Source organism: Phaethon aethereus, assembly GCF_964289735.1.
Source record: "Phaethon aethereus genome assembly, chromosome: 6".
Lineage (NCBI taxonomy): Eukaryota > Metazoa > Chordata > Aves > Phaethontiformes > Phaethontidae > Phaethon > Phaethon aethereus.
Window position 1 is genome coordinate 16,537,987 of NC_138580.1, and position 144,179 is coordinate 16,682,165.

Consider the following 144,179-nt stretch of genomic DNA (forward strand, 5'->3'; position numbering starts at 1 on the left):
GAGCTAATTAATCATGGGCACTTGCTGAATTCCTGTACCCGCACAGTTATTAATGGCTCTGAGGATTGAGCCATGCAGCAGACGGGCAGCAGAGGCTTCTCCACCTGCTGAAGCAGCAATCCTACTCTGCAAAGGGCACTGGCTTCACCCAGCCAGCAAACAGGAGAAGTTGCCAAGAGCTGCCCCAAACTCCCATCTTTTCCTCCTCGGGGTTGCAAAGTGACTCCCAGCTCTGCTCCAGGGCTCAAACTCCCTGCCACGGTGTCATCCCAGGTCAGGGGGGCTGCCACTGAAAGACAGTACTGGTACCAACTTCTCCCTTCTTGTGGGGATGCCATGGAGTGACTGACACCAATGCCAGTGCCCAGCAGCACGTAACGCCCTGGCCTCCACCTTGCCTGCTCCCAGGCACCCCGACCTCCCCTGGCACCACATGTGCCTCCTCCATCTGTAGGGGCTTCCTTCTCCACCTGTGCTCTGGGAGCAAAGCCCAGCTCTCCCTGCACTGTAGTGAGGGCTCTCAGGGCTGGACCCAGGGGCCTGCGAGCCTGTTCCTGCTCCAAACACGCTGCCAGGGCTCACATAGCCACAGCCTGCATGGGGCCAACGAGCCCAAGCACCGCCTGTCTGGAGCAAGAAGACATCACTGGGAATGAATTATGCAGCTGAGCGGAGCTGGCTGACAATGAATTATGCACACTGCTCCCCCTCGGCCGCCTTCTCCCCTCCTGTTTTCTTTATATTTCTGGGTGATGGGAATGAAACTGCATAAGGAAGGCACGCACAGAGCCCCCATGCCTCAGGGTTTCGCTCCTGCCCTGCAAGCTGCACTCGCAGCCCCAGCAGAGCTGGCCTGGCTCAGGCTGGCAGGAGACATGATGCCAAGCTGAGCCCCAGTCACCAACTGCAGCAATAGTTTCAGGGACACAGATTTCCTCTTCCTTTTCCCCTCCCTCCACTGCAGGATTTGATTCAGGTCCATCTGAGTGCCACAGAGGTGAGAGGCTAAAAGGCACTAAACTCTCTGGGCCATCTGGAAATGAAGGAACCGTGCAAACAGAGTCTGGCCAGCTCCCCATGCTGGCTCTGAAGTTTGCACACCCGCACGCTAAAGTGGAGGACTCTGGCAGTCCATTCATCAAAGTGCTACTTGGCACCAATTTGCATCAGATTATATTCCAGCCTTTGGCCAGCGCTGCTATTTACACACCATGTCCCATGCACGGCTGCACTGAGCCTGTCTGGAATGAGGCATCCAAGGGAGTGGCCCCAAAGGAGTCAGCTATGAACCTTGAATCACTCCGATCCTGTCCCTCACAGGTCCCAAATCACTCTGGTTGAAGGGCAGAAACATCCCCTTCCTACAGGTAACGAAAACACCCCATGAAAGAGCAGCCACCCTGGAAACTAAGAGCTCACCCAGGTGTGCCAGCAGGCAGAAGGGAGCTGGGAGATGTTTGGCCAGATGGGGTAGGGCACCCATTTGGTGTCATGCTCCCATCAACAAACTTGCCTTAGGGGATGAAGATCACATCACCCTGGGGTTAATAGCTATTAAAAAGTAAAGGTCTCAAAACTTTCACAGAATCACAGAATCATTAAGGTTGGAAAAGACCTTTAAGATCATCAAGTCCAACCATCAACCCAACACCACCAAGCCCACTAAACCATATCCTGAAGTGCCACATCCACACGTTTTTTGAACACTTCCAGTGATAGTGACTCCACCACCTCCCTGGGCAGCCTGTTCCAATGCTTGACCACTCTCTCCGTGAAGAAATTTTTCCTAGTATCTATTCTAAACGTCCCCTGGCACAACTTGAGGCCATTTCCTCTCGTCCTATCACTAGTTACTTGGGAGAAGAGATCAACACCCACCTCACCACAGCCCCCTTTCAGGTAGTTGTAGAGAGTGATGAGGTCTCCCCTCAGCCTCCCTTTCTCCAGACTAAACAACCCCAGTTCCCTCAGCCACTCCTGATCAGACTTGTGCTCCAGCTCCCTCACCAGCTTTGTTGCCCTTCTCTGGACACGCCCCAGCACCTCAACGTCCTTCTTGTAGTGAGGGGCCCAAAACTGAACACAGGATTCGAAGCGCAGCCTCACCAGTCCTGAGTGTACAATCACTTCCCTACTCCTGCTGGCCACACTATTGCTGATACATGTCAGGACACTGTTGGCCTTCTTGGCCACCTGGGCACACTGCTGGCTCATGTTCAGCTGGCTGTCAACCAGTACCCCCAGGTCCTTTTCCCCCGGGCAGCTCTCCAGCCACTCCTCCCCAAGCCTGTAGCATTGCATGGGGTTGTTGTGACCCAAGTGCAGGACCCGGCACTTGGCCTTATTAAACCTCATACAATTGACCTCGGCCCATCGATCCAGCCTGTCCAGATCCCTCTGCAGAGCCCTCCTACCCTCCAGCAGATCAACATTCCCACCCAACTTGGTGTCATCTGCAAACTTATTGAGGGAGCACTCGATCCCCTCATCCAGATCATCGATAAAGATATTGAACAAGACCAGCCCCAAAACAGAGCCCTGGGGAACACCGCTTGTGGCCAGCCACCAACTGGATTCAACTCCATTCACCATGACTCTGTGAGCTCGGCCGTCCAGCCAGTTCTTTACCCAGCAAAGAGTACACCTGTCTAAGCCACAAGCCACCAGTTTATCCAGGAGAACGCTGTGGGAGACACTGTCAAAGGCTCCTCTAAAGTCCAGGCAGACAAGAGCCACAGCCTTTCCCTCATCCACTAGGCGGGTCACCTGGTCATAGAAGGAGATCAGGTTGGTCAAGCAGGACCTGCCTTTCATGAACCCCTGCTGGCTGGGCCTGATCCCTTGGTTGTCCTGCACATGCCCTGTGAGCACCCTCAAGATGAACTGCTCCATCATCTACCCTGATACCGAGGTCAGGCTGACAGGCCTGTACTTCCCTGGATCCTCCTTCCGGCGCTTCTTATAGATGGGCATCACACTGGCAAGCCTCCAGTCGTCTGGGACCTCCCCTGTTAACCAGGACTGCTGATAAATGATGGAGAGTGGCTTGGCAAGCTCCTCCACCAGCTCTCTCAGTACTCTCGGGTGGATCCCATCAGGCCCCATAGACTTGTGGGTATCCAGGTGGCTTAGCAGGTCCTTAACTGTTTCTTCCTGTATTATGGGGAGTTTATTCTGCTCTCCATCCCTGTCTTCCAGCTCAAGGGGGCTGGATACCCTGAGGATACTTAGTCAGCCTATTAAAGACTGAGGTAAAGAAATCATTAAGTACCTCAGCCTTGTCCTCAGCCTTGGTGACAACGTTCCCCCCCACATCCAATAAGGGATGGAGATTCCCTTTGGCTCTCTTTTTGTTGTTGATATATTTGTAAAAACATTTTTTGTTATCCTTTAAGATTGTGGCTAGACTGAGTTCTAGCTGGGCTTTTGCCTTTCTAATGTTGTCTCTGCTGGACCTTGTACCCTTCTTGAGTTGCCTGTCCCTTCTTCCAAAGGTGATAAACTCTCCTTTTATTCCTGAGTCCCAGCAAAAGCTCCCTGTTCAGCCAGGCCAGTCGACTTTCCCGCCAGCTCGTCTTGCGGCCCATGGGGACCGCCTGCTCCTGCACCTTTAAGATTTCCTTCTTGAAGACTGTCCAGCCTTCCTGGACCCTTTTGCCCTTCAGGACTGTCTCCCAAGGGACTCTCTCAACCACTGACCTGAACAGGCCAAAGTCTGCCCTCCAGAAGTCCATGGTAGCAGTGTTGCTGACCCCCCTCCTTACTTCACCAAGAACTGAGAATTCTATCATTTTGTGGCTGCTAAGCCCAAGAGGGCCTCTGACCACCACATCGCCCACCAGTCCTTCTCTCTTCAGAAAGAGCAGGTCAAGCGAGGCACCTCCCCTGAGAGGCTCACTTACCAGCTGTGTCAGGAAGTTATCTTCCACACACTCCACGAACCTCCTAGACTGTTTCCTCTCTGCTGCGTTATACTTCCAGCAGATGTCCGGTAAATTGAAGTCCCCTACAAGAACAAGGGTTTACTATTGTGAGATTTCTGACAGCCTCTTGTAGAATGCTTCATCTGCCTCTTCGTCTTGGTTGGATGGTCTATAACAGACTCCAAGCAGGACACCTGCCTTGTTTGCTTCTCCCCTCATCCTTACCCACAAGCAATCGACTTGGTCATCGCAATCGTTGATTTCTATACAATCAAAACACTCCCTAAGATACAGAGCCACCCCACCGCCTCTCCTTCCACGCCTATCCCTTCTGAACAGCTTATAGCCATCCATTGCAGCACTCCACTCATGAGAGTCATCCCACCATGTTTCTGTGATGGCTCGAAGTCACAGCTGTCCTGCCGCAGCACGGCTTCCAGCTCCTCCTGTTTGCTGCCCATGCTGCGTGCATTGCTGTAGATGCACTTGAGCTGGGCTATTGATTTCACCCCCAACATCGGCATGCCACCCCTAGGCTCATCTCTAGGGAGCCTGGTTTTATCCGCTTCCCCCTTCGAATCTAGTTTAAAGCCCTCCTGATGAGGCCCTTCAACTCATAAGCAAGAATCCTTTCCCCCCTTGGAGAGAGTTGACCTCCATGCGCTGCCAGGAGGCCCGGTGCTGTCTAAACCGCCCCATGGTCAAAAAAACCAAAACTCTGCCGATGGCACCAGCCTCTGAGCCACATGCTAACCTGGTGTGTTTCCCTATTCCTTTCAGTGTCTCCCCCCGCCACTGAAGGGATTGACGAAAACACTACCCGTGCTCCCACTCTGTCAACCAGTTGCCCCAGCGCTCTCAAGTCCCACTTAATCACTTTTGGACTTCTTAGCGCAACCTCGTCATGGCCAACCTGCATGACCAACAGCGGGTAGTAATCAGTGGTCCGAACCAGACCAGGGAGTCTCCTGCTGACATCTCTCACCCGGCCCCAGGGAGGCAGCAGAGTTGCCGGACCCGTTGGGTCTAGTCGGCATATTGATCCCTCTGTACCCCTCAGGAGGGAGTCACCTATGACAATTACCCTCCTTTTTCTCTTAACAGAGGAAGTCTTGATGCGTGGGGCTGACTAACTCGCCCCAGGCAACCCCCTGGATGGACCTTCATCAAGGTCCTCATGTGCCTGGCCCTCAAGTTCCAGAGCCCCATACCTGGTGTGTAAGGGCAGCTGGGACGGTGAGGGAGGCCAGGAGGGGATTCGCCTGCCGCCCCGAGCAGGGACCTGCTTCCATTCCCCCTCGTCTCTTAGGTTCTCTCCGTCTGCACGGCAGCAAGAAGGCAGGGGATCCCCTGATGCTTGTGGAACCTCCACCTGCTGCCTCTGCCCCAGGGACGGCCGGGTGTGGCTCCAGCGACCCTTGTCCCTCTCACACTCCCTGACGTTCCTCAGCCCCTCCACGGCCTCTGCCAGCTCTGCCACAGGCTGAGCAGGTCGCTCCCCCGGCCGCACCGCACGCAGGTGTTGTCTCCGCTGTCCCCGGCACGAGTGACAGGCTCAGGCACTCCCCGCAGCCGGACACCTGGACACCCGGGGTGTGGGGGGGAGCTCGGTCTGGGTCGCCACATTCCCTCTGGCCGCGGCTTTCGGCCGAGTGGAGACCCTGCCCGGGCCTCCCCTGGGCGGGCGATGGCCACTCCTCGGGAAGCCTCTGGTGCCGGGGGGAACTGCGCCCCGCCCGCACGAGCTGCCGCGCAAACGGACGCGCCACGCGCTGTTCGCCCGCCCCGTTCGCGGCGCTCCGGGTCGCTCGCGCTCCCGGGGGCTGCTCTGGCACGTGCGGGGCTTCGGCCGCCGCCGCTCCCGGCCCCGCCCGCGCTGCGCCAGAGCTGCCGCTCGCCAGGAGCGCGCGCTGCCGGCTGCAGGGGGGCGGGCGCTGGGCCCCCGCCCCCCCCCTCCCCGCGCTGCCGCCTTCGCGGTTTGGCCTCTTTAGGAAGGGTCCTCGGCGCGACCCCCCCGCTCCAGAGCCCTACCCTCATCCAGTGTCGGGTCCTCACAACAGAGCGGAACAGAGATGGCTGCTAGAAGAGTTTATTCTTCCACCGTGCTGGTCCAGGGAAGCACCAGCATTGCCCTCACCATCCCAGCTGTTTGTAAGAACTCCCACAGTTAATGGTGCCTGGACAGACCAAACCTCTTTGAAGCTACTCACCTCTCTGAGGAGAAAGAAGCCTTGAATAGTTTCAGCTTCTTAATATAAAGGGGGGGAAATAAGAGAGAGAGAAAAACAGACGCAGGACTTAGGATGACACAAATTATATTTCTGAACATCACGAAGAAACAAAATAGGACAAATCCATCTAGTAGTTATCACTGGAACAGGTGTCACAGCTCTGAATACAATGGGAATAGTTCAGCTTTGTTTAAACAAAACAAAAATTAAAATATTAAAAAAAAACACACTCAAAACCCAAACATTTCTCAGGTCATTGTGGTTAAACGCAGAGACTGAATTAACAGAAGGAAAAGAGATTGCCAATACACTGCCAAAGTCATTTGATTCAGTTAAAGAGAAGCAATAAGCCCAGGACTGCAACTGGCAAGTTTCAAACAGGGACCATCTACATGAAATGCAGACTAGGGACAGAATTAGCAAAACACACTGTAAAAACAGGTGAAGGAATTATAGCCATAAGATACATCAAAGTACAAGCTCAGACAGAGTCATCTTCACAGCTACAGCTTCTCCATTTAGTTTCACAACCAAAATTTCTGAAGTGGCCTTCTAATGCTCAGCCACCACACACCAGCTACAGAGCCCAAGCTTCACAAGGGCTGGAGGCACAATCCAGCCCTGGGGGTCAAACAGGACCCCTTTCCATCAGGAGTGTGCTACTCAGAAATGTCTAAACCAGAGCATGCAGTGCCAGGTGTGATGGTTCCTGTGTGGCAAGGAATAGCTCCCTTTTGGCAGCCCAGAGAAGAAAAACTGTTGCTTTTTTTCCTGATGTCAGCATTATCCAGCTGCACTGCGTAGGATCTGTGGATGGACACGTTTGTGCATCTTCTAGCTTTGCTCTTCAGGCTGGTGGCAAGTGCCCTATGCTACTGTCATCCTCAAAGAGCACGGGAGAGGTTGGGAAGCAGGAGGAGCGCAAGAGTGGGGCCAGATGCTCAAAGACACAGAGGCTACTAAAATCAGAGGCTACTGCATTAGAAGCACACAGGTCTTGTCTGCAGAAGGGCGGTAGCTCTTCCTAGAAAGGACTGAGACACACCTCTGCATCCTCCAGCAAAGGTTGTTCACTGTTTTGGGGTATGGACTGCACAGCATCCAACTGTTCTACAGTAGTGGCAGAGAGCATTCAACCTGTGTGGCACAGAGCAGGGAAAAGGAAACTCTGAACTCGGTGTCCTTTGCAGGAGAGACACACATGTTATTGTATTGACCACTCACATTTTGTTCTTAGACCTTGGTTCCCTGGAACTGAGAGGTGAGGCAGTCAGCACATCATCCCAAAATGTAAAAGATCATGTACCTCCTTAGCCTTGGGCCTTTTCCCTTCAAGAGGCTGTTGCAAAACTTAACTGAGCCAACATCCCAATTCCAGGCAGAATATGGAGCCCTTCCACTTGCTCCAAGTCGTAAGAGAGACCCCTTTGACCTGGGGGTGTTTGACTTGGGACAGGAACGCTCCTGTAACTGTGAACGAGGCTTCGAGGATTGTGACAAACAGATCACAAAGCAGGACTAGCTCTGAGCACCTGGAATGAAGCCTGCACAATCCCTTTTACTGCAGCACCTTCACAGTCCAAAGACATGAAGGTGGTAAAAGCAGACAGCTGAGGAATGCCCATGGAAAGTAGCACAGAGTATGCAGGCGTCTGCCTGGAAAAATGCATTCATCTTTACCCTGGGACCTTTCCCTAATTCTCTCTAATGAAGATGCATTACTGACATTGCTGAGATAGAAAAAGGGAGAAAAAGCAATGCCTTATTTCTTTCTATCAGTTGGGCAAATGATAATTCCCACTGCACAATGGGATTAAGCTCAAATTGAAGTAGCATCATAAATCTGTGACCAAACTGAGACCAACAGAGCAAGAATGTCTCTCTAAGCCAGGCTACAAAACCAGTCAATGGCAGGGGATGAGAGATGCTTTTATTGTTTACCCAGTAAAACAATAAAGTGGAAGATTATTAGATAGGAAAACAGCAGCTTTGCTGGGCCAGGTACCAGGTAATCCCTGAAATGTGTCCAGTGGAGCAGAACTGGGCAATAGGCTTCTTCGGGTTCTCTTCAGTGGATAATGTGTTCACCAAAAAATGCGGTTTAGGGTTAACTGAAACCAGTCAATAGATTAAGAAAAAGAGGCAAAGGCAAAAAGACTATTAACATTGAAACACTTTCTTTCAGCATTTTCAAAACAGAAGGTTTCACATTTTTCCTTCAAAGCAACTTGTTATAGCCCAAGTCATAGTGTTTTTCAGAAAGTGAAAAAGCAACCCTACAAATTAAATGCTTTATTTTGGTTTGAAAGGATTCTTTTATGGTTCAATTTTTCCCTTTCTCATGTCACTTAGGAAAAAAAAAATTGTCTCAGGTCACCCTTAAAACTTTTTTCCCCAGATTTTTCAGTTCAGCCTGCAAACTGAAAAACTACTGTGGGCACAGCCTACTTGGGAGTTTAGTGTCCCCCGTTCTATTTGAATCAGTCCTAAGCCAAAGAAAATGGGAAATTCATTTCACCAGGTAATACCAACCAGAATCAAGGTATTTAGCTGATGTAAAAATACTGAACATGTGAGGAGTTGTGGCTTTTTACAATGGGCTGAACATAACCCAGGAGATAAGAGATCTCCTAGCTCCAAAAAACATTGCCATCTACAAGCTTCCTGCTATGCCATCCTACTCTCCTATAAGGCAATGTGTGAATTGTGGGTCCGATCCTGCGTGTGAGACGGAGGTGTGCTGATACCACTTATTTGTGAGCAATGCAAGATCCAGGTAACCCACCCTACCTGCTCTAAGCAAGGGGTTTTGGGGGTTGGGATTTTTGGGTTGGGGGGGAAGCAAATGGAGAGAGTAACAACATCCTCCCCACTAAAAATGTTCGAGCATCACTCACATGACCTGAAAACAACATCCCTTTTTTGCAGAGTGTTACCACTTTCTGCAGGGACAATACAGTACTGGATAGTTGCTTTGCAAGCTCAATAAAATGAAAAGGCCTTACACGGATTTTTGTTGGGACAGTCATCTGGTTCAAACACAGCAGAAGACAACAACAACAAAACCAGCAAAAGCCCCACAATAAATTAGATATCAGCACAGTTTTCTAAATGCTCTAGAACAATTACTTGCAAGACAAAAAAAAAATCACAGCTCTGGTATTTAGAATCTTGTCATTTTTTTAAAAAACAATAATCCACAGGTTTTGCATAAAAATAAACATTTTAAGCTGACAGCATTATGTTTATTGGATCAACCCGCTTTTTTATATATATATTTCTAGGTATATTTAAATGTATATTTTTCTATGAATATTCTTTAAAGCAGTAATGGTAGTCACAAATACATAAAAATAGGTATTTTGGGAAAAAAAAAAGAGTAATAATAAAGACAACCCTGGTGAAAAAGGGGGGAGGGGAGGAAATAATCAAATGGGGCCATATTCTAAAGCAATGGCTCACCATACTATAACTTGTGGATTCCAGTCCTTCTGTATTGTGAGCAGTTACTCCTAAATACTATTGGGTTTTAAGTGACGTAAAATATAAATTCCTGTGATTTGTTATCAAAAAAAGGGATTTGAGTACATAGGACAGATTTTGATGCCTGTTACATTGCTGTAAGTAACTAGCACAGACCATCTCCCAAGCTGAAAGCAGGAGGAATTCCAGCAATTCTTGCACTTATTAGAATGTATTTTCTGATCAAAATCTGATCTGCCCCTCTGAACAAAAATTTTTTAAAAAGTCCACTTTTGCCCTATAATGTTTTTTCTGTTGTCCTACAAATAATCAAAACAGATTGCAAAAGGTGGGATTTTCAGTAGTGTGTGTCAGCATTCTGTGCATCTTTGACAAAAGCCAGCTCCTAATGGTTAGGAATATTTTTTCAGATTGATCCTGTCCCTTTACAGCAGGAGGTAACCTCACTGTTAAAAATCCCTTCAAGGCAAAAAGATCATGGAGGGGGGCAAGGGGGAAAAGCCATAAAAATGATAATAGCCCAACCTGCTTGCCAGCTGCATCAGTATTCAAGTAAAGTTTAAAGTACCTTTGTGGGACTTCAGAGTCTTGGAGGGTGAGACCGGCTTATTTTAACAAGTGTAACACACACTTTGAAACAGCCTTGTCATCTGCTTGTTTAAACTAAAAAACAAAACTCAAAAACAAACAGGAGCAAAGCAAAGGTATAGGAAAGGTCTGAGCATCAGTTATTAGACTGCAGAGTGTCTTCTTGACACTGACACTTTGATATTCTGGCCTTCCTTTCTAATTCATTAAAATATGAAGTCATGCAGCCATTTTAAATGAGTATTTCAAGAGTCCAGTTTTCATAGAGGTTAACTTCATCACCAGCATAGCACCGGAGAAAGCTGATCTAACAATATTTCACTTAGAGAACTCTCCAAAGGAAAATAAGAAATACAATTCCACAAATAATGATGCCAATTAAAAACACAGAAAGCAATTTGGTTTTGCTTAGAAATTCTTTCAGAAGAAAATTTTTCTGCACTTCTCTCTTTCTTTAAAAGCAAATTTTCTAAGCAGCCAGATTGGAGAGCTATCTTCCATTCACATGAATCTAAGCTTTTCTGAAATGGCCTACAGGCTTTTGGAGGCAGAGGATTCCCTCTCCTAAATTTCAGAGCTATCTAAACAGCATCTGCTTGTTTTGTCTTGTTTCTCCTCTTGAATTTGTCCATTCTCCTTAGCATTTCACAGGCCAATACTACTGCGAGAATTTAGGTATCTGCATTTGAAAGAACTCTGGACCAAGCACAGCGTCACATATTTCATCTTCTCCATGCCCCTTCCATGTAGTTCCATGTCCTTACATGTACAAAATCACAGTCTGTCTAACATTGTTTTAAAGGAAGAAAATAAAATACACACACGCACACACACATACAATTGTATTGGTGAACACTATACGCTAAATATTTTTTTTCAACAGCATAACAGAAAGTTTGGCCTATTGTAGGTTGAACATGTAGAGAAGGCTGAATTTTTACGGTTGCCATGCAAGCCACCTTCAAGACAAAACAGATGAACCCACCCAAGAGCAAATGCAGCTTCTACTCTCAAGCTGTTAGACAAATACTGCCTTTCCAGGGATCAGACTGACACCTCGCATATTCAGTCAATGCAGTATTTAGAGAACTACACTGAGCTGCTTCTGCATCAGTCCTCTGAATCCAAATGCTGTTAAAACTAAAGGGGGAAGAGGGTATTTGACTTGCCTTATTATTATTAACATGTATATATTTTGATAACACTTTGAATTTCAATTTACTTCTGAAACCTTGCCCTTTGAGAAGAACACACCCTTAAAGCTGACATTTTTTTCAGGCTTCCGTTCCTTTAAAATTCTCTTTTCATTTTGCTGTTCTTTTTCAATTATCTACCAGAAAACTTGCTTTCTTCCAACAGAAATGCAGCTGGTGGGCTTGGGCTTTCACTGCACCCGCTCTGTGAAATTCTCTGGGAAAACTCCTCGGCATTGGTCAAGTTCCTTGTGCTGGATCCAGTCAGATTCCTTCACACCCATCAGCCATCCTTCGTCCTAGAGGAGAAGATAGAGATCAGATGCTTGAGGGATAGATGCGAGCGGGGATTTTTCTTACAGAGCACAGTCCAAGGAGGTGTCAAGGCATATCAAAGCCATGCTTGTGGTTGGCTTGGACACAATCCAGGAAGAGGATGGTGGAGAAGGAAAAAAACCAACTTTTGTTCACTTTTAGACAGGGAAAAGGCTACATCCCACCATAGTCAGTACCAATACTCCTATCTGACCCAAGTGTCTAGAGACAGTGAAATTGTAAACAATTGTCAAGTGTAATAGAAACATATCATAATTTACACCCACTGAAGCAGGGAAGATTCTGCCAAAGAAAGTCTCTAGAGCTACAGGATGGGAACCACCTACCCCATCTTTCACTATCTAAATATGAGGGGTCTAGCATTTTCCACAGTCAGAAGAGAGACAGGAACCTCCACAGTGTAATTCACCTGCTCATACTGGAAAGGATGAACCATTCCTTGGAGGTGCTCACCCCCTGATCTGGTCACAGCACCTGGGTGATTAGCAATTTAGAGATCTGACAGGCAAAATGAGTCTTATTATGCTGAAAATCTAGTCTACAAGAGCTAAGAGCTGAGGAGCTCAACCCATCTTCCCAAAACCCAACAGGCTGTTCAGCTTGATGCAAGATGTGGTTGACAAAACTCACCGGCCTGTGCTATACATGATATAAGACTCAAGGTCTCTCACAAGGGTCTTTCCTAGCCAGCAAGCCTATAGATCTATAAACGGGGATGCAAATGGAGTCCTGTCTGGTAGAACCTACTCAGGAAGAGAACCAGACTTCCTACCCACTCCCTGCTCTCTGCAGGGTGTCCAGCACCACGGTTTCTGCTCCATCTGAAGCACATGAGGGAGACAAGTCATTCAAGGTGACAAGGCTGCAATTCTTGCAGCTACTCTATTTGCTGCATGCCTTTGAGCTGCCACCATGGAAGCACCCTTTCGACATGCAAATATACCCACTCATTTGCAGTGGGGCAGCCTCTGGGTTTTGAGAGATTGCACGATGAGGCAATGGAACTGCACAGGGGACCACCACCTCCAAACTTGACAGCTTCCTCTGCACCCACCCCTCTGGATGAGCACGCATCGGGCTCATTTAGAGATACGTCATCACATCCAGCTACATAACTTGCCAGGGCAGAAATGCTCAGGCAACCAGATACCCTAAGCTGTGGGGAAATGAGGCATGCATGTGTACAAGTTCACATAGTTGTTCTGACACTTCTCTTTTCCTGGCACTTGCAGGAGTTACCTGGGTATTTACCCAAGGCCAAGCAATGCCTCCCCTGAAACCTTTTCTTTAAAAAAATACTTGCACAGTGCAGGAGTGATGCAGCCCTCACCAGGGGTGATCCATGGGGCACGTATTGCTTTCCACTGACATTTTGCAGCTTCTGCCCTCTTGTCCTGTCTTCTGCACATTTCATGTGGCAGCAGCTCAGACCAGCCACTGTACCCAGGTTCCCTGTCCCTTGCAGGCTATACTGGGTGCCTGCAGGCTCAGTTAGCCCTTGGTGCTGCCTTAGATTTGAGCATTCAGGAGATGTCATGGGAACGGCATGAGAAGGGAGCCCATCTGCAGCAGCCAGCTGCAGGGCCTGAGGAAGGGCTGACATGCCATAAATCAGAAAGAAAAACAACTAGGCAGAAGATACTGGGCCCAAGTGTCTGGAAGGCAGCTTTCAGCTCACAGCATGGCAAGCACAAAAGCTCATCCATTTGCACACAGCGTCTGTGCCATACAGCATGCATCACTCCCACCGCATCCTGCTATGAAGGGTCTCAGCTGTAGGGATTAGACATGAGGACCCAGACTGACCCTTACCAATTTTGAACCATGTCACTTGAAGTGCCAGCTTAGAAGCACTGCTGCCCTCAACCCCTTCTTCTATCAAGAAAGATGAATCCAGGCCTGGCTGATGTACCTACAAACTGACACCTCAGCTGCAAGATGGGGACATGGATCACAGTCTGTTATCCTAAGCTTCCTCCACTCACGTGCACAGTTCATGCACATGTTAACAGCCAATGTTTTCTGGCTGGGTATGGTCAGTGTTAGGGAAATGAGCTGTAGCACAGGATACACTGTAGGAGGGTTAGAGGGCTTCAGTGCAGCTACAGCATCATGTTAGCAACACTCAGAGCTCACCCTCTGCAGCTTGGAGAGTCTCGAGTTCATGGCTGTTGCACCCACATCCAGCTAGAGTGCAAACATAGGGCATTGAAAAATTCTGCTCCACAAATGCCATCTCCTACCACAGAAACTAGGGGAGCTGCCAGAAAACTTTCCGAGAAAGAAATGCTCACAAGTGCTTGTGCAGGGCAGTCCCACTCAGTCTTGTCTCCAGAAGGAATCATTGCCTCTTCCCATACAACCCTTCCCCCAGAGCACCTAGCTCTGTGGGAACTGCCAGCTCACATTTCACAAGCAGCAGCAAGATCTGCCTTCCTAATTCACAAAGCCAACAGCTGAGCCACAAAGAGGATCCACATCTTTTGTAGCCAGTGAACTACATCACCTTCTCTTTACCCCTTATGGAATCCAGATCTTGTCTGAACTTGGCCAAACCCAAAGAGCTGGTGACTACTGAATCAATTTGGAGAATTCCCTTCCTTTTCCAAACAAAAACCTGGAGATGTGAGCATGAATTTTATAGAAATCATCACCTCTCTCAGCCAAAGTAGTAAAACTGCTGCAGACTATCAGCTGGAAGGCCTCAAACACAGCAAGTGAGAAGGATTTATTCAAGGCTTCTAGAAATAGTTCAGATTAAAGAAAAACATCACCAAGTAAATTCAGGTTGGAGATGGACAGCAAGGCTGTTCTCTGGAGCTGAGCAACCTGCTCCAGCAGGTTCTTTGGTTCTGCTGCCATCTCCTGACCAAACACTGTCTTTTAGAAATAGGTATTGCTATGCTGAAGTGCAAGATATCCACGGCAAGCTGCTTTCTCAGAGCTCCAGCATTTCTCAAAAGGGGAGGAAACATCGTAAGCCATGGGTCACTCCTGCCAATGCCAGTCTGCACCGCAGTGGTCAGAGAGAATGGGCACCAACTTTAGGAGCAGTGAAGAGGCAAACTATAGGCTCCGTTGGGCTCCATGATCAAGGAAGTCGTTGCATTGGCTCAAATACCCTGACAGGGACAGGAAGCCATGGCTAGTTCACATGCTTTATGCAGGATAACATGTCCATTTTCCAATCACAAGCAGAGTGCTCCTCTGTTGCAGGAAGCCAACCTCAAGCTCAAGGACAACCGGCCCTCCTGCCAGCTCCCAGCCACAAACTGATGGCTCTGCACCCAGCCAGCCAACTGTTAGTGGAGGAAGAAGCAGCTTTGGAAATCCCCTTGGCTCCTCCCAGCCCAGGCTCACACCCTGTCTTCCCCACTCACCTGCTCCTCAGGGTTCTCAAATGGAATCACAAGCACCACATCCCCAGCCTTCAGCTGCAGCTCGTCACTGTCAGTGGCTGCGTAATCATGCATGGCCTGGACCTGTGGGGAGAGGAGAGGAGAGGTTGGGTGAGGCCAGCCTTCTCTCAGCCAGCTCTGTAATGGGTGACAAGGCTTTCCACTTCATTGATTCACTGGATGATTCAGGTTGGAAGGCACCTTTGGAAGCCATTTGATCCAACCGGCTGCTCAAGGTAGGGCAAGCTTGGATTACAAGTGCCACATCTATGGGAATAACCACTTCCCTTAACCTAATGGCTACACATTTGTTCATACAGCCCGGCACGCAGCTCGCCTTTGCCACAAGGGCATCCTGGTGAGTGTCATTCAACTTGTTATGCATCAGCACCTCCCCATCCTTTTTGGGGAGGATTGAATTCTCATGGTATGGGCCTAAAAACCTCGCAAGATAGTAAACCTGTATTCGCTTGAATGGTGCCCTGTATTCTTTTTGCAGCTGGACTTCAAGAGTATTAGAGATTATAGGCTCCCATCCCTGTCACAGCAAGCAGAGAGAGGAAATGTAGGGAAGAGTATCAGTTTGGATCTTCGAGTTATTGTATCCTGCCATGTTTTCTCTTTGGTATTCAGCCTAATTCCTTATCAACATCTGCCTTATAGCTTCTCTCCTTCATATACCACAGCTCTCCACATCAAGCACTACAGTCTATAATGCTGCCTGTAACCAGTCAAAATGTTATGAGCCTCCTATTGTTCTTCAGGGTTTTGTCACTCTTCTGCTTTCAGTAGATCTCCCAGGGGAAAAAAAAAAAAAAAAAAAAAAAAAAAAGAGATGCATGGACATGACTAAAGCAGAAGAAAAGCATTCCTATAGCAGATTAAACAAAAAAAGGAGACTCTCTTTTCTCACTTTCAGGGCATGATGCATCTGTGCTGTCTTGCTACCATATTCCATTATGCATGTTAAGTTTGTGGCCTATCCTCACCCATAATCACTCCTTCCTCCACACCTTTGAAACAAGCTACAAGTGATCTCTGGCATATTCATAATACCCACCATATTTCCCTGTCCGTTCCTGTATTTTTCTCTGTTCATCTTGGCTTTCTAATTTCCCCAAACATGAAGTCCTCTGTCCCTACCGGTGTTTCCAACTCTTCTTCATTTGCCACTTGCATCAAAGTTTAACCTTTCCAGTTTGGAGCACAACTTCTTATCTACTGCCCAGAGTCTGTGACTGACATTACCATACCACCAAAGAAATAACTTCAGCAGAGAGGAGGTGGCGTTTTGCTATACAGCACAGACAGATGTTTTGGCACCTGTGCTCTTATATAGTCCTTTGAAGCATCTCAAACTGCATGAAGCTGGACTGTTGGGGAGGAAGGTATATCTTTCCCTCGACTTCCTTTCTCCCTTTCAATGAGGCACAGCCCGCAGCCAGGCTGAGTGAAAGTAATTAATTCCTTACAGGAAAAAAGTCACCAGGAACTTGGTGCCCCACCACCACACACTCACCTTGAACAGAAATCCTGGGGGCATATCAGCTCTTTCAGACGAAGCGCCTCCTTCCACAGTACCATTGACAGTAGCAGGGAAAGTTTCCACAACGACAGCAGGCAGAGAGCTCTGGTAGGCAGCAGCAGCCAGGGAAGGAAAAAAAAGCCATTGAGAAAAGAGAATCCAAAATTGCAACTCCAAGTCCTCCCTGGAGGATCCACATCCCAAATCTACCCATGGCTTCAGCAGGTTTTCCCAGCATGCCAGTCAGTGACAAAACACCCCAAAGGACAGCAGAGGCAGCAGTGAGCAGGCAGGAGAGGTCTGTTGTCCTCTGCTGTCTTCTTTTGCTTAAGGCTCCCATGCACTGTTGTCACAACACTGTTCTTGTAGAGCTCTCATGGAACAGACAACGTGAATATGACAACAGCCTGTAGGAACCAAGCTGCCATGAGCTGGGACCTACTCCAGTCCCCTAAAAAAGTGGCAGTGTCAGGAAAAAAAGAGGAACCCTGGATATTCAGGGGACACAGGCAGAGCCCAGAGGACAGGGTAGGTAAAGTAAATGGCAAGCAAGGAAGAATCCAGCAGACAACACAAGCTTAGCACAGCATGGGCTGTGGGGTCGCTTTACAGCGTGGGTGAAGAGGCAATTCTTTTTGTGGATCTTCCAGCAGAACTTCACCATAAGCATTACGCAGATAAAATGCAATGGCTAAGTCTGGCCTCTGAATAAGATCATTCTAACTGCTGGCGTGGCAGGCATGTGTGTTTCCAAGCAGCCACACATCTCGCTTCCCAGCCCAGCCTCCCACATCTGCTGTATGACAACGGGATGTGATGGAGAAAAGGGACTGCTGTCCCTCAAGGTACTTACCGATCCTGAGTCAGCTTCAGTTTTAGATGCTTCAGCTCCAGCTGCTGCTTCTGATCCAGCTGCTTCAGCTCCTGCATGGGCTGCTTCCGCAGGCTGCAACACAAAAGCCAGCCAGGCGGAGAGTTATGCTCATTACAGCTACATGTGTGTGCAGAAAGTGCAGCCCAGTCTGTCCAAGTGCTCTATGCTGTTGACTGCTGCCATCTGCTGACAAACAGGTGAGAAACCGCAGGGTCTTGCTAGATTTCTATCTCCCTTTCTCTGCAACCCAGCGAAATCAAAGCAAAGCCTGCATTCCCTCACTCCAGCCACGCAGCAGACAATACTCCAGAGAAAATCAATGCAATGCCAAAAATCCTGTGCAACTCTTTCTTTTCACAATCTAAATCACAGACCTACTTTACCGACCCACAGTATCTATTATTACATATAGAGTGCCCACTTGTACATGAATACAAGCCTGCTTGCATGTGAAGGGACAAGCATCTCTCAACAGGCTACTTCCAAGGATCAACAATCAAGGAATATTTAAGCCTTTGCATACTCCCAGAAACAGAAGATCATGGTAATAATGTGTCCAGATATGGAACTTAGTCTGGACCCAGCATCTACGTGACATCAGCACTGATTCAAACTAAACTGAACTGAAAACTGTACTGACTTTCACCCAGTTTGATTTTGGACAGGCCCAGAGAGTCATGAGTTTGGATTCTGCTGTGCATATTCTATTAGTAAGAATTTGCTATGAATATATGTACACATGCACACATTTGTGTTGGTGGAGAGGAGGGTTTCTAATGCACAAAAGCTGCCACCACCCAGAAGAAATATTCAGCATCACCTACAAATCACTGCCTGGCAGAGACTGTTCTAGGCAGTCTGGGGACAGAGGTTTCTGTGCACACAAAAAAATTTCCAACTAAACATCTCTGATACACTTTCAGCAGTCCAAGTTTTTGTTCTCTCTTGCCTGAAGTCAGGTTAACTCTGTTTAACACAAAATGAAAGATACTCATTTGCCCATCCCAGAAACCACAGCAACGCAGGCAGTAAGTTAGATCTGGTAGCATCAATGCTGCTGATCAGCCCCTTGGGAGACTGGCCAGGCAGCATCTGGGAAGACTCCTGACAAGAATCTCAGGGGTCTAATCCGCAGCCTGAGTGTCTTCATGGCCAGTCTATACCCATTTGTTCTCTATACCAGATAGCACACGTGCCTCTTTGCAGAATCTAACCAGACACCCACTTTATACTTGCGCAATAGAGATTGCTATATAGAGATTTCCCATTTTTAATATACGAATAAACCAGCTTTAGCATGCCTACATGCCGCATACATTTGGTAAACACATGTGCCCCTGAATACAGCCACATTCAAAAGAAGGCCTTGTCCAGATTCCTTCGTATTGCAATTCTCATACTCCAACGCTACAAAAGCCCCGTGTAAAGCACCAACCATGGTTAACTCTTAAGTCCACTCCCATCTGGCTACTAGCCCCGCACTGGCACAACGCTCCAAGCAGTTTTCTAACAGCAGCAGCAATAACGAAGAAATAAATCTTTTAACAAAAAGCCATTACTTTACCTTCAGCTGCTCCAATGGTGCCATTTAACACATGCTTTCCTCTCCTATCACCTCCTTCCTCATGACTCCCCATAACCATGTCCACAGGCCTATATTGCCAGAGGGTATCATGAACAGCAGTTGTTCCCATCCTGCAGAGGATTCCCACAGCAGCTTTGGGTGGTGCTAAGGTAAATGTATCCATATGAAATGCTACAAAGGCTCCTCCTTTTTAATTAGATTCACTCCCAGGTTGCTTTTTATTTGGATTCAGTGAAACTGGAGCTGGGACAGATGTCAGCCCCATTCTATCTGGCCAAGCATGAGTTTTATGTGGACAAGTGAAAAGGGAGCTCAGCATGAGCTCCTTTTATAAAAGCAGCTAATTTGCAAAAACAGTATTTAATAACCAGAAAAATTGAATCTAAATTAATCCCCTGGATTTCACCAAAGGCCGTTTTCATGTCAGCTACTTATTTTTCTATTTTATGTACCTGTTGGTATCCCAAAGCCTATAAAAGCATTTACAGTCATGGCAAGATACTATAGGGAGAAGAGGGAGAATTGCTCACTGCTGTTGCCAGGTTTGAAAGCTTTGCTTATGCCAACAGCAGCATCATACACACCAAATGCAAGATTCCTCATCTGCAGAGCTAAGCAAGCTCTCCTGAGCAAAAACACCACAGAAGGCTTGAAGAGCAAGAGGAGGATTCCCCAGCTATAGGAGCTCTGCTCTTTAACCATGTATGGTATGCCAAAGTGAGAACTGGCATGGTGAGAAGAGCTTGTCTAGTAGCATTCCCCAGTTGATTAAATTGTCCTTATGGTGAAATCAGTTTCCAGGATGGGAGAAATGGCCCAAAACACTTTTTACATCCCAGACTGTAAGCACAGCTCAATCAGATACAGTCATTCCTCACCTCTGCCCATCCACTTCAAAGGCACGAGACCTTTCCTTGCGAAAAGAGAGACTTCTTTTCTTTCTTAATAAGACACACTGACAATGCACATACAGGGGAATAAGAGATGTTAAACATTGATAGCTAATACAACACACAAGGGAAACATCTTTCTTCACATTACCCAAGCTCATGTGAAGGACAGTATTTGCCACAGTGAGTCCTTAGGCCAGGCTCTCAGGAAGGGTTAACTCATGTCCTCCCAAGTACTGACTCAAAGTGGTGATCTGGCCCTTGAGAACAGAAAGGTTGGCAGGATTTGATTCCCCAGCATCAGCCAAGGACATGTGCTCACATCTACACCATGGAATATAGCCAGCTCAAGTAGCAGGCTTGAGTACCCAGACCAAGCATCTCTCTCCACATTGCTGTCTGTTTGTCCAGAGGGGCTCAGAAGTAGTTGTGCTTGAAATATCCCCCAATGGGCTAATCTGCAGCAATCCAAGACCTTCCCAGGCTCAATATATCTATAGGGCATAAATGAGGGTCTGACTTTGCTTCAGATGCTTCAGCATGTGCAGGGACTCCCTCATCAGCAAGCTCCAAAACTGAAGTTGAGGCAAATGCCAGGTAAGTCTTGGGCCTTAACTTTCAGCATAGACATAGGCTGAGCTATTTCACATCAGCCTTTCTTGCAACAATGGTCAACAAACAGCAAACACCACAGATAATGCCAAACATGTATGTGAACCCAATGGCACAGGCAGTAAGGACAAGGGGCAGCTGAGACATTTTTCCATTGCACACAAGACCAGCAGGATGTACAGAGCTTAGGAAATATTGGGGGTGGAGGGTGAGGATGATGCCACAGTGGGATTAAGTTTGAGAAGAACATCACAGCATCATGCAAAGGGAATGAGTGAGTCAGCAGGGAAAGGCAATGTGGTTTTGTGATGGTGGAGATACAGGTTTCAGAGTGTCAGACCTGACTTGCAAACATGTGGCTGCCCCTGGGGTTTCACAGAAGGGGCCAAAGTGGGTTCAGCAGTACATGGAGCAACTTTGGCTTGGGGTGTGCAGAAAGGAAAAGCAGCGAGGGAAAGGAGACAGATATGCGCACAGAGATGGCACTGGCACATGCACAGTACATGACGAGAGATGAAAGCCGTATGAAGTTCTTACCTCCCATAAATCCCAAGGTAAAGACTAAGCATGTCAAAGAGCAACAAAAATAAAACATGTTTATACGTGATTATTTTGGTGAGTAAAAACATTACAGATGCTGATCACACTGAAGCAGACATACACATTCAACAGCACTTATCTCTGCAGGTTTTTAATTTTTTTTTTTTTTTTTTTTTTTTTTTTTTTTTTTTTTTTTTTTTTTTTTTTTACTACCTGAATTTATACACCTCTCCCCACTGCACATTCAAATTTAAGTACCAAGGCAAGGCATTTGAGTAAGGGTTGTTTCTACCTCTGGTATGAAGGGAGACAGCCAAACCATGTTCAGTTATCAGTGGCAGACCACATAGTGAGAAAAAAAACAACTCATGAGTTTGTGGTCCATCAGTGTTAATTATGCCCCCACATATCCACACCCAATAGAGTTAGCATGATTTCAGAACAAGACTTAAACCGGTGTCTTTGAATCAATAGTGAAATATCTTAACCTCTTTGCCATAGTGCCTACCCTACAGGAAATAAATTTGACTGCTTTGAAAACTAGATGGTTTTTGCTAGGTTTTGGACTGTGTTTACCGTTAGAAAGTACTGATTTCAGTCTCTTTCTTTTAATGACTTCTGAAGCTAGTAATAAATACATTAGAACACCAAATATGCTATTGCAGTTTTGAAAAACCCACTCAGTATTGCTTGCTGGACAGGTAACAAATAATTCCATTTTAAGTGAAATTTATACTCACATCCTACACCAGTATACCAAATTATCCAAGTTATAATGGGTGATTCAGGAGAAAAAAAAAATCCCAGTAAATAAATTTAAAAGAAAAAGCTTATCCCGGCATGCAGCTTGTTCTGTCAGGCAAGCAGACACGAAATGCCAATCTGCCCACTTAAAGTTCCAGAAAGTGGTAGCTTGCCATATTTGTGTGTATCAAACTATGATAAAAACTAGTATCTTGCAGATAGAGCATTTTAATTTAGAAGACTCAAATGCCTAATGTTTGATCTCTCTAGTAAGAGAGGTCTTATCGCTACAAAAATCTGTAGGCTTACCTGACATGATGATACTGGAGAAATACTGTAAACATCCCAGTTACGTTTATTACAAATTTTAATGGCAACCACAAGCAAAATACAACCATTTAATACACATGAAATGGAAAGTCTTGGTGAGGGCAACAGACAAATTCAGGATGCGCTTCAAAGCCTCCAGCCACTTAGACACAAATGAAGTGCAGTCCACCTGCCTCTGACAGCAGACAGGACCAGGCACAGGCAAGACCAGAACTGGGCATCTTCTTTTTTGATACTGCGCTGTGCAGCACTATGCTCAGGGACGAAGCTACTTAGCTATGAACAGAGGCTATGCCAGACCCAGAAAAAGAAGGGCTTCATGTCATTTGAATATACATCTACAGCTTTATTCACCTGAAGTAACTGCAGATTATCAGTCTGTTTATTAAAAATCCCTTTGAGAGCAATTTATAGCAGCAGCACAGAACAGAGGCTGAATTCCCATCCACAGAATAACAGCTTAAATTCATATAGCATACAGAGGATACTAATCTAGGGAGGGACATACATTAAGTTGAACAAGCTGTCAATCAGTAGATCAGAGCAAAGCACAAGCATCCCACAAACACATAGTGCCAGACTGCAGCCTGGCTAATAGCCACCTGATTCCCACTGAACTTATATGCCCAGCAGGGAAGACCAAGGTGCCCATCTGCAAGGCACAGGTCTGGGCACCCAGGTCAGCCACCCACAGCTCAGGTCCACATATCATTCATGTGGGTGGACGCTACACCACACTTGGCAACAAGTCAGTTATAAAGGGAAAAGGAATGGTGACAGGAACCAACCTGAGAGGCAGGTGTGGGAGTCTTCCCCACAGTGGCATCTGGTTTAATGGGATCAAAATCCAGATCCAAGAGGCTGGCTCCCTCCTGGAAGGGCCCAGGCACATCAAACTTGGCAGCAGTGAGGAAGAAAAGCAGTACGAGCATTAGACACACAGACACGTACACAGCAGAGGGACGGTATGTGAGATCCAGGATCGAAGGCTGCAAGCGCAGAAGACATGGTGGCAATGCAAACACCTGATGTGACTCCTGACTGCTCGGTGCCTATAATCACAGGCAGTTCACACGGGTGCCACTGTAAACCATACCTGAGCCTTTCTTTTCCACAGGACTCATTCGTCTTCTCATCTGGCCAAATAAGCTGACATGGTGTAAGCACCTGACCTGCTGCGGTCAAAAGGATTACTGCCACTGTTGACTCAGAAGGGCTTCTATTTACATCTATTCCCCATAGTTCATCCAGCCGCCTTTGTACCGAAGGCCCAGGGCAGCCTTCGTCAGCCACATAAAGAGCCACAATCCATACAACTTATCTCAGGAACATGGATCCAGGCAGTAAAACACTCAAAGTTCTGGAAGGCAAGTCTGAGGGACCTCAGAGCTAATTCCCAAAGTTACTAATTCCCTCCTGAGACAGAAACACAGAATATGGCAGCTCACCCTAGCAGAAGGATTTGAATTACTTCCCAATCCAAAAAATGCTGTTTCAAATGCTTTCCATGTCAAAACATCTCAGAAACATGCAAATACAAGTGTTCTAACAAAGCCTAAGTTTGAAAATCTTTGTTACTTTCTTCAACGTCAGCAGAATAACTCCCTTTGACTGACCAATGTTCTAGCTAAAGACTGATGGCACATTCACTGATACCATTAATAAAACGGTCACTACAAAGGACATGAGTCATTAGTATTCAAAACTGAACTATCATTTCTGGTTTTTAGATTTAACCTAACCACTCCAAGACACTCCTTTCTACTCAGCTTCAGAGGAAGCTGCTCTCTCCAGGAAGTCCAGGAAGATTTGTCCCCATTTCCACTGAACTCCCAAGTTCGCTGGCCCTACTGCTTCCGCTACCTTTCAAACAACAGACCAAGCCTAGCAGGTTGGTCTCCACAGTTATATCATAGCTCCACCATGGAAAAACTCCTGGAAAGCAGCACAAGACACAATTTAAAAGAAAGTCTTCTGTGTACAACCCATATCACCATTATCTTCACCTCCTCTAACTTCGTCTTACTCCAGTTCTTTTATAGACTTTTCCCTCCCTTATGAACATCCTTGGCTCTTTTTGAGATCCACAGGCATGAGGACAAGGAACCAAGCTCTCCCGTCTCACAGTAAGACCCGACCAGTATGCTAAAACCAACTAGCATTCTATTACACTCCTCCAGCATATCCAGGTCATCGGAGAGGCTCAAACCCCAATCTTTAGTTTTGTTTGGTGGTGGGACACCAAAGGCTCCAGTCATGGAATAATTTTACCTGCCATTCAAAATTTACACGCAAGGGTATTTACCCAGCTCTGCCACAGAACAGCTCATTGGAGCTAAGACATCTGACAGAAATGGCCCTGGGCAACATGGTGAACGCTAGTGACTGTTGGTGCTTCAGTGAAGATTGTTCTGGCAACCAGAAGCCTCCCTCAGAACTCCCATTGAATGTCACAGCAGATCCCATCCTAGGTCAGGACACCGATCAGGTGTAGAAGAGTATGTCTGGCTAAGGGCTGGCGTTCACATGGAAACACATGATACAAACCATGGGGCAGACAGAGTTGTCCATTATGATACAAGAAAGGGAAGCACAGAGAATGATAGAGGGCTGCTCAGCTGCCTGTGGTCCCCCCCTTCCAACACTGCTGTCAAATCATCTCTCTGCAAGCTTTATCTATTGCAATGCAAAACCTGACATGGACTTCCTTCCCTCCCCGCTCCATCTCTGCTCCTCAGCAGCTGGGTGGAAGGTGGCAAGCCAGAGGCAATGGAGCATCATGATGCAAGGAAAAGTTAGGGAATGAGTCACAGATGAACACTAATAGAGACATTATTTGTGCTTTAACAAGCATTTAGGAAAAAAAAAAGATATATTTGTATATATATTTAAAAAATGTAGATGCAGGTGTCTCATGATACAGCCAGAAATCTGGTCAGGCTCCTATATGCATAAGGACTGCCATTCTCCAAGATCCAACACAGAATTCCCCACCTGCACATCTTCTCTTGCAGTGATTAAGTCAAAAGGAAAGTGAAGAGGAAAATACATAATTTGAAAATGTTTTTCCATTTTCAGGGCTTCAAAAGGCACCACATAACAAGAAAGAAATATTCTTATAGAACCGCTGGCTGGTGAAGAGTGACAGACTGCGTCAGCAGCCCTGAATTCACAGTAGGCACAGCCCTGCCTGTCTAAACTGGAGGGACAAGGAGAACTTCATGGCCTTTCCTGTGTGGGTGTGGGCTTTAAAAGTTACCACAAAGCCCACGTGTGAAGGTAGAGAGAGCACAAAACTGCCTTCTCCCAGAACTGGCACAAATACCAGTGTCAGCGCTTGGCGACATACAAGAGCAGAAAACACATGCCTCATCCACACCCAGGATGAATGGCTCTGGAGAGAGCATATCATGGGATATGAGGAGAGCCATAATCCATGTGCATTGCTGCTGAACAAATGCAGTGATTACTTTCTGGCATCTTCACCAGCTGCATTTCTCCTATGAAAAAAAGCTCTCAAAGGGAAATGTGTTGGTCAAAGCTGCCTTCTAGCCACCCTTCTCTCTAAGATGGCCTCCTATCTATCCCTTCGCCTTTTGAGGTCCAGTCCTGAGCTTGCCTTCCTCCTTCACCCGACCAGGTTTCATGGCTTGACACCTCCAAAGAAAAGAAAGGTCAAAAGGAAAAGTTCAGAGGCAGATAAATAAAAGGCAGGGCATAGCAGCTAACCTGCGACGGGGTTGTCACACTTATCTCGGGCACAAAATTGTCATCAAACAGACTGATGATGTTCTCCTGCTTGATCTCCTTGGAGGGGGTGACTTTTGGAGGCGGAGGCACCGGAGGCCCTTTCCTCAACTGCATGCAAGTGAGCACACGGCCACAGCACAGACGGCGACACCCAAAAAAACCAGAGACAGGAACCAGGTTAGCCACAAAAACTGAAGGTGGGGGAAATCACAACCACAGGCACAGAGCAGGGGTCCAGTCAACTCCATCTGAAGAGAGAGGGAGGGAGGGTAAAGGGCTGAACTGAAACAAAACAAAAAACCAACCACACGCCTCCAGAGAAGGTTTGGCATCATTAGTTACACTTCGGCCATGTGCAAGTTTCCCTCTGCAGAGGAGAAGCGTAACACAATTAATATGCATTGACAGGACATGCATACATAATTAGAGTATGTGCAACCTTCAAAAGAACCACTGGAAAGGGAACAGATCAATTACTGAGAATGCAATTCAACAGACCAGGCCAGCACTGCCTCCCTTTGCCGTACTTACCATATCTAAGTGAATGAGAGATCAGACTCAGTTTGTCCCATTATGAGTAGATGCCCACGAGGACAGATTCTGATCTGCCTAGTACTGGTTCCCTGATGCACCGGTTATCAGTGTACCATACCAAAGGTTGGAAGGAGCTCTTGGTTGCTTCTTATCACTTCTCAGTTTTAGGCAAAAACAATTCAAAATCCTGAGAAGCCATGACTGCTGCGGGCCCAACTCTGCTCTCAGTTTCACCAGTGAGCACTGACACTAAAGAAGTCACAAGTGTTTCTCAAATAGACATCCTAGAGAACGCATAACAAAGCCCGACCCCGTGACTGTAACCTATCCTAATACCCTCCCCATCATGCTAAAAGACAGCCTGACACTGCATCAACAATCCTATGGGAAGCTGTGGTAAAGCCTCCCTAGATCAACCCATTCACACCTTCTTTGCATTTTCCTGTGCCCAAGGCTCAATGCCCATTTCTAGATCAAATCAAACTTTGCAAAGATGCTACTGTATTGGAACAAAGCAGCCATACAAGTTCCCAGCACCTCAGCAATACTCAGGAATGACAATGCTTTCCCTTTACAGTGATGTTTTAGAGTTACTTCTCATCGTACCTAGGATCCCAAGGCAGCAAGACTCAGAGACCTGAAAATGAGCATCCAGTATATCAGTGTCAGGCCCAGTTCTGAAACACAGCAATCCCTGACTCCTAGTCCTGTACTCACACTCCTCCAGCATATAACTGAGCTCTACAAGGCATTTATTCAGATTGCTAAGGATATGCCCAGTTTTCTACTGTGTTAATCTACTTGAGAGTACAAGTGAGTATGCAAACACACATTTTCCACTGAATAGCTGGCTAGGGGAAAGAATGGAATAGTGTGGAATAGTTCACTCACAACTTTTCACTGTTTGCAGAAGGTGGTGTGTCCATATGCCCTGAGAAGTAGCCCTTCCTGAAAATACCCTGCTTGCCAGTTGCAAGAAGGGACCAGAAATTTCAGGGGAAAAATCTATTCTCAGAACAGAGCCACCATCTGCAGAAATTACAAACTCTAAAGTCAAGAATATCCTGACTCTTCGGCTATTTACTACTTTAAAGTAGTCAGTCTCCTTCCTTCCAATGCATTAGTGCTTTGGAGACCACAACTTCCATGGTATCCAGCATTACCTCTAACAGCAGTCTAAACCCACATCTCAAAGACAACAGGATTGCATACTGATGTTGGGTTATACCTAGAAATTCATCACCAAACAACTTTGCTGCCTAAAATAAAATAAATCCTCTAAAAACTTTCTGCTGAGTTGGATCCCACAGAGATTTATCTGTCTAAAAACAACACAGTTGTACTGATTTCAGAAGTGTCATTCAGTGGTGTAACTGAGAGCAAAAGTCTGACCTTTGAAGTTTCACAGACCCTTGAAGTCCTTTATCATCATCATCATATTACTCAGTGCGGAGTGCAGTCGCTTCTTCCAAAAGACAGAAATTAGCTGTTTGTGAGAATTAAAGGAGAGTATGAGAGCTATTTTTTTGGTATAAGGCATAGTTCAAAATTTAGTTAGTATTTATTTGGTCTCTCTTTGCTGTCTGCCTCTCTACAGCCTTTGCTTATTGTTTGCATTAGTATTTCAGACAGGAAGAGGCCAGAGAATTGTACTTGCTTGTTGCTCCATCCTCCTACAGAGGACAAGGGCCCCAGCCTCCCTAGGAAGACCCTAGAATAAATCACTTACCAATAGGTCAATACTAATGACATCAGTGAAGCTTTCAGTATTAAAGTCGAGCACCATTGAGAGTAGACCCTTGCATTTTCCAGTAGGCTGGCAAGCCGACACACACTTAATTTCTAGACTTTATCCATACAGGCACCAGGCTTGGCTCTGAGTACGAAACCCCAGTCCTTGTCTTCCCTCCCTCTGGAGCCAGCTCCATCTCCTAGCACCTAGTACAAAACTGGAGTGAAGCTCTTGTTCTTCACTGTAGTGAAGCCTGGGAGAATGAATTAAATATAGCTCGGCAAAGAGCTGCCAGGTGGTGGCAGCGTTAGCTGCAAATACCATTTCAGTCTTGCCTGTGGCCCATCTCGGGTTCCAGCCAGGGCTGCGCTGGAATATTCTGCTTGCTCGACAAGGGGTGCCTCTAGACTCATTCCTGTGGGCAGGAAGGCAGCAAGTGGATGAGCAAGCACTTGCAGCCTGGCAAAAACAAGGCTTATATGTGCTATTTAAAGGAAAGTGAAGAAGCCAAACTCAGCAAGACAAGTCCACAGGCAGCGTGAGCAAAATCTGCAGTGAACAGCTCAATTAATCTGTATGATTTCTTGTTCCAAGTTTCAATCAAGTTATAGCAATCTCTGAGAAAAGAAAAAAAAAAGAGGAAGGCAATTCTGGATAGTCATGCACTATCCTCTCCCCCATACACGTACCCTACTCCAAGGTGCTAGCTAAGCTGCTCTAGGCTGTGCCATACTGAGCGGTACAGAGTCCCTGGAGAAGTCCTGAAAAGACACTGCCAGGTATCCACATATCTCACAGGGCTGGAAAAGACCCTGTTGCCAATGTACAAACATCCTGGTTTTGTCCCTACTTAATCCTGAAAATCAAAAAAACAGTGGAGGGAAAAATATTGTGAGATGCTATCCAGAGACAGGAGACAGCTTACACCCCAGGCCTGGATTTGGAATCGCACTGCTATAGATGACAACAGCAAGAAAGTTCTGGGTTGCATCAGTCACTTTTTAGAAGCGATAGGTTTTCTCTTACCAGTTTGGCCAGACCCATCTCAACTTTAATTCTTCCTGGAAGACTCTCCCTGGTGTCCCACTTACTGAAATGCAAGGATTGGCACCAGACATAAATTTGGCCTAGTTACTATTTTTCCTTACTAAGCTTCTCCCCCATGCAGCAATAGAGGGATGGGAAGAGGAAGTAAATGTTTTATTTTCCTTAAGTCCCAAAGTAAAACATATCTTATGATATGCTGAGCAGCAGGAGCTATATCTGCTATTTCAAACATGCTGCTGGGTGTCTTCTGTGTAAGGAAAGGACTAGCAAAGGCCACATGGAAGGTATCAGACTCCATATAATGGGCAGCCTTCTTCCTGGTACCCACCTGTTTTCTTCATAGCGTAAGAATATAATGCCTTTATTTTTAGCACAATATTTTACCTTGTGATTAAAGTAAAACATCATGCAAAGTACAGATGTTCTCACTGTCCTTATCAATATTAAACTTCTTTCTTTGAACCTTCCTCAGTTACAGAAGTTCTTGGGAAGAAACTGGACCATCAAATTCCACAGGTTAATTCACATGTAAAAGAACAAACTTCCTCGCCCAGCTACAACTCCATCCTCCCTGGATCTTCTCGGCCACCCTACAGCAAAACATATTACTGGCCTTCCCGGTGCAGAAGCATTCAGAGACAGCTGAGTTCTTCCATATATAATACAGAGATGACCAATGAGCAACTTGCATTCTCGGGAACCTCTCAGGAACCAGTGAAGAAGAACAACTGTCATGCCACATTGTCTGTGCTCAGTAGTAGAAAGAGGTTCAAAAAAGCAACTGATGGATGTCTTTGACTCAGAGCTTGTGCCATCAGTGGTCATACTGCAGAGACATGGTCAATGTCATGGGGACACTACCTGAGATGGTGACTTTGGGATGCTTGCCCCAGGTGCTTCCAAAGTGGATGGTTCCAGCTCATGGTTGACAGTCTTGGTCTCAGGGCTGGTGATGGGAGATCCATCTGGTGGAGGCGAGGGGCTTTTATTTGCTTTCGCTGGGGTGCTGTCACTGAAGGAAGGGGAGAGAGAAAGGGAGAAAAAGGGAAAGAGAGAAAGAGAGAAGTCTGAGCCAGGCCTAGGAGGAGTTGTGCTAACCAGCACAGATCAGTGGCCTCCATTACCTCTTTGCTTCTCTGCCCAGGCACATGATGAAGACATCTGAAGCCTCTACAAGCTTCTGAGAAGCATCTTTGCTGAGTCACATGTGGTCCAACACACTGCAGTAGTACCACCATGCAGCAGGCTACTCACTAAATCCCTACTGCACGGATATATTTTGCCTCAGACACAGAAAAATAAAACCAAAAAAAAACAACCAGGCATCCTTAATTCTACTAGATTCTAACATAAGTGCCTGACATGAAGTCATAGTCTTTTAATACTGGGGAAGCAGATGGGGGAAGGAATTCTGTGCGGCTCATTTAGTTTTAGGTACTACAGATAAGAATTTTTCTGCATGGTAGTGTACTGACACCTGCACGGGTTATGACTAATAGATTCGCAACACCAGAACTAAGGCTGTAATCATAGAATATCATATTCCTCTATAAGGTACAAACTAGCTAAGAGGGAAGAGGGGCAAAGTAGCCAGAGGTTTCACAGATCATTCCAAACAGCAAAGAAACAAGAGAGATTCTGGCTGTTAATAAAGAATTATCTATTATGGAAAGTCTCCCCAGCCTTGTTTTCAATGATGAACCCATTCTGCCCTTGCCTTTCCAATTGGTCCTTATTCCAGGACTGTTTCTGACACACAGTCAAGAGGGACTCTTCAGGGAATTAAGATGCAAGGAGCATATGCCAATGGCAGTTGTTGGTTCATAACTTGGCCAGGTTTGGACAGATTTTTTTCAAAGGAATGGCAAGGAGGCAGATGCCTTTCCCTAAGGGCATGCCCTCACAAAGTGTCAAGTCTGTGCTTCAAAGTACAGAATCATGAGAGATTTAGTAAAAAGTTGGTTACCAGTAAATTTCAACAGGGATAAAGGTAAAGCCATTTTCCCAGCCTAATTCTCAGAAACAGCTGAATCATCTTGTCTGAAATTCAGCTGCCCAAAAAGCAATTAATCAATTTATTTCAAGTCATGCAGAAGCACGGACACTGGTAGGGCACATTTTAGCAGAAATAGTTACAGTTTGGCAAAACTATACACAGCTGAAAACAGAATATTACAGACTATTGCAAAAGGGCTGTGCAACCTCATCCACAGGGAGTGATGTTTGCCTCCACTTATAAAGTTGCAGTTCTTGTGAAGTTAAAGGCCTTGGGAGAAAGGCTGAAAGGAACAGATCCTTTCCTACAACTTGAGACGACAAATCCTTGGCACAGAGCCAGGGCCAGAGCAATGAAGACTTGATTCTGCAGGGACATCATGCAGTTTATTTCTTTGACATGTCCCAAGAGAGCCCAGAGCTCCAGACATGTACATCCACTCACACTTGGACGCCCCAGGTGTGGTAGTCATTGGATAACATGCATGATGGCCTCATTCCTAAACACTAATGAAGAGGGGAACAACAAGAGAATGGAGGGACAGCAAGGCATTTCAACAAAACTCCCCTTCCAAGCAAGCATCTCACCCTGTTCAGCATTCCAGCTTTCAAGCTCCCCACCCCATTCCCTCTTCATTCATTTCATCCTCACCCATTCCCCCCAACCCATATCCACACCCCCCACACACATTTCCCCACAAAGCGCTTGCTCTCAGGTCCACATGCAGGTCGGATGTTTCTGATGACACTAATACCAGCAGCACACCAACATGATGCAACAAACCCAGTGACGTTCTCTGCTGGCAGCTCGCAACCAGGGGCACATGAGCCAAGGGGAAAAAGGAAGAGAAAGGACTAAAGAACATGTATGCCAAACCCCTGCAGCTCTTCAGTTTGACTGGATATGCCTACAGTGTCCTTCCTCAGAGGTTCCCAGAAATCACTTCAATGCAGTGGGTTGTGTGAAGGATTCTGCAACATTGCCAAGGTTGTGCTACAGATTAGAAGAAGTAGTGGTTGGAGGGTGAAGGTAAGGAAGTCCTGCTCTAAATGGGAGTCACCAGGGAACAGCAGGCTCCACACAACTCATTCACAGCATGGAAACCCAGAAATTATTTCAGGAGAAGCATGTCTTGCTACCATTCCCACGGCAACACTGTTATGGCATCATCTGAGGCTGACATGATGACCTTGTTGAGCCCAGCCTCACTGAAGATCCAGGTCTGAACCTCAGTACACCATCTCTGGGATCTCAGAGTGGGTCCTACAACACCATCACCTAATCCCTATGAGGGCTGCTGCAGAAGGATGAGAATGGTAGAGACAGATCATCCAGGACTCCCTATGATTGAAAAATGATTGGTGCAGGAAGGTGTCTCGGGAAAGCGGGGAGTGCACGTACAAGGACTCAAACGTAGGGGGGAAATCAAGGCAAGGCTTTAAACCAGGGAAAACTCAGGGAGATATGAGGCAAGGTTTTCCTCAATCTAAGTATTTGGCTTGCAAACACATGAAAAAAATGTCCCCTGGTGCTAGAGTCGGGGGCGGGGGGGAATACCTGTTAACTTCCCTAGAGTTGAAAGCACTTTGGGGAAGAGGAAGGACATGGTGACCTACAGCTAGGCTGCCAGGACTCCTCAAATGTCCAGACTACACTGGGAGTATTGGGAGTACTGGCTATCAACTGGCCTATCAACACAAGGGTAGACTTCTTCTAGGGACCTGAAGAGGCCGTTTCTCCTAGTAAGAACGGAGTCCAGGCTTATTTTCTAAAGGCTACAAAACAGCTTTTTAGAGCCTTATTTCTGGTGCCTGGCAGTGACTTAATTTGGAGATACAGTGGTAAAAGGCTCCCCTATGAGAGGCAGCCCAGTTTCCTCCCCTCATCCTACAAGGGCTGAGAGGGCCTCACACTAAAGCCCTCATTAAGTCACTGTTATTTACAGCTTGTTTGATGTTTTGGCTGATCCCCCTAGGAAAATGCCAGTGCTAATTTTGGCTGAGCCTTTTCCAGCCCCCCGAGCGGCACCTTCATTCCTGCATTTGCTGCTTTGCACTCATTTAGCCAGTGCGACCAGCATCAAGCAAGCCTGTCACCAGGGTCCTCTGGCTTTCATGGGTCCCTGGGGAGCACATGGTGCCCACAGAGAGCAAAGTCCTGTCTCCAAACTGACTGCTTGCTCCAGAAAACATAGGGAAAAGCAAGAGTGTGGGGACTGTCCCCACTGACTAAACGCAAGTACCACAATAAAAGTAAGTCAAAACAACACTGTTATTGCTCCCTTTATTTTTCTTCCCATGAGCCATTGGGAAGCAATGCCAAATCCAAGAATATCAGTCAGGGAAGGGAAGGGGGTGTCACCTTTCTTCTGCAAATGGAGCACTGGGAACAAGGTCTAATCCAGTTACTGCAGCTGAAGGAAAAGCCAAAATCCCCCAGCTTCTTTTAGTACTGCTGAGCTCCCCGACCCCTTATGGGGCTGCCTCATCTGTTCTGGAAGAGCAGGAGTAACATCTGCAGATGGGGTCCCCGTGTGCTTGTAACAATCCTGCGTTAGATGATGAAACCCATTTTCCAATATGGTAAAAACAGATCAGCCACCTCCTGCCAAGTTCTCAAATTAAAAAGAAAAAAAGGTTGGCATCTCAGCTAAGGCTCAAACAGCACCTCTAAGCCAAAAGTAATTTATTTTTTAGCACCAAAGCAGGCTGAGTACTGGAGAATTATTAAAAAGAGGGGGACACGAGAAAGGGGGAAAAAGCACCTACATATACAGACGTACATTCTTGCTGCAGATCAAAGAGCGATCAAGTCCCACACGCTCTTTCCCTGCACCAGGGGTTGCACATTTCTCTGTGACCCCAGCAGCTGCTCTGACAGCAGAAACCCACAGCACAGCCCAGGCCAGGTACCTTAACTGCTGGGCCAGCAGGACTTTGTCAGGGCAGAGCAGAGGATGCTGCGCCTACAGCTCATCCAGATGAGATTTACTAGCTCTCTCTCTGCTGTATCATCCATCCAGTCTGTCCTCAATGACTGGAAATTTGACACCTCCTGTCTGGTGCAGGTACAACACTGGTTCAACCAAGGACCAAAGTCAAACATCTAGAGAAGTATTCCTGTGAATCCTCCTTTTTCTACAGTAGAAAACCTCAGAATGGTAACAACACATGACATTCCTTCACTACTTTGCACTTGAGGATATAAAAACAAAGATTTGCCCACCAGCTTCCCTATGAAATTACCATTCTTCACTCTCCAACCTCCCACTTTACAAAGGATGCACAGCAGAGACAAAGAAAAGGGTTGTGTGACTTGCCCTAGTCAGTGGGAAGCCAGGATCAGAAAAGCAAAGATCCCAATACATGAGCACTTGCTTTTGTTGCTGGCAGGACATCATCTTGAGAATTAGCATTTTTTTTTTTCTTCCTATAAGGACCCCATGGAGGGACTACCAACACAAAGACTAAGAAAAACAAAAGTTAGGGGAAGTTTCCATGCCATTATGCAGCAATTCCCACTTTGCTCCAGAGCATGATCTTGTCAGAGTCCTTGACCTTGGCATGGTAATTCTAGGCATTGTAGCAATCCAGTTATTCGATGCCATTACTGTCTTAAAAGGCAAGCTGCTGACATTAGTCTTTCTACAAGACAACAGCCTTCCCTTCCCTTCAGCCCTGCACAGAACTTTAAATGGATGAAGCAAGCCAGTGAGGAGTAAGGAAGAAGAAAAGCTGAAAGTGTCCTTCTCCCATCTCATCATCCTCATCATCAGGTAGATAGGACAGGACTTCTGAGTGCAAAAGACCTGCCTCATGGTCCTCCCTGACCAGGCAGGGAATGAAAATGTAGTATTTCAGAGATGTTCAAAAGGGCAAGTCCTACTAGGTAAAACTAGAACTTGTTAATCACCAAAATTGTTCATATTTCCCATGGAAAAGCCAGCACCGCACTTTTAGTCACACAAAAACAACTGAACAGACAATGCCTGAGCTTTCAACACTGCCGTCTTAGATAGGAAAAGAAGCAAGGATACAAACCAGGCACACAAGCAGTTAATGGTATTATCCAGACACAGAGAGATCTCAGCAGGACCCAGCAGGCCATGAACACATCGTATCATGCAAAAGACCCCTCTCCCATCACAGGGTTAACACGTGCCAGGCTGTTAGAGTCCAGCAACAGCCTCTCCAGGTTTAGGAACTAAATCAAACATGTATCGAAATGCTGCTCTCCGTACCGGTACCTGCTCATCTTTTTCCTCAGCCTGGCGAACAGTTTATTTTTCTTTCTGTTGAGGATGGCACGCAAATCATTTCCGTTACAGGATGGCACAGTCAAACCAGGGAAGAAAAGTTAAGCTTCCGAGTACCCATTCACTTGGTGCCACAAAACTCACTAATCAAGACGACAAGCTCTCCTCTCTCACACACACATACAAAAACACATACACACTTCCCTCAGTTCCTAGAAAGCTATGGCCTGGTTCGGAGAGGGTGAGAGAGGGGTTTTTGTGCCTGTCAGAGATTTGCATATATGTGAGGAAACTAGTGTTTTCCCTGCTCTTTGGAATATGGGGCCAGGGTGTACATGGATAAGAAAAAGGAAACTGTAGACCAGCAGAAAACTGTAAATGTCCTTTTTCCAAAGGTAATCACTGTGAGCTGTAAGGAGCTGTTCCTTACTCTCCCCTGTAAATATTGGTACAGAGGAAACAAGCTCCCCGTTCTCCTTCACTTATGCGATCTGTGTGCAGTCTTATATGTGGAATCTAATCAGCAGCTTTCCTACTATGTCTTGTTCCAGTTCGTCCGTTCATACTAGGATAATGCTACAAATCTCCTAGGTCTTCTAGGCATCTGAGCCTTGAACGTTCAAACTCTTTCAGAAACAAATCCCAAACATATGTCTGAGGTTCCCAGAAACAGATCAGCTGCTCTGTGCTACTGTGCTACATAGCCAGCATCAGATTTGTCAGTCACGGTGGTATTTCTGTAGGGCCTTGCATGAATGCCATGATGTACACAGGTAACTGCCTCTTCTTACACCTCCTCCTTCATTTTCTGCAATTGTATCCATCTCCAATCCCCTTTCCAGTAGAGAAGATTTAGGGAAGCATCTGCTCCTACTGCAGACCACAATGGGCAATCACATTGGTGAGGGCTATTTCCCCCTGCACACTCTCACTCCAGCCCTGTGCCACAATGGCAGGCCAGATGTGGAGGACAGGCAGAAGTGCCTCTCAGCATTTCCTGGCCACTGCAAAACATTTATTATCCTGGCAAACCTTTGCCACATCCTCCCACAATACCCTGCTCCACTGAGCTCAGGGGGAAGAGAGTTGCTCTGGGGCAACTCTGGCATCCCAGTAGAGATGTAGGGAGCAAGTGATGAAGCAGCAGCGCTCAGATTGCTACTCGCACAGGAACCTCTGCGTGTGCGCTCGCTTTCAGTCTTTAGTGCCATGTGGTCTCCAGGCAGCCAAAGGGCACAGAACTGCAGCCGAGACACCGAATACAGCCCCAGTTGAAGCTAGCACTTTGTGTGGGTGGGAATCATGAGGACAGGTAGTTTATTCATTGGAGGCTCTTTCAGGCCAAAAATTTCACGACACAACAACAAACACGTCTGGGCCAGGCTGTCACTACATCCTTGCAATCAATTCCTTGAGTAAGAAAGGAAGAGAAGAAGGAGGAACTGGACAAAGTAAGGGCTACAGCTTTCCTCTGTCCTGTTACTTCATCCTCTTCCAAGGGCCCTATCTGCTGCTACCAGAGGCAATATAGCACATGTCAGCAAGAGGATGGGCATCATGGCCTTCTCACAAGGCTTCAGTCGTGTTGTGATGATCAACAGACAACACATGCTAACTTGGGAAGACGATATTCTTTTCACAAGAAGCATTTCTTCTAGCATCCTGGAAATTTGGAAATCCAAAATACAGGGCCCAAATTTTACTCAAATGTCTTCTTTCTTTAAAGCTGGCAAACACTACACACATTGCTGGAACAAGACACACAAGTCATCTGTGCACGACTGCAACAGCAGGTTAAACTGGGAGGAGAGGCAAGGGAGCACAAAGGTCTCAATAGCTGATCTAGCCCTTCCAAATCAATGCACTCAGACCACAGCTTGCCCTTACTTCATGCTGACTTCACCTCCTCCCTCCATCAATACACCAGTTGAGGACATGGGCTGTGCTCCTGCTTACCGGCACGTGGGATTAGTGTCAGCTGGAAGCCGGAGCCTGATACTATTTCATCACTCACACATTTGGACAGGAGCCAGACACAGCCTCATCCAGAGCCTAACCTCTCCCTCCCCTCCCAGTGTTAGAGAATGTGCAGACTTGCACATAACCAAACAGGACTGGACCCAGTTGAGGAAAGAAAACTAAAAGCCTGGAGGAGGCTCACTCCTTGCATACGTGCAGATTGGAAGCGCTCTGAGATCAGGCGGCCTCGTATTAGTGAGGCTGCAACTACTTCCACAGCACACACGGAGGAAATGCATCCCAGCTGGTACATAGGAGGGGCATAAGGCTTTGGCAAACAGGAGGTTACAAGTTTGGAGAGCCAAGGAGGATACTGGGGAAACAAATGAGCTCTTGGTGCTCAAACTCACAAGCTGCAGGTACATGGGGGAAGCTTTTGAGGGGAAGAACAGGACGGGTGCTGGGCAACTGAACCCAGAAGGAAGGGCAGCTCAGTATTATGTCAGTGCATGGAATTCAACTTAAAAAAAACACAGAGCTGAAAGTTGCCTAAATATCCACATGTAATGGAAGTTTAGGCCTCCAGACGCTATTCCAGAAAGGTAAGAGGTATTGCATCTCCCAGCCCCGAGTGCAATCTCTGACATGTTCTAAGGAGTTCCAGGAGGGCACTGGCTGGCTATATGCAGGCAGTAAATCAGTCCCCAGCTGACAACATGGAGGTTTCAATACGACTAGCAGAGACATCTCTATCCCTCCTCCCCTGCTGAGGGAAAGACACTGCTCCCACAGTTACTGACCTGGGCTGTGCTTTAACAGGGAAGGCGTTGCCTGAGTACTGCTTGTCTAGACCCAGCAGGACATCATGGAGGTTTTGGTTCAACTGCGAAATAGAAAAACAAAAGAGAGAAAAAGAATGAGAGAAGAGCCCCATGTGCCAGAATAGAGTCTGAGCTGGCCTGCACAGGCTGACCAAACACAGACTTGTGCCCAGACATGTGCACGTATTCAGTTATCCCTAGAGAGGACAGCCCTACATCTGTTTCCACTCCTCCATAGAATATGAAATGCTAGAGCACTTAAACTGTTGAAGAGCTGCTGGTGCCTCACAGGAATGCTCCGTCTCTCTTGCATACCATACCATCCTCTTTGTTTCTCTATCACCTGCCCCCACCGGTGTGTTGCCAGGTACCATTGCAGAAGCAGGCGAAGTGTCTACCTGAAGGATCTACACGCCGGAGCTGAAGCTTCTCTCTAGATTTGTAGCGAAAGCTGTTCCTCAGATCTGCTTATAAAGCTTGGAATATGGCCATTTGAACTGTGGAGCTAAAGGCAGCTGGACTTCCAGTCAGCAGCAAGCCTTGACTTCATAGGCTGCCTGGGACATCTAGGTTTGGGCAGGACCTGAATATCTTTGCAGAAATGCAATATTAGGAGTTAAACTCTCCCTGGAATTGAAGGCTGCAATATTCACTCCAAACACTCCTATTCTGAAACAGCCAATTCACAAACAAGAGGAGATGCCAGATTTATCATTAGGAGGAGGAGGGATCCAACACCATCGATGTTGGAGGCATGGTGCCAGCAACACCAGCAGTTAATTGGATACTATAGCAGTAATAAGAAACAGATGGTTCTTATGGAACAAAGCAAAAACGCTTCTCATACAAAACTCCTCAGGAAAGCAAAATCCAACATATGATACAAGAGGAGAAGTCCTGTCTAACAAGCATCTTTCCCATGTTTTGTTGAATATAAGTTAACAGTAACAAACTGATAATTATAACAATCCTCCCCATTCTTAACAATCAGTTCACCCCTCAGTGGAGCAGAGCAGGCTATTAATTGGAAAGGTCCCCATGAAATGTCAGCAGGGATCAAAATTGATGCATTACACCCAGGCAGAGGGCCCTGACTGCTGGGAATTGAAGGACTATATTGTTGCTTGTTGCTTAGCGGCTGCCTTGTTGTCAGGATGACATTGGGGAGGGAATACAAGAGTTTTCCAGCTGGGCTTTCAGTCACTCATCAAGATTAACGCAACATTTACAGAGAGTGTGCAACTCTTAGGAGCAGCGCACAGACCTAATGAGTTCAAGACTTCTCTAGCTTTTAAGTGAACGAAAACCAAGAACATTCTCATAAATGAAAGCGGCAATGGGGGGCATTCCCACAGACTGTTCCTGAAGTCCCTGCTGGGTGCTGGCACACAGCACCACGATCCAGCCTGCCACTACCAGGTTACAGCACTGCTCACTGCTGTGATACCCAACTCATGGCCAACTGATAGCCCATGCAAGTACCATGCTATAAGCACTCAAATGCCTTCTTTTGAGTCACAGGGCAGGAAAGAATGCAAAGCAGAGAGGTACTGCTGGGAAGTGCCTTCTTGAGGGATCAGAGTGAGGCCAATTTGCAGATTGGCAGATGCACTGCTGTTTTCACCCCCACAGCTAGATCGATGAGGTTCACAGCAACTTGCTGCCAGGTAGCAGAGAAGGGGACAAATAGACACCAGGCTGAGGTGTCCAGGTTATAGGTTACAGATCCATAACGTAGAAGAACTAAAAAAAGGCAACAAGAGATATGCCTGAATGCGGCTTCGCTTCTGTCTAGGGATCTGCAAATGAGCCCTGCCAAGTGACACAAACTCCCCACTACTGCACAACCCCGTGGTCTCTTCCCTGTGCTCCATCCCTTTGCATTACTATCTCAGACAGCCTTTCTCTCGAGTGGCTCAGAAAAACCTAAGGGTTAACATTTTCCTCTGATGTGGGGAAAACGTTCTGTTTTGTCCAGCTGTTTTTTTCCAGTTGTTTTTTTTTTTTAATTTTAATAACAGTGAAGAAAGGATGTATTAGTAGGATAAGCTGCTAGTTGCCTTACCTTGCTCATTTCTTTATGGAAGTTCTCTTCTAGGCCTGCTATACTCTGGAATGTGTTGACGTAGAAACCAACACGACTGCCAAATGAAAAATGAGACAGAAGAACTCAATAGACACAATGCTCTCACAAAAACTTTACATTCTGCCTCTTCTGCTACCTCCCACCCACCACTCCCATTCTAACTCAACTCTGTCAGGTCTGGTATGTGCTGGAAGAGAAGGAAGACTGAAAAGTGTGAAGGAGTGATGGAACAAAGGCCAGGTATGGGGCAAACATGTCCAAGGTGAGGAGGCGGCCAGGTGGGATAGGATCTGAATTTGTGCTGGCAAAAGGTGGGGGGAAGAGAAGGGATAAAAATGAAAGAAAAAAGAGAGCCAGTGCTAAGGTGATGGAAAGGAAAAGGACAGAGGCTGTGATGCAGATGGGAGTGTGGGGAGAGCTGGGGAAATTGGCAGGAGGACAGATATTAATTCACTCTGAAGTCCCTCAGCACCAGGGGAAGCAAAACAAAAGCATGAACCGTTTGCTTCAGGGGCAAAAGAGTAAGAAAGCACAGGGTAGGCACAGAGAGCAAAAGGAAAGCAGAAGGATCAGCTGGATAGCAGGAGTCTGTGAACAACCTGTGGCACCTTAAAATCCCAGCAGCTGCCTACCACTGTCCTTCTAGCCAGGCTGCCAGAGAGTGCTGCACCAGCACCCAGCTGGAGAGGCAACAGCAGGAGGGAGATGTTAAGGCCAGCAGCACCACCATTCTGCACACAGAATCACGCAGATGCCTGTGTCCCTCTCATGCCTTCCTCAGCCAGGCCTGCACACTGCTTTGAGCGAAGAGCCCTGACCCAGGCTGTGAGCAAACGGGAGTCAAGGCAGACATCAGCTCTTTGCTTTCCTGCCCTGCTGCCACCCACTCTTTCCATCCCCCACAGACCAGCATTGCCAAGCCAGATGTGATCACTGCCTTTAAAAATAAGAAACTGGGACAATCCTAGGAGATTTTGCTTGCTTTCCACTATGTCCTCCCCATACATCAGCTTCTGCTGCCCTCCAGTTCATCCTCCAAGCTTACTGTTTAAAAAAGCCTGTCTCTTTTTTTTTTTTTCTCCTCCCTTTTCATCACCATAATCACTGGTATACCAAGTCCATGGTCTCTCAAGTCTTCCTATTCTCTCAGCCCGTTCTCCTCTGCCCAGGCTATGTTTTGTTAAATAGAGTACAACAGGACAGTTATAACCACTTGTTCCTCACTGGGTCCTGTGTCAGATAGCCAGGAGCACATTTCAGGGCAAGAGAAGGTAGCCACACCAGGATCCTTCCCTCATCTTTGTTCACCCAACTGCCCAAACCTGAAAGTGGCATCCAAGACAGAGCAACCTGTCCTCTCATCCTGCCTCTTGTGTTAAATCTGCTGCTTCACCAGGTGTTCATAAGCTTCCACAGTGAGACACAGTGATCAAGGCTTTTGGCTCTCTCCAACCCCAGTGACTGTATCAACCCCTCTGACATCTCATCCTCCCTTAATCAGTCAGCTGACATACCTATGCAGCTGCAGATGTTCCTTCCAGACTGCCAGCTCCACACCCAAAATCTCAGTGACCCAGCCTGCTCTGTCTGCTGTCCACAGCAGAAGCTGGACCATTGCACAGGAAAGTTGGCAGAGTTGGTGGGGAAAAAGGATTAACCAGACAAAGCATAGAAACACAGTTTCTCTTTGTGGTAAAACTGAGTTTTCCATGAGGATCATGAAGCAAAGCACAGAGAGCCCAGGGTGAACCTGGCTGGGGAGAGTCCTAGGACTGACTCTCTCAGATGATCCAGAAAACAAGAGCAGATGCCCAGCCCAAGCTAAGGAGAACAGCAATACAAGAGCTTGGATCTTCACTTCCCTCCAACCAGCCCTTGGGAAAACTTCCACTCACCTATTCCATAGTGAGGGCAGCTCCTCCTGCAGATCAACATTCATCTCTTCAAACACCTTCTGAGCCTTTACTAACTCTTCTTCAGCCTTAATAACAGAGAAGGAGGATTGTCAGCTCCAGCGCAGACATGTACCCTTGCAGGGCTGGCACAACTGCGATACTTGACTTCTTTGTGAGTCAATTGGCAAAATTCTGGCATGGGGTAATCCCCATCCCCAATGAGTCTCCCAGGAATCAGGGTTGCATCACAGGTGACCTGTTGCCCCTTCATCTTGCATATGTTACTCTCAGGCTTTTTTTTAATGATTTCCCCATTTGGATACTCAGAAAGTAATTCAAGCATCCACTAACATGTTTTAAGTTCTATAAATTTCCCTGGCTTCAAAAACTGAATGGAGCTGGTCAGGCAGTTCAGCCCCCAGCTTGGATACAGATGAAGATAATAGTGACCCCTGCCCCTTGCGAGTTGAAATCCATCCCAAATAGCATTGAAGAAGAATCCTCCCTCAAGGGGACTCTCTCTACTCAGGTAAAGTCATGCCAAAGCCCCATATCTTCTGAGGAAGGGAGGAGGTCTGCATCTTTGTCCGATACAGCTCTCACAAAGCTGACTGGAGAAGCAAAGCAGCATATGCAAAGCATGAGTTGTACCAGCAGGACGCCAGGCTGGAGTGCTTGGTCTCAGTGGTCTCACACAAGAGCAATCTCTGTCTGGCTGTTGGCCACCAACACCAAAGGAAATATGCCTCGTATGGGACTTCCTTCTCCCAGTTGAGAGTTTAAATTTAACCTAGACACTGACAGACCCCAACACTGATGCATGAATTCTGTCAGGTTTCAGTGACAAAAAGGATGATCCTGGTTTCTGTTGCTGACAGCAGACACCAGCAACACGCACGTTACCTTTCCATATTTGTCCTAGATGACCTCTTCCTCTTTTCAGTGCCCTGACTTAAAACTCAGAGCTTGCTAGTTAAAACGTTTCTATTCTGTAATTTGCAACAGCACAACGTTCTCCTATAACCCTGTGCAGTGGGATGCAGGAAGGCAAACCCCTGCATGAGCAACTTGACAATACATTTTAACAGGAAGGTCAGCACAAGTCGCTACTTACATGTGTGACAACAGCAGGAATGTCAGAACGCCACAGAGCTCTGCAAAGAGCCCGCAAGTCACTGGGGAACTGGATCTCTCTATGTGCCTGCAGTCAGATCCCAACCCCTTCTACAAAATGAAGTTTATCTTCTTTGTGCCAGCTTAATTAAAGAAATCCAGCTTACTGCTCCTTAGTGACACTTATATGCAAAGATAGGATTGATGGGAGAAAGGACTTAAAAATATGCAATTCAGAGTCCTGTTCCTCACAGTGTTGTTTAAGATCCTTACATTCTCCATTTCTCTCCTGCCTTATGAGCAAGCCACAGAAGCTCCTACTTCCAGCCAGCTCCACCTTTCAGAGAGTTGCTCATTGCTCCCAAAGGCAAGGTTAAGACTTTGTACTCAAGATCAGAAGACAAAGGTTCCCCCAGAGAGAGACACAACCAGGAGGTACTCAAAAGTTAAGCAGACCTTGTGAGGAACAGGCAGGGGGAGAAGGTGCCATATGCTTCCACCCAGAAACCCCCGTATTTGGCTGCTACGCCCACTGAAAAACCCAACACTGAGAGAGTTCGCACCAAACAAAGAGACCATTTAAACAGAGACATAGTTTATGCTGGATCAGAGACAATGACCACAAAAACTCATTCTGCCTTAAAAATCCCTCTACAAATGAATGTTTCTAATGTAACCATTCTAGAGGGAGAAGAAAAACCAAAAATCCCAGTCCAGTCTTTGTCTTTATATTACCCTAATTTCCAAGCTACACTGGAACCAGAATCAACCCAGGAGATGAGGCACTATTGAATGCTGTTAGTTTTTCAGATACAGTGAATATTAGTAACAGTCTTTCCCTCTCTTGTTTACCTGTTCAGAAGGTCAAAGAACCTAGAAAGCAACATGTGAATATTGTGACATCCCGAGGCAAAGGCAAAATCAGCAACAGGCAACGTTCACTCTAGAGTAGCTGTAGGAATCAGGGATCCATCTAGTGCCTGTGGGTCAGCTAGTGCTCTCAGTCCTAGGTATAGCATTGAATTAATTCTTCACTCCTTTGTCAGCCCAGGATTCTTCTCACCATTTTTTTCTCACTTATTTTGCTTGGAAGCAGGAGTCCTGACACTGGATAGCCATGACTGCTTCCAGCTGGAGCTGAAGATGGACATCAGCTTGGGCATGAGCCCTGTGTCCTGGTTTCAGCCGGGGCAGAGTTGGTTTTCTTCACAGAAGCTAGCATGAGGCTATGTTTTGGATTTGGGATGAGAAAATGTTGATAACGTGCTGATGTTTTGAGTCAAGGACTTGTGCTGGTCCAGCTTCTCATGCTGGCCTACCAGCAAGAAGGCTGGGGGTGCCCGGGAATATGAGAGGGGACACGGCCAGGACAGCTGACCCAGGCTGGCCAAAGGGATATTCCCTACCATACGACGTCATGCCCAGTACATAAACGGGAGTTGGCCGGGGGGCAGGAATCGCTGCTCGGGGACAGGCTGTCGATCACGGGGTGTTGAGCAATTGCTGTATTGGGCGTCACTTGTTCTTGTACATTCCTTTGTCGGTATTATTATTGTTGTTATCATTGTTGTTTCCTTCTCTCTTGCTGTCCTATTAAACTGTTTTTATCTCAACCCACAAGGTTTTTTACCCAATTTTCTCCCCCATCCCACCGGGGGAGGCGGAGTGAGCGAGCGGCTGCGTGGTGCTTAGTTGCCGGCTGGGGCTAAACCATGACACCCTGCTGGAAGAAAAGCCAGCTCACGCAGTACGGTGGGGAAAGGAGGAAAGGCATAGGTTTCAGCGGCAGAGCCCATTGCTACCGTATCTGTGCAATTTCTATTTCAGCTGTCATCCTTGCCAACCTGACAGAGAACTGAGGCAGAAGGACGTAATGCCTTGGTCCACAAAATGCGATCTCAGAAAATTCTTCTTCTCCTCTCCCTGCCTGAAAGGGGGAAAAGGTTTGAGCAGGAGCTGGACAACACAAATGCTTTCCTGACCTTCCCCCCACCCAAGGCTCAGAGTGCCAAGCACAACCAGTTCAGCTGTGACAGTGGGGTGGTTACTCTCCATTATGTTTCCTACCATTATGCAAGCTAGCACTCATGAGTGCCTGGCAAAATCCAGCCTGGTACTTTCAGGCAATTTGGTGACCATTTCTCTTCATAACACTATGCTGTGAACTGTGCTAATTACACACTGCACAGTAAATAGTTTAGACCTCCATGAGGCAAGGGTAGAGAGGAGACCTAGGCATCTCATCCCAGACCCAAGCCTCCACCAGGCTCCCTCCAGACCTGCCTCTCATAAGGGCAGCACAGCCCAGGACTCAACTTTCTGGCTTTCTCCTACAGAGGTATCATTCTGTTATCACTTGCAGCACCAAGGATGGTGCTTTTTAGTCTGCATTCAGCATTTCAGGGGAGCTTAGCAAAAGGGCAAGAATTTGCTGTTCTAAGTCATTTTCCCTTTTGTTTCAAAAAGCACCGTCACCAAAATTTGTAACTGAGAACATGCAAGAGCAACCTCCCCAGAGACTTTACAGACAACCCCCACTGTATTGTTTCTGTTAGTATCTGCTAAAGGCCTAAAAAGACAGCAGTTTGCACACTGGAGGGAAGGGACTTGGTTTTACAGTAGAAATAATAGGTCTTGCTGACCCCATTTTTGCTTGGGGGTTGTAAAATTATGAGGCAAGAAGAGACAGCAATACAGCTGCTGGTAAGGGGAAGGACGTTTTTCTTTTAGGCTTAACATTCTTACGCTCTTCAATAAATGCAGTGTCATCAGCCTTTCTGCTTTTGTCAAGAGCTTACTGAGATTTAGGATTGTCAGTAACACCTTTAGTCTTCAAGTCATGCAAATATAAAAGCTGAAGTCTTTTTTTTTTTTCCCTGCCTGCTCATGTTTATGCAGAAAATCTGGAAAACCTACAGGTTCAAGAACACAATCTTCTTTACTGAGATTTTTTTTGTTGGTCCCAAATCAAAATAAAAATTAAAAAAACCCCAAACAAACAAAAAAAACCCAAAGCAAACAAAACACCAAAGACTCACACAAGTAGAAACAGCAAGTTAAGGTTGGCAATAGTATTATTTAGTTCACGAATTTATGAGGAAACCTTAAAGGAGGACTTAAGTTGATTTGAAAATATCTGGGGTGACTGAAAATATTAATGTCACTTAGGAGTGACACACCCTGCTTGCACCCCCACAACACAGCGGTGGAAAGACTGCATACCCCCTTGTCACCTACTTTAGGGCAAAGTCACCCAGTACAGTGAAATTATCGGACTCTCGGTAGCCTGTCTAAGATCAGAGCGCAATGGATGAGGGAGAACCAAACGTGCTGTTGTTCTAGGCAATCTGTGGGTGGTGGTATTACTCCCAGCCAGCCTGAGAAGAGGAAAGATGCCCAAGAGCTGATTTATTTATTTGTGGCTTGAGAAACTTCCCGTACCTGCTTTCTAGTCCTCCAGAAACACCACCAGCCAAACAGACCAGTCAAGAACCACAACCACGCAGATTGTTCCCAGCACGGCAGAGGCACAGGAAAAGCCCCTGGAAGCCTGCCAAATGTCCTTTTCTCTTCCATCAAGAATGAATACATGTTTCTTCCCTTTGCTATGCATCTTAAGCAGGACTGCTAACAGCTGTTCTTTCCCCAGGCTTTATTGATGTGGTAATCTAGTCTTTTTCCCTGATCTGCAGTCATAAACTGACTGTGAAAACCCAGGTGCTTTATAAGGTGAGAACAATTTAGTGTTTCTGAACTGCAATTCATTCACTGACAAGGAATGTGAAAACATAGGAGCATCTGAATGAGAACAGATGAGCTCACCAGGAACGTGTGAGCAGGTAACTGGCATTCTCCCAGGCTCGGTAATGATTTACTATCCCTTGCCCATTGAAAGCATTTTGCTCTCACTGACCATTTTCTGTCAGCTCCCTCTTATCCCTTAAGGAGCTCCAAGATAAATAGCAAGGGAAATTTCATCACGAAGCCACACTTCCATGCAAGCAGGATTGAAATTCTTAGTCCCTGCAGTTTCTCTGAGCTGCTCTCATGTCCCTCAAGATGCTACAACCAAAATGTTTGGCCAAGTTCTGCCTCATGATGCAACCATGACCTCAACCCGGAGCTGTTCAAATATATTACATGGGGCACAACTTCCCTGGCCTGGGCCCACGTCTTCTGCTATGCAGACTGAACCGCTGTACACCTGGAAACAGTTCATTTAGACCACAAGGGCCAAGACAGCGCCCATTTTGTAAACTTGGGTTTTACCACGGGATAGTGTTAGAACTTAACTCCGCAGCCATAGAAATTGCTTTTGAAGCAAGGTGGGGTTTTTTCTGGCTTTACTCAACAACAGAAATGCAGAAGCCAATTTTTCCAATTTTTTTTTTTTTTGAAACAGCAGAAATAAAAATTGACTGCTTCTTTTAAAAGAAAAAGAAAGGAATAATAGAAGGAACTAGACTACATCATCCTCTGCCTTGGCATTATTCCATAGACTTTCTTCATCGACATTTCATTTAAGGAGGAGAAAACAATAGTCCAGTATTAAAACACCTGATTAGAAATCAATAGGGCAGGCACAAATTCATTCATTGGTCAGCAACTTCCACGTGTCCACTGTGGCTCAGGAATATCAAGGACACACTTAATCAGAGGGGACTAGAGTGAACGTTGCCTAGAGATTAGTTGCATGGTACGATCTAGAGCCCAAAATAGCGCATGCAGGGTTAGAGCCAGGTAGATCAGCAGTCACCTGATTTCGGAGCAGATTAGTTTGTGCAACGAGGTGAGCTTGTAGCTTCCCTTGACACCACTGAGGCGCGGCTTTCTCAAGCAGCGAAACAGGCTGGGGGGAGGGAGCATGTTTGAGTGAAAAGAGAAAAAAATAAACAGAGAACAAGACAGACACAAACATACATCTTTTAGGATAAAAAAAAAATTAAAATCACAACAGAGTGTATTTAGAGGTTGGGCCAAACCAGTATCACCAAGGCAAGAGAAAGAACAAATATCCCAGGACCGAACAGTTATGAATCCTTTGAAGCATGCCAAGTTTAGCAGTAATTAATACTCCAGTGTGGGCTGGGATACTGCAGACCAGCCAGGCAGCTGCAAAGAGCAACAGATACAGTTGTTAGTGACCTAGCACAGACAACCCTACTCCAAGTCATGGCTGTGAAGTGACAACTCCTTAAAGAGAGGTCAGGATTAATTAACCACCGTAATTATTTGCATGCAACAACTGAAAGACCACAGTGCTTTATTTTAATGGTGGGTTGTGAGTTTAGCAATAAGTGGCAGGAGTCCTGAGTGGGAAAAGAACATCCATACATAAGAGAAGAAAAAAAAAAAAGACCATATAGTTCCAAAAAGTATTCACATTGCTGTTTGTGTTACTATACCACGAAACATGAGTTGAGTCAGTTCCCATTTGTATGCTGTGTCATAAACAAGATTTCTCTTTCCTAGGGGCCTGTCATCATATTCCAAAGTACTCTACACTGGAACAACCCTACTTCAAAGGTCATACGAGCAAAATCGCAGTCACAGGAATGGAGAGGTAGACTTCCTACATCAGCCTCGTGCACACCGAGCCCCGGCTGCTGCCCACAGCCCTGCAGAGCTGTGTGACTGCAAGTGTGGGATCCCAGGCTGGGCTGTGAAACATGCCCATTTGGGAAGAGCATACATACCTAACTTTCAGGGACTCACTGCTCCCACCTTTACAGGACGAGGACAGTGCGATGTGTCACATATTATCCCATGCATGAGCTTATGGCCTAAAGCAGAGGGTGGAAAGATCTGATCCAGAGCACATTTTGGCTAATGAGAAGAGTCTGATCAAGTCCTAAGAAACACCTACATAGGCTGAATCAGGAACAGAGCACCAGCCAGCATGGGTTCATGAAAGGCAGGTCCTGCTTGACCAACCTGATCTCCTTCTATGACCAGGTGACCCACCTAGTGGATGAGGGAAAGGCTGTGGCTGTTGTCTACCTGGACTTTAGAGGAGCCTTTGACAGCATCTCCCACAGCATTCTGCTGGAGAAACTGGCGGCTCATGGCTTGGACGGGTTTACTCTTCACTGGTTGAGGAACTGGCTGGATGGCCGAGCCCAGAGAGTTGTGGTGAACGGCGTTAAATCCGGCTGGCGGCCAGTCACAAGCGGTGTTCCCCAGGGCTCGGTTCTGGGGCCGGTCTTGCTCGATATCTTTATTGATGATCTGAATGAGGGGATTGAGTGCTCCCTCAGTAAGTTTGCAGATGACACCAAGCTGGGTGGGAGTGTTGATCTGCTGGAGGGTAGGAGGGCTCTGCAGAGGGATCTGGACAGGCTGGATTGATGGGCAGAGGCCAACTGTATGAGGTTTAATAAGACCAAGTGCTGGGTCCTGCACTTGGGTCACAACAACCCCATGCAATGCTACAGGCTTGGGGAGGAGTGGCTGGAGAGCTGCCCGGGGAAAAGGACCTGGTGGTGCTGGTTGACAGCCGGCTGAACATGAGCCGGCAGTGTGCCCAGGTGGCCAAGAAGGCCAAGCAGCATCCTGGCCTGTATCAGCAATAGTGTGGCCAGCAGGAGTAGGGAAGTGATTGTGCCCCTGGACTCGGCACTGGTGAGGCCGCAGCTTGAATCCTGTGTTCAGTTTTGGGCCCCTCACTACAAGAAGGATGTTGAGGTGCTGGAGCGTGTCCAGAGAAGGGCAATGAAGCTGGTGAGGGGTCTGGAGCACAAGTCTTATGAGGAGCGGCTGAGGGAACTGGGGTTGTTCAGTCTGGAGAAGAGGAGGCTGAGGGGAGACCTTATCACTCTCTACAACTACCTGAAAGGGGGCTGTGGCAACGAGGGTATTGGTCTCTTCTCCCAAGTAACCAGTGATAGGACGAGAGGAAATGGCCTCAAGTTGCGCCAGGGGAGGTTTAGATTGGATATTAGGAAAAATTTCTTCACCGAGAGGGTGGTCAAGCATTGGAACAGGCTGCCCAGGGAGGTGGTGGAGTCGCCATCTCTGGAAGTGTTCAAAAAACGTGTGGTTGTGGCACTTCAGGACATGGTTTAGGGGACATGGTGGTTCTGGATTAATGGTTGGACTTGATGATCTTGAAGGTCCTTTCCAACCTTAGTGATTCTGTGAACTCCTAAATTGCAACATTTCACTCTTCAAACTGCACTGTTCTTCATACTTTAACAAAAGAGCAACAAACAAGCCCTTGTTAATAATGCCTTACACGAGCATTTGGGGCAGCATAAGCAAGTGCAGCACTGACAAAGGCGGCCAGCCTCTTTGGTGCAGAACATCAGGTACCAGCCTGAGTAGATGAATTCTTACAAAAACGATTTCCACTGCAGCAAAGATCCCACAGGCACGCACCAATAATACCACCACACTCCAGGGAAATTCTGCTCTTACCTCCAAACACAGTGAAGTACTGCTTTGAACAGAAGGCACAACCAGCTGGGCCTCATGCCTTGCATACAGAACCAAGAGTTGTTTTGTCACACAAACAATGCAAGGACACCTGAGCCATCAATCTCTCTCCCCTTTGTCTGTCAAGGTTAATCACAGTGCATGCACTGGGTGAGCAGATGACTTGCATCTTAAAAATGAAAGTACTGTCAGTTGGCCATTAAATGCAGATCTTTCGTTTGGGGGAGAGATGCATCTTTATTTCTTCCATACAAGTGAAACACTAGTGTCTCTCACATAGCCCATATTTTCCTCTACCAGAAATAACTCTAAGCAACGATGACAACCCCTCTCAGCCTGGTTAAGAGATACAGATAGATCCACGCTCTTTCTTTCCTACACTGCTTCTAGTCTGAAGAGTCCTGATGTGTCATGGCTCACATTCAAGAGAATTAAAGATGTTTCCCCAACCTGGGCTATTCTGTTGTGTCAAGACCTGTCCTGTGGAGTGGAACATGTGGGTTCAAGTCCACTCGGGGTACAGGAGTAATCCACAGCTTATTTTCTGGTCAGGTATTTGAACCATGCACCTCCTTTAGAACAAGGTTAGCACTACCACCTTTCTTCACTACATTTAAAAGAAAATCTAAACTTTTTTTTTTTTTTTTTAAATCCTGCATTAGCATGTTGGGCATGCTTTGGGATTAATCCTAGATCAAGCTGTTCACAGGCATGAAAGAAACCACACCCTGAGGGAAAAAACTCTTGTTTTCCTGCTTTCAGCCATACATATTGTCCAGTAATTGTGACCAATAGACAACAGAACACAGTCATCAGGTGTGCATAGGGTGCCTTTCCACCAATGAATTTGTAATTCACACTCCTAAGGGTCTCCATCTTAGAATTTCAGAGGACTTCAAACACAACCAATCTCAAGCAACACTCAAACACTTACTCACATCACTGCTGTAAGATGGGGAGACAGAGCCCCCAAGCAGCAGACAAACTGGCAAATTTTGCTGGGGCACTGCAAGGCTTTGCATCTCCCAGAGGCACAGGGGCTTTCCTGACAGAGGTTACTGGTCCTGCAGCATCTGAGGAAATGCACACCTAGGTCTTGGCCGCTAAGAGATTCTCACTGATGGTGAGTCTGAACAAACACAAAGGAGACCATCCTACTTTCTAGAACTAAACAAATGAGAAGGAAATACCTAGTGAAGCTTCACCAGCTCATAACACCTCTCTGAACAAAACAGACGCAAAGAGGTAGAGGTGCACTTAAAAACTGCTCAGTAGGCAAAAGCACACCTCATGAAATGAAAGGATCACTGCACATCCTTCTGTTTGCTTTACCTTTGCAATTTTGGTTTCGTCCTTCTTCTTTGCAGTTTGCAGGGCTTCAAAATGGTGTCTGGCACTGTCATAATCCACAAGCTTCCTTCCTCGCTTCGCTATACGAGACTAAGAAAGATGGAGAAAAAAGTTGTGACAATCTTCCCCTGCAGACAAAACCCCAAAGCCTCTCAAGGAAAACCCCACTCCTCTTCACCCAATACCACAAAGGCTGCCCAGAGAAGTGGTCCTGGGAGCCACCTGTGACAACCACCATTCTCCTCAGGAGTGCAGACCCAGCCAGGGAAAGCAAAGGGATCCAACCAACAACAGGCCCTACCTCTGAATGACATTAATGTTTTCAGTACTGTAGCTCCGGTGCTTCCTAAGCCTCCCCATGTGCCTGCATCCTACGGGCACCTGCTTCATCATTTTCAGGGCCTCCTGAGGGCTGCAGCCAGACTCAAACTAACCAGCTCCACAGCCCTAGTTCATGTGCAAGCTCAAAGATTAAGTTCAGCAAAAGAAGGCATTTCTGTTGCCAGCACAGCAAAAGCACTCATCCATATGCTCAGGCTATGCCTACGACTGCATTTTGGACCCTGCAACAGGAGGTCCAGACAGAAGTGACCTCAGCCACAGGCAGTGGTCCATTGTAACTAGCTACTACGCAAGAGAAGTGCGAGGGAAAACCTGTAGCACTGTGCCACTAATAGGCAAGACATACTGAAGCAGTAACAAACATGAGGAGGAAGCCAACTGTGTACCAGACTCGTGTTCAGGAATGGAGTCCTGACAGGTCCATGGGTGAGAATCCAGAATATACAGTCAGGCCTGTGGCCTGATCCTCCATTACGCCTCTTCGGCTGCGTCAAAAGAAGTGTGGCTAGCAGGTCAAGGGAGGTGTTTCTGTCCCTGCCAACCCAAACTAGTCTATGATTCTATGATCCGAGGTGCCTCTGGCTCTCTCCCCCAGCAGAGATTCACATTGGCAAGCTCAGGCAAACGGGATTAAGAACCATCCATCCCCCTTAGACCCTCACCCCCACGCTCTGTACAAATACCCCAGACTATCTGGGTTGGAGCACAAGTCTTCCCAACCTGACCTTAGCACCATCCCAGCTTGGAGAACCCAGTCCAGTGTCAGTAATCAGCAGTCTAGAGACAGGCTGGAGAACTGGAAGAAAAAGGTATGGCAAGGAGCCAGGAAGGTTTCTAAATTAACCACAGCACTCAGGAAAATTGAAAGTGTAAGATTAAGAATCAGCATTGGGATTTACTTGCAAAAGCAAAATCCCCACCCCCCCTGCACTTGGCAAGGAAATGCAGTCTCCTCTCTCTAGGATCCTGCAGATAAGCTGCGAAACCACACTCAGGGCTGATCTTTCTGCCAGACCAGCTGGGACCAGTTCGCTCCTCTCCTACACATGTTCCTCTGCACTTTCAGCAAATGCTGGTGCAGCTCTCTGAGTCATGGCAGATCTGCAGGGTCTCAGCCACACACACACACAAATTTAGAGTGAGCCGAGTGCTTTGAAATAGAGAGGAATCACGAAGAAGCTGAGCCACCTCACAGTCAAGGTCACTAGAAGATACCTTCTTGACATCACATTGCCAGCCAGGCATGGAGACAGGATGTCAGAGGGGGCTTCCAGCAGCATGACAATCTCTGAGATGCTAGCTAATGCATCTTGCACACACACCAGATAAATCCATAGTCTCGCCATGTGTTTTAAGATACGGGATTTTTCCCCTAGGTCAGTCTGGTAGAGATAGCTGGAGTTTTGCCCACTGTCACATGGCAAACAGTCACTTCTAGGTTTCCCTGCCACCCCACCAGGGAGTTTGATTCAATGTCACTCACCTCTCAACAAGATCACTTTTTTTTTTCCAGCCCCCAATCTTCTAATCCCCAGCTTCACATTACTACTAGAGTAGATGGAAATGCTTCAAGGTATAGACACACTGCAAGTCCTCCTGGAGTAACCACTGCCCACACAATTGCCTGTGATGGCAGCAGTGGAACTTAGCCCAGTCCTGGAAGGCTGCAGGGTAGCTTCCTTGATCACTCTAGGATAGCTGCAGCTAGCCACCACTATCTGATGGTAAAAGCCAAACTCTAACAGTTTACTGTTTTGTGATGAATCCGTCTTAATTTAAGCCTTCTTGAAAAAACAAACCACAACAAAACACTTTAGCCCCCACCCCTTACCAATATTTGGTTTTAAACCTAGTAGAAACAGGGCACCAGTTTCAGTGCAAGACAGAAAACAGCCAATTCCACAGCTCTTCAGAACTTGGGTTATGGTTTTTCTTCTCTGGGCTTGCTGCAGAGACCTGTACTCTTATTGTGTACTCTGCAACCTCAACCAAAAACTCACCCGGAAATATTACAGATTATGCAAGAGTCCTACTGCAAGAAGCTATAGATACTGACCTGCGAAGAAAGGATAAAGTACTTTTTGCATTTCTGGTTTTCAAGTTAGAGAAGACAGAGAGGCTTTGTTCACCCCTCCCCACCCAACAGTTAAAAATTATTACCTTTAACTTATAAAAATTCCTTACTAAAGCAATGCTATGTTTTTACATTCCTTCTGTGGATCCCGTTGGAAGTCCAAAAAATTCAAGGGAATTTTTCCAGCCCCTCAAGTGAAGGGGATTTCAGAATATGTTAGAATTTAACAAAAAATAATGCATGCATGATCTAACTCATCACACGTTTGAATTAACAATTTAACAAAAAACAGGCCTTTACACAACTAAATTAAAATCAACTTCTCTCCATAAATCATCTTTCGTTATCACAGAAATGCCAGAATTCCAGGAAAAGGAGAAAATTTGCTTTTGTGGAAAACATGAATGAGAAAACTATTACCACAACAACCAAAAACAATGGAAATATTCTGTAAATTACATAAGACTGGGGGGGGGGGTTTGCCTGCCACCCTCAAGAACTCCAAGTCCTTACATGAAGCCAAACTACACTTTTGCACAACTATAGCAACCTTCAACAACAGTAATGAGTTTCTACCAGTCAAAGAAACCAGACTTGATTTAAGCACTCCTCACTGCTCTGAGGTAAGGAGGATGATGCATTCAGCTGAATCACCAATAAAAACATACTGACTTTTTTAAACTTATACCACTGAAAGTCCATTTTAAACAAATGGCCAACTCTGTGAAATATATCCGTATCTTATTGTAAGAACCAACAGAATGCCAAATTCTCACTCATTTTAGGAAGGGAAGCAGGAGGTGAATAGTGCTCTCTTTAAAGCATGACTTAAATTGTGCATAAAACTGCTTTAACTTCCCATTTTCTAGAGCATCATTTGAAGACAGAGAAGGGGACATTAGTACTAAACACCTTAGTGGTCCATTTGGAAGACAGCAAGGATCCATGGGAGCTCAGTGCCTAACACCTTGAGTTTTGGTGGAATTTGGTTGGTCCCAATATTGTGCTCCTTTTAAAATCCCACCATAAAACCTCAGTGGGACCCCAGCAAAATTAAGAAATTCCAAAGACATGAAGCATGAAGAAATGTGATGCTCCAAGGTGACTCAGTGCACAGCTGACAAGGCTGGTAAAATGTGATTTGGACTGAAGCAGTGCAGAAGTCTGAATCTATAGTGAGCCTGAAACAAAACCTTCTGCTTAGGAATCACAGAATCACAGAATCACTAGGTTGGAAAGGACCTTTAAGATCATCAAGTCCAACCATTAATCCAGAACCACCATGTCCCCTAAACCATGTCCTGAAGCGCCACATCCACACGTTTTTTGAACACTTCCAGGGATGGCGACTCCACCACCTCCCTGGGCAGCCTGTTCCAATGCCTGACAACCCTCTCAGTGAAGAAATTTTTCCTAATATCCAATCTAAACCTCCCCTGGCGCAACTTGAGGCCATTTCCTCTTGTCCTATCACTAGTTACTTGGGAGAAGAGACCAACACCCTCATCGCCACAACCCCCTTTCAGGTAGTTGTAGAGAGCGATAAGGTCTCTCCTCAGCCTCCTCTTCTCCAGACTAAACAACCCCAGTTCCCTCAGCCGCTCCTCATAAGACTTGTGCTCCAGACCCCTCACCAGCTTCGTTGCCCTTCTCTGGACACGCTCCAGCACCTCAACATCCTTCTTGTAGTGAGGGGCCCAAAACTGAACACAGGATTCAAGCTGCGGCCTCACCAGTGCCGAGTCCAGGGGCACAATCACTTCCCTACTCCTGCTGGCCACACTATTCCTGATACAGGCCAGGACGCTGTTGGCCTTCTTGGCCACCTGGGCACACTGCCGGCTCATATTCAGCCGGCTGTCAACCAGCACCCCCAGGTCCCTTTCCGCCGGGCTGCTCTCCAGCCACTCCTTCCCAAGCCTGTAGCATTGCATGGGGTTGTTGTGACCCAAGTGCAGGACCCGGCACTTGGCCTTATTAAACCTCATACAGTTGGCCTCTGCCCATCGATCCAGCCTGTCCAGATCCCTCTGCAGAGCCCTCCTACCCTCCAGCAGATCAACACTCCCACCCAACTTGGTGTCATCTGAAAACTTACTGAGGGAGCACTCAATTCCCTCATCCAGATCATCTATAAAGATATTGAAGAAGACTGGTCCCAGAACCGAGCCCTGGGGAACACCACTCGTGACCGGCCGCCAGCCAGATTTAACGCCATTCACCACAACTCTCTGGGCTCAGCCATCCAGCCAGTTCCTCACCCAGCGAAGAGTAAACCCGTCTAAGCCACGAGCCACCAGTTTCTCCAGGAGAATGCTGTGGGAGACGCTGTCAAAGGCTTTACTAAAGTTCAGGTAGACAACGTGCACAAGCCTCTGCGCTGCTAACCAAGGTACATGGCATCACACTACAGGGAGCGACCAGCTCTGCCACCTTGAGCAGGTGGAAAGCAACAGCAAGCCTCTTTACCCTTCCCCATTTCAGACTTCTAGGGACAGAAGAGGTTGGAAAAACAAAGCAAAACCAAGGAGCCCCAGGAGTCAAGGACACTGCTGCTCAAGGCTCGTTCTACAAGCCTGTGACCTGCACCCCTTTGATACAGCACGATCCTCCTCAAGCAACAAATATTGACAAATGTTTTAAAAGACATGTCGTAGGGAAAGGGTTGTTTTCACTGGGAAGAAGCCAAGCTGATACTTCCCATATGGTGATATCATTACTAGCACTTCCATATGGCAAAGACATTTCCTGCATAACCTTCTCAAAATGAATGGAGAGGAGATAACTGTGTGGGAAGGGAGAGGACATAATTCAAACCCAGGCCCTCAGATGTAGTTTCCCCCAAAAAGACACCTATCCAGCATTCCCCCTTCTCTGCAAAAACCTGGTTATATGCACAGCAGGACTTCAGGGAACACACAGAAATCTGCCTTCCATACCAGCATTTACCTATAAAGCACATTTGCCATTTACTGCTTCCTCAATGCTTTGTGCTTACAAGGAAGTTAAAAAAAAACAAAGGACTGAAAAGAGAGACTGCGAGCTTGTGAGTTAGTGCTAACACTGTCCCCCTGCACTGTGATGTAATAGGACATTTTATGGATCCTCCTGTTTCACACTTAAGTTTTCTCTTCAGCATCTGTCCCCTGGATTTTTCACTCTCATTTCAAGCCCAAAAGGAGAACATAACATTTTCACATGACCCAGAGCTGCAAAGATTTTGGCTGCTCTAAAAGGAGAGCTTGCAGCAGCACAGCACGCACATCCTCCTAAATAAGATGGGGATGCAAGAAATTGATTCGTATGAGGTTTCATCTGCTGTGACTATCTAGATCAAAAAGTTTAAAGAGAATCTTACTTTAATATCTGGAAATTGGCCAAGGTACGTATCCATGGTCAGAAGTGCCTGATCCACCAGCTTCTGATGGAAATCTGTCCAGAGGAGATCATTGTTCTGAAAAACAAAAGTAATGAAGTAACTATTAAGAACACAGAGCTCTGCATTTCTGGTTTTCCCCATGACTGCTACAGTCAACAATTTCAGTCCCCCAGAGCTCTTAAGAAATAGTAATTTCTCTGGAAAAACTAAGCAGCAGAGAAATTAGTTGAAAACAGAGGTCATAACAGAAATGTAGAAACAGAGAAGAAGGTCTGATGCTGCTAATTCAGGTGACCTCTCCAAGGACACAGTGCCCCTTGTGAACCTTTCTTTGAGGACCTGTCTTTTCCCCCCACAGTGCTAGCCCAAGTCCGTACAATGGAAGGCAATCAAAATGAGACACCTGACACCAGTAGGCACCATTTTCTGCTTTTCATTACAACACAGCTTTGTGGAGGATAATAAACAATAACAGAAAGCTATTCTAGCAGTCTTCAGCCCTCACACCACCTGCTTCCGTAGCCCAATGGAGGTCACATCCAAGGCTTGCACCCAAACCCGTGCACACTTTATCTTCGATCTTATCTCAAGCACAGTATCTTCCCATCATCACCTTGGATTAGGTGGAAGTTGCCCCCCTCTCCTGTTTTTCTTCTTGAACAAAGGGTTTTGGCTAAAATAATCAGGACAAATTCCTACTTTATGCAGGAATTTATTGGGGTTTTGGCAGAAATAGCATTTTTCTCCTGCCTGTCTTTTCCTAAAAGACAGGAATATAAACAAAGGCATTAAAGGGGGAGGTGCAGAGCTGGAAATATTTCTGCACACTCTCAGAGTAGCTACAGTTAGTTCTCAGGACTCATGTTCCCTTTGACCTCTCTAACTCAAATTCTCTGGAGGGACAGCCTCCCAGGAAGCACCGCAGTGGCTTAGGAAGAAACAAGGCCAACAGGGAACGTGAAGCCAAACCAGTTGAATTACAACCCCATTAGTTACTGCAACTTCCTAATGGAAAGTTTCCATGTTAATGCAAGAATTGACCTGGAAATGTTCAGGTTTTGTTTGATTTATCTGCTTTGAAGTCATATTTCCTGGGCAGGATGCAGATGTTATTTCAGGTGAGATTTTCTGCAGGGCTAAGCAGAGGAAGGGAAGAATCCCTCTCCTGCTCTCCTCTGTTCCTTCCCCAATGATCCAGTGCCATAGACAGCCGCAGATAAGCGGAGTCTAAGCTGGACTGTCACAGCTGCTGCTCAGTACAACAGCTGAGCAAGAGAGCAGCGGGCACCTGCCTCCAGCTGGACTCACTGCACACATATGCCAAGGGGGATCAAAGCTGTCAAATGACAGCCTTTGCCCTAAACTCACAGAAAACACCTGGGCAAGTTGGACAGGCATCACCTCACCAAGGGATGAGAAGAATGGCAGGTTGGGGTGACACATGGCTCAGCCAAACAAAGTGGCAACCAAAATATAGTAGCTAGACAGTCTTACCTCTGCTATTTTATTTGTGTCATCTCTCCCAGGCCAATCCGGCTCATAAACTTCCTGCAAACACTCTGTCAGCTTCTTGGAGGCCTCATGCATGGCTAGGAAAGAAGAGGGCACTGCTTCAGAAAGAAATAGTGTGTTCCTCACAGTTTAACCCGCATCCTGAGGAATGAGGACACAAGAGGGATATAACAAATGCAAGCTCTTCCTCACAGAATGTCTGACCCATGATAACACGGAGAAGGAAGGTAACCAGAGGGAGAAAGGAACTGAGGATGCAGTCACATCAAACCCTTTGTGTTCATCCTCCCCTTATCAGAAGATATGAAAGTCTACCTGCTAAGGCAGCACCGCTTGTTTGGCATCAAAGCATAACCCCATTCCATCCCAGATAGTCCTGAAGGATTCTGAAAGATCCCTCACCCAGACAAGGCTGACCTTTCCTACAACTCACACCCAAGGGAACACCAGGAAGGGGATGGCTGCAGAAACCTCACTGTGTAGGTAAGCACTAGAAGGGGAAAAAATCCTCTGCTTATGCAGACCTACCTTTTACGGAAGCCAAGTAAGTTCGGAGGTCCTTCTGCAGCCTCGTGCCTTCAGACTGTGAATGTAAGACAACCATCAGTTATTCTCTCATAAAAATAATGTAAGAAGGAGGAGTCAAGCATTTCTAAATAAAGAAAAATGGTCTTGTAGATGGGCTACTCACCAGCTCTATAACCACATGAAATGTTAATAGGGAGATCACACAGCCCTCTGACTTGGTAAGCCCACAGCCATTAGAAAGGGTCGTGAAGATTTTTTTATAGGAAAGTTGGTTCAGACATGTACAGGTACACGTACTCCCCATACAACTTGCCATGGGTCACTGACGGTGGTGCAAAGCAGACCGGGAAACACTCCCAAACCCAGAGAGCGACATTATACAAACAGAAACGAAAGGAAGAGCAAGGCTTGAGAAGTTGACCAATGCTACCACAGAGCATGTCAAAGCAAGAGAAGGAGCAAACATTGAGGACACCTGTGCAGACAAGCTCTGGAGTACGCAAGTAGTACAAAAAAGGTTTGAGAGCCAAAGATCTCTGTCATAAAAGGGTTTCCTTTACCCTGTGGGATCTCACCGGATCCTCACTATTCCCCAAAGTAGCTGTAAAAACAAGAATGCAGGAAAGCAACAACTATACCTCACACCTTCCTCACAGGCTGCTGCCATTCCTCCTCTTTCCCAGTTTGTGTCCCATTGGGGGGCCCCCAGCATAATGAATTTTGACAGCTGAAGACAACTCAGAGACAGGGAGCTCACAGGACATCTCTGACAGCTGCCTCAGAGCTACTAGCTTCAAAGCAGATGTTTCCCATCAGCCCTCCCCACCACTCAGGCATCTCTTGCCTCAACTGAGCTCATGCTGTGATCCCTTGTGCTCTCAGTGCAGCTGTGCTCTCTAAGCAGAGGCTAAATCTGCCCAGCTGTTGGTGGCAGTGCTAGCATAACTTTGTGGATAAATCCATCTGCTTCCAACACTATGGCCAAATTTGTTTTCCTTGCCTCAAAAGTTCTCGATGCATTCAGATTTGTTCTTTTCCTACTGCCATCAACAAAGGAAATGAGGGATGGGAAAGAGCTGGCTACTTTTATAAAAGAAAGTCAGACTCCTAGTCTGGAGAAGCACTGGGAACTGACTCAGAGTACAAGAGGAAAGGAAAAGTGACCACATCTGCTGCAAACGTCCTACAAGTTCTTAAAACACAGAGCAAACAAATGAGAGCTTTTTGCTGGCCTAATGTGGAAACCTGGGCAAGTGAGACCTTTCTAGCAGTGCAATCAGAAACCACCGGCGAAGAGGTGCCAGAGTAATCAAAGAGCACACAGAGGACCACCAGGGAGGCTGAGCTTACAAGCAGCAATTCAATCAGGCTGTAATATGCGTTTGCTTGTGCCCAATGCACGAAGCAAGAAAGGCTTAGAGGAAAGCAGTGCTGTCTGCCTAGAATTGGTCCATGCTAGAAATCACAGACTGGAACTGGCAAGATCAGATGTCAGAACACAAGAGGAAATGGCACAGAAGAAATTATCATGCAAAATCCCTCAGATGGATATATTAACATCCTGCACCTGTATAATTTTTTGAAATGATTAAATTTGAACACACAACTTTGAGGTTATCAGAAACTAATTGGCAGGGAAGGTTCTCTGCAGAACTGCCTACCACACACTTGGACCCTGCAATGTCTGGAACTGTAATTCTCAAAATTATACCATCTCAAAATCAGAAACAACTCTAAAGTTGTGCCCATACTTGCCTGAGTCCTGTCAAAATAGCATGTGACAGAACGCAGATTCATGAACTCTTCAAGTCTCGACACCCAGTCCCAAAGTCACAAGGACAAAAGGATCCAAGAGGTACACCAACATCACAATTAAACATCAAATCAAGATTTTTAGATAGACCACCTGAAAAACGTGCAAGTCAGGGCCTGAATACTGGAGTGTGCAATTGCAGCAATGCACATCTAGCCTTCTGTGCTCTCCAGGCTTCCTCAACACCGCTTGTCTCATCACAAGGTGCAGTCAGTCAATATGCAGTGCTGCATCCTGCAACTGGAGCCGATCTTTCTTAGTGACCCCTTGCTGATGTTTAAAGTCAGAGTTACAGCTGATCTCCATGACTATGGGGCTACCTAAGCCTCTTAAAAGTACCAAGCATGCCAGGGAGAGTGAATAGAATTTAGAGCCTGCAAGATCTGCAGGCAGAAAGATTTTTCTAAGGCCCACGTTCAGAGTTTTACCATGAATCCTGTTTCCCTGGCTCCCCTAGGCACCTGGAGTTCCCATCCAACTCCCCCTTTGGCATTTCCATTGCTTTATTTCTTGTCCACCACTAAAGCAGCTCCCTCACTTGCTGCAAGGGTTTCTCTTTATTATTTTAAGCATTAATGCTTTCCCAAGAAACTTTGGTAACTGCCTTCTCTCTGTGAGTGCCGCACCTGCTTTCTTCAAGCACACTATAGTGAGCTGTCAAGTACAGCCACAACTCTGCATAAACACCTCCCACAACACAGTTAAGACTGTGAAATACTGTACAGGACAGAAACTTTCAACACCCTTGAGTGGACATTTAAAAGATGCTTCCTAAACTCAGAGGTAAAGAAAAAGTAGGGAAGAGAATTAAGCTGGAGTCTATGATCTGGGAAATTAATCCACTTTCCAGTTATCAAAAAGAGCAGTAGGTTTAAGGGTGTGCAGAGGGAAGTTATAGAGATATGACTGAATCTAAAGGTGTGCAAAAATCTAATAGTATAGTAATTTTTAAATTGCAAGAACATAAAAAGTGTGTGTGTGTGTATATATATATGTCTATCTCAGGGTAACAAAACTCCACAAAAGGGAAGTAAAACTGGCACCTATCTTCAATTTTTATCCTAATCCTGAACCCCATATTCATTTCTAATCCCTGCACCAAACAACTGACTTAAAACCTTTGCACAGGGACAATGAATGATAATGTGTCTTGACATAAAAGTGACCACAGTAAGTTGTTATACTCAAAACACACAAGTGTCATCTTCTTTGAGCAGATTCTGCCATACTTGCAATCACAGTGTAATTAAACCCGGTGAGCCTAGAACACAATGAGGTATGATATGAAGAACAGTATGTACAGGAAGATGCATATTTAAAAATAGAAGTGCTACGCTTGGGAGGCTGGAAGAGCTCTCTCTCCAAAGACCTGGTGAACCACCTATTACTTATAGCTCTGTTAAATTAAACACAAGAGTGGTCTGATTTCTTTTTGTGCTTTCTTGTTTTGTTGGTGGAGTTGTTATTCACAATTCGTTTCACTGAGCACTAGCTAAATATGTGGTTTTCCATAGAGGTGTTTCTTGGTAGTAGACAGGCCTCTTACAACCCTTTCCCCACACCACCCCCCCCAAATTTCAAAAGAAATTCCTTCATGCTAACATCAGGCTGTGACCTTTTCTTTACAAAACCTCCCTAGTTTTGTAGTTCCAATGGGAAGGATTTTTATTATCAGCAGGGATGTTCTGCACCTGAGAGGGACAGGCAACATCCTGTTTCAGATTAGATTACTATAGGGCTGGAAGAGCAGACTGTAGAATTATAGTGGAGGAAGCATTGAAACAACAGCTCCAGATAATCCCCTACTCAGCAAAACTTCACAGCTCTGAAGACACAAAGCATGAACAATGGGTGAGAAGCTCCCATCCTGGGGTACCAGGCAAGCTGTTCAACTTGTTTTGCTACATAGGGCTGAAGTGGAAACTGCTGGGTGTGAAGGGTTCTTGCCTAGACAGAAAGTCTCTCTCTGAGCTACTGACTGTAAAGGTCCACAGCCAAACCTATGCTGCAAGAGCAAAGATTAAGTCCACGCTGCCTGCCCTGCAGGCTGAGGCTGTGCCGAACACCGTGGGGTATGGGCAGAGATGGATGCAGCCTGTGCCAGCAGCAGCTTGTCTCTCATGCATTTCATGTGAAACACTGTAAACCAACCCAGAACGAGCGACAGCTCATGAAGGGTATCAAAACCCAGCCACTCTGCCAGGCAGAAACACAGCGTGGTGCCAGGTGTAAGGGCTGCCACCAGCCTCCCACTCCGTCCCTCCAGCAAGTATTTCAAACACAGGGGAAGAGAAGCCGAAGTCTGGCACACCTCAGGCAGAGGCTGTGTTGCACCTCTGCAGCAGGCCTCTTGCTCCCAGGTCTGTGGGGACAATTTCCAAGACAAACCCTTGTGCCAGTGCCTGAACACAAGTGACACTGGGAAAGGGAAGGAGGGGGCAGCCTTTGAATGAGCTTTTTGGGACCTTGACTACCAAAGATAATCTGTCATGAGGGAGTTATATGGGGGACAGCTGTGCTGCTTGTTAAGCCTTCAAGAGCCCTGTAGCCCTGCGGAAACATGGTTACATCCAGCTCATTTGTCACGCAGCAAATCCATCACACAGCTCCTACCAGTCAAAGGTCTCAGAGTGGTGCTCTTGTATGAATTTGAACGGACAGAGCGCTGGGAAGTGGAATGCTTTCCTTTATGTCCACCCAACCACCATTTGAGAGAACCACAAGACACCTTGCTTTAAAATCAGTGATTTTTAGACCTGCTCTCCATTCATCAACAGCCCACGCATGGGGCCATGTGTCAAAAGCATTAGAGTCAGAGGAGCCTCTAATCAAGCAGGAAGCAAAGACACTGCCTGGTCACAGAACAGCCAGTTCCACAGGAAAGCTGTTCTGTCACAAGCCTGCAGCAAAAGATCAGCTTTCTTCCAGACTTACCTTTCCAACTGGAGCGGACTTTGTAAGGAAAGTCTATGGAAATCTCACATATAGCTATACTATGCACATATAAAAATAAAACCAAGTATGTATATATGCACATACAGTTGAAGTTTTTTTCCCAGTCTGCTTGGCATCATAAAAACGCTTCAGTCCTCGATATCCTAACAATCCAGATAACTCACATTTGTGGTTTGCCCTGTAAAACAGGTGGTGTTTGCATTTATTTTAGTAATAGGGAAACTGAGGGCCAAAGCAAAACCAACAGACCCCAAGCAGCAAATGCAGAGCGGCCTCCAGCTCCTTTGAGAAATTATTTGGAGAATTTAGTTCATGGCCTGCCCCTGCAAGATAGGAAAAGACAGTCATCTGTAAGGGGTACAGAAACAGTGCTTCTTTAACAGGCTTCTCCATGCACCCGTGGAACTCATGGCTTTGGAAATTGAAAAGCCATCCCAGACAGTCAGATCAAGAAGTTTGGATTTGAGTTTTTTAGTATTACTCCTTTAAAAAGGCTATTTCCTGATTGCCAATACTTAAAAATGATACGGAAAAGTCACACCTAGTAATGTCATGTCATCAGAAAGAATCCAAACTGTATTCCTCTGTGTACAAGAGAGTATCATTGGTGGACGTGGTATAGAGATGTTGCGTGAAATTCTGGAGCAACAGCTACTATCGCTGCCAGGAGAATGAGCATTAGTCTCCAGGAATCTGCAGTCAGCTCCGGTTAGACATAAGTCAAAGTCAGACTGAAAGATTTTCATCATATTCAGCTGTGGTAAACCCCTTCTTAGCTGGTGTTGCAACACATAACCACATCTGCTGAGTCTTAACAGACACGATGCAGCTGCCGCTAACACCTCCAGAAAAAGGTCCTAAATATGTCAGGGCACAAAGGGCATCACCTGAGCTTTGGTGTGGCATATATTTCCTGCCATGAAAGAGAAACACTTTGCGTAACACCAAACACTACAGCGCAATTCCTGTGGGTTTACTGATGTTTCCCCCTCCTCTGGGTGGCTGAAAGCTCCAGTTGAAAAAAAAACCCTCACACCCAGTTCAAGATATAAACTCACTGCTGTTTAAGTAGGAGGGTGGAGGGACATTGCTACACTGTTAAAATATTTCCCTGCGCTAAAATATAGGGATGAAGCAGACAGGCAAAAGAATAATGACTCAGGCCTGACACAGTGATTGTGCAAGGATGGGGAGGAAGTCAGATTTAGATCTCAGCCATGGAAGGATGTTCCCTTTTCACCATTTGCTTCCTTTGTCTCTCTTGCCCACTGCTGCACTTAGGAAACTGGATGCCCCTTGTTCCGTTTTGGGTTTGATTTCTAATGTTTCCCACCCTATCCATCTTTCAGAGACATAATGTTGCTCTTATGCCTCTGCTTCCAGCCCAGCAGGAAAAATCACATTAAAAAGCAGCTGCTAACTGAAGGAAGCATTCTGGTTGAGCTTTTTTCCTAAACTTGTGTCTAAAACAAGTATTATTTTTCAGCATACATACTCGCTGACTCCATGACAGGGACACTGGAAGACACTGTAATTTCTCACAAGTGAACAGCTATGAGTTGTGGGCCTCTTCAATAGGCCTATGGCATAGTTTAATTTAATGGGCTTTAATTGCATATTGCAGCAGATGACTGGAAGCTAATACTGAAACCCAGGGTGTAATTACATATCACCAGTTATCTTACCAGCTGTTTGTTGAAGTTCTGCACACACTGTTCAAACTGCTCATCTTTTGTTTCATCTGCTTTCCCAAGCTTCTGAAGGACCTGCATAAAGAAAGCAGAAAGACAGGAGACTTCAAACACAGATATAGCAAAGCACAGATGAAGAAACAGTTGCAAGTTTTTGCTCACAAGGCTGAAAGAAGCAAAGTTTAAAAGTCTCCCTTGTTCTTGCACTCAGAATTTCTGGAATATTTCTCCACAGAGTCGTAGTTTGAAAAAGGACATACAGACGAATCAGGATGAGCGCAGACTTCTTATACTTTGCTGTACCAAACCACATCCCTAATAAGCCTTGTATTGTGTGGTTACACTTATCCTGATTTAACACTAAATTAAAAAGTTTTTTTTGTCTGGACTGTCTCTGGTCCAGAGGGGGAGGGGGTTTTTTGCTCCCAGAACAGATGGACTGTCTTCAAACACAGAAAGCCATGCAGAGACCTCCTTAGAGAGAGAAGGTGGCTGGAGCAGTGAAAGTCCCACTTTCTTTCCACCTTTTCCTACTATGTACATGTTTGTAGGACATGTACATAGTAGGACATGGCTATTGAGAGCAACTGGGGACCTTACACCATGAATCTACGTCACGCTTGGATTAAGTGTCACATCTAAGAGTGTCAGCAGGCAGTCCTGTTCCTCTCACCACCTCCCTGCACAGCACTGCTCCCCACAGCCTGTGAAAAAATCCTTATCAGACTACTTTCCTTATCACACTTCTCGCTTAGTGATCTCTCCATGCAGCTAAGTGGATTGCTCCCAGACTTTGAACAAAGCATTTCATTTTCTGGGCAGGAAGGTAGGTCCATCACAGGAGGGCTGGGCAAACTGCAGCTGTGGAGGAGGGCAGCAGTTATTTGTCATGCCCCAAGCAACTCCAGCAATGGGGAAACAAGGATGTAAACTATAGCTGGTTAAGCTCAATTACATCATCTTTGATAACCAAAAACAAAACCTTAATGTGCTAAAAAAAAAAAACCCACACAAAACAAACAAACAATCCAAAAAAAAAAAAAGCGCCTTGTCTCACAGGGCCAATAAAAACAGAGAAAAGCCCACCCAGTGCCCAGTCACAGAAGAGAGGTTCTGGGAAGCCACAGGTAGGCTAGAAAGGTTGCTCAGGGAACACCTCAAAACATAAGGGAGCCTTGTCTGACAAGGGCATGACTGTCCAAGAGGCAGAAAGCACTGGAAAGCTAAGTCTCTCTTGCTCTGCTGAGCACAGCAGTCCTTCAGCCACCATGTTCAGCACCTCTTGGAGAGAAGAGGGTCAAGATGGAAAAGCAGGTGCACGTTGCTGCCATAGGGTCTACAGAAAGGCCACTAGTGTCTCCAGACCACTAGTAAGTGTCTCCAGGCCAGTGGCTCTGAGGGACAGCTGCCCAAAAAGACCTTCCTCCAGCTCCCTTTGCTACCCATGGATCTTCTCAAATAATGTAAAGAGGATTTTTCCCCCACAGGGCAGGGATCAAACTTTCATGTTTGGTCCCCAAAATGGCATTCCGAAGGTCCATGCAACAAGATGTAGAACAGAGTACAGTATTTTAAATTGGAAGGTTCCTACAACGATCATCTAGTCCAACTGGCAATGCACCTACTGGCCCGCTCTCATCTTTTTACAGAGCCAAGGTAGAGGACATTTGCATTATGTCTATTTGGCTAATCTCAGTTCCCCTCTCCCCCATATAAGTATACATATTCCCAGCTCACCCCTGACCGCAATAACAGACTCTATCAGTAGACATGATAAATGAGCACAATCATTCAGCACCCAGCTTATAGGTCCCTCTATTTAGGCTAGGATTGAATGTCTAGGAGGAAATCACTGCTTTTCATTCTCCCTCTATTCAACAGCCTCTCTTCACCTCCAGAAATCGCTGAGGTATTCAAGTGTGAGCAAACAGGGGGAAAGGACACATACAGATGAAGACTGCCCTCTTTGTGACCAAGAGCTGAACCGAAAACCTCCAGACTTAGAAGCATAACTTTCTACATCTCAAGCAACAGCAGCAGACACTGCAGCTACAAGCAACCTAACATGCCTGGTAAACCTGCCTAAGCAGCAGGACACATCAAGTATGAATATTCCCTTCCTCCTCTCAAAGGAAGAGAAGGAAGGACACGGAAGAGCTTGTTGGAGAGCAAAGGAAGCAACATTACTTGGACAGGCAGAGTCCTGTACACCAGCCACTGCTGCCTCCTTTGTTCATCTGCTCCACTGAAGAGGAATGCATGCCACAGCAACACTGCTGCCGAGGCATTTCTCTGCCATGCCAGCAGGAAAAAAGGGTTCAGTATGGCCTCATCTTTCTCATCAGGTGGTATGGTGAATCTCTTCCAGAAAGGCTGTTGCTCAAAGGCCCTATGTTCAGCTGTACTCTCCTAGGCTACTAGATTTTATGGAGCTTGGGCTTCCCATCTGCTGGGCGACTTCCTAGATGTCCAAAGAGCCACAATGCCAGTAGCAGCCATCACCGATAACGGTAGAGTATGCAAGCTGCAATTTCCAAAGCAGAATTATGTTCCTGATGGGCAGATCAATAGAATTGTTGGGGATACAAAGGAGCTTTTTATAGAGCAATGCGTCTGTTTGGCTAGTCAGGAGGCATAATGCTTTCAGGCCTAGAGGGAAGGGAAGGAGACCATTTAACTAGGGGGAATCCGGAGCATGTCACCAGGGTCAAAGGTTTAGAATAGCCTCAGTGCTTCCTGGTGTAAAACACTGAGCAGCACCCACAGACTATTCATGGTGGTGATGGCACGCCTGCTTCCCACATGTCTAAGAAGTTAATCTGCAGTTCCACTGCTCCTCTGGGGACAAGCACAGCAAGTCTGGGGTCATCAGGCCAGCTAGGAAGATCGAAGTTCCACTATGCTGAGGTGCTCTGCACAAGTCCTGCAAAACACTGGGCACTGCAAAGGGCTCTAACTCACAGCCTATCTCTAAGGCAAAAACTGCTGCAACAGGGATGCTCAGCTGAGGAGCAGCTCTGAATGAGGAGGGTAGAAGTTGTAAGAAACTCCGCATTTTTCCACAGTAGTGACATGGGGCGAGTGAACCAGAGGACTCCAGGACACCAGAGGAACAAGGCAAGGAAAACAAAACCAGTTACAAGAGAGAGGCTGTGAGAAGTTAGTCCCTGCCTACACCAAAAAAAACCTGCTCTTGCTTCCTATGCTCTTCGCCCATCTGGTAGACAAAGGCTTGTGCCCCATGCCTGCTGGCCCTATAGGTGAGTCCCAGCCATACAACCCACTCTGATCCCTTTATTACTTGCTATGACACAGCAGACAGACAACAGCCCCAGGCTGCAGCAGGGCAGGGGTTATCTTCTCATACCACCCTCCCTCAAAAACAGATCTGCCCCACAGAAACAGCCCAGAGGTCAAACCCTAAGGTCATTTGAGCAGCATAAAATGATGGCTCCACAAGGCTGGCCCTCAAGCCTGCTTCCAGCTCTCCCATCAAAGAGCCATACAGGCAAGCTGTACTAACAAATACCTCTGGACCCCCTAAACAAGCCTGGGATGGAGCAGATGGCCCTGGGTGTGCTGCTGACTGCGGCACATCTATGCTCACTGCTAATATCCCGTGAGCTCACAGGACAACTCCCCTCCCCAGGCTGGTACGTGCCATCATAGGTCAGGCTATTCCGGGTGAGCCACGGCTGCCCCCTCCCTCCCCCTGCAACAGTCTTTAATCCTCCAGCTTGCTGCAAAGCCAGATAAAGTTTGGATGGAAACTTCAAGCTCTTTGATAGCTATTAATGGAGCAGATTTACCAGGGTAAGAGTCAGGAACCCACTGTGGCTCCCAAATCTCAGGGCGGATCAGAGATGGTGTGATCTGTCAGCTGTTGTCTGGAGGCAAACCACACTGGGCAGTGGGCATGGATCTGGTATTTAAAAGATTAAGAAGCAACCATGGCTATGCTCCTTAGTCTGCCCTTGACCTGAGAAGTCCTGGCCCTGCATAAGGATAGGGACCATCTCAAGACCGTGCAAGCTAGGGTGAAAAAGGGAATACTTTGCATGAATCCCACAGAACACCTTGTGGGATGAATTTCAGAGGAGGTTCCAGCATTGCTGTAGGTTCCAGTCTTGGCTCATTATGGATTCACTATGACAGGATGGGAATGCCATTCCAGCCAATGTTTTTGGCCTCAGGCACCAGATATATCTGAACACTTAAACACCATTTTCCAGTGTTGATCAGAAACCAGGTCTCTTCCAATAATTAGCTAGATCTGCAGGTGCTCTGCATTTCTCACAAAACTATGACCACAGGCACCTGAACAACTACTGCAGCATCTCCAAACAAAGCCAAATTCCACCCATAAAGCCTCAGTTTTCCTTGCATTTGAATAAAAGCAACAAGGAACAAGGAGAGATTCAGAGTTTGACCAAAGTTTTAAAGGCACTTTAAAATCCTAGGAAGCAAGATGCTATTAACAAATAAGTAAATGGTCACATTCCTCTCATATCCTGAGCGTATTTGTCATTTGCTGTTGCAGGCAGAACTATTCGCAAGAAGCTTTGAATTGATATACTTTGAGAAGCAAGGTAACACAGAAGAAATGACAGAGAAATCTGGAAATCTTCTGCATCAGAAATCTGGCATTCTGCTAGCAATGGTCAGAGAAGTACAGGCATGAAATGGCCTTTAAAAACAGCAACTTTCCCCATCAAAATTGAAAGTTTGCTTAAGGGAAGTCTGAACTGCAGGTTTTTCGCAAAAGCAAGGCTGTAAGATTCACAGCATGACTAAGCATTACCTAAACACCACAGTTTTATAGGACTCAACAGGAAGCATCTCATCTGAGGGTACAGTTTACCCTCTTTTTTCCAGGTGTATGGGAGGAAGTATTCTCAAAAGGGCAAACCCCTGCCAGGGTTTCCCACACTCTGCTTTGAGCACCGGGCATGAACCAAACTGTGATGTTCGGCAGCAATCACCATTAAGGACAAACACTTACCAGCAGTGCAGCAGCAGCTAGCCTCAAGAAGCCATATCAGACCAACTAAAATGCAGTTCTGCTTTGCTCTGAAAAGCAACTGTAGCGGATTCACATTTACACTTTCTAATAGAGAAATACATACCAGCTGCTTAATGCATCACCAGTTCTCACTCAGGAACTTCCTTCACCCTCTTCCAAAATATTAATGCCACAACAAAAGCCCTGAAAACCCAAATATTCTCAGCAAACACCACACTGGCCCATTATGTGAACCAGTAACCTAATAAAAGTCTGCTTTTCATGGCATATGGGTCACCCAGGCCAAAGCCCAGTTTAGAGAACGCAGGTGATGAGTAGGAAGGCAAAAAAGAAAAATGCTGTTTGTGGATCCCAAATGGCACTAAATCTGCACCCGAAACATCTGAATTTAGGGTGGTCCAGCCCTGATGAAGGGAGAGTCGTTAAGCCCACAGCCAGAGCAGATACAACTTGAGCTCTGCAGGTCCACATCTTACTCCCCACCGATAAGAGAAGGGGCTGGGATTACATTTTACTGATATGGGCCCAAAGCTCCTAAATCACTCCATATCCTGACCTCTCCACCCCTCAAGAGTCAAGGATGCCTCTGACTTTTGCTGTATCTGCCAACTCCAGTGCATTATCTCCAACTACCAGCTGGGCACAGAGTCAGTAAACACTCCGACTAATTTTCAGTTGGAACAAACTGGCTTGTGCCAATGGGTCAACTAGCAACAGAACAAATAAATCTTTGATCTCAGGCCGTTGCCTATTCTTCCATGGAAGACATTATACTCTGAAGAGAGGGAGAAGAAGATAATGTCCAAGTCAGATGGAAAGCACAAAGCCACATAACTTAATAAGGTACAAACAAAGGAAGTTTCATAAGCTTTTTTTAAGCCTTGTTTCGTCTCTGCCCAAATTAAATGTGACTTGCTCAAAGTAAATTTGCGCTCATGAAATTACTTGTTGCACTCAGACTTAGAGAGAAAAGCAAGAGCAGTAGCAGGAGTCCTGCTCCCCCTCTGACCCTCTCTGGGAGCAGGGCCTGTCCTACTACCCTCGACACCTGCCTCTTGGCTGGCTTTGAGGACAGCCCAGCTTTCCTCACACAAGCCTGGCACAATTAAGTCTTTCTGGGAAACAACTGGACAGAGGAGGATGGGGGTGGAGAGGAAGAAACTCCAAAAATATTAACGCTTCATTTTTAATTGAGAAAATTATTCCCATGGCTGAGCAATCAGCAAGACCCTCAGATCACTGGAAGATGGGAAAGGGAAATGTGGCACTTGTTGCAGACAGAACGGTTCTTGTTTGCTTCTTACTTGCTGACAAGGTTCAATAGATCCTGCAAAGAGAGGGCTAGTCACTGGGCTACGAGTTGGGAAATCAGGGTTCAATACTGCATTTTGTTAGAGACTTCCTGAATGACCTGGAAAACCCATGTCCAATGTCACATCCATCCAGCTGTGAAGAGGAGTGTTTGTTCAGCACATCACAGAGCCACCAAATTTATCCCTGGCATTCCCAGCTGGCAAATGGGAAAAAGAGAAGTACAGAGAGAAGAGATGGCCAGTTTTGAGTGCTCAGCTCAAGACAAATGGAGCTTGATTTTCACAGGTGTCCCTCTAACTAAAGTATGTGAGAGTTTGCAAGCTTAGCCATATTCTAAAACCCAATCTGGCTAGGGAGAAAACCAAACAAAATATAATTTTCTGGTCATATTGCTGTGTTGAACTCTCAGAACATCCCCCAAAGATATGCTAACAATGAATAATTTAAATCATTAGAATAGATTGTATGGAGATCCTTTGCTAATGAAAGACTTTTTTAGAAGTTAGAGAAGCATCTCAAGTGTGATTTAAGCCAGATTGATCCCACTCCACATAGGGGATGGACCTTGTAAGGGCCTTCCAAAGCTAGTCTTCCCAAATCCTGAAGATCACAGCAAGAGAAGGTCAATCACTTTGTCTCCAAACAAATACCCTCCCCAAAAAGACCTCACTCATTCCTCCATATCACAGTGGGAAGTATAACATACATCCAAGCGTGACTGGACAATCATGGCACGTATAGCCTATCATCAAAGAAACACATACCATTGCCACCTTCCCTAAATGGCACTATATTGCTAAAGTTCTGTATGAGCAAGAGTCACACTGCATTTCCTTGAAGGCTCAATTCAGATATCTGCCTCTGACAGCTACTAAAGAGCAGCCTCACCATGACCTGTACTTTCAGGACACCCCTCTTGAGTTTAACATGACTCAGTGTGGCCACACTGGCTTGCCTTACAAGATTCAACCCTTCTCCCTCACTCTGTAGGTCAACAGGGAAAAAAAACAGGAGCTCCACTTTTGCATTCTGAATTATTTTCTGGAGAAACCTGTTTCCCCATATAATGGGCTCAGAGGAAGTTCACAGCAACAAGTTTCACCAGGCTGAAATTAGCATCTTAAGAATATATCCCTGTTTCTGATCATACCTGTCCCACTTCTGAAGCTGCATGTTGCACCATGCTCATCTAAAAATGCTTGCTTTATTTCAGCATTTTCGTTTGAGTACACTGCTGAAGACTTCCCTTTTTCCATGAAGCATAAGAGGAGGATTGTTTGGCTGCAGCACATCCCTCTGTAGCAGTTGCCATCCTTAACCCAAACTCAGAGGCCTTCCTTGAAGCAGCTACAGAGTACAAGCCTGTAATGATGGCCTTATGGGAACAAGCTATTCCTAACTGCACCAAGACCTCAAGCAAATCAAAGTTACTGTGCTCAGTTTTCTCCTCATGGGGCGAGTCAGCTAGTATCCACCATAAATGGATGCAAAGACTCAGCTAACTGCTGCACTGAAACATGTCAAAAACAAAAGTATGTAGAAAAATGTTAATCAATACCACTACAGTGAGGATATCACTTTCCTATTTGCACTCTCTGTTCTGGAAAAGTACTTACATTATTTCACCATAATCATTATGAAGACTAATTGGAGCAAGCTTGTGAAATCTTTCACTCTTGAGATGTTTCCTTCCACACTTGGCTCCCTTTGGGGACACTTCCCTCAAGTTACAGGCTATCAAACAAGGGATTCACATCACTCATTGTACTGGTTATCAAACAGTACATCATTATACATAGTACATCATTACTGAGTGTCCCAAGACCATAGGTAAACACAATGAGAAGAATAGGGCCTAACCCTCAGGCTTGTACAGCCCAGGACAGCCAGCAAGGGGAGGGAGAAGGCTCTGGGTACTTTAGCTCTGTGCATTGGTCAGTCTGCTGTGTCCACCCCAAGGCCTAAAGATAAGGAACGGCGCTGTGGCACAACAGAGGGGTAGCAAAATAAGTGTGGCCAAGGTCCAGAGGCTCACATTCCTCCCACACTATGAGCTGCTCCTGCACCTGGAGCTCAAGAAGCTGGCTCCCTTGCTATGCTAAGAGAATTGCCATCTTGCTTTGCAAGTCAAGATTGCCATGACCATGGATACAGCCCTGTGCCCAAGATAAAGAGCCCTCTTGAATTGGGGTTCTGGCCCTCTGTTCAGATTCTGCACTAGGAAAAAGGCCAGGGTGATTGTCGTTACCCAGCTTGCTACTTCTTCCTCTGTTTCTACTACTCTTGGCACCTGCGTTAATATCTGCTGACCCCACTCCCTGCCTCAGCAGGGCCAGGCTCAGAGGACTAGCATAGACAGCATCTTTGCCTCTGGAGTAGAACCTGCAGCAGGTTCCCCCTTAGCCCTTTCCCACCCTAATGACAGTACTAAGTTCTTTCTCAGGGAGGTACTAAGCACTTTGCTTTCAATTTCCACCCTGTGATCAAATCACTTTTCTAAATTGGGCTTTGACATTTCCCTACCTTAATGCCACTCACTCTGGGAAGCCTTCATTACCAGGATCTGCTGACACTGTCTCTAACTATAGTATATGGTCAACAAGTAAACTAAAGGAATAAAATAGGAAAGAAAGAAAAGGAGCAGCACAGTGGGACAGGCTAAAAGCTCCATACCTGATTGGCACAAGCTTCTTTGCAAAATCCCTCCCTCTTACAGGAAGGATTCTGTTGAGGACCACCACCTCCTGAGCAGAGTGTTTTCCTCAAAGTTGAAACTTCCTCATTCAGAGAGGTAAAGTATGAGAACTTCAGAGGATGGAGAGAGTAATTTTGTCAGCCTCATTCTGCTCCCTGCTCCCCGAAGTCAGAAGAGCAATTCCAGAAATGCCGTTCTTGAATACTTATCCAGGTTGGAGGTCTTTCTCCTCCACCACCAAAAACTATGACATTCTGCCTACATAGCCTTTCCACATATTGCCTACAGGACAGGTAAAATGCTTTTTTTGCCAGTTTAAGTCACATTGTTCAGACAATAAAGTATAACTGCTCCAAAGATGGGAGCTGAGGTTCTGTGCGTATACACTCTCCTTACCTATCTTAAGGCAAAAACTACAGGAGTTGATTACTGCGTGGGTGCGCCTGTTGTTCAAGTTTTCTAAAAACATATATATTGACCCATACAATATCCACATATACAGTTCTTGTGTATTTCTGTATAACTTACCAAGACTTTAGGGCCCTAACCACTGAGCCACTGTAGGTGACAGCTAACAGAAGATGCTGGAGAAGAAACTCACTCACACACATAGTATCATATGAATTTAGTCTGTCCACAGACTATACCAGCTACATTGAAGAAGGCCTGTCAGCATTTATTAACATTCTGATGGACCCATGAAAGGTTATGCAAACTGTTATGGAAGGCAAAGCCATAATATTCCAGCACATTATACAGAATAATTCCAACTCCATGTCCAAAATTTTTCTGCTTATTTATTTTATTCAGCCAGTTTACAGGTTTGAGAAAGACAAATCTTCCAAAAGAAGGCAGAACCTGGCAAATTCTCATTATCTTGAAATAAGCAGTCATATTAAAAACAATAAGTTAAAAACCCACTGAGAAGCCTAAAATCCCCAGTCTCCAAATGTCAACATATTTATTTTTTTCCTCCTCTCTTTCCATGTAACTGTGGGCTGCTACTTATGGAAAGCCTGGGAGCCCACTTGCCCACAGGTCTGAGCACTGGGAATCAACTGTCCAAGGCTTGTGCATTTAAAAACCAAAAGCAAGACATGGCTGCAATTTGCATTTTAGTTAGCACCCCCTAGAGAACAGGGGTTTTGTCAGGAATTAGGGCAATTCCAAAATAGCTAGCTGCTGACTTATGTCCATGATCCTCTTCTCTCCTATGCATAGGCTTCAGTATTCCTTTGCTTCTTTAATCTACCACACTGCCTGGAGCACACAGAGCAACAATCCAACAGCCTCCATCTCACCTTTCTCCAAAAACTTCATGCTTACAGGTGGAATATCTCTCAGGCTACTACAAGACAGTCATTTTTATCCTCCCATCTTTGACCAAACACGTACCTCATATCCAAATCCAATGGCTTTTTAGCAAGCATTACACAAGCAGGCAGGAAATCAAGGTTAAACCTATCACCTACCTGTCCTGCCTCCAGTGGCCAACTACTCCCCACAACACCCTTGCAGCTTCCTGCTGCTACTTTATGAACAGTTTTGCATTATTACATTAGAAGCATCTGTCCTGTGAAAACATGTATAATGCACAGAGCCTTCTGAAATTTGCCTTTATTACACTAAATATGGGTTAAAGGAGCAGTAGTAGTAGTATTTGGTATTTTTTTGCTTTGATGCAAAAAGGTCATTTACTGATCTAGTCCTCTTCAGTACTTTCTCCAAGTTCCCAGGATATCATCAGGAACCTGTCCTACACCTCTTATATAGGATTCACAGCATGCTGGCATCCAGATAATGAGTGCAGTACAGATACCCAGCCAGTATAGACATGCTTTTAAAAAACATTCCTAGTCCTTTATCTTATTCCTAAGGCTCACTGCTACTTCCCATGCAACTGGGCTACAATATCTAAATGTCAACAAGTTTGATGGCTTGATTCTTGGCTTTCCACAAAACTGCACTTGTACTTGTTCTGCAAATTAGAGTTCCGAAACCAAAAGGCACAGGAAGTACCATGCAGCTGAAGTACCATTCCAGTCTCATACAGACTCATTAAGTAAAGAGATAAAGATGAAATTCAAGTGTACACAAAGCCCAGGGGCTCAGTCAATTTTTTGTGGCATCAGCTTTGGTAAAAAGCCTTTAAACAACAAGATCTTTGAAGAAACAGGCAAGCTCTATATGCCCTCCATTGCTTTTATTCCAGATAGCACTTAAGTGAAAAAAAATTGTTCATAGTACTTTTGAACGGATCCAGCTGAGTTTTAAAGAGGGGGGAAAAAAAAAGAAAATCAAACAAACACAAAGACAATACAAAACCAAAAACCCCAAACACCCATACTCAGATCTTCTCAATATCACTAGGATATATTCATAAGCTACACCACAAGCACAATGTTCCACCTAAAATGTTACATAATTTTTTTAATAAAAATGAGAGTCACAAATAGAATTGCTCCCCTAACACTAGTACATCCAGTACTTTTATTAGCTGTCCTAGGAAAAGTCCAAAACATGCTTGCAAAGGACTGTTAAAACTGATAATGTGGAAGTCTTCTTTTATGAGAGACCCTACAGTAACACACTCTCAGTGGTCAACAGCAAAAAGACATTTCTGAACAAATGAACAGGTTTTAAGTCATACAATCAGTCTCCAGATTTTCTTCAGAGTTTAAGAACGGATTGCCAAGCACAAGCCCCCTCCTTCCAATAACTACTGTGAACACATCCACATCAGGCAGGTTTGCTCTATTAGCTACCAGCAAGATGAACACTGAATTTGGAGTTCTTTAGAGGTGAGGTACCACGGAAAGACTAAGCCAGGACCACTTGGCTGGCCTGGCAGCAAATGCTTCCACTGGTCCAAAGGTCAGATCCAGAATACTTCACCCTCTTCTCCCAAAAGCACAAATCAAAGGTGAAAGGCACAAAGACACCTGACATACCTGTATCAGATACACTACAAATGACATGCTGCTTGATACCGCCATTTGTGGAGAACAGGGCACTTTCACACTTCACTGTCCTGCCTACATCAGGCATGGATTTACTGGCAATATGAAAGGGGATGCTATCCCCATGTTACCAGTCACATGTGTTCCCACAGCAGGTGATGACATAAGCAGTTCAGCTGCTCCCTCTTCCCAGCTGATCACGATTATGTCTTTTACACAATACTGTGCAGACTTCCCAAGTATCTTTTTCTGATGTGGCAGAAGATGTAAAGGCCAGCCCAGGGAGCCCAGCTCAGCTGACATCACCACCACAGGGCAGAAAGGGTGCTGTGCTGAAGCTCTGTCACACTTGCATCAGACAAGAGTGTTACATGAGCATCTGTATCTGTGAGTTTGGCATATGAAGCCAGGGAGTGGGAGAGGCACCTCAGGGTGTTGGGTTTTTTTCTTTTTGTTTTAAAAAAAGGCAGGGGGAACAGAAGGGAGAGGGCTCCTTCATATCCTAGAGCAGCAGCACAAGGTTTGCTAAATCCTTAAACTGGGTATAGGACACAGCAATTCAAGAAAAGTAGTTTTTCATGCCTATCCTCTCTGAAATCTTCATATCAAGATCTCCCAGCCAAGGCAAAACATTAAGTGCTCCTAATTAGCAACTCAGTCACTTCTGTCCTTCATGCAGTTTCCAGTTCTCTGATAACCAGATCTGATTAAAGCTCAGCAGGTTTTATTTTTGACGGCAGTCTCAGAGCTCAGTTACCAGCCTTGGACAAGAAGGCACTCTGCTCAGCTCCAGGCTGGAAGGGTGTCGACAGATGCTGAATATATTACAAACAAGTGGACATGAGCTGTCATTCCCAAAAGAGAATTAAAAGGCACACTGAGAAAGTTTTGTCACTGTAAATCAATTGGAGGGGATGCCATTAAAAGACCTTCACACTGCTTTTATTCCTGCTGTGGACCATACATTCATGAACACTAGAAACAGGGCCATGAAAATCAAAAAGGTGATCATTTAGAACTGCTGCAGAAGATCTCAGGTCTATTAGGGAGGTACACAGCTACTGTGAAATGGCTCAAAAAATCTCTTTAATTTGATGGGGTGTGGAAAGTAAAAAAAATTTTCCCGTTCCATCTTCCTCCAAGAAAGGCAGTATCAATCTACCATTCATCTCTATAGAGACCACATGGAATACCCAAGCATTTTGGTACTACCCCATAATTAGCTACTCAAATAATAAGATTCATCACATCAGCAGAGCTCTGCACCCTTCATTCACATGAGTGCTGATGGACCAACTCTTCCCTCTCACCTGCACCTGTACACCATGCCCCAGAAAATCCCCAATGCAGGCAGCCAGGATTGCTGATTACAGCACCAGTGCAGCTGCAAGCCTGGTCTGCTTTGCATCATCACTCACTGTATGCAACCTAAAGGCAAGAGGCCTTTCTTGTTCCAGAATTGTTTGATTACAGTGGGATCCCAACCCTGGGGTTTTACCCTTCAGAACTGCTGCAGTACTAATGCATTATCACACTAACAAGAATGAATCTGGATCATGTGCCTGGCTTAGCAAAGGGCAGAAGGGTTGCAAAGCACATGGAACTGAAAATCCCCAAGTCTCCTGCAGACAAAAGATGCAGCTCACTCGACAAATATCAAATGACACGTGTAAAACACTGCTAGCACTGCTTATGTAAGTGTAGTTTTGTAAACTTTAAGAGCAGGGACTGAAGGAAGTGGAAACAGAGGAATGGAATAGTAAAAAAAACCCTTTCCAGCAAGTCTTTTCCCACCCATCACAAGTAGACAATTGTTCCCGACAAGGAACTCAGAAGTGAGGTAAGGTAGATGCAAAGACCTGTGGACTGCTGACATCACAGAGCAGTTCTGAAGGGGTTGATGCAATCAAGTGCCTCTGCCCTGATCATATATTTGCGCCTTCATTCTAGATGAAAAAGGAGGCAAACCCAGAAGTTTTCCTCCCCTATAACAGTTGGCTGAAGCCACTTTTCTAAACGCTAGTGTTGTTCTCAAAAGGGGTTCATCTGGTTTATGCAGGCACCTCTCTGGCCATCAGACCTCTCTACCTAAGTAACTCTGTTAGCACTGTCTGAAGTCATAGGCAAACTCTCTAGAAACACGCAGCCAGTTGTTCATAAAGGGTCAAGTTCCACCAGCTTTCATAGCCCATTTTTCATCACAATGCCAGGGGAACATAGATGCAAATCCTTCATGCATCTAGTGGAGGATGCAGAGTGTCTAGCCCTCAGGGTCAAGTCTAAAAGGCAGTTCTTTCTATTTGGGTTATATGACTTGCTGCCAGATCAGGCCTTAGAGAAGACAGTATCAGAAGAAAGTTATGTTCCTGAAAGAATGAAGGCTTACCAAAAGGCTGTAATGGGAGACAAAGCCATTTCCTTTTAGGTCATTCACCTGAAATAGGTTTCTAAGTGACAGTGACCAAAAGCTGTTCCCACTCAACCACCATTTAACAGCATGAAGTTATGCATAAGTTCAGAACATCTCTTGCTCAGCCATCACAGGACAAGGATCTGCGCTCTCACTCACACTGCACTTCTGGACTACTGGTTGAGAATCAAATGGGACAGCGACAGGCTTCCCCGACACAGCTCATGCTTCTAGGCAGGGCTGAGAAGGATGTTGCCAGCTCTGTTCTCCTGGGCTTGTCTGCTGTGGGAGGAGGGTTTTTCTCTTGCAGGGGCCATTCATTAGCAGGAGAAGCTTTTGAAAGAGTAACATGGGTGCACGGCAAGAAATGAAGTCTCAGCAGTCAGCTAAGATCACATGCTATTTCCAGATGGCTTATAGACATACACCCACAATACATGTCATTAGCTGTACACAGGTAGGGCTAAGGCTACCAGCCAATTCCAAGTGCAGCTTGCCCAAAAAAAAAAAACCTAAAACACCCCATCAGGCATCCCCATAGTTATGAATATTTACCACGTATTTCATGAGAGCAAACCGTAAGTCCCAAAGTAGATAACAACCCTCCAACACTCAGATATCTTGAGCAAGGATCCACAGCAACCAGACTATGAAAATCCATGCAAGTTGGACACCTCCCTTGTTCATTTAGCAATGGTTCAAAATTCCTGTTCCATTTTTATTTGCAGAAGCCCTCTCCTGCTTTTTTATCTTATTAAGCACACATGTGTAGATAAACACAAAAATCACCATCTAAACTTAGACTGGAGAAGTTACTGCTGCTGTAAATGTCACCAAGTTTAAGCCATGTCTGGGAGGAGAGCAAGTTTGTGTCCCTGTCAGTCAAAAGTCAGGCAGAGACATATTGCTGTATCAAACACCATTGTCAGCTGTCTCCTCTAAAGCAAATGCAGAGTCTATTCTCAGAACCTGCAAGCCTTTGCTGTGGCCATTAATAACCAGGGAGAGCTGCAGATTGCTGACAGTTCCTCAAGGCCCTGCTCCACACATCACTACTTCATGTTACAGCCTCACTCTGAAAAACTTGAAATTGTAAGTGGATCTGCACCACTCATGGAAAACAGAACATTTTATATATGAATCGATGCGCCTGCTTCTGGTCTGCAGAGCAGCACACAAGAGCAGAGACAACTGAGCCTGCGCTCAGCTCACCTGCATCATTGCTCAGGTGTGTGCTGCAAAGAACCAACATTTGCTTTTCATCACCCCGTGCCCCCAGTCACATCCTATTATGGAGTGAGAGGGAGGCAGCCTTGCACCTGCAATCTTTCATCAGCCAAAAGGACTCTGAGTATAAGATTCTTTATGGAACAGGTGGATTCTCAGTCATCTGGGAGCAAACCCTTTTGCTTCTGGTTGAATGATTCCAGGTTTGTGGCAGTGCTTGTGGACAAAACCCAGCTCACTCACTTCTGTTTACACCTCAGATGTCAAAGGGTGCAGAGAAGGGGAGGTCTTGCTATACACTGCTGACTTTAAATTTCCAATATAGACCTTCTTTAAAGGCAGAGCAGAAATAGTCCCTAGAGAAAAAGCAGAGTAACTGAAAAGCAGCCATGATTTTTGGATTTCTGCATGGAACAAAGTTGGGAAGTACCTAAAAGAGAGGAGGTACATCCCACATTCTGGTCCCTAGTCATGCATATCACTGGAACTACAGCCACCAACGCCTGAGCGCTTCTGGCCCACCACATTACTAACCACCTTCCTGTTTATCCAATATCTGAAGATCATCCACTAAAAAGCACCTGCATGTCTATAGACATCAGTCATTCCTTCGATCCTTTTCTGCCATCATAAGACTGATACAAATATCAGCCAGAATCATAAAGGTTGCTAAGACACCTACATCCTCAAGGGATGCCACCCAGCTACTCTCTAGTGGCCTCCCTCTAGCTTGGTGATCACCTCTTCACCATTCTCACACACTTTCATTATACACCTGGTGCACAGAAGTGGTGCCACAGTTACAAGTGGTCCCAGCTCCTGCAAAGAGTCAAGCACACAGTTCTCACCCTTCCTGCACGGCTGACTTCACCCTTAGCACATTTTCAGAAGTGGTTCAAGAGGCCTCTTGGAAATTCAGGGATAAAAGTCAGGGCTTCTCTGTTCCCTCCTGCAAAGGTTGTGCAAACCAAAGTCTTTTTTAAACCTCTTGAGCTGTTACAATGCAGAACCACAAACCTATAGCAGACAGATAATAAAAAAGAGGGGTGAGATAAAGTTACAATGAGGACAAGTTGCCTTGCCAGAAATTAACAACTCCAGTCACATTCTCATTAACAAGCCAGGATCTCCACTTTTAAAATACAACTCCCTCTCCCATACCATCACACTACTTGATAAGCTAAAGCCACCTGGTATTTACATAGGTTAATGCTTCTAATTTTAAAAAAGTTATTAGCTTCACTTCAATGTAAGGAAAACTCCAGAACGTTTTCAAGATGACATGTAAACCTGTATTTGCAGGGTGGCTCTGATTTTATTCCTTTGACTGTGCCAGTTGTGTTATTTACAGGAAGCTTGAAATGGAGACAAAATAAAGATATTCGTCTGAATCCTACCCTGCAACTACAACAGGAGCAAACTCTGCTATGCCCTCTGTACTTGTGGCATAAAGGCCAGCCCTGATCACAAAAGCAGTTAAGAGAAAATGGAATATCTGTGCTGTAACACAACTCTTTGTTTTTTCATTTGATTTCATTCACTATGGAGATTCACCTACTTATTAATACTATGAACACTAATTCCTCATGCTGGAGCAATCATTAGCAGCTTGCCAGGTATAAGTACATGAGGGAAAGCAGCCCAGGAGTCAGAAAGGAACTCGCCTCCAGAAGAAAGTCTGGTATAACTTGTAGCTTCAGCTGTGTTCTCCATTGTTCCCTCAATCAGGAAGTTCAGGACCACCTCTGGGTTCACCACAGAGTTAAGGAGAAAGCATCACTTTCTCTCCCACCGAAAGCTTCAACACCACAGTCTTTTTCATGGATTCTCAGGGGGGATTTTCAGCTTTAAAAAACAAACAAACAAACCCACAAGAACCAACCTTTCAATGTTTAGTTCTGGTTAAAGTTGATAGTTCCTACAGAAAACACTTGTCACTGAAGACCTGATTTTGTCAAAGTTTGCAGCCACATTCTGTCATGATAATGAATATGCCTTCATACCAACCCAGTTACAGAAGATTAAAGACCACCTGACTTGTTCTGTGAGTCATTTGGTGCTAATCTTGTTATACAGGCTAACAATAAAATCAGATGTCTGTCCAGAGCCTAAAGGCCTTGCTGACCTTCTGTGATTAAAGCATCCTTGTTTCTATAGCTAGCAGCACTCATGGGAAAAGGAAGGCCAGAACTGCATCTAGTTGCTTTTATCTCCTCTTGCCCAAGAGCTTGTTTGCAAAGGGTTACCAGTAGGCAGCTGCAAGTAAGTCCAGGTAAAACTCAAGCTCATCTCTGGATCAGAGAAAGACTCTTTAAGCACATCACTGCTATTTAATCAATGTCATGCCCATTCACTGTTGCCCACCCTTGGTTAGATCACCACCATCTGCACAGCTGTGTAGTCCCCTCTATTCCTCAACATGGGCTGTGAAAGCACCACCAGAAGGACATCTTTACATCCAGTGACTAAATCGGTCTTCAATGCCAAGATTTCATTATTTTATGAACTTTTTCTAGATTCCCTTTGCAGTAGCAAGAGCTAGTGCCTTGAAATTACACCTTACATAGCTTAAGTCACATAGGTTTTAATTGGGCCTGTGTATACCACAGCAAATCAAGATATTCCAGGTGGATTTGAGTGCTTCTATCCAACTATCTGAGGTTATATAGACTGTAAACCCTCTTTGCTCTATATTTAGGGAAAAAGGAATTTCTCATGACTACAGACCTTCATGATTTACCATGTCAAACAGGTCACCGTACATCTTCATCCGGCCCACTGGCTGCTACAAAGCTGTCCCAGCTGCAGATGAACCAACTTGTCAGACTACCTGAGAGCTGGTATACAAGCATGCTTCCTGCCTAGGACACAGACCACAGGAGCTGCCAGCCATAAAACATCACACACAACTCTCAAGCACAGAAACAATGCTTGAACCAAAGAAGCCCTCCCCATATGTAAGAGCATTCACAGCCTCTTATATTTCATTTCATATTCAACATGTTAAAATTGACATGCAATAGCCACCTTGCACTACACTGGATGACCAAGAAGGATTCAAGTACACAATCTACTTAAGAAGTCAGACTAAGGAACCTGCTAATTCATCTCTAGTCCTGGACTCACTCTGCAGCAATATGGACACTCATGTCCCAGCCACTCACAAAGCCTTGCAGCAAGTCAGCCCTAAGAGGAAGGTGGCCAGACTCCTTTTCTGTTCAGTGCTGGCTGCCGCAAGAGATGGTGGCACTGTAGAGAAAAAATACAGAGACCTGACTGCCTGCATTGGAGAAAGAGCAAACAGCATACTATACTTTGTATCTCGTATTTGACACATTACAACCATGTCCACTAACCAGTCAGGCAGTGCTCTGAGACCAGCTCATCTTCTGTACTGCAAAAGAGAAACAGCTCATCACCATGGTGGCAAAAGCACCAAGCTGTGACCTTGAGGTAGATTCACCAGTGGAGCTCTTAAAATGCCACCATTCTGTTCAACTCGCTCTGCTGCACAATCATTGTCAAAGTTTAACGTGAAATCCAAATAGCAAGAAAGGAACAGACAAGCTTTTTGTGCTGCTATCCATCAGGATGCATTTAAATGCTTTGTTACAACTAACAGGGCAAGTTACCTATTTTAAAACCTGCCTCATTTAATCATTAACTGTCTCCAGACAGTCATGTACAACTTTCAGTAATAAACAGTCTCCCAGACAGTTTTTTGAAAGCCTTCTGTCTCTGGAACAGAGTGTACCATGTTTGAATCTTTATAATAAAGTCAACATTTTAAGCATTTATTATTCAAGATTATTATGTGCAAGTCATTTTGTCCTCCTTTGTCCCACACATGAAACACAGCAGGGGATTTTTCCACTTTATCAGTTCCTTGCAGTGCATTTGCTCTATTGTTAACTTGAGATTGACTTTTGTTTTGACAGTCACCCTTATCCTGGTGGTTCCCCATTCTGTTCCTGTTTTTGTTGCTGCTGAAGCGGCAGAACCAGCAAAAGAAGGGAACTAAGTTTTCAATAGCTAGAGTGATTGAAGGTTTTGTTCACCTACTCAGAAAACTAAATTCCCAGACAACGAGCCCTGCAGAGCAGAGTCCAGACCTATGTTGAAGGGGAAGAGGGAGGGCAGTGGTCAAACATATGAAATAAGGCAGAAACAGCAACAGACGATCTGACACTGTAGGAAGCATCAGAAAGTTGCCACAGCTGACACATGAGTGTTGCTGCAGTAGTTACTGCTTCCCTGATTGCCCCTGAAAGCAATTATCAATCAGGAGGTGAGATGAACTGAAACAGCCAAGACAACATAGGCATCAGCCAAGCAACCTCCATCACATGTTGTCAAAAAGCATCCTTCTCAGCAGAGACAAGGGGATCAACAAGGAGGATGTTTGGTGCAAAGCCATCTCACTACTCTGGCAGCCAGATCTGAGTAGGCAATTTAGCTTCGCCCATGTTTGGGTGGGCACAGTGACAAGCTCTCACCAACATACTGTGCTTCTAGTGATTCGACATGGCCTAGATGGGGGTCACCAGGTTTTAATAAAGCAAATATCTCCAAGAATACAAAGGACACATGAAAGGTACACTGTCAGCATTCATCTAACTTCTGCAGAATGGAGAAAAAACATGACTGAGGTTTTAGACTGTCACCACAAACAAATCTGCTACATCAGGTGCTCATCACTGCAGGACTGGGCCAAGAGGATTCCAGATGCAAGAGACCATGTTAGGAACCAAATAAAGGTCTGAGCTCACTCTGCAACAGTCATGCTAGGTTTTGGGATGGTGGTATCAACCTTCTTCAGTTTGCAAACCCCTAAAAACATTTTCCCATGACGGTACAGACCCTCCAGAATCTTCCTGTACATAGAAAATCTGTTAAAGAAAAGCAAGTTAATTCGAGTGACACACAGCATCATGAGCTTTATGCCTGGTCTAAGGAGGCCATACCAAATGGCAGAGTTTGAGAAGGAGGCCAAAAGCAGAGCTGTTCCCCCATGCACCATCCTTAGGGCTGACAGATGCTGCTTTCGCAACTTGCTCCATGCCTGTCTTCACCCCAATCCCTGGCCAGCTCAGCACCCATGGCTCCATCAGGATAGCACCTCTGAGGCACCTTTGTCCAGGGATCAGGCTATTCTGCAGAGCTACTGCTGCCAAGAGTTCAAGCCATGCCCAACTCTACATCCCAAAACCTCCTGCCAACGAGCGGACAGCAAAGCTGATACTTTCATTGTTCTCTCCTTCCTTTTTAGCTGAACCAGGAGGGAAGAATTTAGGGGAGAGGAAGGGAGAAGTATCTTGGGGGAAAAAAAATTGTCAGTGGAAGTAGCAGTGGAAAGAAAGGTTGCCTGTCCTTGAGATCCCCCTGCACAATGAGTAACCAGATAGCATTTGTGCTACAGAAGCTATCAAGTGCTGCTGCTCTCAGCCTGGTATCATTCCAAGAATCATTTCGCTTTGGTTCATGTTACAGGCAAGCTACTGCTTCCACTGAGTCCTAATCACAAGGTGACAGGTCACCTGGAACAACAGGAGGTGGGAGAAGAGCAAGGTGAAGGGAAGGGAAAGCTCATACCTACCAATCAACCTGTGTGAATCGGAAGAACGGTTTCGTGCACCAAGAGCTGATCTCAAGATCCAGGCTCAGAGGCAGCAGAGGAAGAGAGCTCAAGTGGAGACACATAGAATCAGTGCAATACACCCAGACTTTGGCTTTTAAATTAAATTCCCTTTCAAAAGAGGGAAGCTGAAAACTCTCTGCTCAGAGAAGCAGGCTGAGGACTACTCAAGCACATGTGACAGGACTATAAGTGCCTGCCTATGCACTACTATTTGCTTAGAATCTCAAAGTGTAAACAGCACAGGGAGCTAGTTAGACAGCAAGGCCAGAAGATACTGGGTTGAAATTACAGATGTGGTAATAAACATAAGAGAATGTTCTGTCATTTTCAGCATGTGGTCTGCAGACTTCAAGGCCCATGAAGAACCATGGAAAGCAAGCTGTATATCTGGCATTTACAGAGAAGGCCAAACCCCTAGAAAAGAAAAGTAGGGCCCCATGAATGAGTAAAAGGTTTGAAGCTCTGCCCTAGTTCATCTAAAGCATGGATGAGACTTTTTTCACAAGGTATATTCCTCATCATGGTTTTAAGGGAGCCTCCTTCAATCCCACTGACACATTCACAGACCTCCCAGCTAAGGGGATGGAAAAAAAAAACCAACCCACAAAACTCTTCACTTTAGACACAACTCACAGCCTGTCAGGTCTAACCCTTCCAAAAGGAGCCAGCACCTGGTGTGTCTGACAAAAGAACAAGCACCTTATTAGACTAATGCAAGAAAATCTACTCCAGTTATGAATACAGACTTAAACCTGGAGTGGGGTAAAAAAAACCAAAAACAAACAAACAAAAAAAACCCACGAACCATAGTGATGGGGAGTTTTCTTTCCAAAAACCTTATAAAAGGTTTCTCTGTTTTCTATAATTCCCATGCAGAAGTCAAGGGAATTGAGTAACATCCCTTTCTTGATCCCCAAACACTGAGCCATGTCAGGTCTGCCAATACAGCTGTCCAAACATGGCACATCCCATGTTATACATCCAGTAAGGCTCCTAACCCAGCCACTAACCTTCATGTTCAGCAACACACATGTTGTGGCCACAGCAAACTGCTGCAAGCATGTGAAGACATACCTCCCTCCTCAGTACAGAGGGTGTCAGTGTGACACGTGCTAACCCACACAGATGTCTTTCCAGCACAGTCACATCAGCCTCCTGGGCAGCTCCTACAATACTAATTTTGGCTTGGCAAGATTTTAGTAAAAATGAATCATGACAGCAACCAGCAAGTGTTCCACAGCTGCTGCTATCCACACTAATAGCTCAGGAAAACAAACACAACATGCACACCGCTCCATGACTTCGTTCCCATGAGGCAACTGCCATCACCTAAATACTTCTACTATTGCCTGCAAGAATGAGGTGTAGGCATTGTGGCTGCTGCCAACAACTGCTGCAGCAGCTGCACGACTCCCCACCACACTGGATGATCTGCAGATACCTGCTGGACATGGGAAACAGTGTTTCAAAGATTAATTGTGAGCTTTTGAGATCTCATTGGCAAGAAAAATGCTCTGCCACCTCCCTTCCCCACCAGTCATGGACACAGCATAAAACCTCCCTGATAGAGCCTATCCTGCCACAGGTTTCACTTCCCCCTCCTTAAACAGCTCTGCAACCATAGCCGAGCAAGGATGGGAACTGGAGTGCTCTCACCAAGGGGAACAGAAACCTGGACAGGATGGAGAACTACTTCTACCAGGTGGGTGTTTCCCAGCTCATACCGCTGATCCCAGCCTGCTCCTCCAACTCCTCTCCCCAGCAACCAGTGCACTTTAGTATTACTGATGTGCAGCCTGCAGAGCATCAAAAGTATTAAATGCTAGTACCGTCTGAACAACAACAGGATTTAGGGAAGAAAAAATACGCCAAAAAAACCCAAACCACACAACTGAGATTTAGCTGCATGAAGTATCTTTAAGAGTGAAGACAGAAGAGAACAGGGGACAAAGTCTGTTTGTCCCTATTGATTCACTGTTTGTTATCTGCACCTGGCTATAAAGTATCATGTTCACCCAATATTTAACTTCCTCTTGTGCAAACTTCAACCACCACTTTACTCACACCTTTTCTCTCCTCCCTCTCCCAGAATATGACAGTGGGAAACTCCCTGGCCAGTCCAGCAACACCAAGCTGAGGGACACGCATCCCAGGAGGCAGCAGTCACTGCGTGATCCCCAGGAAGAGGCAAGTGCTGAGAAGCACGTTCATGCACTTGGCTGCGGCTCCCAACAAAAGGAGCCTTTGTCCCCTGGTGGCTTTCAGCACGGCTGTGCCAGAATCAACAGGGATAGATTCCAGCAACACTAGGAAACTCGATGGGGCAGGAAAGAATAGGCTGGGCTGCTCCTGCCTTCTGTGCACCTCTGACTTGCACTGAGAGGGGCTGCATGTTGAAGGGACCTAGGCTCTTAAGAAGGTACCATCCTAAAAACCTTCAGGCACTGCAAGGAGATGTGGAAGCCATCTTCTGTAGACAGTTTATATATACAGAGCATTCAAAAGTAATACCACCTAATCACTTCCAGGTGGGAGATCCAAAGGTCACAGTTTGCAGGGTGAAAGCTCTGCTTTAATTCATCTCCTGCAAGAAACAATAGGACCTTCCTTTGAAGTACATTCTCCAGCACAGATAGATAGAGCATCTCCTTCACCCTTTTTTCCAGAACAGAACCATCATGCTCAGGAGATAAAAAGAAAATTAGCCTTGAACTGGAAAATTCCCCAAAGCACAGAGGAGTCTTTGGAGACACCAGTTTCATGATTACTTAAAGCTTTCACAACAAGGCCACTAAAAAAAGTCTCATTTCCCACTCTCTTTCCTGCTTCTACATCACTGTCTCCCCTTGTGCTAATATTTGAGTGGTCATATGCTGAACAGGGCTGAGAAATGAACCTGAATTAAAAATCGCAATACAGATCGGGTTAAAAGTAACCACTGGTTTCTGATGTCCTAGCCTGGCTCACAAGGGGCAGAACTGATTTCTCAGCAGCAGTGCCTACTTATACCCTCTTACAAAGTGTTGGGCCATTGTTTTCACTAAGTCACACCAACTGTGAGGGTGGATCTTTGGCTAAAGGACTAGATTCAGTGCTGGGCAGTTTGAACAGAATGTGTCCCGTTTCTGTCCATGGAAGTCCCTAGAAAACATCAAGGTTTAGATTTGCCAAACTTGTATTTCAACAGAAGTAAACACTCACTCCTTTTTCTGAAGGGGGAGAACCACAGCCAGGCCTTTTTCTATTTCAAGTTAAGCTGGTGAACTTTGGTCTTAGCATTTCATACTTTTTTTAAACTCTTAATTATAAAAGGGAGATGCAGAAAGTCAGCCACATTTTCAGACAAACTCATTCAAATTCAAAGTGGTTTAGGAACTAGTTTATTTACTGAAAACTTTGGCTTCACTCACCGAGAGTAATTTCCAAACCTCAGGTTTTGCTCAGTTTCTAGAATGCTTCAAGGTTTCACTGAGATTCAAGTGTTTAAAAAAAAAGTGGGGATCTCCTGTTCTAAGCCACATACAGTATGACCCAAAATTAAAGACATAAATCTGTAATAGCAAAACTCCAAAGCACTTGTTTGTGTGTGCCCAGCTTCCACTTAGCCACTCCACACAAACATCATCCAGCTCTGGGGTAGCCAAAACTGGTTTAATTGTGTATCAGAGCGCATCAAATGCTCCCAGGAAAACTTAAAGGAAGGCAAAACTCAGAATCCGTAAGTTTCACAGGTGTCATGAACTCAGTGTCATATCTACCACGTGCCTTTCATTTAGGTATAGGAAGCACCAAGACTAACAGGTATTACTGAGCAGGAAATGCACTCCTGAGTATCCAGGGTCCACTCCAGAGCACAGAAACTATGTGTATTGCCCAAATCTCTAATTAAACTTTTGGATGAAAGAAGAGCCAATGCACCTTGATATCTTATTTCCTCGCAGGCTAGGATCAAAGTGGCAGCTTCATTTGGATTCTGGCCTGATTCCACAGCTGCCACAGGCAAAAGTTAAAGATGATGGGAAGAAAAATTACAGCACGCAGGATCTAGAAAAACAACAAAACAGGTATTACTGTGAAACAACACAGATCCTAAGAAAGAAGTCTTAGCTTGGAAGAGGAAGGGTTGCCTGCGTTTTGGCTGGTCTAGAATTAGAGGGCCGAAAATCCAAAGAGCAAGTTGTTTGATGTGACAGTTTAAGTTTTTCCAAAAGCAGGAAAACACAGTCAAAGCATGGGCACTTTTGCCTACAACAAAAAGGAGCTAGGAGCACAGTGACATGACCAGGCTCCTAGGGCTTCCCCTGGATCTCACTGGGGAAAGCTCTGCTTGGTGGCTGTCTGAGGGCATCCAGGCCATTGAACACTTGGCTTCCTGCCAAGTACAGTGATGGCTGGAGATCACCAGGTGGGATTGAAAGGAAAATGTGATTGGAAGTAGGAACTTTAATGATGTGCAGCTGATGCTATAAGAATCATAAACTTTTTGGGTTGGAAGGGACCATTTGAAGTCATCTAGTCCAACCCCCCTGCAATGAGCAGGGACATCTTTTAACTATCAGGTTGCTCAAAGCCCCGTCCAACCTGACCTTGAATGTTTCCAGGGATGGGGCATCTTAGGTGCTTTGCTAAAGCAGATGAAAGGAGAGAAATGTATGCAGGATCAGAGCTGACCACCAATACCCTGTGAAGCCCAAGTATCCAGCTGCAGCTATTCTTCCACATGCATCTGCCAGTGTGCGTTGAAACGCTACGACATCTTCCTCCAAAACAAACACAGAATCTTCTTCTGTATCAAAAGATACAAGTGCATCATACAAAAGCACTGGTACTGCCCCAGTGCACTGCCAGCACAAAACAAAACACTTCCTTTCTCATCTCAGACCCCAGAGCAGGGACATAAATAAGCCAAAGATGCTTGCTGAAAGCAGGCAGTCTGTCTCTGCTGATCTTCACCACCACAAATAACACAAACCTAATAAATTTCTGCTACAGAGAACAGGGCAGTCTTACCTGCATTATAACAGCACTGTCAGGAAAGAAGGCAATGGTGATGGCTCATTGCGTGTATGCAAAGATTTATTTTTTTCTCACCCCAGCACAGAATCACTTCCTCTATCATTTGCAGATGTCAGAACAAGACCTCTAGAGAACAAGTAACTTGCCCATAGCTATAAAAAAGGCGTCTGCAATAGTGGTAAGAAGCAACCCTAAATTACGTGTAGGTCAATACTAAACATTAACCTTTATTTCAGAAGGAATGGAGAAACTGTCACAATTCCCTTCAAAACCAAGAAAAGCTGCACTGAAAAACTGCCTTTGTCACAGATGGTCTGTTTGGTTTTGTACAAATCGCGATGCCTTTCCATGACACATTACCTTTCCTTCCTATCATAGTGGGGCTAGTATTCTCACACAGCCCCTGACGAGGCACAATAAAAATCAAGTGTATGATTTCACAACTCCTGAACACTGTTCCTTACCATTGCTAAGACCATTGCGTTATCAGTACACACTTGCAAGATAAGATTTCTGACACACAGGCCAACCCAGCTATTGCTGTCAGAAACAAAAAAGTGTTGATCATGTTCCTGGCTGTTCCTGTCTTTCAGCCTTCCAGGTTTCAAGGATTGGGTGATGGTGAAGGCAGGATGAAAAGACACAGTTTACTTTGCAAACTCGAGTCAGCTTTGCATAGGCTGAATCTCAGCCACACAGGATTTTTTCCTTCCAAAAAGCAGACACTGACTGTACAGCAAAAGCCAGTCTAAAAGGTTTAGAAGAGCATTTCCATATGATAATTCTCAAAGTGAGACTTAGTGTTGAGCGACAGAATTGAAGCATACAGGACGGTTAGATATTAGTTCCAAGATACATCAACATAGGTAAATACACAACAGTTTCTTCAAGCCTCTCATTTTCTTGCCATTTACATGTTCCTAGCTAGAACTAGTTTTTTAGCACAAAGAAATTAATTGCATTAGTCCAGTATGCCTGGCCAACAAAGAACGAACAAGGGAACTGACTGATCTCACATCAACTCCTTCTCCCAAGACTCCTCAGAGCAGCCACAGCTGCCTTCAGCAGAGGATATCCTGACTTGCACCTTTTTTTTTTTTTCTTTACACAAATGGCAAAAATCAATCCAAGCCATCCCTGACTAGCAGCTAGAAGAAACACTAGAGAGAATGACAGCAACAAACAGAAAGCAGATCAAAGGATTTTAAGTAAGGAAGCAGCAGAGCTAGACAGCAAAGGCAGCAGAAAGCATTATACATGAATTTTCATCTTAGCCTGTCACCATGAAAACAGTTTCTGTTTGCATACATCTTCAAGTTTCCAGCCACTTGTTAACATCCTTGCTTATCCTGGCCACAACTTCAGGGTAACACACTACAAGTCTACCCAGGTTGGTATATGTGCATGAGGTTAGTAGAAGAGCTACCATTACCACTGGGGATGATATTCTATGATTAAGAATCTTAGAAGATTACTACAGTTGGAAAATTAAGGAAGGTGGCAGCAAGGGGAAGAAAGAATTTGTTCTCTCACGACATACACTCTTTTCCTTTTTTTAATCTTCAGCATCCAGAGATGCTTTACAGGTGAGTGCTTAAGAATGGCTCAGGAGCCTACACATCTTTCAGAACCCAGGTTTTCCCTTCCTGTATCTTCCCTAGCTGCTTCACCATAGAAAGATCTTATCTTGGAGGCAGTGGAAGAAACAGGAAGGGCTTAGATACATACTCACAGCCCAGCTCTGATAAGCAACCCTGCAATAACAAATCAGAGCAATTGAACAATATACTCTCCCTGAACAGAGTTCCCCCCACCCCAACTTTTTTTTTTTTTTAAAGAAAAAAGGACATTAGTCAAGTCTTTGATTTTACAATGTGCAAGGTTTACATTCAAAAGACATGTCTTAGTGCCACAGATCCACTAACACCTGAAGGGGGAACAGAGAAGGAAGCTCTGAAGGCAGCAGTTTCCGAGCACAACAAATTCACCTCCAAAAACAAGTACTTGTTTCATCTGATGAGGGGAAAAAAAAAAATGCTTTCCTTTGTTCTCCACTCCATGAAACAAGTACTTAGTCATCTCTTCAAGTGGACACCTAGTTCCTCAGCACCAGGAGACTGAAAACACAAGAATATCTAATTTTTTTTCTGGCCACTTCAACCCTTGCCCCTACTCATTCTGGCTAAAAATATCTGTCAATGCTTTTGATACCCTTCCACATCTACACCATGACTGGCTTTGGACCCATGCCATCCCTGGGCTTGAAGAATGTGCTACAGGATGCCTCCCCCAACCCAGCATCAGCTGTCCCTTTGTCTCCCACTGCCTATCACCAGAGGTTGGCAGGCAGGTACTGCAGGCTCTCAAGGAGTACTTTATTTCCAAGGACTGTCACTATACTATCCCATCCTGGTTTTCATTCACAGCCCCATTCACGATGGTGAACTTTAACTCATCCAGGAAACCAACAGGTGTTACTTCGCTGGACCAAGGGGGGCACACCTGGAGGTGTCTCCAGGGCTTTGAGGACAGACACAGTTAGCATTGCAACACGCAGCCCCTGCCAAGGTCAGCAGTAGTGTTAAGAGCCTGTTCAAGGGCAGGACTCAGTCCCTGCAAACATGTGCTCCAGGAAGACAAGGCAGACTATCACTCTCTAGGCATTTCTTTGGCAATCCCTTTCTTTCCTGTCCTTCAGGAAAGGTGCTGTTGGTCACAACAACCCCATGCAACACTACAGGCTTGGGGAGGAGTGGCTGGAGAGGTGCCCAGCAGAAAAGGACCTGGGGGTGCTGGCTCACAGCTGGCTGAATATGAGCCAGCAGTGTGCCCAGGTGGCCAAGAAGACCAAGCAGCACCCTGGCCTGTATCAGAAATAGTGTGGCCAGCAGTAGGGAAGTGATTGTGACCCTGTACTCGGCGCTGGTGAGGCCGCACCTCGAATCCTGTGTTCAGTTTTGGGCCCCTCACTACAAGAAGGACATTGAGGTGCTGGAGCATGTCCAGAGAAGGGCAACGAAGGTGAGGGGGCTGGAGAACAAGTCTTATGAGGAGTGGCTGAGGGAACAGTGAGTGTTTAGTCTGGAGAAGAGGAGGCTGAGGGGAGACCTCATCGCCCTCTACAACTACCTGAAAGGGGGTTGTGGCGACGTGGGTGTTGGTCTCTTCTCCCAAGCAACTAGTGATAGGATGAGAGGAAATGGCCTCCAAACCTCTGCCAGGGGAGGTTTAGACTAGATATTAGGAAAAATTTCTTCAGTGAGAGAGTGGTCAAGCACTGGAACAGGCTGCCCAGGGTGGAGTCACCATCACTGGAAGTTTTCAAAAAACGTGGGGACGTGGAACTTCAGGACACGGTTTAGTGGGCATGCTGGTGTTGGGCTGACAGTTGGACTTGATCTTAGAGGTTTTTTCCAACCTTAATGATTCTGTGATTCTAAAGTAGCACTTTTTTAGTTAACAGCTGGCACTAATGTCACCTCCCCTGCAAGCCCCACTCCAGCCCTCGCTCTCTCCCTTTCTTCATTACCTAGCATGCAGCTGGATCCTGTTCCCATTCAACTCTCAAACACATTTGTTCCTTCTACATGATCAGATCTTCTCCTGTGACTGGGAGAACATTTCCATTTAATTCCTCAGCAAACAGCTTGTACAACTCCCAACACACTGCTGTTTTCAGCCACTGGACATCAAAAGGTTTCTGATGGCCAGGTCATTCCTTCATTCCCTTCTGCCACATGGCCTCCTCTGTCCACCAGAGATGGGCAACTCCTCACCAACCCTGCCCACTCATGGCTGGTACAGAGATCAGTCTGCTGTGCAATATCTAACTGCCTCCCATGTGTGATCCCAGTGTCCCATCAGGTAGGACTCTGCTCCTCTTACACCACAGGAGAGGGTTGGAGCTAGAAAACATAGAGGTTTTAGAGCAATGCTGATTTAGCTGCCAAGATCTCGAGGGACAGAAGGATCTTTTATTTTTTTCCACATTCCATTCCAGAAGACTTTACTGAGTCTGAGTACCTCAAACACCACCACAACTCACTTGTGACAATTTTAATGACCAAATTTCCCATGCAAGCACCTTGCTATCTGCCGCCTCAAACTCTTCAAGGCAGGACAGTCCTCCCAAACCTGTTTCTTCAGTTTACTTTTTCACAAGCAGACTGCACTGTTCTGCATAACAAGTCTGCCAACTCAAATTCACCTCTCAAGCACCTCTCCCTTCCTCCAATTATCCATAAACTCCCATTAATCTACCTCTTGGATAATCAGAGTAATGCTCTTTAAGCATATACTATGACAGGGCAAAGCCACTCTCTGGCTGCAAGCTGCATTAGAGGGCATGGTGACCCTGCAGGTAATGTAATTGGGAATATTACGCTCCAGAGCCTCCAAATAGTCCATTTATGGAGTTAGTGCCTTAGAAGAAGACATGAACACTGCAGAAAGAGCACTTTTGCTGAAAGTTTCCTGGCATACCCAGGGATACTTGGATGGATAGCAACTTACTGCAATCCTGAATCAAAGTGTTCCCTTCCCCAACCACCCTTGGGCATCCTCTCACATAATTTAAGAGTGATTTTTGATCAATCATTCATCCCTGTGTAGAAAAAAATAATTTTGAGAAGTGCTAGCAGCATCATTTTCCCCTCCTTCCCTGGTAAATTGTTCAGGTTACTGTCATCCATACTGAAATCTGAGTAGAAGCAAAAATCTAGCAAAAAAAAAAAGTATTTGTTGCTGCAGAATAAAATCAATGCACCTTTGATATTTCTAGTGTCAGTTTTTAGAAGGACTGCTTTCCACAAGAAAACAGCCATACTGTCAGTTTAGGAAAATACACAGTACATCTCCAGCAAGAGCTATTTTCCTCAAGGCAATTCTACAATATGTTTACAAAGACACACATTTATAAATCCTCAGTTCTCCAGATGTTTTGCAAGTATTCTCTCTCACCACCTTTGCACATTGCAAATCAGTTAACCAGAAAGGTTCTCTTACATATGTAATCACAGGCTCAAACCAACCATCTCCTCTCCCACAGAGGGCACTTAGAAGAAGAACAAGTCTTGAGCTGGTGAACTGGCTCTGGCCTGCAATGTGCGTGCAGCATTGACCCAAATCCTGACAGTACAGGATTTTTTTTATATGAAGATTTTAGCCCCTTGACTGCTTTCAACATTTTAGGTTGTTTCTCCTTCCCCCTCCGCCCACAGTTTCTGCAGTTTAGCTTCTAACATCATTCAAGGACTGTCATGGTTTAAGCCCAGCCAGCAAGTAAGCACCACCCAGCCAGCCGCTCATTCAGTCCCCCAAGGTGGGATGGGGGGAGAGAATCGGAAGAGTAAAAGTAAGAAAGGACAAAGGCTAAATTAAGTCATGATACAGCAGGAGTGGTGCTGTGACAGTATGAAAAAGCAATTTCTCTTTTCACTGACATGACATCATAGCTTGGTCTTTGCAGTCACATTGTGCTACACTCACATACATGCATGCAGTTTCACAATGTCTGTCTAACCCTAGGCCATCCAAGCACCTTAATAACCAGGTCCCTTTTAAAGGCTCCTGCTACTTCAGCTGATTCCATCTTGTTATGTTATGCTTATCTCTCTCATTTCTTTGTGTAGTTTTGCATTATGCCTGCCCTGTACAATAGGTAAAGCCCATGTACTAAGCTTGTACCTTAGCATAAATTCAAGGGTTGGTTCTTGGCTACAACCAACAGTATACCAGAAACTGAAACAATAATTATTTCTTGCTTTTTTCTTCCTCAGAGATAGCTGTTCCCACCCCCTCACATTCAACTGATACATAACAACACAGTAAGTTAGACCTGGAGGGAAGATTAAGTGGAACTTACCCCCACTCCATATAAATGTACAAGCCTGCATTGCTTTATGAAAGTTTGTTAGGAAGACTTATTGTTTTTTACCTATATATCTTTCCTTTCTTTGACATACTTTAGCAGTTAAAAAGAAAGCATAGATATCTTCCTCTCCTACCCCTTACTCTTCAGCCACTCTTTTATCTTTAAGAGGAGCATGGAAATGTTCTGCTTTTTCACCACCCAAGCTTCTGAGAATAAAAACAACTCCTGGCAAATGTCATTTAGACTTCACTTTCAATTTTTTCCTCATCTACTTTTATATCCTTCAGGCAGGGATTTCAGAGAGGCAGAATAAAGGAAAGAGAACATAAAATTATGAAGTCAGGTGCCAGCTATTGGTCTACTTGAGCTGAGCTGGGAAAGAGGCCACTGCCTCAGCTCAGGCACCACCCCACTGTCCCGTGGTCCTGATGATTCAACCATACTTGCATCAGGTCAAAGTTGGGCTCACTCCCACTTTACCCCTACCTCAGGTCAGATCCTCTCTTGAGCACCCTGGATTGCTAGTCTTTCTCCTGTCCCTGTGCTTGTTCCTGCCCCTCTAGCCCCCCTCCAGAACTTACTATCAAATGCACCTAATTTGAGGGGGCAGGGTTGAAAGAAAAACAGGTAAAGCAGCTCAACCGGAGGGATGGTAACAGGGCAGCAGCATGCAGAAAGGAAGAGAAAAGGAGGAGGTGGAGATGACATGTCTCGGTGGTAGATGTGGTTTAAGAGGGATGTAAAACTGCTGCTCCAGCCAGAATAGCTGGGTCAGTTCAAACTGTTGGTCTAACAAACACAAGGTTTTATCTAGAGGCAAGTGGATGGAGACTCACGCAAAGTGCTCCAGCAGCAGGTGCATGGAGCCAGAAACAAGGCAGCAGGATAACCATGTGGAAATGGTGACTTCTTCCACCAGACCAAACCCAGAGCTGGAAGCAGGCACCTACCTTGAGAAGTGTGGGAGACCAAGAATCTTAAGAGCTTAAGCCAGAGTTTTCAGAGTCTGAGTGCTTCAGCTTGACACTTTAAGCAGGTGGCCTAATACCAGAGGCGCTGAAAACTCACACCTTCACCAGAAGACACATAAGCTCTATTAGAGTCATCTTAACCATTGAAGCCTTGGTTTGTTGAGACTGGGGTGCACAGGCATGTCTACCACCCTACCACTTGCGCACATAACTGCACGAGACAGACCACTGTACACACAACTGTAAGGTATGCTTGTGCAACCAAGCCATCCTGGGCATATGTGGTTGTATGCCCAATTCATAACTTTCTGGGCATTTTTTCCCCCCACTTCATTTGCTCTTATTCAAATCATGCAGGTAAAAAACACTGAATTTCCCAGAGTTCCTGCTTGTCAGCAAACCAGAGACTGGGGAGAATATGTATCTATCAATACCCTGAAAATAAAGAAGCAGGAAATGTCAGACAGTCTCCCAAGAAAGCAGGTAAATTTCCACCCTATCTTCTGTATGCCAAAGCTTTAAGCAGAGACCAAAAAAAGTGGAGCTGGGTAGTAGCTAAATCATAGCTCTGTAGTTAATAAGGCCAAATGGCATCACTTAATTCAGCTGGCATCAATGTGACATTCCAGGCAACAGACTTCAGCAACATCAATGTCTATTACTTGGGTAGGCATTTAACATAGCTTAATTAAACCCTATCTATAGCCAACAGTAACACTAGTAAGAGGAATAGATAGCATAAATAGTGCTGTTTGCACAAATCCCCCTTCTCAAGTCCTCCACCTCCTCCCCTGCAACACTGATTTTAAATGCTGATACATCTGCAAGAAGTATTTTTATTTTTATGCAGGTCCTAATGCAAAATGAAGCAACCAAATCAGGACAAAACGTAAAAGGCATTTGGGGCCATGCCTGAGATGAAGAAAGAAATAAAGGAGCAGGTGTGTGCTAGAAGGGAGAGGAGTAGAGGAGCTCTTATAAGGCAGAACGATGTGAGAGGGGGACTCCAGAAGGGACAGGCTGGATGCAGAGCCCTTAAGAGGCTAGGAAAGCTCCCGTAAAGGTCCACAACCACCTTGCTGAACAAGGATGGGAGTTTCTCAAATGCAGGATGAGGCAAAGGGAAAAAAGGCATGGACATTTGCTGTTGGGACTCCCTGAGCCAGAGGGCAATAGCTGCAAGGGATCAGACATGGAGGAAAGATTTAGGAACAGTGCCCTCCAGGGCCAGGTTGGGTTACAGTGTGGCTTGTCCCATCAAAGAGGGAACATATGGAACAACACAGATGATCAGCTCTTGTTGGTTCTTCCCAAGTGGCTTTTGAACAGCTCTTCTTCCTTTCTACCCAAGAGGAGTGCCTCTTCAGAAGAGCTGAATGATGAGTAACAGCAAATTTGAGAACTGGGCTTGATGGGCCAAGTTCTCCGGCTGTGAATGGGTTTAAGCCCACCAGCTTCTTTGTCAGAGTACTTGCTGAGAATCCAGGCCACACTGTATTTGGAGAGGAAAGCACCACAATGCGCTCCCCAAAGAGCCTCCTCAAAAATTAAGACCTCAACTGGAGACCTGGGACTGACAGCTTAGAAGACATTCCAGCAAAAACCACCCCAGCTTTAAGTCAATCACCTTCACCCAGCATGGCAACACAGCTCTCTTCACCTACTGTACCCACAGCATCCAGCCCTGATAATGTACACTTTCTCCCTGAATTATTTATGTTCACCAAGGGTCAGGGAATAAAGAGAACAAAAGCCTCCAGCTTGGCAAAAAGTTCTAGTTTAGCAACTGACTCGGATACCCATTCACAGACAAGTCCCAGACCACAAGCAACTGCATGTAGTGTACCACTACAGGGCTCTACGATTGACTGATCACGTCACCCTTCTGACTTTCTCTGACCTCCCACCACCACACCACAGTCAGTCTCCGAACCTTCCCCTCTCAGCCTTGCACATACAGCTGTTCTTCCTCTCCAATCTCTTTTTCCTATTTCTTCAGCTTATGTCTGTTGATAAAAATTTTGCTACTCAAAAACAGCCTTGCACCCTTACCTACAAAACCATCCTTAGCAAAACTCTAAAAATATCTGAAAACCCTTTTAAGTCTTCTGGAATACAGAATTTTAGTGAAACAAACCAGAAATATCTTAACTAACTGATATTGTCCAGTATCTACATTGGAATTGTTTCAGGATAGGGAGTGGCCTTTTTTGGTAATATATAATACAATCACACTCTAGATACTAACAAATAATCACACTGTCTGTATGCACGACACAGGAAACATTATCAGAGTGGGTACATTCTTTCAATGGCTCAAGTTTATTAACACACAGCTAGGCTTGGCTTTTTGCAATGGCTGTTCAGTCTAAACAGAGAAAAGAGAAAAATCCCTAGTATTCTCCTATGGTAGAAGTCAGTTCAATATGCAGAAAAATAGTCATTTAACTCCTCCACTGAAGAACCTATACCTTAAGGAGTGTTTCAATGCAGAACCCAAGTATATTACTCCATCTGCACAAACAAGCTTTTCCTGAGCACTGTTCCCCTCATAGAACTTGCCACCCTCCTCACCAGAATTTTTACCAAAATATATTTCCAAAGTAACATGCTGTGCCCTGCCACAATAACTCAATCCCTTTTTTGGTATCTTGTGTCAGAATCAACACTTGGACCAGAGAGGTTATGTTCCACCCACAGATGGAAAGGTAAAGAAAGTATCACCTCCCCAAGACACCACTCGGCTGTCTGAAAATTCAAAATTAATGAGCTGAACATCCAAATTGCAGGAAAGGAATTCGTTGCATTGTTTAAGTATACGGGTTTTTCCCCTCAAGTTTTTGCCCTTTTTTTTCCCCACAATGGCTGAGAAAGTAGGAATGGAAATAAGGTTGGTCCTTCCACACTCATACTCCTAGAGCCAACAGGATCAAAAGACTAACTATAACTTACAGGAATTTGTTAATGTTACCTACAAGGGTACTAGAGAGCTACAGGACCAGCATTTCTGTCAAGGAAAGAGATACACAGATCAACATTTTCTTCAAATCTCAGTCTTTATACCTTACTCAGTATGTGTTCATGTCTGTCACTAGCACCATTCCAAATAAATCCAATGGGATACAATTGCTTATTCCCTCTGCAAACCCCTTCAAACTCAGCTCCGAGTTGGTTAAGTCACACATTATTGTTTCTGGCCTGATAAAATGTGCAATCAAGCCAAGCAGCACGAAGTCCAAAAAAAAAAAAAAGCATAAGCAGTTTTAGCTGTGTTTTCAAACACTGTAGTTACTGTATGATTGAAGTTCCCTTTCCGTCCCTGCTGGCAAACAAGCATTTCAGTTCTGTCTCACACAGTTTCAAAGCATAGTGTTAGCAACTACCAAGTGAAAAACGTTCGTACTTCAGTGATATCAACTTCTAATCTCCCTCCTGAAAAGGCAACTTTGACAAGAACTGAGAAACTAGCGTCGCTCTTAGAGCAAGTTTAACAAAAAGCTCTAAGCCTACTTAAAATACACAAACCAAACATGATCAATGAAGAATGATAAAAAAATAAATTATTTCATAAGAATCTGCATGTTAAATCGTTGCAGGATTTAACGGAGAGGCCAGTACTTCAGACTTTGGTATTTGTGTATATCAAAGAGACTAAGTGCAAGAGACTAAATGTGGCCCGTGGTTTTCACAGGGGGATTAGTTGTTGTTAAGTACTGCTTTCCTCCTTATTGGTAAAGTTTGCACTCTCCATCCTGCCTGGCAGCCTGTATTAAGAACAAACTGCCACCCAGACTGCCCCTTTCTTCTAAAGAAAGAGACAAAAAGCAAGGTGACACTACGTGGTTTTTATGACTCTCATAACTGCACCCCTCTGGAAATGCTGACTTTCAAAAACTTTCAAAAACCTGCCAGCCGTAGGTCTGAGCAAAATTTACTCCAGCACAGCCTAAATAGTAGAAAAAATTGTTGTACATGCATACCTGCAGAGGTGTGAGCAAACACAGTACCTGTTCCTCATTTCATAAAGCTGTTTCATAGAGACTCAGAGACCTCTGTCTAGGTAATGCCCCAAGATCTGACTTCCAAGTCTTCCTCAAAATATTACTAGCATCCAAACCCTTCCTGAATGCAAGCTCCCAACATAATCAAGAAGAAGCCTAGGAAAAAAAAAAAAGGGGGGGCAAAGGAGAAAAAAATAATTAAACATTAATAGGTTGGACAGTTTGTATTCCCATTTACCAGGGTGGTTCCTTCAGACCCACAGAACTACATATCTAAAGAGAAATACTCTCTGAGTAGCAGCTAAGAAACAGAACTATGCAAGCAAGTTGGCATAACAAAAATGTCACCTAAAATGAAAAAAAATTAAAAATCCTTATTCCTATTTTCTGCTAATAACCATTTCCAATTTTTGTCTAGGAATGAAGGGCAGGACCTACCCTGCAGTACTTGCCAGCTTTATGAAGATCAAGAGGCTTCAGAGGCTAGCAAAGCCAGGAGATGTTGCAAGGGAAACCTGAACTGTTTGAGGTCCATCAGTCACTTGCATGCACCTGCTGAAAAAACATCAGCCAAGATTCATTCATCTCTTGTACCGCTGCCAACAGTTCAGGCGATTCTGCAGAGGTTCCTCCCTCCTGTTCTGACAGTATTAAATAGTCAACTAATACCATATTTTAAATTGATTTTAACTACCAATACAATGTAAACTACTTTCTTCTCTCTTCCAACCCCTTCCTGGGAGAGATGCCCCCTTCTAGCTCAGCAGTATGAACACCAGAATGGCACTCATGCATTCAATATTGCAGGTGTTGGAGAAAACAGTTCCTCAAGAGAAGGCTAAAACACAGGCTGACGTCAAAATGGACCTTGATGCTCTATTCCACCTGCCAGCAACTCTCTAAGGAAGCTTTATTCATATTTTAATATTTGTTCCCATCTGATTGCTCTGAGGTGGAGAATACACAGTCTCCTGGTCAACATTAATACAGTCTTATCCCAAAGCAGAGGCAGCTGTTCTGCACACCCTGACTTTGCCAGCCCACTTCGGGAGCCCTGCATGGTGAGCTGTGGCCAGTTGAAGACAGGGCTACAAGTCTGTTCTGCTTGGGCAAATCGAGTCTATCTTCATGAAAACATCAAGTTGCCAGTAGAGCACGTCTGGGAAAAAAGTCTGATCCCTGCATGTACAGGTAGACAGCCAGGACTGCAAGAGGATCTTTGCAAAGTTGCAAAGCTCGCACAGTGGGCAGCTCAGGTGTCTGGTCACCATCTCAACAGCAGGAAAAAAATAGCCACTCTAATACCTGTCAACCTAAGCTACGCTCTTGTCACTCCAAAAGTTTCTAAAAACAGAGCTTTACAACACATTTAGTCCCAAGCAGCAGGGTCTTATCTCTGTATGAAGAATCAGGGACAAAGGAAAACATGCATTGTTCCCAAAGACTCCAGTCCAGCTAGATGCTGAACACCTCAGGCTGCACACAGCTTTCTTGAATGGCTTGGCTAGCCATGTCATTTGCTAGTCACGTGCCATGAGCATTTGTGATGTTGCAAAAAACATTTGTGCCTGGAAACACAAAACCTTGCTTAGCAATCAGCATGCATGATGGAGGGAGAGGACAGACAGGCTTGATGGCAGCACCCCCCCCTCCCCCAACAGCTGAGTTTTCTAACACTAACTCTATCCTGCCTAGAGCCTCACCAAGAGTCTTCATTGAAAAGAGATCTTACAGATCCAACTTTGGACTTGATCTCACAAAAACTGCTCTGAAGAGAACTGTCTCTAAGACTAGAACTTACTGGGAAGATAAAGTGACCAGGAACAGGGCTGGGCCTTTTGCAATCAGAAAATCCATCCATCCATGAGATTCTGCTTCTTAAAAGAAATCTGTTGCCAGCACCCAGACAGAGGGGCACCTTCAGCAGGGCACTAAGCGCCCTGCCAGTCAAACCATTCCATGGGCAAGGGAACATGTGGGGCCTGGTTTCCTATTTCACCTCACCCCCTCCCTGCCCCATGCAGATTAACTGATACCCAGTAATACAGTCTGAGCTCATACTGGAATCATCTGTACATTAGGGGCATTATTTCAGATCTCTCTCCTCTATCTAGTGCCTGTTTTCCAGCAACCTTTAGACACAAAGTACCTTTGAGACTCTACCCATCACCCAAGCCCTGCATTCTCAAGAAAGCAAGCTAACAGATATAAAGTAAGAAGCCCTTTCCTTGTCTTCTGGGGAGTTCTCCAGGCAAAAAAAAAAAGAAAGTTTCATGCCGGATCAGCAAGAGAACAACTCTAGTAGCTCTTCAGGCTTTTTGTACTTCACTGGCACAACAAGGCAGATTGCATAGGGTAGGATGGTTTGGTGGGAAAGCCAAATAAAAACCAGAAGCTTTGAAGAGACAGAAGGATCACAAAGGAAAACCAATAAGGAACTTCCCTCCTCCCAAGTAGGTAGATATGATACTTCCTTCTCAATAAAAGAGCTTTCTGCATCTACCATTTTTTACATGAAGCCTCTCTCCCCATCTGCAGAGGTTCTACAGATCAGGCAGCCTCTGACAGCTGAATCCTGAAGACAGCTGCATTTAAATTTGGTTAGATTTCTTGGGTGTTACTCATTGGTATAGACTCCCACCTGCTTCAACAGGACTGAGATTTCATTCTAGGTATTCTCACCTGCCACACCTCACCTACTGGAGCATGTCTTATCAGGGCAAACTCAAAATGTAAGCCATGCTTTCTGCATGTTCCACCCAAATCACAACCGCCTCATGTCCAGCAAGGGATAAAAAGGGGAAAGAAAGCAAGCCTAAGGTCCTGCGAAATCAAAAGATCCTTTCTGGACACAACCTGTGCTACTACAACTGTTACATGAGACAGTTAATTAGAAAAAGCATTGTGACATCAGGCCACAGAAGCCTGCCAAAAGCAGTCTTCTGCCTTCCTTTTCAGGGCCAGTGTCTTTGGTTCTTTCTCCTTGATGGGCTGCAAATTCTTTAGCAAAGCCTTTGGTTTACTGGCATACAAATCTTTCTTTTGCCCTGTAGCAGGCACGGAATAAGCATCAGCAAGCCTGGCTACCAACAGCTATGGTCATGCTAGCCCTGTGAGATCAGGAATACAGCCCAGCTTCCTTGGACTGTGCAGCCAGAGGGGAGCAGATCTTTGCTCTGATGCAAGGTTCAATCAGGGAAACTGCAAAGATGGATGTGGGTGAACACTGGTGAGATAAATGACGCAAGCCAAGAACAGAAAGTAGAAGCGACATCTCATGGCAACACGGCAAGTCAGTGGCAAATCCTCCCCTAGCGCAAGGGAGTTTGGATGTCCAAACTAAACTCTGCCAGGTCCTGGAACAAAGCCTTCCCCTTTGGTTAGGGACAGAGAGGGAGAAAAAGGGATTGGTTTGTTGGTGCCTCAGAGTGAAAACATGAAAAAATACTACAGCCTATTCATGTCACAGAACACAGACACCTCATTTTGCCTAGCTTTGTAATGAAAAGGGAGTAAGAGGCCACCACTCCTGTAGGATAGGAACTTCCTACATTCAGTCTAAGTCTGGAAAGGGAAAAGTAAGTTCATTGCTTTCCACTCCTCTACACACAAAAAAGTTCTTGAGGAAAAACTTCTCTTTCCAATGTCAACTTTACAATTTATCTCCTCAGATGTGCCTATTAATCTGTAGGCCTGCACAGCCAATACCCCCTTTCCACTCAGTGTCTGTCTTACCTGCTGGAGGAAAGCAAAGATCTTGATCCTGCAACCAGAACTCTCACTGCCAGCCAAGCAACAAAACCCCAATTCATTTGGTCCCCAAATTCAGCCGCCTCCTGGAACCTCGCAGAGGAGCTACCCTTGCAGCAGGATTGCATCAAGTCACCAAGACACTGTTTTAGTTTGTTCAAAGCAGAAATGGTTGTGCAGACTGACACATCCAGAAACAGGATGCTCTTTGAGCAAAATGAGGACTATGGAAATTGGCGAGATTTTTTAAAATGTCAAACTTAGAAGATAAAAATTGATCACATAGCAGAAACGTAAGTTTTACTAAGATGATGGATTATAGAAATCAAGGAAAAAAAAACCACCTTCAAACCCTTACTGGCAAAGTTTAAAAAAAGCTTGCAAACACTACGGGCTCTCCAATTTACAGGAGGCATTGCAATTTTACTCCATTTTAAGAATTTTAAACTTTTAAGAAGTTTAGAATTATTAAAGGTTCAGAGCTCAACATCTCTGTCTGAAAATCCTTCAGCTAACTACAGGATAAACAAAGTGTGACTTCCAGCCTAAATCTCCTAATTGTTAGTTGCAAATGATGATATACGCATTAGCAATGGTTGCATGGGTCCATTCTACTAGGTGGGTTCCTCTGGACAGAGGCATCAACTTATTTGATACATTTCATTGGACAGTGGGCAAATTATTGTTAAGTATTGTAGCTGAGGCTACCTTTGAATAGAGGGAGAGGTTAAAAGGGTGCACAGCCCATTTGCAAACAGCATAGTCAACCATTCTGCCCCATATTTCCTGTGGAACTGAGAAAGTGTCTTCCAAAAATAGCCAATAGTTTTGCTGAAAGGCTGAAAACAAACAGTACTTCTGAAGGAATATCTTACATACTTTACATAATAGCCATCTCAGAAGGGAAAAAAGGATGTGTACAGTGTTTCAGTGTGAATTCTGCATTGAACAAAAAGACATCATTCTTTGCTTAACACAAGGCTTAAATTCACCATGAAGGAAACTGCTGAAGTGAAAGCCTCAGGGCTCAAGTTGGGAGGGATAGACCACTCTGAAGAGAAGAATTTTTATCCTAGAGTCAACTCGAAAGAGGATACGTAAAAGGAACACTGTCAGCTTGTTTAAGCCTCAAATTATACTTGCCTCAAAAAGGAAAGTTCAACCCCATTCAGCATCCCTTCACCAAAATCTAATTCATTTTTAAGTGCTTGCTCTGTTGTCCTCCCAGATATACCTCTGCACAATTCCATTTACCCTTTTTTTATTATTATTATTTGTTAAACTTCTGGCCCTCATCTCCAAACACATGGTTTGCCCTTCCTGCTAAACATAGCAACATGTATCATAGTTTAAAACAAAATACTACAAGACTAACACCAGTATAGTGGTATAACCACTGATGCCTTCCTCTTGACTTGGTATTCAGCTGTATCTTTCCTCATGAGCTGAAAGTTCATTCATATGCTTGGCTCAGTGAAAGTTTGTCCCTTAGAGACAAGGGTAAAACACCTAACACTCCATGAAAGAGGAACTGTTAGCGATGAAGCTGCAGCAGTATGAGGGGGCCAGTCAGACAAAGAAGTAGGCAAGCAATGCCTTTTTTTTTTTTCTTTTTTTGAGAGCCCAGAGAGCAAAGTTGTTTTGTTTGCATTAGGATAACAACAGCCAAAGGGCCCAGAATTTGTGTTTATTATTAAGCAAGGGTTTGGGTTTTGTTTTCCTTTTCTCCATAGAGGGAAAAGGAGCTGTGCAGTTTCCTGTATTAAGAGACAAACAACTAATTCCATACCATGCAAGTTACCTGCAATACACAGCTAAACTCTCTATTATTGTTGTTGTTCCCACATCCCCAATCACCACCAGGAAATAAGCAGGGAAGTGAACTGGATCTCTAGTTGAGAGGAATTTGTGGAAAACTCTCTCCGTCGGAAAAGAACCTGCGTATGTTCAGATAAGAAGCTGAGGAAGGGCCTGGCAGGCCGCACTTGGCTCCAAGCTGCGCCAATAAATACAATAACTTCATCAGCAGGCAAAGGAGCTCAGCCTTTACCACCTACCTTAATATTAACTAAAAATATGGTTGCCATCTGGTGGCTAACACAGAATGAGTTTAGCATCTATGATGAGTTCAGGGTAAACCAGATCCCAGGAGACAGATTCCCTGTCCTGTCCCCTCCTGGAACGGCAGCAAGGGGAAAAACCACAGATGTGGCCACGCTCACTCTCGTGTAGGGAGACAAGCCAGGACCTTGTTGCTGCAGCCAGTTCCATACTGAATCTATTCACTTGGGGTTTTTTTCCAAGTAGGCAGGCATGCTTCAAAGCATGCTTCTAGTCTCTGTAAATGAGCTTAAATTAGTGAAAACAGCACACGCAAAATTAGGCCCAATAGGTTTGGGTTGCCATTCTGACCCAGAAGCATTCTGTAAGTGTCGGCAATTGCTACAAGGCTCCAGCCAACACTGCATCCAACCCCAAACCTCCTAGATTAAATCTAGCTGCTAAAGATAACTCCCAGGGAACAAGAGCAGCAGTGGGCAGATCTGTTCACCCTCTCTCCCTCGGAGATGCACCAGTCCTTATTCAGTCAATGTCATCTCACAGCAAATCACTGAAAACCAAGATGAGTGTGCCCGAGATAAAAGCAGCTGATCAATGTCCCTGCGTAAAACGTCCGATAATCCCCACACAGAGCAAGCATCTGGCATCAGATGCAGCATGCCAGACATACGAACATGAAAAGTATCTATCGCATATTCCTGGCAGCGTTTGCTGGCACAGGGGTGGGTGGAGAGCAGCGAAAGGGCTCCCGGGATTCAAAAAAACACTCCTCCCTCCCTCCCCAGACACCGGCACAATCTTCAAAGACAGTACGGTTTTTGCCTTACCACCATTCCAAAATCTGGAGCTCAAGGTCAGTAAAGCAAGTAGCGAATATCATGCTACGCCGTTCAAACACAAGGAAGCAAGTGTCCATCTCCTTTTCCTCACCGTCTTTGAGGTTAGGTATTTAGCGCTATCGCAAAATACAGTACTGCTCTTGAAACTGCCGCATAAAGCACAACCTCAATACCACAGAAAGGTCTCCTCCAGCTGAAACAGTAAGCATCTACGTATTTAAAACAAACGTGCGGCGCTCTGTCCTCCCTCTCCTCTCCCAGATGAATCCGATGCCATGTTTCTGCTTATCCTGAGCGTGCAGGCAGACGGCAAACCCTTGCAGCTCAGAGCTGCGAAATTTTGCGTTCTCAGAATGCAAAGGGGCCCTAAACCCGCAGGCAGAGGAGGCAGCTGCCAGCCCCCCGGGGAGGCGGGGGGCAGGGGCGCCGCTACACCCGCTGCGAGACGCATCCCCGCTTTGGGGAAGACTATCAGCCCCGGTACCCGCATCGCCCCCCCGCATCCCGGGGAGGAGGCAGCCGCTCCCCTTTTCTCCTAACCTTCTCCTGCGCCCGGGTCAGCTTCTTCTGGACGTTACTAGCGATCTTCCCGGCGGTGACCCCCTTGCTGCCCAGCTCGGCCATCTTGCCTCTTTTTAACGGGCGGCTGCCAAACGACGGGCCGGCAGGAAGGGGGGGGAGGGGGGGAAAAAACCCCGACGGGCAAGCGATGGCCCCGGCCACCGCCACCACCGCCGCCGCCTTCCCGCCCGCCGCCTTTTAAAGGGACAGTACGCTCCGAGCCACCTTAAAGGGGCCGCGCGTCGCCCTGGGAGGGGGCAGCAGCACAGCTGGGCATCCCGCCTGCAAGGGGTGCGATGATGATGATGATGATGATGATGATGATGATGATGATGATGATGATGATGATGATGATGATGATGATGATGATGATGATGATGATGATGATGATGATGATGAAATGGGCAGGGGGAGAAGAACTGTGAGCCGAATAACTGGGGGCAGGTGCTTACCAGATTTCCCCCACCCTGCCTGCCTGCCCTCTGGTCTAGTCCCCCGCCGCAGCCTGGCCCAGAGGAGGCAGGCAGGGTGGGGGAAATCTGGGAAGCATGGCAAGGAAGGAGGTGGGGTGAAGGGAGAGACACCAGGGAACCTCCCGGTGAAAAGGAGCAGTGCCTCTCCCACCGGAGCAGCGAGCTACTAACGCTTAAGAACAGCTAAGTGGGGAGCATTACATAGGGATGCTGGTTAATGGCTATATTAGTCTTTGTTAGTAGTCACAATTACAGAGCGCTGTACAGTAACAAGTGATTAATCTTAGATGGGTCATGGTATGAGTTTGCGGTTGTCTTTCATCCTGCAGTAAAATAGCATTCTTACTTGTTTTAAGAGATTTGGACTACTAATTGTTATCCCTGGTTGTCCATACTCTTATATTTATACAACTTTTCCACTTATTCCTGGACCTTTACAAACACAAAGTGAGAAATTTACATTCTTGGGTGGAGGGTATTTGTAAATGAATCAAAACTCTGATTTTAAAAAGCAAGCTGAAATTTCAGATTATTTCATCCTTTAACGTATCAACCTATTATGGGACCCAGGTAAATGCCTTCTCCTCAGCATGTGGTGAAGAAGCCCTGTCTTTTTGGAAACTGGAATAACCAATTGACCAGCTTGTCTCACAGGAACATTAGGATGGCTAATTAGTTAACGTTTGCACAGAACTTTGAATGAACTGTGGTAGCAGCTTTTTACATGCTTTTGGATTTGCACAAAAATTTGGATTCAGTATGGCTGCACGTGATGGCTGTTCCAAGTTAGGGAGTAATGGTGACAGTGGAGTGAGGTGCTTTGTGTGTCTCCATTGAAGAAGACATTGCAGTTGTGGACTATTTACCAGAAGAAAACAACCATGACTGCACAGATCACTTTATATGCCTGACTTCCCGCTACCTGTAGTCTGTATGGTGTCATTCTTCAGCTGTGACTCAACTGCTTTTCAGTGTTTTTGCTCCTGTCCCAAATATGCACCTTGCCCCTTGCGTGCCCTTGTCCCTCTTCAGTGAGCCTGGACTTCCCGAGTGCGTACACTGCAGTTATGCCACAGCTTCCATCCTAACAGGGCTTTGGTCACGCTTTGCTAGACCTACTGTGCAAATAAATACCTTTCGCAAACCTCTATTCCTTTACAAGATAGGACAAAGTTCTGCTTCCTGCAACACAGGAAGCCACCTCAGTGCTGTTATTCATATCTTAATACTTGGCCCCATTGCTTCCATCAGTTCCACACACTGGGGCTTGGTCAGGTGGTGGGGAAGCTTCCTCCCTAGCCTGCTCACTCGTCTACCTTCTTTGCGCAAGCTTACGTCTGCTCTGTGTGCATGCATTACCCAGTACGGTACCAACAAAACCAATGCTCTGCAGGCAATTTAGGTATTTAAGGAATTTGCATTTGCCTTCGGTTAAGATGGAGACTTGCATCTCTTACACCTGTTTTAACTGAAAGATGGTATCAGAACCTACCTGTGTTCCAAGATGATTTCACACAGTCTTTATTTTGGCAGATGAAGATTGTTTCACACACATAGGGAGTTGCATAGCACTCACTATTGTGATCTAAAGCAACAGAAAAATTTTGAAGATGATTACTTGAGAGACTAAGGCCAGATTTTTCATCTTATATTTCATTTATTGTTTCCCATTTCTGCTTCAGTACTATTTCTGTTCATTCAGAACTTGGAACAAAAACAATTGTCTTGCCAGAGCCCTTAGAAACTGTGGGCAGAGAACCTGTCAACATCTCTTTGTGAGGAGGCTTCATGAGAATTGTACCTCTGCATTTCTGGCCTGTTACGACAATGGCTTTTTTTTTTTTTTTTTAATGACAGAAGCCCTCATTCAGAAACCAGTTTAAATCCATGGTCTACTTCAATTATGTTAGTAGACATACTATTCCTATTTAATAAAATACTTAGGCATGTGCTTCAGTTGTAACTGAGAAAAGTGCAGTGATATAAGATATATTCAGACTCAAGTGTGCTGCCACACTATTGCAAACTGCAATTTTATTCAATTCCTTTCTGGCTTTGCCATATTTCTGTTTGTTTTTCTGTAGATACACAACTGTGTATTTGTCCCAAATGCATCTCATTTTGCTCATAATTTCAGCTTTACTAGCTATTTTCATATTAATTCCTTTGTCCAGTATCATCTATAATTTTGCAGTATCTCACTGCTCAGTATCATCTGGAAACATAATTAATATCCCATTTTCTTTGTCTCTTAATCCCCACCTCTTCCTCCTTAGCTGAGCTTTTAAGAGTGAAAGATACACATGTGGTTAAACATTTGTAACATCACGTTTAAAAGAGCAGATGTTACAGGGTCAGAACACATTCCTCTCCATCCTACCTCATATATTTGCTTCTCCTGCTTAGGTCTTTTCTTCAGTGAAACTGGTTTTGAAGGGATTTTTGTCTGATTACAGCCTGTCCTTTCAAGTGAAAAGTGAACGACTGCAGCACATGAGCTGAAGAGAGTCCCTGGCAAATATCAGACAATTGTGAAACAGAAGTGGCCAGATATGCACATTCACCACAATGAAAAATGATGACAAACTGTGTACGTTTTAAAAGCTAGGACTAACAGCAAGCATCCACCTCTCAGCATGCGTCATTTCCCAGTTATTTCTGTGCTTGATTGGATCAACACCAAAACGACAAAGCATTTGCTGGGCTCCAGGTGTGGCACAAAAGGGATTCCCCTGGCATGACCCAGTGAACATCAAATGCTATCAGAGGCTATGCATTTGAATGAACATGTAAACCCTTTTAGCCAGGTGATACATGGTGAAAGCTGTTGCTTTGGTGATGGGAGAGGTTTCAGTCTCACATTTATCCACCTTTGATCTGTTCTCAAGCTTAAAACCAATTTTTTAGAATCTTATGAAGGTAAATTATTTCATATGTCAATAGGACTGTACATAGTAATAAACATACAGGCTAGCAACTTAATGCTTATGTTCATTTGTGCTTTGTGTCATGATCAGGCAGGGCTATCTAACCTTTTAGAAGCCATTAGTGACAGATTCTGCACAATTTGAGTTAAAAGGAATAGAACTTGATGCTCACATCCATCTCCTGCAATGAGATTCATTAGGTTCAGTATGTGCATGGTTGTCTCATTTATTCTAACACTAGACTCCAAGACACTGCATGTCACCTAACTGAACTGTAACTAGCTAAACATATCTAGTTTAATTTAAGCTGAGTCACCTAGGCTCCTTTTATAGTCAAAAGGGAGAAATCAGTACCTTCAAAGGATGTTAAAAGGTAAATCAGCTCCTAGAAACATCTCCCTTCCCCCTTAGCTCCAGAGGGAGATTAGATGAATAGCGTAGATAGCTAAAGTTAGGAAAGCCAGGTGGGTTTCATAACCCACCTGTAATCCATCTCCCTGGTGACAGTATGGATCATTTACACAGTTCATAAGGAAGAAGCCAATCTGTCAAACACAATAGCACAAACATACATATTTAACATGTACACACCTAACATTGCTTTTTATTGCTTTTTTAATTGATTAATGCTCTAGTCAATAATGCCTATGTTAGGTCTCAGCCCCATAAGTGCATTTCACTTCTCAGTTGTCTCATTAAAGAGCGATGAACTGCTCACCTGTTTACAATTAAGCATATGCTTAAGTGCTTGCTGGGTTGGAGTCTATTATCTTGTAGTTTAGGTATAATTTATTCCCTTCATTGCACGAACTGTTGTTAAATCTCTTTTTTATTATTATTACTTTTTTGCCAAGTTTGTCCATCTGGGAGCAAGATGTTGTCTTCATGAGTCCTAATTTAAATTGGTATACAATTTTTTTTTTTAAAGAGTGATTTCAGAACTGTGTCCATTAACATATCTTTATTTGTTCTGACTTGAACCTTTTAATTGTAGCTTGTGTATTTAGAGCTACAAGCTGTGATAATCAAAATGTATCTGCTTTCCTGCTGCTGGTGGCACACTCTTTAATGTATAGTCCAATTCATTTAAATAAAATAATTTTAAAATTACAATAGTACTAGTCTTTACCATTCATGGAATTAGAAGTAGATATTCTCTGTTCCAGTTACAGAGAAGATTAAAACTGATTTTTTGTTTCTTTTGAGCAAGGAGTTCTGATTTTAAGTTTATAATTACCGTGTTTTTAAAACATTTAGTAGAGCTCAGTTAATTAAAGATATTTATGGTAAATATAAATATATCATGATTGAATTCTTAAAATGTTTATATTCATACTAAATAATATTATTTGCATTAAATTATTCCAAGAACTCTAAAGCCCTTCTCCCCGTATACTAATATAATGCAAGACTGGTCTATTTGAATCATGTTTTCTTGTAAACCTCAGCTTTGAATACAAACATTTTAAACAATCCCAAAGCCTCTGATTTATTGGATCCTTAGTCTTGTTCTGGCTCTAACTCTAGCCATTACACTACAAGTCAGTTGGTTTCACTCATTGCCAGCATCACCCCTTTGCTTTAGTGATGTCACCTGAAGGATTAATTTAAGACAGTAAATCCAACATCTTGAAAACAAATTACACAAAATATATTATGTAGTGTGAGGAATGAGTGATTCGTGTAAAGAAAATCTAGTGAATATAAGCTTGAAGCAAATGTCATTTATATTGAAATAAAGGAATATATGTAGGGCATGACCATAAACAGGGGAGTGGTAGTCTTTATGTAATTTCCTGATAAGTATAGTTTGGGTAACTCCCTTGATATGTGTAGCTTATGTAGCCTCCTGATATGTAAGTTAGTTCCTGATATACTAGTGCAAACCAGTGTTGTAAATAACCGCAGAAATGTCGAGAAAATGTATAGCCAAATAAGGTAGCATAATATAAGTAGAATAACGGAGCGCCTGCACAAACAGAGAGGTCATGTAGAGTGCACTGACAAAGAGGAGCATCTTCCTCCCAACGACCACCGGACGACCACCTAGAAAAAGATGAAGCATGCACAGACCGGGGAAGTGGTGACGTACTTAAAGAAAGAGTCATCTTCCAAGAAAAAGGTGGAGAAAGGCGAGAAACGAAGCCTAGAGAAGTATAAAGGAAGGAATTGTAAGAAGTGAAGGTGTGCGTCTTGGTGGAGCGGAGACTCCTGGCGCACCCAGCGCTGTTTGCTTGCCTCTATTCGTTTAATAAATTGTAAACTTAAATTGGAATCCTGTTTGGAACTAAATCATTTATCACATGTAGCAAAGTCTAATCAAGTTCCAACTCCAACCTTGCTTGCCTTGAACAGCCTGTTCACTTTTTTCTTTCCATTGCAGATCATGCATTCTTCTGGGACATTTAGAAAGAGCCTGCAAAGGTGACTCCTATCTTTCCTTTTAACCTGATAACATTGTTAGGGGTAATACAGACATCAGTTTCACCGTTATCTAGCTTGCCTTAGCATTCCTTTCCGACTGACTATATTCTTATGCAAAGTCTCCCTTCGTTCTCCCACAGAAAGGTATTGGGAAGGATTAGGAAGTTTCTGCCATAAAAATAATAGATAAAACCTTGCTGATTTTGTGTTCTGTCCCTTAAAACAAAAGCAAGATGAAGCAACTTCGATTTAAACATAGTATCCAGAAGGTGTTCTCTTCCACACCCCTCAGACTCACAACTTCTGTTGAATCTCTTCATTATCTTGTTATGAGAATCAGAAGATGATACCTAAGTGAATCTTCTCCTGTCCCAAACAGAAAAAAATACCTACTACCATAGCACAGGGAGGGCTCCAAAGCTGAGAGCTTTGCCAGTCTAGTTCAGAAAGACTCACCCTCTCAGAAAGGGGGAGAGGCAGGAAATAAAACATTAAAGCTTTGTTTTGTATCTCGCTGAAGACTGATTGCAAGCTTGCTTGTATTCTTGAGAGTTACGTGATGTTCATAACATATCTTACTGGGACCTCAAAACTTTGGCAGATTTGTCACTGAATTTCAAAATTCAGATCAAATTCCTTTTCTATCCACATGCCATTTTGGATGCTTGATTCAGCTGTTCAGATATTTTCTGCCTGTGTGTATTTGTCCACCACAAAGTCATTTTCGGCCCTGAATTTGTGACAGGTTAACTACCCTTCACTAATAAATGAAGTGAGTAAAGAATGGGAATGGTTTGTAAGCTTTGCACAAATATACTTCCAAGAAGCTTACCAAAATTTCCACGTGCCTCATCGTGCCAGAAAAGAAGAGATTTGGCACATGTGAGACAATTTTTTTTTAGTTTTTCATTATCACTCATCAACATGGGAGCAGGTAAGTGAATCATGTGCTTGCTTTGGAAATTATTCTGAGAATTCTGGAAGCCTTGTACTATTTATTAAAATATTTTTACAATGGAAATTAATTACATGCTCTAATAAATGGGCCAGTTTATCCCCATCTATAGCTACAGTAAAACACGTGGCCCATCTAGTGGAATCACACAAAGGATATATCACCAGGATACCATATCAAGAGCACAAAACATTAGTTAAATCCAGAAAATAGTTTATATAAAACATACCTCCACAAGGTTTCACATTGGTGGTAACCGTACCAAGGAGACTTAGGTAATGGTAACAGTTGCCACAGTTGCAATGTCTTTCCCCTTGCTTCCCTTTACTGATAGCCTCATTTCATTTCCTTGGTAATGGAGTGACTCATTCACTACAAATTACTTAGGAGAGCTATTGAACCTTTGTTTACTGTATGCTCACTATCACTTCATATTTGTTCAGTTTGCAAAATTACCCAATTTGCTTTTGGGTTTGGGATTTGATTTTTCAGAAAATGAGGATGGTAACTCTCTGGTTTGGCCAAGTGCAGTTTTCTGCACACATTCAATACACCATTACTATACAATCTGTTTTACCGTACAATCTAATTAATAATTACTGACTTTTATAATAGTGTTTTCCTAGTCCTGGACCAGGACTGAACTGGAGAATACACAACAGATAAATGCAAAAAAATTATTCTTACCTGTAACAACTCATCTGTTTCTACCAGCTAGCTTTATCAACTCTGTTAAATCCTTTCATAAAGATTCAATGAAAAACAGTGAAGACCTTAAGAGTTAAAGATCCACAGTAATTTAAAAATTAACTGTACATCTTTACAAAAAACACTCTCGGTATCACTAGTTTTTATTAAAGTTATATCAATACAAATGTTTGCATTTCTAGGAAAAAAATCCAATATAGGAAAACAATGCTTCTGGATATTATAGGGACTTTAAGGAATTTTTCAAACAATGCATGTGCTTTATTCTTGATATTATTTGGTACACACCAAAGGGTTAATTTCTAATGGAAAGAAAAGAACAGGCTCAAGAGAAGTAAAGTAGATGTTTAAAGCAAGTAAGCCTTCATGCATTGAAATAATTTATATTATCTAGGTTCCAGCTGCATCAGTCAAATATTCCACTTTAAAAATAATATAGGTCCATGCATTGTGATAGTACATGCTTAGAAAGCCAGGAATGAAGCATAAGCCACTCTGAAGGTAAACAGCAGACGATCCCATCAAAATGGTTTTTAATGTGAACAGCACTTTGCTATCCCAACCTGGGTTCTTAACTAAATTCTAAATACTGTACTCAATTGTTGCAAATACTTAGCTGTTTCCAACTTCAGAAAATTACCAGTTTTATTTTATTCACAGACAAATATTCGATCCATGATTGACAATGGAATACTATAGAGATTTAGAATTGAGGGTCACCTAGTTAGATTGATACATTCCTCTTTACAGATTATGTGACATTTTTATATGTCATTCAATGCTCTCGCATCTTGAAGTGTCCCTGCCAAATTTAGCAGAAAACATTTACAGAGTCTTAAAGTAAGCATCCTCAACGGTCTAATGAGTCACAGCCTTGTTATTGGGGTCATCAGCATGCTAGAAGGAATAAACATAAATGTCAAGCTAAATTTCTGTTTTGTTTCTGAACTCTATTTTAAAACAAGGCAACTCTACCAGATAAACCAACCAAACATCTTAAACTGTGAAACTTTTTCTTAACATGTGACTGCACAAGTGACGGAAATGCATGTTATTTCTACTACTATACTCTAAAAGCCAAAGAACAAGTCTGGAAATGTTGCAGCATCTCAATGTCTTTACTAGGAATTTTGCAATACAGGATGTTCTCTCGAAACACCACCTTCTGGAATCACATGATTAGGTTTTCCAGACAGGAAGAAAGCTTCAAAATCTGAGTCCCAAAAACTCAAAAGCAAAGAAAGGCAGGGAGATTAAGCCATCACTTCAACGCTTTCATCTATTTTAAGGCATTTATGGTCATTTCTTTCCCTGCATACTTTGATGATAGTGACATTGAGTCATAAGCTAAGGGAATACACGAGATGTGATATTTCTCTCTTGGTAAAGATAAATTTAGTTTCTACATTGCAAAATGTGCTGCTTGGAAAACAACTATAGAACCTCCTACTCTTCCAGACACTGCTCCTAGTGTGTTGAATAGGAGCAGTAAGTCCCTTCCCCTGCACGTGTGAGACACTGGTCCCTTTATTGTAGGAAATCCTTAAATGCTTTGTTCTCCCCAATTATAGCCCTTCATGCAGTCAATCAGGTCACAATCACCATCACCTGGTTTGATATTTGGCAAAAACTTGACAAACAGTACAGTGATGAGAAAGTCAAGAAAGAACAGCACAAAATGAGGAGACTGTCTCACATCTCCAGATCCAGGCAGATGTTTCACAGAACTGAAGTTACTTGGTCCAGAACGAGTGCATGGTGCCAGACTAACCTCATCTAACCAGCTAATTCTGATAAATCAGATCAAGTGTCTTGTGCACAAACCTAGGATGAATGCGTGAACTAAACCTGGATGTGTCTATGCTAAAAGATTGAGCCTCTAACACATTAGCCAAAGGCAGAGAGTTTAACTAATTGGAAGTCTGCTGAGCTTCTGAAAGACTGGTCCCTATAAAGAAAGTTTCATGGGTTGCAATTCTCACATATACATTTCAGTCTAAATAACAAACCAAACATAACTGGGAAAACGCAAATAGAGGAACTCCACATTCCATGAAGGAAAGGCTTTGATATTTCCATTCCCTGTCACCATCTGATACCTTTGAGGAAACCAAAGAACCTTCATGAAAATCTGTCAAATAAATTCTTGCTTGAAATGGGAACCTGAAACTGTGAAAATAAGCTATAATTTCCAGCTACTGCTAATGTTCCCCTTCCCTTTCCCAGAAGGATATTTTTCCACCCAATAATTCCAACTCACATGCAAAGAGAGGAATGAAAGAGAAACTGCTTATTACAAATAAACATCAAAAAAAGTCTGTCGTTAAAAAAAACCCAGCAAAATCATAAGCTCATCTAATTTCTCCTACTCTGTATGACTTTTGCTTTTACACATTTTTTTCCTCCAGATACCATTTAGACCAGTGTTGTGATTTTAGAAATGTTGAATGTCTTATTACAGAAAGAAAGAAAAAATAAATTAAAATCTCAGTTATGATCTGATCTTTTCAAATCCAAAGGATGTAGTTGTTCTATATTCTGGCTCTGGGGATTTGGAAGAGACTGTTCCTCATCTACTCCTGCTTCACTGAGATCATTAGCTTGCTTATAGCTCTAGTACTGTTGTCACACTACTGTGAGCAATAGTAGACTTCATACCCACAAATAGATAGGAGAAAAGCCACTGCATGCTCTAGCTACTCATATTTAGCTTCCAGAAACTGGTAGCAAACAGAAACCCAAAAGGCAACTATTACAAGAGAACAGTATTTTTGGTCTACATAACACTAGTGAGCTCCATCGCAGCAAGACAAAACAAACTGCCTGGATAAGAATAATCTTGTACAGCATTATCCTCTGGATGTATATACCCTGACAGATCTTCTGAGATCATTTATTAAAAAAAAAAAAAATAATAATACTATCCCTTCCTAGGATGTCAATGTGCTCCAGGTTTACCAAAACTTACATGGTAAACATTTAGCAAGGCAAGCAATCTGACATTCCCTAGACAGAGCAACAAATAGGTATGTCAGTTGCAAATCCTACCAATACTACATCTATCTACACATTAGCCTCATAGCACAATTCTTTCCTACTGACATGACATATTCCCATTCTATTAGGAAGATTTTTTTTTTTTTTAGGCAGGGAAAAGAAGAAGGTTTGACCTTGACATTAATTAAATATTTCCTGGAGGTACTTAATTAATTATCCTATCCACAAAACTCACAAGCAAACAAGTCTCCATCATCTTTTACAAATATCAGTAAAGATACATACAAACACACACAATTTTTATTTTTATACCATATGGGATGGAACTGTGCTCTAGATATGTTTTGATAAAGCTAATCAGATCAGCTATGCTCTTTTTAAAAAAAAAAATAAAACAAAAAAATTTTACAGGCTCATGCTCATTATTCTGGAAGGGTAGAGAGTGTTCTTTGGACACAAGAAGTACGAGTTCCCCATTCTCTTGCAATCAGAGGCTCCTACCCATCCCATAGGAATGTCCAGCCGATCATGAAGAATATACTGAATCATTGCTCTCTCTGATGTCTGTTTCTCTTGGCTTCTTGATTACGAAAACACTAGCCACCAAAACCACCAATCTGAATCACATAAACCAACCCAGGAAAATACCTTCTAGCTGGCAATTCTTACCCATTTTTGATTTGCCATCCTCTTAAGAAATACTCCATTAAAACATTAAAGCATGACACAAAAAAATGATAAAATTCCTTGTTTCAGTCCTTCTTTACAAATCCCTGAAAAATAAATAATGGATTCTCATCGTCCCCTGGTCCTGAGGCTAAATGTCACTCTTCCAGTCAAATCGTCCGACTTCCAAACTTTAGATGTCAAGTACATGTTGATAACCAATAAAGAACTGGAGTGTGCTTCCACTTGTTGGATTATCTTAAAGACATCTAAAAAATAATGAACTCTTTCTCCTAACTTTTTTCTAATGCTATGCAGTTGAACTACTAGTCATAAAAGCAAAGCAAATTGGCCTAGGAAAGATTGTCTCTGCTGAGAGGTAGCCAATACAGTGAAAAAGCCTTAAGACCCTGACCTAGCCCATCACCTGGGAAACAAAAGATTGTTGCCCATCCACCATAAATTTTTCTGTAATTTAATCAATCTTAGTTTTACCTGAATTGAACAGTTGATATTTCGTCACTTCTCATGGCAGAAACTCATTAACAGACTACTACTTTCTGTGCCAGTAGAATGAGTATAGTGTACTATCTGTAATTTTTTTCTAGCCAAATAATTACATAAATTTCATTAACTTTCTCCTCCTCCCATAATATTAGCTGGTGAAATGCCAACATCAGGTGTAAAAATAATTATAAATGTACATAATACCAAGTTACACATCAGCATAATTGCAGTAATTACAAGTACTACTCTTGCATTCCAATGTGGCCCAGTGTCATGACAGATTAAAACATTAATCTCTACTATACCTTCACCAATAATGCCTTACGAATGAAAATGACCCAGGATCAGAAGATGCAGAAAGTGGAATTCAACATACTGAAACAGTTCACTGTGGGCCTAAAATCTATAGTCTTGTAAACATACAAACATTATAGACACTTGCTTTGGTAGAGTAGCATGGCTGAATTTGATCTTTCCTGTATCAGCTTAATCTCACATAGATGGAGAGTGGATAAAGGTAGCCATTCCCTGCAGTCTTAGCTGGTGAGAAGGCAATTGATAAGCTGCATCAGGATATGAAGTAGAAAGTTTTATCAGCTGAGGTTAGTGTCTCAGAAACCTGCAACAGCTGGGATTTTTTGTAACCCCCTTTAAAATACAATGTAGGATAGAAGTGAGACAAATGGCTGCCCATACTTTCTGGCACCAATACCTATTTATATAACAAAACTAATCTGACTAGCAACTAGTAAATTATTATTTCTTGAATGAATTTGGTGCTCATAGTCTGTGTGAAAAAAATTGCATGTTATTTTCTACAACTTTATCTGAAAATCTCTATTATTTGATAGAGTTATCATGATTACACTGCATTTATTATCTATGAATTTGTGACAATAGCATAAAAGAAGCATCTATAAATGTGACAGTGAAATACTGATTGCCTTTTCAGTGCTATCTTAGATGAAGATTTTTAACCAGGCCCTTCCAGATATGTGTAACTAATTCCCCACATACCTTTTTGATTCTGTAATCATCTAGAGTTGATGCTTCCTTTTTCCATCTGGGATGAGAGTATCTCTGCAGTACTTGGGAATCTTCAGGCGAATTCAATTAGTGACCCCTGTCTGCATAAAGGAGACAAAGACCTTCACAAGCTGAGCTACTGAGAGTAAAAGAGACTTGTCTAAACGTTTTTTAATCTTCTCTTTGTCTACATGTGCAGTGATAAACCAAGGTAAGTACTAATTCAAACAGCTGATAACCAATTGCCAAAAGGAACCTATCTGCTAATGTAAACATGGCTGAAATCTTATGATATTACCTAAGAATTTATTTGAGGAAGGTTCTTGAGCATCCTTTCGTATCAGCTTCCCTTAGACCCAGGTAAAGATTTATCTTCTATCATAAATTAGCTTACTGTACATTATAGGAGTTTTACTTAATTGTACATCCTAGATTTTTCATGTTACAACTTCTTTCATCCTAAATAATCTGATTTTTTGTTTAAGACTAGATTGCCATAATTGTAGATGTGCCAACATTGATGTATTATACATTTCTCCATCAATAGTTCCTTTAGCATGTTAGTCAGGTTCTCTGTCTACAGTTCTTTGACATTTCCCACAAACATTTCAAAAAAATGGCCTTCACATGTTGGCATTCTTTCTAATTTTAAGAACATCAACATTTGCTATTGGGAAAGACAGTACATGATGCTATTTTTCACACCACTTGTAACAGTTTTGTTACTGGTTTGTTTGCTGGTTTGGTTTTTTTTTTTTTGATGTATGCCCTGTATGAAATAATTTCATAGAGGCGTTGCTTTACCTCATAATATTATTCCTTGTCCAGTTTGTGTCCCAGCATGTACTTTAAACTGTACAAATCTCCCATAAATGCTAACATTCAGACAAATCTTTGTTGCAGGTTACTTGCATTGTTTTGTATTTGTCAGCCCCCACAAATTTTCTGCAGTTCAGCTAACAAGTCGTAATCTGAATGCAAATCCTTATCTGCATTTTGCAGACAAAGAAATTCAATCTACATCAAATGTATCCCAAACAGTTACTATTGCTTACTGGTTTCTTGAAGTTGCCCAAGCAACTTGCTTTCTGAAAAAATAATGGTTAACCTGAGCAAAGTTGGGCAATTTCATAGCTTGTGCCCTGCATAGGGGAAAGCACACAACTTTCTGCCTTTAAGAAAAAAGTTTCATTCGTACTTCCAAATTTTTCCATTTTTTCCTCTCAAAAATGTAGAAACAATGCAATCTGAACAATATGCTCACACCTTTCAGCTTCTGTTTTAGACAACAATTCTACATTTGACTGATTTGAAACAATAAATACCCTGAAACTTAACTCTGGCAAATATTTTCTTGCAGTTGTTTATCCCTTAGACAATTCCTTCCAAAATCCCTGACTCCAGCCTGCCTTTTATCTGAGTAAAGTGGGCTGCTTCAGTGAGTTTACACTTCAGTGAGCACACTTACACATACAGGGCCTAAGAGTCCTTGTCAAACAAGTATAACAAAACTCCTCTATCTTTAAGAAGCCATAGTAAGTACATTCCTTTTAGTCCGTGTCGTCCCCCCCCCCAAATCACAGAATCACAGACTTTTACTGAGGAATACTATAAAGGCAGCACCACCTAGTGGTACCAAAACCACCGTGTAGTATTCTCAGTGGTTTCCTTGAAGAAAATTACTTTGGAAGCCATAGGGGAAACTCTCAGATGAAATTATTTTTAAAATACCCGCATGACATCTACATGTTTTGTTTTAATTCAGCATGAACGTGAATAAATAATATTTGCAAGCTCTGGGTACTCATTTACATTTTCTTTGAAAGGAAAAAAGATATGTGAATGTGTATATTAATCACAGAGGATAAAATATTTTTATTTTCTTTGTGCATAGATATATACAAAAATTTTGTATATATAAAATATTATTTAAATATTTTTAAATTTATCAGGTATTAAAATAGTTATTACTCACACCTTCCCATCTAACTTTATTATACTACTGCTGGTGTAAAATTTAGATTAAAACCTATGTATGTACAAGAAATATCCAGCAACTTTGGACCACCTCCCTAATATTCTCTAACACACATTCCAGTGAACCAGAGTTTATCTTGCTTCAATACATACAGTCCGTGACACAGATGATCACCTTGCAAAAATCAGAAGGGTCCAATGTGTAACACCAGTTGGACTTGTCTTCCATAGTGATTGTATTGGCATATGTATTTGCATCTGTCCTAAGTATCTGTACAGTGCTATGACTGTAACTTGGTAGCATTTTAAATCATCTTAGCATCTGCTTTTCACAAAACCCTGTAAATCCTCTATGGACACTTCAGGAGGTGAAAAACCCTCCAATGCATCTGTCTCCATGGGAGCCTGCCAGTGCAAACTAACTGTTGTTCTGGAAAAATGAGAATTAATGATTTGTTATGTCCCTTCAGAGTCTTTCTCTCAGCACAGACAGGGGGGAGTTTGGCACTACCAGGGATGTAAATCTTTAAATCTTTAGTAATTACACTATAGTATTTTTTTTAAGTTCTGAACATGATGTGACAACATAATATAGGAAGGAAAAAAATCAATTATTAAAAACAGCAGCGGCCTTTTTTTTTTTTTATATGGTACAAATAGCACAGACATGAGGTGCCTCATCCCATTTCTCCCATCCATTCTACATGCAGTCCACAGCTCACCTCTCCAGTTCCTTAACTTTGATCTAATGTACACTTTCATAGATTATTTGGTATAGCCCCAAAGCCTCCACTGTGTTCTGTGTGGCTCTCCTACTCCCCTTCCCCAGTCCTGTGCATGACAGCACAAGTCTTCTGTTTCTAGCTCCAAACACACCCCCAGTGCCTACTTCTCTTATGTTCAAAGCTGCCAGGTATGCTGCTCTCCATCTTCACTGCCACATCAATGATGGGGTATTTAAGGACCTCATAAGTTTCATTCATCACTGGCATACAACTTTGCTGGACTTGTGACTACTTCATCATTGACCTCATAGATTCCTTCCATGCCTGCATACCTACAACAGAGTAGGAAAAAACAGAGGACAGACTGACTCAATACAGTGATTCTAGTTAAACAATCACTTTATAGAATTATTTTCACCATGTTCCATCATTTCATGGTTGGCTAGGGATTTGTTTTTTGTCTTCACCATTTCTCACAGTAAGTTTATTCTAAACTCTCATTTTCCTGATGGCTTGAAACTTTCTACACCAGTTTATTCGTTGCAAGATGGTGATACTTGTTTTGGGCAACCATTGCCCTTTACCTTACAGAGTTAAAACCTTAACTTGAAGGTATTTGAACAGAACATTTATCTCCTCTCTCAATATTCACTTTTCTAAACTAAGTACGTGAATATTTTTGAGGATACATTTAGTCTCTTGCAGACATCCATGTTTCTGCTACCTGCTCTCTAATCCAACTGGAAGGAGTGTAACCAAGTCAGCACAGTTTTGGGTCCAAAGAAACAAGTTCTTCTATGCCTATGGTTACATAGATTCTAGATGTGCCAGGGCTAGCTCTGCAAGCTTGTGGTCTGCCTAAATGACAGGGAGGCAGAGCAAAAAGCATTGTAGTATAACCCTTTCTCCACTCACAGAAATTTCATTAACCGGATAATCTTAGTAGTCACCTTACAGTTCAAATCAAACTTCACCTTTCTTGAACACACCCCCACACTGTACACAGCCCTTAAGATGCAGTCTCACCTGTTTTTCCCCAATCTCTATCAGAGCTAATTAATCTCATACATTCTAGGCTGTATTTTCATTATTCCAACACACTTGCAATTTCTAGCCATCTGTGATTACCTGGGTCTTCCTCTACACATTTAATTTTCAACTGGTGAGCTCCTCAAATAAATTTTTTTTATTCCTTACATACATGTCTTTTGCTATTAAATTCCATCTCTTCTCTATTACGTTCTGGGTTCTGGGTTTTGGGTTTTTTATATTTTATGCCTTCTCTCCTTATATTATTAATACTCTTCTATGTATTAAGCAATTATCATTAGTCAAAACATTATATTAGAGTCAGTCCTAGGGTATTTCTTGAGTAACTTTGCCAGTAACTTTCTCCAGAATGACAGTACTGTTAATACAATATTATTCCTCCTTCAGCCATGTCATTACACACCTTAAATTCTTGTATGAATCTCCATCTTTTCTAGCTGAACTAGCAATTACCGATGTAGCACTGAATCTCCCAGTTCTATCCAACAAGTTAAAAACTAAAATGCTAAAGAAAAACACAATTATAAATAGCAATTAAAATGAGAACCAGGACTTGTAAATTCTGTATAAATATCTTATTATGTATTAAAGACAACTTGCATGGATAGATGCTCTATTAAAATAAATCACAGGCTTTCTGTTTTCATGAAAGTTTCAAATGCTTTAAAGAGCATTTTAGAATGTCTCTTCCCTCTTCTGCAGGGATGTATTACTTAGGGACTGATACCAAGAGGCAAATGTACTGCAACATAGCAATGGCTGGTGTTTCTAATGATGCTATGACAATGCAAAAGGAAGACACCATACAGAATCCAAATTGAATTCAAGGCCTGAGCTCTTTGGTCCCCAAGTCAACAAAAACAGGCAAAGTTATGGAGTCAAATACTCAATCCGCAGACTTTTAAACATACCTTTGCAAAACATCTCCTTTGGGATGTCAGCTGGTTCTGGAAAATACAACTCTCTTCATTATATTTAAGATGAAGACAATTGCAAATAACAATGGGAAAGAAAAAAAAAGTGAGTAATGTGAAGCCCTGGAAAACAGCATCATAAGGCAAGCTCATTCAAGGAAAAAACCCTCCACAGATTACCTTTTTTTCTTATAGTACATATATATGCTTAATACAGGATTAACACTTTAAAGTCATCACAGAAATATTTAATCTTCTCACAGATGAGATCAATTTTGTTTAGTGTTGTTGTTTTATACAAGACCCATATAGAGGAGATTTTTTTTTCTTTTGTCAAGATCTCGAAAAAGCACTAAGAAAAGTAATCACAATGCTACAACTATGTGACTGTAGTATAGTTAGCTGTGGGGAATGTCACGTACACCATTAAAATTATGGTGTATTATTTAACTTGTAACCTTTCTTTGACTTTTTATAGCTAGGTGAGCAAATAAAAATGTTGTTATTTTAATGAGTTGCGCAACTGTTTTCTAACTCTGCATGTGTCTGAAAAGCTTACAAATATCAGTACGTAAACTACCTCACAAACAACAGTCAGAGCCTGACATGTAAACAGTTAACTATACATAATTACATAGCTAATTTCATATTAGGATATGCAGGTTTGAGTGTTGTTGAAAGTATAACATGGTCCCAAGGTTTAAGGTTTCTTTCAAAAATGAGAACATAAGGTTAGTGCAGTGATACTAAAATTATCTAAAGACTAAAGTCTCATTCAAGAGAGACTTTTCTGTTAGTTGTCATAGCAAAAATAAAATAATTTAAAAACCCCTTCCACGTGTCCACTTTTGTATTAGACACTAGAGAGTAACAAAATCTCCAAATACTTCAGTAGTCAAATTTCCATCCTACAGAGGCAACTGTGCACCTGCCTATGGGTTCAGCATGATACAATGGGAAGGTTCCAGTTCTTACTGTTGAAGAACTATGAAGATAATTAATAGGAGTGTTTTAATTAAATGATCAAAATGTAACAATGTGCTGGAATTGTCTGGGATAGAGTTAATTTTCTTCAGTGTCTGGTATGGGGCTATGTTTTGAATTTGTGCTGGAAACAGTGTTGATAACTCAGGGATGCTCTAGTTACTGCTGAGCAGGGCTTACAGAGTCAAGGCCTTTTCTGCTTCTCACCCCACCCCACCATTGAGGAGGCTGGGGGTGCACAAGAAGCTGGGAGGGGACACAGCTGGGACAGCTGACCCCAGCTGACCAAAGGGATATCCCATACCATATGACGTCATGCTCAGCATATAAAGTTGGAGGAAGAAGGAGGAAGTGGGTGATGTTCAGAGTGATGGCATTTGTCTTCTCAGGTAACTGTTAGGTGTGATGAAGTCCTGCTCCTTGGAAACAGCTAAAGATCTGCCTGGTGATGGGAAGTAGTGAATGAATTCCTTGTTTTGCTTTGCTTGCATGAACAGCTTTTGCTTTACCTATTAAACTGTCTTTATCTCAACACCTGCGTTTTCTCACTTTTACTCTTCTCATTCTCTGCTCAATGCCACTGTGGGGAGACTGAGTGAGCGGCTGCGTGGTGCTTAGTTGCCAGCTGGGGTTAAACCATGACAGTCCTTTTTGGTGTCCGACATGGGGTTCAAAAGGTTCAAGATAATGACAGGTTTGTTTGGAATGGGCTAGATTGAATTTATAGCTGTTATCGCTGTTTGGCTATTAATTGCCAGGCTCCTTTGCTTACCATGGGGCTTGCTTGCCTTACTGTATATTAGAGTCTAGTGCTCCTTAGTGGCTGTTTTTTGTTTTTGCTGCTTGCTGTGCTGCGTATCGTCTGACTCTGCTGTGCCTGGGAACATTTTGATAACAGCAATGGTGATGTGCCGGGACTGGCAGATGGCCAGGGCATTGCTGCCGTTTCTGTGCTGCTGCACTGGACAGCGTGGAACTCCACTATGAACTTGAGTCGAAGGGACTGTGACCTGTGGATGAGTTCACGTGGGAGTAGGACACCCCGAAGTGTCTGTGGCTGTGAAGGAGTCCACACCAGAGCAGGCACATTTTGAGGCATCTGTGGCTGTGGTTACGTCTGCCGCAGCAAGTATATGTCTGAAGGTATTGAGGCCCAAGGATAAGTCCATGCTGGAGAAGGTACACCTCAAAGCATCTGTGGCTGTGGATAAGTCCATACTGCAGCGGGTACACCTTGAAGCATCAGTGGCTGTGCACGAAGTCATGCTGGAGCACCTCAAAACATGTGGCCATGGATAAGCCCACGACAGAGCAGGTACACCGTTGGAGGGACTGCAGCCATGGGTAAGGCCATGCTGGAGCAAGTATATCTCTGAAGGCATTGTGGCCCATGGAGGAGGCCATGCTGGAACAGGTGCACCTCAAAGCAACTGTGGCTGTGGATAAGTCTATGCTGCAGCAGGTATACCCCTGGAGAGACTGTAGCTCATAGATAAGGCTCCACTGGGAGCAAGTACTCCCCTAAGGGACTGTAATCTGTGGATAAGTCCAAGCCAGAGCAGAGGCAAGGGGAGGAGTTCGTTGCAATGTTAAACCCAATGGTCTGGTCCAAAGGGACCAGGTGTGGAGATTGTAATGGAAATGCCTTTAAATTATCGTAACCTGGCATTTCAGCTGCATGTTATAGGAAGTACTATAGCAGGAACCCATTGCTGTTAGTCAGAACAGGGGCAAGCGGAGAAGTTCATTGTTAAACCTTATAACCTGTCCCAAAGGGACCAGGGGTGGAGACAGTAATGGATATATCTTTAAATTGTTGTAGCCCATGATTTGAGTTGCATGTTACAGGAATTACTGTAGCAGGAACCACCTAAACCATCGGAGGACAAGTCTTACATGAAGCAGTGCCAGTGCAACAGTGACCTAACCTGAGCTGGCTTTGGTGCCCAGTAACTCCATGCAACACACCACCTCTCCTGTCCTGAGTGATCACCATAAGAAATGGAGTCCAAAGTCATGGACTAAATGAGTTCAATGGACATTTTATGGACATTTCTGGACAGTTTATGGACATTTTATGGACATTTTACAGGGGTGACCCATAGACGAAGGGAACAATATCTGTGTATCATATTGAAGTATGGGAAGGGTGGTGGTGGTTAATGATGTTGTAATGGATAGTGTGGTACCTGAGCATGACGTAAATGGTATGGAATAAGGGGTGGAGAATGTGCTGGTTTTGATGGGGATAGAGTTAATTTTCTTCACAGTAGCTGGTATGGGGCTATGTTTTGGATTTGTGCTGGAAACAGTGTTGATAACTCAGGGATGTTTTGGTTATTGCTGAGCAGGGCTTACACACAGTCAAGGCCCTTTCTGCTTCTCACCCCACCCCACCAGCGAGGAGGCTGGGGATACACAGGAAGTTGGGAGGGGACACCGTTGGGACAGCTGAGTCCAGCTGACCAAAGGGATATCCCATACCATATGACGTCATGCTCAGCATATAAAGTTGGGGGAAGAAGAAGGAAGCGGGGGACATTCATAGTTAGGGCTTTTGTCTTCCCAAGGAACAGTTACATGTGATGGAGCCCTGCTTTCCTGGAGATGGCTGAACACCTGCCTGCCAATGGGAAGCAGTGAATTAATTCCTTGTTTTGCTTTGCTTGTGTGTGTGGCTTTTGTTTTATTTATTAAACTGTCTTTATCTCAACCCATGAGTTTTTCTCACTTTTCCAATTCTCTCCCTCATCCTGCCATGGGGTGAGTGAGCAAGTGGCTGTGTGGTGCTTAGTTGCCAGCTGGGGTTAAACCACAACACCTTTCATGTGTCCACACTTTGTATTAGACACTAGAGAGTAACAAAATCTCCAAATACTTCAGTAGTCAAATTTCCATCCTACAGAAGGCAACTGTGCACCTGCCTATGGGTTCAGCATGATACAATGGGAAGGTTCCAGTTCTTACTGTTGAAGAACTGTGAAGACAGCTAATAGAGTTGTTTTAGTTAATGATAAAAATTTAATGACAACTTCATTTTTATTATTTACATTTGGTTTTGGTGTAATAGTAGCTAGAACAGTGAAAGTGGCTTGTGCTATTCCACTCAGCTTACGCTTTGGTGATGAAGACAACGGCTATGTTCATAACTGTACAATGTGACATTTAAATTTTTATTTTTAAGATTTTTAATTTTTTTTATTAGAAACATTTTATGGGGATTATATTTGGATAAATTTTTAATTGTTCTCTATTTCAAGTCTAAACAAAGTGACATAAATTGTATTTTTTTATCTTAACTTTTCATATTACTGTGTTAATTTTTTAATACAAGCAGAGTAGATGTTTTTATAGACGAGAAAAATTATCTCATAATTTCAACATTAGGTGGAAACTTTTAAAGCACACTGGGGGATAAGAAACAGAAAAGCACAAACTCATAAATTCAGCTAATTTTCACATTTTATATAGTAATCATCTTGCTCTCAAATAGACTCACTGAGTAGTTACCTTTATGACAAACCAGTGTAACAAAACCACTGAATGATAACATGTCTGAACGTAATTTTTGTTTCTTTCAATGCATGTGTTATTACTAAAAATCCTTCCAGGCAAAAGGAGATTCCCAGTGCAAGAGGAATTTTTTCAGTATATATTTTCGTATGTGTAAATATCTATTATAGGAGAGGTAATTTCTTTTATGTACTGCTAGAACTAAGGCAGAACACAAAACTTGATCATTTTGCCAAATACCTACAAACCAGAGAACAAGCATGATTAAACATCCGTAAGATGCAAGTCTGTTCCCATGAAAATCTCACAAGTATTTCCAAAACATTTGAGTCTCACTTTCTGTCAGAAAATCTCACATTGATGGAGCTTCCAGGAGTCAAAAGTCCATGGGTTTTGGCATGAACTGGCTTGGTTTTGGGAGAAACTTTGATCTCAAAATTCTGAAGCAACTGTGAAGATAAACAGGACAAGTATTAGAAAAGCTGCAAAATTACAGATGAAGATTAGACTTTGGAAAAGAGAACATAACAGACTGTCACAAGCAAAATTTCTGTGGCCAATTCTGTGGAGTTGAAGTGCTATGATTCCCACACAGGAAAGAAAAAATAGTTGTTACAGGGTGAAGATTATAGTTAAAAATCTTTCTCCTATGACTGAGGGAGGACTGAGCCAGTCCTTTCTGAAGAATTTCCATACAACTAGATTACACAGTCTGAGCTATCAAAGAAACTAAAGTCTTTTTCAAACCCTGTGAGCTTCCTCTCTATGTGTTTTTGATTTCAATTCCTTTAATATAAATCAATACGTGCTAATACAAAACAAAGTAATAAAATGGTCTGAGTCCTATCATACACATTTCTCTTCCTGGGCAAAAGGAAACAAACGAGAAAGCAACTGTGCAGTGCACCAAGTGAAACATCATAATTCAAGGAGTCAAGTATTAGAACCTCTTCTGAACAGAATCACTATAATTCAGTCACACAGGTTACCTATACATTAAACCTCTATTTCCATACACTTAATGAAACTGAGAGAATCAGTTGTAAACATAAATCACAGAAATCATGGGCTAAACCAAACTTCAAGAGATTTATCTCACCCATTTTTAAGCTGAACATAGAATACTTCAGCTGTCCTTAAACTTTCAAAAAGGAAATACCACAACATCCTCAACTTTTCCTACTACTAAATCTCAAACACTTTTTCCTATAAACTAAGCAATCTTCTCTCATCCTTCTCCCAGTAAGCATATACCTAACCACCTTTTCAGTGTTCAATGTTTGATCAAATTTTCATCTCATTCTTCTCTCTTTCAAACCTCTCATTCTTGACCTCTCATTCTGTCTTCCAAACTTCCTCCAATTTGACTATATTGTCCTTAAAATGCAGCGCACAAGTTCGGTTGCATAACAGTGTTTAGCTGAGGATTTCCCAGTGTTTGGTAAGACTGAGTAATTTAGCTCCTCTTTCTGACATACAATATGCTTGTTAATACACCCAAGAATTACACTGCCTTGTAAAACTTAGCATCATTATTATTGTTGACCGATTTTTTACTACATCCCTCCAGTTTGTTTCTACAGTACTAATTACCCAGCCAGTTGATCAGTAATTTGTATTTATGCATTTGATTTCTTCTCAAGAGCAGTAACTTGCAACTGGCCTTAGTGAACAATTTTGTTGATTCTGGAGCAGTTCTCCATTTTTTTGTAATTCTATACTGACATCCTCTGATTTTAACTTAATTCATGTCAGCTTGATATCCTATGCAAACTCGAAAAGTATTCTCTAATCCATCATTTACACTGTTAATGAAAATACCAAGCTAAATCAAATGCAGGACAGACTCTTAAAGAATTTTAATTAAACCTTTTCCGAGTTCAACAGCAAATATTTCACAGCTACTGCTTCCCGCTATTTCTTTTTTCAAACCAGTTGTGCATTTTATAGGTGCTTCATCTGGAACACAGTTTATTATTTAATTGTAGGAACAATGTATAGGACATGTAAAAATACTTCCTGAAGCCAGAATACATGGTTTATTTTATATCCACCACATTGGGTAAGTGATCAAGTCAAAGAAAGAAATCGGACTGATCTGACACAATTCCTTATTGATCAGCTCCATGCTTCATGTGTTTCTATTTTTAAATCACTTAAATATCATCTTGATGCTTGTAAATAGGTTGTGTGACATTTTATTGTAATTTCTTTCCAGAAAACAAAAGCAGGCTCTCTATTACTTCCTTGATCCTCCTTTTCAAAATGATGCAAGCATGTTTGTTTCATCCACTCTCCTGAGAGTTATCTCACTCTGAGTTCCAAAAGACAGATGCTAATTGTTCAGAGATTGCTCTAGGAGTTTACCTAAGGAAATTGTAAGGCAAATTCAATCATCAGCTTCGCTTTGAATACATATAATGCACCTAAATATTTTTATAGTTAAGTAACTATAAATAGTTTCCAAATCTTTGAGTTTTGATTGCACAATCTGATCTCAGTATTTGAGCTAAAATGTGTCTTGTAAATGACAAAAAATGCAGCAGCTGTTGGGAAAGCTTTCTTTAGGATATGAAGCAATGCAAAACAATATATACCAATGTGCTAACTACTTACATAACTGTAAATTATTTATATCTAAAATGAAAATAAAGTTAGAAGAAATAACAAGAAGGGACAGAAAACCACAGAACACAGAAAAATTCCATTTGTCATAACACTTTGTCAGTACAAGGATATGAAAACTATTTTACATCTTTAAGTACTGAATTCTTGGTAACTAAAGTACTGAAACTGAGCAGGTAGCCATTCTAATATACATTAAGAAAGACTTCCAATTTGCTTACAAAAACCATCTGTACTAAATCCATATATTTCTTTAACAATCTTACCTTTAGCTTTACCTCATTTTTACTATAAAACTTTCTTCTTCTGCAATGTAGTTTAACTAGTATGCTACATTTCAAGCATGATTATTTTCAGGTTTTTAAGCCTTTGCAGGATGAATATGCTAGACATCACTCCAAAACAAAGTTTCTGAGGATTGTAAGATATCCAGAAATGGTATATATAGAAAAGAATCACACCAATACATTTTTATTCTTGTAATGCTTTCACATAGTTCTAACCTGAATCAGTGCAAGATGAATTTCCAGCTCTGCAATTCTTTTTCCTATACAACTGCGAATGCCATAACCAAAGGGGATGGAACCAAAATTGTCTACTCTGTCCAAATTATCTTTTCTCAGCCAGCGCTCAGGTTGGAATTCATTTGCCATTGAGAAATTTTCTTCGCTGTATGAAGTAGTATAATGACAGAGTGCCAGCTGCGTCTGAGGAAATAAATCATATTTAGATTTAGCTAACTCAAATACAAATAGAATAATAAAGTATTTGTAATGACTGTAATTTCTGCAATATGATGTAATAATAAAAATTAAGCATCTATGAGTAATTCTAGAAGAAAAAAGGATACCTTGAAAATCAGATCCCTTTCTCAGCTGGTCAAATGAAATAATCTTCAAATTGTTTTAACTGTTGCTGGATGTATTAGACAAGATGCAGTGGGGAAGGACATGGGAACAAAAGTCATAAGTATTGGGAGTTGTCTCAAAAAGATAGTATGAAAGAAAGGGAGAAAGAGATACAAGACAATGGAAAAGGAAAAAACGGAGGATGGGAAGGAAAAAACCCCACAATACCTCAGGAAAAAAAACAGCAATAATTGATATCATTATGTTTCCAAATATTTGGGGGGGGAGCGGGATAAATGTGGAATAATATTTAAATAAGTATATTAAGAATTAAGAATCCTGACTGTTTTAAAGCTACATTGCTCTAACACAGAAGCAGTGTTATTTAAAATAGAGCCATACAGTTCTACCATGATCTCTGTGTAATCTTTGAATAGTATGAAGGAAAGATTCAAAATTTAAAAAGGAAATTAGACTCTTTCTACAAAGGGAATTAACAGGCAAAGAATCAGAAAACTTCAAGAATAATGAAATTCATGGTTTTTTAATCAAATTGTAAGATTGCACAGAGATGTTATTAATAGACTCCACTCTCAAGAATATTAAGAACAAGTCACAATGGTAAATTCAATTAGTGGGCGAGGACCCAAATCTAAAAAAAACAACAGCAACTAGTCAATTATAAAATCTGGTTTTGTCATTTAAATGGGCATTATTGAAACACTTTCCTCTTAATGCTCTGGTTTGGTGAAATCTCTTTAAATCAATGCAGTGCATATATATTGCAACAGATCACATTTTATACACAAAAAATTAAACTGTGCTCTCTGCAGAGGAATGCAATAGAACCTACCCCTTTAGGTATCAGGTACCCTCCAAGGATCAAGTCTTTTTGGGTCACTCTTCCATTTCCTGGCAATACTGGATATAACCTAGAGACAAATATTTATGAGAAGTTCAACAGTAATAGCTAATACAATTTAAAAAGTTTAGATTCCAATTTGCATTCACAAATATGGAATATGCATTCACAGCAAAAATTTTTTTTAGAAGTACAGAACAATTTGGAGATTCAAAGACTTTGAATCACCTGTGAGAATATGATTAATACCCGAGACAAGTTATTAGTCACTAGTAACTGGAGGTTGAGCTATTTGGTCTATATATTTATTTGCTTTATGCATGTATAAACATGCAATTGACTGGTCAAGCTGGAGATGTTTTAGCACTACTGGGAGCTGAAAAAGCCTTGTTGATGCCTTCTCTAAAATCCTCTTACTCACCTCACAATGAACGTTTGGTATAAGCATATAAAAAAAACATGTCACATGCCTTCAATTCAGGTCAAGAAGCTTAAAATTATTCTAGTGGCACTGCAAAGTACCACTGTGGGGGAGGAGGTTGTTACAGTCCATCATACAGGTTAATACTTAAAAGGGAAAAATGAAGCTTTCAATTACCTACCTTAACAGACATGTCCTACATAAGTGATATTACTTCTACCACACTTAAAAACATTAAATGTTATATAATCTATCATATTTCATTGCTTAGGCATCTTTGAACACAATATAGCTACAATAAATAAAAACAGAAGCAGCAAATAGCAGTCAGTAACAACAACTAAATACAAATGTTAGCATGGATTCAAAATCCACTCAAAATCCAAAATGACACAGAATTAGATTTTTTAATTAATGATTGCAGTTATCTGCTACTTACCTCAAGGTTTCTTTCAGCACAGCTCTAATCAAAGGCAACTTCGGGACATCATCAGCAACAGGAACTTGGTCTTTCCCCAGCTTACTGACTATTTCCTCATAAACACGTTGCTGAACATCAGGGTGCTTTGCCAGCAAGTATGTTGCCCAGGACAAAGTAAAAGAAGTCTAAGGAAGAAAACACAGACATCATCATCAAGTCCAACAAGATTAGATTAAACAATAATTCCAAGCCAAGAAAACCAATCAGTTTTCAACTCTGTGTTTTATACGTTTAAAGTTATAAAACAGACTGGCAATGATTCATACCTGCACTCAATGTGATGCTGTCAGATTCCACCATCCCCTCCTCCATCCCTTTTCCAACTAAAAATCCCCCACATATCAAAACAAACCATGATGATATTTTCTAAGTGAAATATAAAAAGCAACAGAAAAACCAAATGCAAACAAAACTACATAAACAATACTGAAACATAAACACTCTAAACAGCAATGGATTAAGTTAACTGTTAGTTTTCAATATTTGTTTAACCCTTCTTCCCAGCAAAAACATTTTACAGGAAACAAGATAAAAGAATGCAACTCAGAACATTACCAATCCCTTTTAAGAATATGGTGGTCTCCTCAGAGCATCCACACAATACAATTGATATTATCACTACTAAGATTATACTTTATCCTTTGGTAAGCAATGCTACACCACAACTGGCATTTTCTACCTCTTGAAAATTCCCACTTGACTGAAATTCAGCATCCTGTTGAAAGCTTGCTTAAGGAAGCATGAAGAGGAGCTTCTATATTTAAAGTGGTCCCACAATGTTAAAATACACATGCACCCCCCGCCCCATTAATGATTCTAATAATCAGCAAGGCTCCAGAAAAGAGGTACTGTGTGAAAACTCATTTAAAAATATTTTGTACAAAGAAAGAAACAGAACACAAGGCAGGAGGCAGTTCAACTTTGAGCACAAGATGATTTAAAGGAAGCCATTATCCAATCCTCTTTCACCTTCAGCTGGAAAAACTGCACTTCAACATTTGTGGTTTAGGACACACTCTGAGAGCATAAACACACTCCATCTACTCCATTACTAACATAAAATTAAGTAGAGTGTTTCAACTCTTTTGCAATCTATTCATTTAACCATGTACCTGTGTTTAAGATACCTGGATTTCAGATTCTATCCCATTCAAATGCTAGACAGACAGAGGGCATTTTTCTTCTACTTGTATCACAAAGACAGACAACCAGTTTCGCTTTCTGTGCAGGAAACTGTTTTATTTTCGGCTTCTCTCTCATTAGCACAACAAAGCTTAAGGTTATAAACAATGTATGGGTAAAAACTCCAACTTCTGGAAATGTCTTATTTTGGGCTTACATTTAAGATCAATTTAGAATGCAAGTTCATCATGACAGTGACCTTTTATGTCTTGTCTTCAACTGGGGTATAATGTTAGAAATATCATTCTCAGAACTTTTCGTTTTTTCTTTTTGTAATATTGAGTGGCTGTCCCTTGCTAAAACGCAACCCTGTTCTATTCCTCTCAGAGCTCAGAGGAGCTGGCAATTGTGACAGCTGTACACAGAACTCTGACACAAACACTGTTTCTTCCTAGGTTCCCAGCTCTTTCATAACCTCTTAAAAATTAGCACTGTTCCAGGGACAGACAAAAACTGCCTTACAGTTTTGTTGAAAGCTTTTATAATCCTCCAAACCTCTTTCAGTTTCTATGATGAAATGAGATCTGAAGTGACAGTGGTAGGGGAAAAAAGATTCCCTCAGTTTCTGTCTTGTACTTGGAAATGAGGAAATCAGACATACCGTCCTCTCACAAAAAGATTGTTGCCAGCTGAGAAAGCTGAATCAAATGGAAAGAGAAAATCTTATTGGCATGAACTTGAACATTGTCCTTTTAGTTTAATAAAAACTCTGTCACATGCTAAAAATGGAAAATTAATGGTCTGAAAGATTAGAAAATGAATGGGATGAATAGCTGTGCTTTACTTAAGAACCAAACATCACTAAGTGCTCCAAACTCATAAGCCCTTGGGATATTTAACCAATGAAATAATCTTCAGCACATGAATAAGCTTTACCTACGCTCCTTATTCTGGAATTCAAAAGTATTACTGCTGGGGGTGTGTATTTTCTTTAGAAACCTTACAAACTTTCTTAAATCAAAAAAATCTGAATTCAATTTTCCAGAGAGGTTTTTTTACTTTAAGGCTACTTTACTTTTTTACTTATTTTAAGTAAAAATTAAGTAAAAATTAAATTAAAATAAAAACTTTATTTTAAACTTTTCTATTGTAAGACTATTAAAGACAGTCCTACATAGCACTTTATCGAATTCAAATAGATTTCTTTTTAAAAAATTGTTCAGTTACAATCATTTACAGTAAGTGTTCACTGACATCCTAAATAACTCCATATATATTGTATATACAATAAAAACCCTCATTTTTATCTTTTCTCATTCTTCTGATTGTCATGCTGCAGTCAATACTAAGCTACACTGATTTCATATGATAGGAATGAGCGGAGGGGAAGATATATACATGACCTTAATATTTCTTCAAATGCTCTAGATGACAAATCAGAAGAATACGGAAAGATGGCCACTACGCTTCACTAGGCGTTAACATATTGTATACGCTAGCTTCATTAATACTAAGCCTCATTACCACAGCTCTTTTCCTCAGATTGGCTGTATGTTGCCAGCACAAGCATGGATAGAGTGAACTTATGCCTTACCCACATTAGTGCTGGCCTATCACCCCCTCCTAATGGACTTGAGCAGAAACCAGGCATCTGATCCATAATATGTGTCCCAGTTGATTTAATTAGCCAGACGTGAAAATTCTTTAGCAAGTTCTACATGTAAGACTTTGATCAATTTTTTTCACACTAACTTTCATCAACCTTTTCTATTGTGGTCTACCTAAAGAAGCACAAATACCAACCTGATACTCAAACTAGTAAAACAAAATGTATGACATTCAAGCTGAATGTAAAGACAATTGCTATCTTATCTGTTTAATGAGCTGTGGAACTGACTCCCAAATGATGGGTTCCTGTAAACCACAGCTAGAACAGAACACTGACTTCATTCCAGTAGAGAGATTACACAGTCCTGTAAGTATTTCTATCACTTTAAAGATGTCATGATTTAAATGTGTCAGAAATTATGTCCTTATAAACATAACCTCCCTGAAGATAGCTACAAATGGTACTGGTTTACAAAAAGAACTGTGCACAAGAAAAATTATAAAAAACTTACTGTGTCCACTCCTGCCAGAAGCATTTCAGTCATATTGGCATAGATCTCTTCCAAAGTAAATTCCTTACTCACTAGGAGGTATGTAAGTAGCCCACCATTCACTTCCTTTCCTTGGTCCAGCTGAGACTGAATAGCCTTCAATTTGTTGTTAACATGGATTTGACCTTTGGGATTAAAAAAAATTGTTATTTTTACTTTTATCTTTCTGCTGGTTCCATTCAGTAATGACATTTCTCCCTTACGCTACAGTACCTAGCCAAAAAAAAAAATTAAATATTTGAATCTATTTTCTCAGGTAATAGATAATAGAGTGGTGGTGGAGGTCCTTGGATACTCATGGTAAGGAAAGGCTGAGTTGACAGGAACCCTGGTAGCTCACAGCATGAGAATGCTGAGCACAAAAAAAGGACACAAGAGACCATAGTTTCTGACAAGGGAGCAAAGGAAGCTCAAGGTCAAGTTTTTACACTCATGTGGCTTGTTTTCTCATGACTCTGCAGGAAACAGTGGAGTCTGCAGACCATGCTGCAACTTAGCGCACAGAGGCTGCTACAAGATGTTAGCAGCAACCAGAAGGTCAAAGCCACAGAACTGAGTTACATTGAAGACAAAGATGAGGAGCATTAAGTAACAACAAAAATTGAAAAACTTCAGTGAATGACTTTAGGCAATTTCACTCACGGTCCCATTTGTACTTCAGTGACTACAAAACAGCATCTTCAGTGAAGCAAGGGTTTTAAAAAGAGAAAAACTCAGAAAGTTAATGCCATGCAGAATGAGCTTACAAAAAATGAACTAGAATCAACATGTTCCTTTATGAAACCTACACAAATACACACATCACATACAGTGATTTTCACCACTTAATTCCTTTTTCACAAAGGGATTAAACGAGGCAACAGCATGACAACAAGTTTCAAACGGAACAAAGTCCTCAAGGACAGTTTTTCAGCTGCTGTTAGGATAAAGCCGAAGTCTGATGTTGTTTTTAACCCACAAAAAGGAACAACAGTACCTTATCATAGGAAATAATTTAAAAGTGGCAGAGTAAAAAGTATGTGTTTCACAGAAAACACACACACCTGTATCAGCATTAAATGGATTCTCTAATGCCTACTATAGGTACAGATCAATACATATTAAAAATTAAGCATATTAGACATATTAAAAGTTAAGAAACTAAAGAATCTACCCTCAAGAATATGTACAGAGACCTACCTAGACAAGTAGTGCCAATAAAATAAATTTTAAAATGCGTGCAGCTTTCTGACATTAGAGAAGGAAAGAGGGTTCAGGTTTTTATAACACTCCAGAATATTTAAAAATAAATATATATATTGCAAAGACAATTCCTTCTTCTTTCTTATATGAAAGCTGATGCATAAAGTAGTCTGGACTACTTTAATTACAAAAAAACATGTTGTAGTACAGCAGTGTACTTCTATGTCAACTTACATGCTTGTATGTGTATATATAATCTTCACAAAGAGTTTAACTGCTAGAGTCAAAATTTTTAACTTTCTAGCCAGTTTTACTGGTGATTATTTGTCAGCCTCACTGAAAACTTGCTGAAGTCAGCAAAACTACCCTCATTAAAATTTGAGTGGCTTAAGATAAAGCCTTGGCAGAGAATTCGGACCTGGAGTGAGGACTGGGTGCGGAAACTGTTGAAGACAAATAAAGAAACAGCAGTATAGAACAGGGGAATATTTAAAGTGTACTGGTAAAATTCTTTTTCAAGAGAGTATTTTTTAAAACAGTTCCCTTGGCCAGCCTGCATTTAATATGAAACTTACTTCTGCCACAATGTCTTGTAATTTTAGAAGAGAAATGCAGCAAGTCCTGTTCAAACAGACATAGAACCTGCAGAAATACAGCTGAACTTTTCTACTAGTAAATCTTACTAAATTTGAAGAGTCCATCCCAGGATCTGCAGAACTCTCTCCAGGGTTTTGGAATAAGCGGACGAAGCCATTTGGGAATGGCACCTGCATACATAGTGGTCTTAAACATACTAAACATCAATTCCAGAGCCTCAATATATTCAACAGTCTGCTGTGGGATGTTGTTTTCCAAGCAGCCCAACCGGCATTCATACAGAATAGTTGCCACACCTGCACATATGAAATAAAAGAATTTGCTATACACATGCATATACACGTATTAATAATATAAGGAATTAAAATACTAACATTATGGAACTACCTTCCAAAGATGTTTAGTTATTATTACTACAGTTGGGAGCAGATAAAATATAAACTTAAAACACAGTAAAAAATCCCAGCTAAACATTGTAGCAAGACAGTGGTTGCTATGTCAATAAGGCTCAGCATGAGAAGACAGCCAGGAATTCCACCACAAGTAGAGCAGCCCTCCAGTATGTTTGCTGTGTTTTGCATTGCACCACAAATCCTGGGCCTGCTATGCTGGCCTCTGAACACACAGGGATGCAGAAGTCCAAAGACATTTCTGATAACTGGCGATAACTCAGGAGTTTCTAGCAGTGGCTACACCTTTCTTCGTCATAACCTGGTAGTAAATGAATAATGAGCCTGCATAAATGGATAAAGAGCTTGCACTCTAGACAGTGATCTTACTGCACACAATATACTCCACGTGGCCCTGAAAAACAGCAAGTGTGTGACACTGCTGCAAGTGGCAATATTGACTCATCTCTCATTCCTGACTTGCTATCATTTCCTCGGATGTTTCTTCTGCAGTATTGCAGCGATCCCTACCAGAAATACCACCCCCTCCCGAACAGTACTTTATATATTTTTCATTAAATAATTCTTCTCAACTCTGGGTCATTCCTTCCATTTATCAAGTTAATTCTCACTCATCCGTTAGACCCTGCAATTTCTCAGCTCAGTTTTTATAAACATACCCCAATTATTTAATACTAGACAGAACTCAGCCAGAAGCTGCCCCCCTGGAGTTAGCCAAATGTTCTCTCAGTTTGACAGCAAATCATTTTTTAATTACATCCTGAACACAG

General features: G+C 43.7%; 2 protein-coding genes across 6 annotated transcripts in view; both read right to left on the reverse strand.

The window, feature by feature from the left end:
• Positions 1-11,609: 11,609 nt before the first annotated feature.
• BIN1 (bridging integrator 1) lies at positions 11,610-110,919 on the reverse strand (the record flags this gene model as incomplete). Of its 5 annotated transcripts, XM_082001600.1 has the most annotated exons (18): positions 11,610-11,717; positions 15,135-15,236; positions 16,672-16,782; positions 17,531-17,623; positions 21,176-21,199; positions 23,041-23,148; positions 25,982-26,110; positions 30,177-30,327; positions 38,326-38,408; positions 40,412-40,487; positions 42,328-42,413; positions 48,197-48,289; positions 52,207-52,314; positions 57,999-58,094; positions 59,514-59,608; positions 60,060-60,114; positions 66,513-66,593; positions 110,836-110,919. In XM_082001600.1, 18 exons carry the CDS (start codon positions 110,917-110,919, stop codon positions 11,610-11,612), a joined length of 1,683 nt encoding a protein of 560 aa, XP_081857726.1. The 5 variants fall into 5 exon arrangements, with proteins under 5 accessions (XP_081857726.1, XP_081857727.1, XP_081857728.1 ...); XM_082001601.1 differs by lacking the exon at positions 48,197-48,289; XM_082001602.1 differs by lacking the exons at positions 21,176-21,199; positions 23,041-23,148; positions 25,982-26,110; positions 48,197-48,289.
• A 21,230-nt stretch (positions 110,920-132,149) lies between these two features.
• CYP27C1 (cytochrome P450 family 27 subfamily C member 1) overlaps positions 132,150-144,179 on the reverse strand; it is a 21,176-nt gene continuing 9,146 nt past the window's right edge. The window contains exons 4-9 of the mRNA XM_082001375.1: positions 143,086-143,295; positions 141,182-141,345; positions 137,898-138,064; positions 137,029-137,107; positions 135,831-136,034; positions 132,150-133,151 (exon numbers count right to left, since the gene is read on the reverse strand). Of these exons, the coding sequence (XP_081857501.1) occupies positions 133,035-133,151; positions 135,831-136,034; positions 137,029-137,107; positions 137,898-138,064; positions 141,182-141,345; positions 143,086-143,295 (941 nt within the window). The 3' untranslated portion in view covers positions 132,150-133,034. The remainder of the gene's footprint in view (positions 133,152-135,830; positions 136,035-137,028; positions 137,108-137,897; positions 138,065-141,181; positions 141,346-143,085; positions 143,296-144,179) is intronic.